Source organism: Delphinus delphis, chromosome 4, assembly GCF_949987515.2.
Source record: "Delphinus delphis chromosome 4, mDelDel1.2, whole genome shotgun sequence".
Classification (NCBI taxonomy): Eukaryota; Metazoa; Chordata; class Mammalia; order Artiodactyla; family Delphinidae; genus Delphinus; species Delphinus delphis.
Window position 1 is genome coordinate 103,117,152 of NC_082686.1, and position 144,179 is coordinate 103,261,330.

At 39.9% G+C, this 144,179-nt stretch overlaps 1 protein-coding gene, 1 long non-coding RNA gene and 1 pseudogene across 4 annotated transcripts; 2 read left to right on the top strand and 1 right to left on the bottom strand.

The window, feature by feature from the left end:
- Positions 1-7,842: 7,842 nt before the first annotated feature.
- On the top strand, positions 7,843-37,539 carry SPTSSB (serine palmitoyltransferase small subunit B). Of its 3 annotated transcripts, XM_060010014.1 has the most exons (4): positions 7,843-7,947; positions 8,159-9,035; positions 18,559-18,655; positions 35,991-37,539. In XM_060010014.1, exon 4 carries the CDS (start codon positions 36,023-36,025, stop codon positions 36,251-36,253), a length of 231 nt encoding a protein of 76 aa, XP_059865997.1. In that variant the 5' UTR covers positions 7,843-7,947; positions 8,159-9,035; positions 18,559-18,655; positions 35,991-36,022; the 3' UTR covers positions 36,254-37,539. The 3 variants fall into 3 exon arrangements, with proteins under 3 accessions (XP_059865997.1, XP_059865994.1, XP_059865996.1); XM_060010011.1 differs by lacking the exon at positions 18,559-18,655; XM_060010013.1 differs by lacking the exons at positions 7,843-7,947; positions 18,559-18,655 and having other exon boundaries at positions 8,078-9,035.
- LOC132424225 (uncharacterized) lies at positions 22,233-86,570 on the bottom strand. Its single transcript, XR_009519183.1, has 3 exons — positions 86,498-86,570; positions 58,868-58,963; positions 22,233-22,405 (listed from the first exon to the last, which is right to left on the bottom strand). It is a non-coding gene; the product is annotated as an uncharacterized lncRNA (long non-coding RNA).
- Positions 59,970-60,937, top strand: LOC132423896 (MAD2L1-binding protein pseudogene; annotated as a pseudogene).
- Positions 86,571-144,179: the final 57,609 nt, after the last annotated feature.

Sequence of the window (144,179 nt, forward strand, 5' to 3'; positions counted from 1 at the left end):
ACCAGGTCCAGCTGTGAATGACTGCAGGGAGGAAGAAATGAACACATTCCCTTTGGAGGCTGATGGGAACCAGGAAGTGTCTGACTTTACTCCCTCCCCATTTAGTATAAAAGGAGTCTGAATTCTAACTCAGGCAATATGGTTCTTTGGGGCACGAGCCTACCATCTTCTTGGTTAGCTGGCTTTCCGAATAAAACCCTTATTCCTTGCCCCAGCAACTCGTCTCTCAATTATTAGCCTGTCGTGCCGCGAGCAGTATCAGCTTAGACTCAGTAACGATGCTACAACATAAGTGAACCTTAAAAATGTTATGCCAAATAAAAGTAATCATTCACAAAAGACCACATATTGTATGATTCCACTTATATGAAATGTCCAGAATAGGCAAACCTATAGAGACAGAAAGTTGAGTAGTAGTTGCCTAGGGCTGGAGGTGGGGGTGAGAAAATGGGACATGACTGCTAATAAATATGAAATTTCTTCTTGGGGTCATGAAAATATTCTGGAATTAGGTAGTGATGATGGTTTCACAACTCTGTGGACACACTAAAAACCACTGAATTGCATCTTATAAATGAGTGAATTAAATGTATGTGAATTATATCTCAATAATGCTGTTTTTAAAAAAATAATAGGTAGAAGAAAATGACAGCCATTTAAAAAATAAAAAGATGAAGTGGTCAATATAAACTTTTAGTGGCTAGTTATGGTGAGATTCTGTTTTAATTTACACAGGTAATGGCATGCTATATCTGCCTGATATTTAAAAGTCTAGTCCTGCTGGGAAGAATTTCTTGGTTGATTAATACATGGTTTGTGAGATGCTTCACCAAATTCTCCTGATGCCTCGCATAAAGCTGTCATACAAATTTCAAATACAAGTCACTAGATTAGATATTGGAGACTGGGACAGATGACCCAAAAAGGACCACGGCTTCATTTCCAGTTGCCATTGTGTTTCCATGAGCTTCTCTTCCTGCTGTTTACTCTTGACATCTGCATTTTCTTGTTGCCTTATTTTCACTCTGGATTTGTTCTTTTTATCCCTAATACAATCTTGGCCCCAAGATTTAATTTCACGGTAATTAAAAATAACTTCACAATGAATGCCAAATTCTCCACAGAAAAATGTCACAACATTACAGCAGCTATGAATTTGAGTCAGAGAAAGAGGTTTTGTTGAAGATGGGAGACAACTCACTCAATGGGGGCAGGCAGTGATGGGGCCGGAGTCCTCCCTTTCTCATTACATAGCTATTCATTGTAGCTGAAGAGTCTTACTCAAACTGATTAAGGATAAGAAAAGAAGTCAAATCAAAAGCCTTAAAAGAAGCAATAAATCCCTTAGCAAAGGAAGGGTGAAGTAAGTTTGTACTGGGAGAGATGCAGTCATATGTCAAAATTCAAAGCAAAATGGTTGGATCAATCCAAATTTTTGGCCACTGTGACGATCAATTTTATGTATCAACTTGGCTTCACCATGGGATGCCCAGAAATTTGTTCAAATATTATTATGAGTGTGTCTATGAGTGAGGGTGTTTCAGGGTGAGATTAACCTTAGAATCTATAGACTGAGTAAAGCAGATTGCCCTCCCTATAGTGGATTCTTTTGAAGGCTCATCCAATCAGTTGAAGACCCAATAGAACAAAAAGTCTGAGTAAGAGGTAAAACTCCTCCTACCTGACAGCTTGAGCTGCAAGCTGATCTTTTCCTGCCTTCAGACTTGAACTGAAATTCAACTCTTTTGGAGTCTCAAGGCTGCCAGCTTTTGGACAGGAATTTACACCATCAGCTCTCCTGGGTCTCCAGCTTGCCAACCTTAGATATGGGGACTCCTCAGCCTCCACAGTCATGAGTGAGCCAATTTCTTATAATAAATATCTCAATAGATATGTAGATAGATAGATAGATAGATAGATAAATTGGTTCTGTTTCTTGGAGAACCCCGGCTCATACAACCACTTTAGACCAATCCGTATCTCAGATATTGAGAGTTCTCGTTATTATATTTAATCCATCAGTCTTTCTCAAAAATAGGAAGTTTTCATCTGTAAGCTAATTTCTACTTTCTAAACCTGAACATTCTTATTTTTTTATCAACTACTGTTTTAGCAAAAGTCTTTTATAAAGATGGGGGAAGTAAAGAGTTCTGTTCCTGAATATGTGATACTGAATTAAAGTATGTTTTATGTTGGTCTGAAACATTAGGGTAAACAATGGGTCTCTCTAAAAAAAAAAAAAAAAGCTCATAGACAATACAGTTGAGTGAGTCATAGTTATGGGCACAAAAAGGGAGGATGAGGAGAAGATAGGGAGGAAGAATCGTGGGGGAAGGGAGGGGTAAAGGGAAGGAGGGAGGGACTAATATTCCTGACAGACTAGTTTAAAACTATATACGTTATAAAAATAAAATATTTTTAAAGTGAAATCGTCATATTTAGCATTGTCTAAGGGCCAGACACTGCACTGATTTACATGAATTATAATCTCATTGAACTCTGCAGACAATAGTAGTGAACACTTATGGGACATTTTCTCTTCTACATGCTTTTTGCATATTAACATAAATAATTCAACATGGTTATTATCCTTTATGGCAGATGAGGAAATTGAGGCTTTAGAGAGATTTAAGTTAGCTCTCCTCATTCACGAAAGTGGTCACATTGGGATTTAAATATGGGAAGTTTGGCTCCAACATCTGTTCTCTTAACCTGCACAATACAGCAGGTTAAGTGTCACCTAAAAATAGTTACCACCTCTCTGATTCTTGGTTTACTGTCTATAAAAATAAAATAAAAGCTCCTACTTTGCAAACTTGTAGTAAGAAAAAGAGATGATTATGGAAAACCTTGGTGATTGTAGTTCAATAAATGATAGTCATTATCGTCATTATTCTTCTTTTGAAGTTTGGCAGAGAGCTCAAAGACCCCAGACATACAACTTTCCTATTTTGTTTGTTTGTTTCTAAACTAACAGGGCTAATTAATGAAGAAAATAAAATTCTATGTGGATAGAGGGAAACTGAAACAAAAGAATTGATAGGATAATGAAGGATATCTTGAGCATCTTTATAACAACATAGCCAGGAGGGGAAAAAAATGTTTTCCATTTTACAGGAAAACAGAATTATCCACTTTTTCTGAAATAAATAAATAAATAAATATAAAATTACTAAAGGGACTTAGCCAAAGGTATACCGCTAGTTGGTGACTCAGCGAAGACTAAAATATGTAAGTTTCATTAACATATGACAATCTTTTCAAATATCTTTACAAATCTATTGAGTGTTATGAAGAGTTCTACTCTGGGAGAATAATAACATTTTATGCCACTGTCGACAGGAAAAGAAAAAACAAGAAACACACAACCTAAAATTTGCAAGTTATGTTTTATTCAGTGACTGTACTGAGGATTATAGCCTGGGTAGACAACCTCTCAGATAGCTCTGAAGAAATGTTCCAAAGACGTAAGTGAGGAGCCAGGATATATAGGAGTTTTTGCTGGGAAAAAACAAGTAGTAGAACATCAAAAGTTACTGCTAATCAAAAAAAAAAAAAAAAAAGACAAAACCCCCCCAGACTTCTCAAGTTAATGATTCTAGTGCTTTTCTATGTACAGGAAGATGCAGGAGTCTGGGCTCACTGAAATTATTTCTTTAATATGCATCTTAATTATCTAGAGCCAGTATCCTGTTTTTCTCCATCCTGAATTCCCCTCAGGGCGCATCAGTGGGGCAGCTCCAGTGGCTGATGGAGGGCAACGTTGTTTACTGAAATGAAAGGCAACACTTTTTTTGTCACGCTATCATAAAAATAAGTAGTGCTAGTCTAACAAGGTTTAAAAAAAATAAGGAAGGTTAATCTGCACGTAGTGAAAGCAAACCAGAAAGAAGTAAATAAAATTTGCTTCAGATTTCTGTTCTTGCTTTTAAATACTCACATCTGTTACTGCTTTTCTTTCTTTTCCCCCTCCTGATAGTAAGATCAATAGAAGAGAATAAGAGTTAATACATAAAGGGAGATATTGCTGATATAGTCAGTTGGAGCCTTATTCTTTTCTCTTGATTCCTCTGATATTCCATTGTCTTCTCTGTCTTGTCCAAATAGATGTAGATACACTTTGGACATTGTATGAAAAGGCAGCATTTGAGGCTGCTTTAGAATAAATTCTTCAGAAAATCTTTGTCAAACTGGTCTTACTGTTGCTCTGGGAATTTCTGTGTTGTTCTCTTGGGGTCTCTTTATTGCTAAGAACAGCTTTTAAGGTCAAGAATTGTGCCTATTATGATACATCTCATATGTTTGTTAATGATTAATGGGACAGACAATTAGTCCCTTAATGAAATACTGCTTTTCCAATTTTTAGAATAAACTACTGACTCTCATTACTATTATGATCTTTATTCTAATATTAAAAGTAAGAATGGTTAAATGTTAGGGTCTTTCCATTAAAGACTTCAGCCTAAGCACTGCATCTCTGTTAAATTATAATCAGTGATTTGGAGCAATGACACTCATTCTGCTAGAACACAGCCACATAGGAACATAAAAAATATATGAATTAGGAAAGAAGGAAGGAAGGAAGGAAGAGAGGGAGGGAGGGAGGGAGGGAGGGGGAAGGGAGGGAGGAAGGGCAATCCTGCTTTTGCCATTCACTTTATAAGAGAGGGGCTGAGTATTTTTAGATTCATGGGTGTCTCTCCAAAGCATTCCAAAGGTACTCAGTCATCATGTTTGGATTCCTAATTGCTAAAAAGTCATGGAGGAGGTAGCTGGGTCACTGAAAGGAAGGGAAGGAAGGTAGAGTCTTACTGACAAAGTAGAAGAGATGTCAATGGACAGAAGAGGAGATCCTGAAAGATGGTGTTTAGAGAAGGAGGAGTTGGGGGAGGGAGGGGAGGAGTAGGGAGTGGGGAAGATAGAGAACTATACAGTTACTTTGTGAACAGTGGCTCTTTTAATTTTTCAGAAGAACCCCATGGAGGCAATATTATTTCCACTTCATAAATGAGAAAACTAAGGTATAGAAATACTAGACAAGTTGTCTCAGACTACAGTTTCTTAGTAGAAAAGATGTTAGTAGAACCAGACTTTGCCCCAAAGTACATACTCTTTCTACCATGCCACCCTGGGCAGGTTTGGAGCTTGAAAAAACTCACATTTCAGGCTATTAATTTTGGTCCCCTGGAGGTAAGACCATTTTCAGGCTGGTCATTTTCAGTGGATTCTCACATCATGTCCTTTCTCCTTCCTGGTGTTCTGAACTCCAGAGATATTCCAAACAAACTTTCTGGGTCATAAATACAGCTTTTACAAAGTGATCTTATTCTTTTCCCTGTAATACCTGTCCTCAAACCTCCCAGGTTACCTTGAGAGCATATAGTCTTTTATTACTTTTAACTTTGATTACTTTATAAGATTTTCTACTCCAGCAAGCATGTGTCCTTTAGTTCTTCAACAGCTGCTTTATGATAATGATGATGAAAGGCCTGGTTCCAAATGTTCAGTTGATACAATTAGAATTACTTTATATTCTTAACATTCTTATATTCTAAAAAATTTTGCCTTCTTCTTCAAATCTTATTCCCTTTTCTATAAGCTGTGGTATGTCTTAACCATTTGTTATCTCACTATTTCTAGTTATCAGCACAAAGGGAGGATCCTCTCTGTAGGAAAAATAATATTATCTTTTCTTTGTTTTGTTTTTAATATCCAACTCATCTGTGGTTATATACCACTTTTCTAATGTTGCTTGTACCTTTGTTTCTTGATTTTTTCTTGTTCTTTGCAATAAATAAGTTTTTTATTTCATTGATCAATTCTCCTTGTTTTTTATTTTTCTATTTCATTAATTTCTGCTTTTATTTATTTATTTATGCAGTACGCGGGCCTCTCACTGTTGTGGCCTCTCCCGTTGCGGAGCACAGGCTCCGGACGCGCAGGCTCAGGGGCCATGGCTCACGGGCCCAGCCGCTCCGCGGCATGTGGGATCTTCCCGGACCGGGGCACGAACCCGTGTCCCCTGCATCGTCAGGCGGACTCTCAACCACTGCGCCACCAGGGAAGCCCTCTGCTTTTATTTTTAACATGAGTTAACACAATTTTTTGTAATTTCTTCTAAGCTTCTTGGTTTGTACCTTGTTTTGCAATAAATACATTGAATGTTGTATGGCTTTTCTATACTCTCCTGATTTTATGTAGGACTTTTGTTTTTCTTCTGTTTCTAATGTAGTTTCCCATTTGTGCTTCCCTTTAACCTACGTTTAAAGTATTCTTAAATTTCCAATTGTGCTATGTCAATCAGGGGGAGATGAGCTGTGTATGATTTCTGCCACTTAAAATGTGTCCATCTAATAAAAAAAAAGTGTCCATCTTTATTTTGTGATCTCGTTAAGTTTTGAGAATGTTCTGTTTGTAATAAAAAAAAAAAAAAAAAAAAACAACACCGGGGCTTCCCTGGTGGCACAGTGGTTGAGAATCTGCCTGCCAATGCAGGGGATATGGGTTCGAGCCCTGGTCTGGGAAGATCCCACATGCCACGGAGCAACTGGGCCCGTGAGCCACAACTACTGAGCCTGCGCATCTGGAGCCTGTGCTCCGCAACAAGAGAGGCCGCGACAGTGAGAGGCCCGCGCACCGCGATGAAGAGTGGCCCCTGCTTGCCACAACTAGAGAAAACCCTCGCACAGAAACGAAGACCCAACACAGCCAAAAATAAATAAATAAATAAATAAATTTATTAAAAAACAAAAACACCTATTCTCCATTTGGGGGTGCAAAGATATACATAAAGGTGTATCTGTGTGTGGTTATATTACATATGTCATTTAAGATTATTTTTAATGGCCTAGATGCTTCTGCAAGCTATAGCAGTTTTTCCCCACCTACAGTTCAAATAATTGCAAGGTCTCAGCCATTTCACAAACTTTGGGCAGGAAGAGACCTATTTCTATACTCCCGCAAATGTACAATCACGGGGAGTATGGGGGTAGGCATGTCACAATCTGATAAGAAAACCAGATAATGAATAATGAGACCTAAAACCCAGTGTAAATAGTATTGACACCACCGCAGTAGGGGCTTGGCGACCTGAACAAGTCACTCCTCAGGGTTTCTATTTCCTCATCTCCCAATGGGGGTGGTCATACTTGTGCTGCCAACATGACAAGGTTTGTCAGGAGAAGCCAGAAGATAAGGAATGTGAACAACATAAAGTGGTAAATAAAAAATATTAGCAGAGGTTGCTACTATTTAGATACAAGACACAGAAAAGATAACGACGTAAAACGGCCAACACAGATGCTCCAAGGTGCTCAGTTTCCATTGGTTCCCTTCCCTGGCCCCAACCACTTTCGGCTTCCTTTGGGGACACCTCCCCCCGGCTTGCAGTAACCCCCACCCAGTTACATGAGTCTCTCTCTTCGCTGCACCGGCAGGTTGGAATCTGCTAGAAGCGCGTTGTGAAGTGAACGGAAACCTGCCCGCAGCTAAAATTCGCGCTTCAACACAATGAGGCCGAGCGTGTGCAACGTGTCCTCCTTAGGCGATGGGGGCTGACGGGCAGATGTTGCCCGAATGCTCATTAATCAAAAGACTCTTTCGCCCCGGACCCCACTAGGTCTTGGGCAGAGTCTCGGCTACAGAGATATCGGGGCTAGGAGCCTCAAGGTCCTCTGCGCTCTCAGCAAGCAGCCGCGGCGTTCAATCTAAGCACTGTGTCCTTGGTAGAAAAGGAATCGATGGTGTTCTGGATGCTGGTTTTCAGGGAAGATGCTCTTCGCGGTCCCGCGTCTCCCCGGGAAGATAATTGAGCACCGAGCGCGAGCGCTGGGGTCGCCGGTCCGGGAGCCGCGGCAGCCTGCGCCGCGAGTGTAGACAACGAACCTCCCAGCCCTCTCTCCCCAATTTGCCTTCCTGCCGCAGTCCGGGCCCAAATTCTCTTCACTTGTGAGTGAGCACACACAAGTTCGCTGGGCACGATCTTTCCATCTGCTTCCCCGAGGGGGTCCAGCCTTTCAACGATTAACCGCCCAGCCAACGGGGAGGAGGGAAGGTGCTGGATGGAGGGAGTGGGGCGGGGAGAGGCGTTTTGCACGTTCAAAGGCACCAAAATTAACTGCCAAAGCTAAAAGGGTTTGTTTTCTTCCGTTTTTGACAGACGAATGCGGTGGGATGCCTGCTGGGCCGACTGCCGCCCCGGCCCGGAGCCCTGGGCTCACTTCGCAGCCTGCCGCTGAGTTTCAGACCGCAGTCCTCAGCATCCGCCCGGCTTCACCCCCTTGCCGAAGTCTGCAGATCGATGGATGCTGGGCGCAGGCTTTCCCTGGGCGGGTTGACGTTGGCTTAGGCTAAAGCCCCAAAGCTCCCACCTTCGCCTCCTGTTTATCTGCTCGCTCCCACCACTACCACCGAAGTACGTGCCCCTCCGGTAGTGTCGGGGCTCCGATCCGAGCGAGCGGGAGGGCGCCTCCCCACCCCCTCCTGCCCATCCCCGCCGCGACTCGGGGTTTTACTGCAGCAGCCGGAGGTGACAGCGACGCCTTAGCCTTCTCCGTTGCTCTCAGAGCCCCGGCTTCCCCTGCATCCGGAAAGCACCCCCTCCTGAGAGGCTCTTCCCCGGAGAAGTGCTAACGAGCTACAGGAAACCAAATTTAAAAATGTAGAAGTCGCTGGGCTGCATTCCTCCGAGGACGAGCCTGGTCGCCCAGGACTGAGAGTGGCAGCGTGTGGGAAGTTGGGACCATAGAGCAAGGGGGGAGGGGAGTGGTGCAGCCGGCATTCTCTTCTGGAAGGAGTCGTTGGGAGCAGTGCGGTTGGACACAAGTTTGCCTGGGAGTGTTTTCCTTTTGTCAATAATTAATCACCGGAATCAGTCTGGCAGAATTGGAGTTTTAGCAATAGTGCAGAGGGCGGGGCCGAACACCTAACTCTTGGAGCCTCGAGGCGCCCAGCGCAGTGGGAAGCTCGCAGCAGTTGGGGAGAAGCCAAAGCACTGGTGCTCACCTAAGCCGCAAGGAGATACACCCAACTGGGAGGTAAGCATCTTCCATCTTCCAAATATCTGCTTGAACTGTAAAGTAGCTTTAGAAGGATAGAATTCCTGTGTTTATAAGGAAGAAATAATACCAAGCCATAATGCAATGTACCAGCTTATTATTTAACTGCGTTAAAAATGTTAAGAATTGAATGGGCTTTTCCATTTGCCTTTAACTATGTTAGAAACTAAGATGTTTCACTCAACAGAAGTCAAACTTTATTATTAAAACTTTCCCAGCCAAAAGAAGAGAAAATTACTTTGTTAATTACTTTCATTCTTTATCTTTGTATAGTTCAGTAATAACTATTCAGAGACATGTCATTGGGAGGTGGTTGATTTCATTCTTAAATATTCATCTTTATCTTGTTTCATGCTCTGATACAATATTTTTTGCCTATTTTTGCTACTTGAGCCAATAATACACACAAGTCAACTGACCAAAAAGTGAAGAGTTTCCAACAAGGAATACGTTTTAACATTTTTTCATGATTATTACGCAGGATGTATTTTCTTAAAGATGATTGTGTTCATTTATAAGTAATTAGACTTCTAAACCCAAGGAGAAAGGTACATATAGATAACTTTGACATGCGGGTGGGGATGTGGTATAATAAAGAAGGGTTTAGATAAGAGCAGAGATTCTAGATCTGTTTCAACTAAAATGACATTCAACTGGTTGGCAATGAACATATGAACCCAGCCCTTGATCAAATAAAGAATTTGAAGAATTGTTAAATGTAAATCTTAGCCTTAAAACTACAAATAAATGCGCCAGGGAAGTTGGGAAAATTGTTTTTCTACAAGACTTTGTGGCCCAGTAGTTCTTTTGAATTAAGCAAAAGTTAAGAAATACATGATCAGTTTTGCTTGTGAATTTTTTAGATTAGTGCATAAAACTAATGAGGTTTGAATAATTTGATTTTCACGTCTAAATTATTTCTACGCTTTTTAAAACAGGCATCATTCTGATGACTGTTTCAATGGCTGTGATGGTTTTGCACATAGATTACTAGAGTAACAACAAACATATGAAACGTACTGTCACCCTCATTACCCAAAGATTTCTACACAACTATTTAATAACAATAAATTAACAGTGGTTCATCAAACCAAATGGGTGGGTATTCTAGAAATTTAGTGGATATGAAGTTGAAAGTCAACCAATTCTCAACTTCAACTGGTTTTCTTAATCCACTGTTTGTAAATTTGCAAATACTTTTGTAAAAAACTGTCCTTTGTAATTCTATATCTACTATGTCAGCATAAACTATTTCACCACCAAGTATACAAGATGCAAAATCTTCATTAAAAATTATCCAAATGGGACTCAACTTCCAGAATGGTGGTATGAGGAGCTCTGTGAACCCACCCCTTAGCAAAACAACAATACAATAAAATTACGGTTGAAAATTGTAGGTACACAACTATTTAGTCTCTAGAAATTGTCCTGAGGAAATACAACAAATGTAGAAAATTTTGTTCAAGACAATCCACTACATTTCCATAAGAACAGCAAGAGTTTGGATTTTGAACCACAACCCACTTCCCTGCCAATTCCACCTGGATGTGATGGTGCTCCACTCTGGGGCGGGGGGGGGGGGGTACAGCCAAGAACACAGGACTCCCTCTCAGCCTAGATCCCAGCATAGGGCTATGGTATATCCCTGGGAAAGCAGGCCACAAGCATCTCATCCACCACCAGTGTTGCAGAAGCTCTACCCTAGGCAAGAGCATGTGAAAGATCTGAGGCTCTCCTTCCAACCATCCCGCATTCTTAATGCAAAAGAGGAAAAACTCAACAACTAAAAGACAAATAACCCATTTAAAAATGGGCAAGGGATTTTAGACATTTCTCTAAAGAGGTACAAACGGCCAATCACCAAAGAGGTTCTTACTATCATTTAGTCATTAGGGAAATGAATATCAAAAACACAAGATACCGCTTCACACCAACCAAATGGCTATAATCAAAAAGGAAGAAAATAATAATTGTTGGAGAGGAGGTGGAGAAATTAGAACCAGCATATATTGCTGGTGGGAATGTAAAATGGGTGAGTTGCTGTGGAAGATAAGTTGGTAGTTCCTCAAAAAGTTGAACATAGAGTTACCATATAACCCAGCCGTATAACCCATATAATTCCACCCCTAGGTATTATCCCAGAGAACTGAAAATCTAGGTCCCTGTAAGAACTTGTGCACAAATGTTCACTGAAGCATTATTCATAATAGCCAAAAAGTGAAGATAACCCAAGCATCCATTGACTGATGAATGGATAGATAAAATGAGATATGGAATGGAACAATGGAATATTATTCAGCAATAAAAAGGAATAAAGTACTGATATGTACTATGGCATGGATGAACATCGAAAAGATTATGCTAAGTGAAAGGCTATATATTGTGTGATTCCATTTATGTAACATATCCACAATAGGCAAACCTATAGAGACAGAAAGTAGATTAGTGGTTGCATATGGCTGGAGGGGATGGGGGTGGCAATGAGCAGGAATAGGGAGCCACTGCTAAAGGGTACAAGGTGTCTTTTGGGGGTAACAAAAATGGTCTAAAATTGCTTAGTAATGGTTGCATAACTTTGAGTATACTAAAAACCACTGAATTGTGTGCTTTGGGTGAATTGTATGGTGTTTGAATTATATCTCAATAAAGCTGTTAAAAGAACATGTGGGTTTAGAACTTGGAGTTCATGAATCTTCATGTACCACCAGACCAATAGTTTATGTGAAGATCTTTCCTAAGGGCCACATGAGATAGACGAAATAATTGAGTGACACAGGGGATACATATTATATGATTTGTATATGTTTACACACCTGCCCAAGCTTTTCTGTTTAGAAATGTCAAATGTCATTGATGCAGTCCTATAGAGAATTTGTTTGCAATGCCCTAACTTTTGGGACTCATCCACTCATTATATTAATCCAAGCTCAGCGAGGCCAGCTGTTCCTCCTGTTTCTAGATAAGTCTAGTTCTTTATCAGTTCTTTAGGCCAGTTGTTGAAAGAGGCCACAATGGGTGAGAGAGGGAGGGTACCTGAATCTCAGCCAAAAGTGTACTTGTCTGCCACACAGACTAACCCGGTTTCACTTGCACTAGATTGGCCCGGAAGTAGAAGTCTTGGGGGTAAAGGAAGAGCTGGAGCGGCCACTGTAGTACTCAGAACACACTGACATGTCACTGCTGGGAAGCATCTCTAGTGATTATAATAATCTCAAATATAGAAGCTCCCAAATAATTAATATTCTCCTCTATTCATCTTCTATATTTTGTGTTCCCATAAACTACCTGATCCTGTAAAGAATTGTGGAATTGGATGATAATGCTTTGTCCAGAAATGGGAATATAAAATTAGTGAGTCTGAGTTTCATGGGGGTATAAGCAACACCTGAACTTGTTGCCAGCAACAGTTATGAGTACACTGAGCCAAAGTATACCTTTAGCTTTAGGGATTCAAATAAGTCTACCTGCATCAGGAAACCTCAAGATTTTCCATTCTCTCCAGGCCAAGTTTATCCTTCTATGCACAAGTTTAGAAGAGCATACCATGCTGATGAAAATGGGTTTCACACAGTTTTCGACCATCAAAGCTTTTGCAGAGATCCTATTGTCATATCTTGTCAGATTTCTAAAAATTAATTTTAAATGTCCAACCAGTTGTCTATAAATTAAGTACATGTAGGAAAAACCTGATCATAGTTATTACTTATTAATATTGCTTTGATTCGGATTAATAATGCTTTAATTCAACATATTTATTGTGCATCTACCCTGCACCAGGACAATTCTAGGCCCTGGATGAGTAATAAACAAAACAGACAAAAATTCCTACCCTTCAGGAGCTCAAATTCTAGAGGGGCTGTCATATAAATACATAATTTTTAAGTGAATTATACAGTGTATGAGTAGGAGATAAGGGCTCTGGAGAAAAACTAAGCAGGGAAGGGAACGAGGTACAACTTTAAACTGTGGCATCAGGCTAGGAAGTAAAATTATGTAATTAGATAATATAAACGTCACGTATGGGATGGGCCATAAGGATTACCTGTTCCAAGTTAACTTCTCCCCCGAGGAGCTTTGGTTTCCCCTTCCCGTCAGCATTGTTTTACTACCTTGGATTTACTGCTGTTTCACCAAAGAAAATATTACATTAGCCGCAACATTCCAAGGAAGCACAAGGAAGACATAACTTCATGTCTTTTCTAAAGAACTACAACCTAAATAAAACACCGCCTTATGACAACAAAAATTCTTGTTATGGGAAATCATTAGCCTGGGCTTTCAGTTTTCTTGTGGCCTTTCTCTCTTGCTTTGCCCTGGATTCTCGTAGTCTGCCAGAGGATTGTGTGGTAAATAATTAAGGACCACTTTCCCAAAGCTAACACCTTTTGAAAGAGTGAAGAGGGTGGGGGAGAGTTTGAGAGAAAGAAAAATTTCCAGGACACTCTGGAAAGGTGAAAGGAGAACAAATCTTTCAGAACTACGTAACAGAGCACGGAACCCCACAGATCAACTGGAAAAAAGGAGAAAAGCAACCAGAGAGCCGCTGCTTTCCCAGACCTTCCTAGAATCTCTCCTCAGGGCACCTGGCTTAAAAGATACCTGAGGACACATTGTTCTAGTAAAATATAATGGGTGTGGCAGATCTCCTGAAATAGAACTTTTAGAAAATGGCTTAAAAGGGAGCAAGGACTTGATTTTTTTTTTTTTTAAGTCAAAAGGGAACATTTATTTCAGGCTTGAGGAGAAGCATTTGAATCAAATTAGAAATAAGTCAAAAACCTCCCTGTTATAAAGGAGTTATTATGGAGCATTAGAATTCTCATTCATTTAGTTAACAGATTTTTTTTTTAACATCTTTATTGGGGTACAATTGCTTTACAATGGTGTGTTAGTTTCTGCTTTATAACAAAGTGAATCAGTTATACATATACATATGTTCCCATATCTCTTCCCTCTTGCGTCTCCCTCCCTCCCACCCTAGTTAACAGATTTTAATTGAGCAGCCACTATGTGCCAAGTACTGGGGGAACAACACCGACCTTTCTTTCCTGAGAAAGGTCAAAGACCTTTCAAAGACCTTTCTTTCTTGAGGTTACCTTATATGCTTTTTGTTACAAAATAGTCAAAGCACACACCGTGATGAAGACAGAACTTTTTTTTTTAATTGGGGTTTAGCTGTTTTACAATGTTGTGTTAGTTTCTAGTGTACAGCAAAGTGGAGTTCCCTGTGCTACACAGCAGGTTCTCATTAGTTATCTATTTTATACATATTAGTTTATATATGTCAATCCCAATCTCCCAATTCATCCCACCCCTCCTTTCTCCCCTTGATGTCCATACATTTGTTCTCTATGTCTGTGTCTCTATTTCTGCCTTGCAAACTGGTTCATCTTTTTGACCTGCCTGTCCTGACACCCCCTTCTAGGCTGGGTTAGAGCCTCTTTCTATGCCCCAGAGTACCCTACACTTCCCTATCATAGCACTTATTGCACTGTGTAGGACACTTGTGTAATTGTCTCTCCTCTTCTCTAGAAAGTGGCCTGAGGAGAGTGAGTACGTCAGTCTTATTCATAGTTTATATCCCTAGTACATGCTTACTGAATATTTGATTGGATGGATAGATGGATGCATGCATGCATGCATGCATGGTGATTTGCCAGGTTGTAACCAGAGGTCTTTGCATAGGCAGCCTGGCGGAGTAGTAATTAAGAGTGTGTGCTCTATATTAACTGTGAGACTTTGGGTTAATATTGAAATTTCCCAATGCCTCAATTTCCTCATTTGTAAAATGGGTATAGAAATAGTGCCTCTATTATAATGTTGTTAAGTGAACTGTCTAAGGTAATACATATAAAGTTCTGGGACATAAGTTGCTCAATAAATATCCACTATTATTACCGATACAGAATGGCAGTTTCCTGGGTGGCTGTTTGCTACTCAAATATTGCATCCCTGCCCTTTCAGCTCTATTATAAGATCGAAGGATGTTCATTAGGAATTCTAAACTAAAGTTATCACTTTGGGTTCAAGATCTCTGAAAAGATTATAAAGAGAATTTGGGAATGAATATAAGTAGAATATTGAACAAGAAAATTTGAAGGACTAGAAAAAGAAAGAAGGAAAAAAGCTCAAGATGGCACGTCCAAAGCAATTTTTCTGGGGCAATAATACCTCTACTGCTTTCACACCCACCAGCCAAAGTGCCAGTTCATCTCTGTTCTGGAACATACTTGTGCCTCACAGAATGTCATGCTCAATAAATGTTCACTGATGCAGAAGAAGACAGAAAAATGGAAAAAAAAATTTATTTGAAGTCAAGCCTTATCTAAACCTAAGAGTGTTATATTGTCTTTTTTGCTTCTTTTGAAAGTTTGATAATCCTCTTTTTGTGTAAGATCTTTAGTCAGAATTATCCTAGTGCCTCCTCACATGCAGTGTTTATCTATTACCTTCTAAATAAGATGAAATGCTAACCTGTGACCATCTATGGAAACCTAGTAACTTTAATACTTCCCTCTACTCCTATTAAAGAGAATTCTCTTGGCCTCTTCCCCAAACATGGGGGAATCTCATGTTTTTATCTTCCTCTAAGAATAGTAAACTGCTTCTTAGTTGCAGCATGCAGACTCTTAGTTGTGGCATGCAGACTTCTTAGTTGCAGTGTGCGAACTCTTAGTTGTGTCATGCATGTGGGATCTAGTTCACCAACCAGGGATCAAACTCAGGCCCCCTGCATTGGGAGCTCAGAGTCTTACCCACTGGACCACCAGGGAAGTCCCAGTCATTAAATTTTTAATAGGATATTTTATTGTCTAAAACTTTAAACAAAGAAAAAAATCAGTCAGGTTGGTCTAGTTCTGGTCTTGATGGGCAGGAAAATCAGGTTATAATTCAGGACAAAAATGTTGTTCCACAGGTTTCCTCCATTTAAGAGGAAACCCTGATGCAAACACAAAACAGATGATATGGTATCCTCTCCCCACCCCCATGACCTATAGGGCAAATTCTTTCTCCCAGACTCATGTGAGTCACCATTTTACCTACTTACATCATTTGCATCTTATGGGTTCAGTAGAGTCACCTGAAAGGAATCTCTTAGGAGAAGAAATAAAATGCATGTAGAAAATAAGAGGAACAAATAATATTGTGATAAAAGTTACCAGCTTTGAGCCGTTACTAAAACCAGGCACCATTAAGCATCCTTTACCAATGTTGTGTAATCTTCGCAACAACACAGAAATAACTAACCATCTCTGTGTTAGTGATGTCGTAACTGATGTTTACAGAGGTTAAACAACACCCAGAATAACACACTATAGCAAACTCCAGTTTGCCAGTTTCAAAATCCATATTCTTTTATTATGGAAAAAAATTTAATGAAGCAAATCATTCTCCAATGGGATACTGAATGCTATTATAGAAGTAGTACCTTAGATGTGATGAAAGCTTAGTAATCTCTTCTTAAACCCTTCCTTCTGATGGGTAGCAACCCTCAGAAGGTGCTGTCTAGACTCTGTTTGCACAGTTCCCTAATGGAATTCTCACTACTTCAATCAGCCAACACTTTCCCCTTTAGATTACTCTTACTGTTTAAAGTTTTTCCTGAGTTTTTTGTTTTTGTTTTTGGCCACACCACACAGCTTGCAGGATCTTAGTTCCCCGACCAAGGACTGAACCCAGGCCACCGCAGTGAAAGCATCGAGTCCTAACCACTGGACCGCCAGGGAATTCCCCAGGTTTTCCTGAGATTAACCTCTGAAAACAATAAAACAATTCCAAACCTTTCCCTCCATCATAGCTTGTAACACCATTTAAAACCTCTTAGATCTTTTAAGACCTCCTTGATATGTCCCTCCCCCAAAATCTTCTTGCAATGTTTCCCATTGGAAACCTTCCAGATTTTCGCCATCTAGCTTCCTGAGGATGTGCTCAACTTGCTGGAGTGACTATTTTCAGCAGCTAGAAGGATGCTAATCAAAGCCAAGAGCTGGTGGCACAGTACTTCTATAAATATATAAGAATATTCGTGCTATGGTCTGAATGTGTCCTCCCAAAATTCATATGTTGAATCCTAACCACCAAAGGAGATGGTATTAGGAGGTGGGCCCTTTGGGAGGTGCTTAGGTCGCGAGAATGGGACCTTCATGATGACATTAGTGTTCTTAGGGCTCCAGAGAGATCCCTTGTCCCTTAGACCATGTGAGGACACAGCCAGAAGGTGGCAGCTAGGAACAGGAAGAGGACCTTCACCAGACCGCAACTGTGCTGGCGCCTTGATCTTAGACTTCCCAGTCTCCAGAACCGTGAGAAATGAATTTCTATTGTTTATAAGTCACCCAGTCTGTGGTATTTTGTTATAACAGTCCAAACAGATTAAGACAATTGGATCACTTATTTGTCAACCATTTCACAACACTATTGGCTCATAATGAACTTGAAGTCAAGTAAAATTCCTTAGTCTTTTTTATTTGAACTGATCGTGGGCCACATTTTTCCCTATCTTACCCTTGGACAATTGACTTTTTGAACTGAAGAACAAGACTTTGTATTTTTCCCAAAGTTTTACCCTCAGTCATTTTTGGGACTCTGTAATCTGCTAAGTCTTTTAGAACTCCACCCCATAACTTTGCTTCATCTGCAAATTTGATCACCCTTACTTTCTATGACATAATTCAGATGGAAAAAGATGCTACAATGGTCAGGACAAAATGCAGAGCCCTGGAGCTCACCACTAAAGACCCACTCACCATCTTTATAATGCTTCCCCATTTACAAAACACTTTCACAAATATTATTTCATTTAATTCTTACAATTATCCTGTGGAAAAGATATTATCATCATTCTATATTTGAGAACAAAGATTCAGAAAGACTATCTAACATGCCTGATGTGACACAGCTAATAAATGACAAAATAGGAAACAAGGCTTAGGGCTTCTGACTGTTTCCAGTGCCTTTTCAAAGATGGATGTTTAAATACAGTGATTAACCTAATCTCTTTTTCCTTTTTTTTCCCCCACATAGATATCAACAATTAAATTTTAATAATAATTAAAATTTATTTTAAATAATTAAAATTATGAAAATTAAAATTATGAAACACTTTCTACAAACAAAATCTCACCCAGAAACCTAGTGTATAAAGCAGATTAAAAGCAGGCTACTCTGATAGTAGTGAGATGTGAGATGTGAGGCTCTTAGCTTCTGTCTCTTTGTCCCATCTGGGGCCTCTCCTCAACCCTGCCATAGACGGTAATGTGGCACCTTATAGCCCTCAGAGTACATTGGGAAATCGCTAGCCGATGGCATGTCCTCAAACTAAACTTCTCTAAAAATAAATTTTAAAATAAGGCTAGCTTGTGATGCTTTGTTTTTATAATACATTCTAAAATTTTGTGGGAGATCATCTCTCTAAGAGGTTTAATAATCTTTTACACAGAATAGAGTTGTTTTAAAGTTTGAAGGCATCTGGGTTTATTTAATTCAAATATTAATTTCACAGATGAAGAAGCTGCAACCCAGAGAGGAGAAGTAACACACACAGAATCATTCCTCAGGAAAGCAAGGACAAGAACCCAGACCTGGACCCTTCTAGGCAGGTAGATTCTTCTGATTGATTATATCATAGAGTCTCGCTTTTAGAAATCTGCCCCTTTTGCCTATAAGATGACATCTTTAACAAGATGAAGCTTCTGGTTCTCACTTAAGCAACCAAGAAACATTTATGATATACTTGATATTATAATGGCATTTAAGATGATACAAAGGAGTGAAATGTGGCAATTAGCTTTAGTAATGAGGCCTTGAAACAGTGGTTCTTAGCTTGCAGACACTACAGGCTCCTTTGAAGTGTATACCAAAAAATGTTTATGCAAAATTCGCAAACATTTCAAGGGGTTCACAGATTCCACAACCCAGCCCCCCAACCAAGTTCTTGGCCTCCTGGTTAAGAACCTCTGGCCAATTTCAGTACAAGTGCCAGTGTCAGGATTACATAGCACTAACTACTGTCTTATTTATGGGTTTGCTGGTTAAAACTGCTTCTGTTTCGGCATCCTTCATTTTTTATTTAAATGGAGCAGTATCTTATCCTGGAAGACCTCTGATACAAGAAAGGAGTAAATGTTTCAAAAAGTACTTAGCTAACCAGATGGGACAAATGAAGAGAGGAATATGATATACTGAAAACATTTTCTTAAAAAACGTTAATGAAAGTAAGCCTGGTCAGTGTTCATATGGGACATTCACTTTCTTTCTGCTTATTTTATTTTTAAGAAAGAAAGAAAAGGAAATAGAGTGGAAAAAACCTAGACTACCACTAGCCACCTACCCACTTTTATTAAATCTATAGTAAATGGGGAAAAAGAAAAGGTAGAGGGTGTGGACAAAAAGAAACAGATTTATCTTCTGTTTCTTAATCCTTCTCTTTTGCTGCAATATTTTAAGAGATTTATGGTTTTGAAACAGTTGGCAACAATTTCTTCAGTTCAGAATAGTTTGGGAAGCTCCACTATTACTTTAAAGTTACTGACAATGAGGCTTGATTTTTCTAATTCAAAAAATACTTGTTGGACACTTAGCATTTGTAAAGCATTTATAAAGTCATTTGCATGATAGAAAGAGCACTTTGGAGTGAGAGAATCCCAAGATTGGGTCTCAGTGTTGTTTCCCCCTTGGCTTCTGACAGTAGTGAAGTACAAAAACGTAATGAGTCTCAGTTTCCTCATCTTTGAAATGAGGCAATATACTTTTTGATCTACTCTGTGATAGCCACACCAGAACTGAGTAAACATTCTGAAGAATAATCTCTCTTAAAGTGGCTTCGATCTTAACAACTGATAAAGTTGACACATTCTGCCTTAAAAATGATCTCATTCTCTTCTATTCTTTGTCTGGTATTCATAGGCTTAGCAATATTACATTAGTATAGTGTGTAATGATCATAACAGTTAACATTCACTTAGGTCTTCTTCCTATGTTTTATTCTTTATACTTTACATCTTTTAATCTTCCCAGAAATTGTACGAATGAAGTTCTATTATCATTCCTTTTTTTCCAGTAGAGGAAATTGAGTCAGAGAGGTTGAGCAACTTAGCCAGGGTCAAACACAGACAGGATCCAGAGCCAGAGCTCGTAACTACTCACCACACTTCCTCTCGGGAGGATTCCAGCTCCCCATGTGGTCCCCGTGAGACTCTGGGCCTCAGTTTCTTCATCTTTAAAGTTGGAATCATTTAAGTTAAGCATTTAGCCAGTGCCTGCCACAGTGGTACTTAATAAATGCTGTTTCTGTCCCCTGAAGAGAATTCCACATTATACAATTCTAGTGGTTTTAAGGAAGAGATCTGAATTCATTTCCTAGGGCTGTTGTAACAATGTACCACAATGTTGGTGGCTTAAAACAAGAGAAAATTATTCTCTGATAGTTTTGGAGGCTAGAATTCTGAAATCAAGATATCAGCAGGGCTGCAATCCCTCTAAAGACTCTAGGGGAAAATTCTCCTTTCCTTCTTTCAGCTTCTGATGGCTTCTTGGCTTATGGCTACATAACTCCAATCTCTGCCTCTGTCTTCACTAGCCTTCTCTTCTGAGAACACTTGTCATTGGATTTAGGACTGACCTGGGTAATCCAGGATGAGCTTTTGCAGAGATCTGTAACTTAATTACTTCTACAAAGACACTTTTTCCAAATAAAGTTACATTCACAGGTTCCAGGATGTAGACATATCTTTTGGAGGGCCACCATTCAACCTACTACAATATCTTAACCCAAATATTTTTCTATCTTGGCAGATTTCCTCTGGTATTCTTTTTTTTTTTTTGTGGTACGCGGGCCTCTCACTGTTGTGGCCTCTCCCGTTGCGGAGCACAGGCTCCGGACACGCAGGCTCAGCGGCCATGGCTCACGGGCCCAGCCACTCCACGGCATGTGGGATCTTCCCGGACCGGGGCATGAACCCATGTCCCCTGCATCGGCAGGCGGACTCTCAACCACTGTGCCACCAGGGAAGCCCCCTCTGGTATTCTTGACAAACAAACCCACATTTATTCAAAGAGGGAAAAGAACATTTCATCTCACCCAGTTTGAGTGTATAGTTAAATTGGTTCCAAATCTATTGGTTGAAAATATTTTTCTTAATATGCCCAGTTGCCATTAGCCATCTCCACATTTACTTGAGAATCAACAAAGTTCTTAGGAAATGAACAATTGTTACTCATTTAAAAGAATAATCTTGGAGCTCAGCCCTTTTCCACTTTTCACTAGAAGCATGCAGGTACCCATGTACCTGGGAGCAGGTGAAAGAGAATGAAGCCAGCATAATATGTCAATGCCATTCTGACCAGGAGAATGAGAAATCCACTAGGCTAAATTGTCATTGAGACTTTTTTCTTTTGTTATCTCACTTAAGTAACTCATTTCTAAGTACAAGATTGCAAAATCTAATTAATTTAACTGTCTAAAAGCAATGATATGTCTTGACATAGCTCTATCACTCCTGCCTTTCCCTTCTCACCTCCCTCTGCCCCATCTCAGAAACTAGCTGACCTAGAATGCTAACCAATCCAGTAGGGAAATGTCCCTTGATCTGGGGGTTGACAGAGAGAACACCTCAACAGTGCTGTGTCTATCTCCATGACCCTTGGAGTCAGGCTAGCTCTCCACTCACTTTCCTAAAAGCAGTAATAACTGAGATACAGAAGCAGGTCAGTTGAGGGCAGTAAAAAAGCAACAGGCTGTCTTACTATTGTCACAAAAAAATCACACCCATGAAAGTTCAGTGTTGCTGGTCACCAAAAACATTGAACTCATCACCAGAAGCCTTCCAGACAATGTAATAAGAAATAAAGAACAGGCCAGAAGAATGAGAAGGAGAAGGAAGAGGGGGAAGAGGAGGAGGAAGAAGAACAGAACAATAAACAAAAACAATAAAAAGTTTTATGAGCAAATCTATTCAATGCTATCCAAAAAAACTGCAAAAAACACAACCTAGAAAATTAGTATTAGAAAATACTATTGGAAGAGTCCTGGTTGACCAGCTGCCTATGCAACCGGATTTCTTTTGGCAGAACACTGGGAACAAGTGCTCAGCAGGTATGAGACAAATCAGTATTGCAGTAACTGACAAATCAGTATTGCAGTAACTCACCTTGCTTGCCCTCAAACTCCTCCTTGGGAAAAAAAGTCTTCTATTTCTGAAGACATATGAAATATAATGACAATAGGCAGGATGAGACAAAATCTTGATTTTTTTGTGCTCAGGCTTCTAGCTTCTAAGAAAATTGAGTCCTTAGGAACAGACAGTAAGCAGGTATTTCCTTTACCAAAGTGTAGTTTTGATGGCAAAGAGCTGGGGAAGAAAAGAGAAAGGCAGAACTGTTATGACGTACGTGGCACGTAGTTGCCGGGAAAGGGGTTTGTAATAACAGTAGAAAAGTAGTTTCAGTCGAACGATTTAGCCACTTTTCCACTCTTATTCCCTTTTAAATACTCTGGGTTTGGGGATCTTATGAGCTCTTTATTTCACATCCTTGTCAAAAACAGGTAAGCATATCACAGAATTTTAATTCCCACAAGTACTATAGGGAATTAAATTATGAGAATTTCACTGATGCCAAGAATCAACCTAAACAGGTCAACACTCCTCTCAGAAAGTTCTTTGTAGTTCATCAGTTTCCAATTTTCCTCTTATGTCATGAAAGCCAAGAAGAAGGGAACCCCAACTGGAACCTCACAATTATTATTTGAAGACTTTTGGGGTTATTCATTTACTTAGTTTTGGATGGTACATCCAAGCAATTTTGCTAGACTAGTAATGCCCCACTACAAATTGAGACTCTCAATGACTTTTTTTGTTTTTAATTTATTTATTTATTTATTTTTGGCTTTGTTGGGTCTTCGTTTCTGTGCGTGCGGGCTTTCTCTAGTTGCGGCGAGCGGGGGCTACTCTTCGTTGCAGTGAGCAGACTTCTCATTGCAGTGACTTCTCTTGTGGAGAGCATGGGCTCTAGATGCGTGGGCTTCAGTAGTTGTGGCACGTGGGCTCAATAGTTGTGGTACATGGGCTTAGTTGCTCCACGGCATGTGGGATCTTCCTGCGCCAGGGCTCGAACCCGTGTCCCCTGCACTGGCAGGCGGATTCTTAACTACTGAGCCACCAGGGAAGTCCTGAGACTCTCAATGACTTTTAATGACTTTTAAAAAATATTGTTCAGACTATTTTTAAATTGTATTTTTAAATTTCAGTCCTTCTTAATTTTTAGAGTTATTCACTGACATTTAAAATTCTTAAATTGTGGTAAAATACACATAACATAAAATTTTACCATCTTTGCCATTTTTAAGTGTACAGCTCAGTAGTGTTAAATATATTCACATTGTTGTGCAACCAGTCTCCAGAATGTTTTCATCTTGCAAAACTGAAATTTCACATCCAATGAACAACTCCCTATTTCTCCCTTTCTCCAGCCCCTGGTAACCACTATTCTACTTTGTTTCTATGAGATGACTACTCCAGATACCTCAGATAAGTGAAATCATACAGCATTTGTCTTTTTAGGACTGGCTTATTTCACTTGGGATAACATTCTCAAGGTTCATCCATGTTGTAGCATGTGTCAGAGTTTCCTTACTTTTAAAAGATAAATAATATTCCATTGCATGTATATACTATATTTTGTTTATACATTCATCTGCCAATGGACATTTGGGTTGCTTTTGGCTATCTTGAATAATGCGCTTTAACGTGTATACATTTAATGACTTTTTCTTTTGGTCTGCTTTTATTCTCTCCATTTCTATTTTTTTTAATCTTTATTGGAGTATAATTGCTTTACAATGTTGTGTTAGTTTCTGCTGTATAAAAAAGTCAATCAGCTATATGTATACATATATCCCCCTATTTAAACGGTTATTAACATCTTTAAGTCCACTGTTAGTGTTGCAACTCTGTTCACTTTTTACCTCTAAAAACAAATTGGCAGCCCTTGGGAACAATATCTACAGAAGGAAAAAGCCACCCAGAAGCTATATTCTTTCCTCTTTCCTTAGGATAATGGGGTTTTTCTTTCTTTTTTTAAAAAAAATAAAATAGTAATAAAGAGGTTCATCCTAGGAAATGACATTACAGTTAAAATCTTGACCTGGAAGCCTTACTCTCCACTCCCAAATTGGCAGGAATAAAGAAGGATACTTTTCCTGTTTCCTTTTTTTTTGGGCTGCCTGGCTTGTAGGATCTTAGTTCCCCGACCAAGGATTAAACCCGTGCCCTTGGCAGTGAAAGCACGGAGTCCTAACCACTGGACCACCAGGGAATTCCCCTTGCCCTGTTTCTATATGAGTCAATGAGAGGACACCAGGAAAAAGGCAAGATATGTCCTCTCCTATTACAAGTTTCTCTTCCTATTCATAACATCTACTCAGCATTAACCTGTGTGCTTCTCATTTTTAATTTCACTATATGTATCTCCTTTTTGATAGCCACACAACATTGAAATTGATCTAACGTGAATTTGGTATTTCCTAAACTATTATGAAATTTTCTGTTAAAGTCAAATTCCAAGTTTCCTTTCCCAGCCAGAAGTCCTTCATTCATAAATCCCTCTAGAGTCTGTCATAAAATGCCAAACAACCAGGACTGCTTTGAAATTACAGTTACTCAACGCACACTATGATGCCCAGCGGCCTCAGCTGATAGTTGGACTAGAAGTACATGTTTTCTGTTGTTCTGCTTTTGTTGGTGTTAATGGAAATTGGAGGCCAAAAGGTTGGTTCAGATCTCCACAAAAACACTCTACTCTTGTGTATTACTCAAACCAACACCATACCAACAACTTGGCTAAATTGTTGGTGAGACTTTTTCCTCTTAGTACACTATTTCAGTAACTCACTTCTAAGATTATAAAACATTGAGTAACTTAGCTGCCTAAAAGCAGAAGAATGCTTTGACTTACAACTGTTTGTTTTTTCCTCTCTGAGGAGTCTATAAATTGTGCAAGCAATTCATGAATGTATAAAGAAAGTTCCTTAATTGCCCTATGGTTGTTTGATTTGCTTCTCTGGCTTTGATTTATCACAAACCTTTAAGTTGGTTCTTTTAGCTCCCTCTAAAGACTTGGACTTCAAGTCCATCACTTCTGGTCTGACTTCCAATATTCAGCTCAGTATCAGCATGAAGAATTGCTTACCAAAGGGTGACTGGAGAGTATTCTAAGATGACAAGGAAATTCCCTGGAAAATGTTAAGCAAGAATAGAACATTCTGTGAGACACAGAAAACATTACAGTCACCCACAGAAAACTTAGAGCAAGACATTTGGAAACTGGGAAGCCAATAAACTATTGTTGTGTCTGATTTGTACATAGACACAATGTGAGGTTTTTCCTTTAATCATACAAATTTGTATCTTTGTGAATCAAACTGTGTTTACATAAAGAAGCAGTTTGTGATCAGGGCTCCAAGAACCATGACACAAGTCTGTGCAGTGCACAGCCCACACAATGGAATGTGGTGGCCCTGCCCAACACACATTTAAAGATTTGTGTAAAGATTGCAATGTCTTTCAAATAGTGGCTTGTGTTAATGGTTATATACATGTGTTGTTTTGTTATTATTACTCATGTACCAGGAAGTTCATTCAGCAAACAAATAAGGGCTGAGGGGTTTTTTTTCCCTGTAAAATATCCAAAGCACTCCATTGTTGAGGTAACTGTTATAGAATATTCTATGAAGACCCTTTGACTCTATAATAAAATCTTGCAAGTAGTTTAAAGTTGTACCAATCCACAAGGAACAACAACAAGCACTACTATTACTATCATTATGACTCTTACAAATATTTCTAAAGAGCTCACAAACTATCCCCACATTCCTTACCGTATCACTGAGACAGACTTAGAAGCAATTATCAATTATCTTCGTTTTACACAGAGAAGCTGTGACCCAGAAAGACTTTGGAACTTGCCCAAGGACACAAAGTAAAATGAATGAATGAATGAAGAGAAATAAAGATGAGAAGAAAAGATGAAGAGGAAAAATTGCTGTAATAGAATTCAGGTCTCCAGATGTTCTCATCCTGGGATTTTTTTCCATTAGAACCACTTTTCTACCAATCTTAAATTTTTACTCACCTAGAGTAAGCCCTTGTAAAAAGCCATTTTAATGGGATTTAAAATCACTATAGAAGTGCTTTTTAATTCCCCCACAGAGTCCATGAACTTTCAAGAGTATTGGAAACTTTAAGAGTATTTGTCCTATCAGTACCAGCTCCCTTTCATCCTACAAAAAAACAGATTGTACTGAATTTGACAATATTTAGAAAACAATCTGTCTAAAACTTATTGCCTGAAAGCAGACAATGAGAATTCATAAGTACCTTTTATGTACCCCACATTGTGCTATGGGAATATTAAATAAGTACAAGTGTGGTCCCTACCTTCTACAGCCTTACAATTCAGTCAGCCAACCAGCCCACCAGCCAGTGTATAAGTATCCCACATTCCAGGCACTGGGGATATAGAGATGACCATGGCATATTCCCAGTATTCAAAGACCTCATAGTCTAATGGGGAAACACTGTACATGGCTAATTATAATACAGTATAAAAGCTACAATGGTAACCCATAAAAGAAAGCAATATACATTCCTTGGAAGGGTGGTCTTCCTGACCTGAGAATGTTTCATAGAAGAGAGAACATAGAAGCTACATCTTGAAAATGAATAGGATTTTATCTAAAAGAAGAGGGGCACAAAAATATTTCTAGAAAAGAAAAGAGGATGAACTAAAACATGGAAGCTTAAGAGTGAATGGCATTTAGCAGGAGAGTTCAGAGATGATGCAGGAGAGGTGGAGGGATCAAACTGTGAAAGGCCTTACATGAATGTTTCATTTCATAGGAAATGGAGAGCCACTGAAAAATAAATCTATAATTTTAGAAAGTTAATTGCAACAGCAGCATGGAAGATTGTAAGGTGAAAAGGAGACAAGTTGGTAGGCTATTTCATTAGTCCAAGTGAGAGATGGAGAGAGTCCACAGCACTGCCCAATAAAATTTTCTGCAGTGATGGAAATATTCTATATCTGTGCTGTCCAATATGGTAGCCACAAGCCACATGTGGCTAATGAGCACAAAAAATTTAAATTGCCACATGTGACTAGTGTCTGCCAAACTGGACAATGTAGAGACATCTTGGAGAGGCTAGCAGTTGAGATAAGCCTTAAAGGAGGGTTTTTCCAACTGCAGGTTGCAATTGGTGGGTTAAGAAATCGATATGGTAGCTCACGATTGGTATTTTGTAATGAATGAAGACAATAACATAGAACACAGCAGAATGAAACTGAATGGAATAAGAAATAAGATATCAACGTGCAGAGTATTATTTTGAGAGATGTTTATTTCAGTTATATGGGTATATGTATGTGTATGTGTATGTGTATGTACCCTGGATCAAAAGTAAAATGTACTTTTCATCTCTGGTGTGTTTGAAAATATTTGAAAGCCAGTCCTTTATTGAAGACTATTATTTAATTATGTTCAAAGTTATGAGGAAGAGTTTTGCAGAAAGGCAGAACAGCATAAGCAAAGTTCATTGGAGTTTGGAATAAGGGTAACTCTGGACCTTTCAAGACTTTCCTAATTATTTTTTTGCCTTCAAAAAACTTTAATAGACTTTATTGTTTAGAACATTTTTAGACTTATGGAAAAATTGAGGTGATAATACAGCAAATTACCATATACCCTGCACCCAGTTTCTGCTATTAACATCTTACATTAGTATGACACATCTTACAGTTAATGAGCCGACATTGGTATGCTATTATTAAAGCCAATACATTACTCAAATTTACTTAGTTTTTACCTAAAATCCTTTTTCTGTTTCAGGATTCCATCCATTACACATTACATTTAATGGTCATGTTTCCTTAGGCTCCTTTGGGCTGTGACAATCTTTCATACTTTGCTTGTTTCTGATGATCTTGAGAGTTTTAGGTACTAGGAGAATTTAAGGTCAGGTATTTTTTAAGATGCTCTTCTGTTAAAATTTGTCTGATGTTTTTTCTCATTATTAGACTGAGGTTGTGGGTTTGGGGGAGGAAGACCAAAGAAGTAAAGTGCCATTTTCATGCCATCATATCATGGATACATACTACCAACATGAGTTATCACTGTTGACGGTGGCCCTGATCAGCTGGCTGAGGTAGCGCTTATCGGTCTCCTCCATTGTAAATTTACTCGTTTTTATCACCCTTTTTCACACTGTACTCTTTGGAAGGACATCACTCTGCTCCTTCTTTAAATGAATTTCTTAATTAAAGGAAGCCTTGAACTTGAGTAAATCTATTGAGTTCTTTCCAAAGAAAGCTGCTTCCGAGTACAGACACAGTCTCTTTTTAGATACAGCATCTCTCTCTGCAGCAGCAGGCAGGATACTTTTTCCCCTTCTCGGGTTTTCAAGTTCCAAATATGAAGCACAAAAAAAGCTGGGTGATTGACGTAGAATTCCAAAATAAGTTGAGAAGGAGTTAACCCAAATTCAGTTGCAAATCCTTCTGACTTTTCTCTTCAGCCCCGGATTCTGACATTTTAGAAGGAAATTTAAACCAAAATGTGTTAAGTCTTTTTCCCCTCCTCCGGAGGGAAGGTTCATTTTTAGCTAATGTTTAGAAAGGGAAATCCCTTCCTTAGAAAATCCAATAATTTGGAGTACTTTCTTTAGGCAGAGGAGGGCTGCAGGATGAAGTCGTTTGCAGTATTTCCAAGGAAAGCGCCACCCTAACAAATCCTCTGCTACTCATCTTTCATTGTGGTTGCCTAACCTTTTACCACTCCTGTTCCCATGGAGAGAACCAAAACCAAAAAGCCTCCTGAGCAAGCCCAGTCTCTACTTTCGCCACCGCCCCGCACGTTCCCTTTCACAGCGTTCTCATTTCATGACTCATATACATGGGTTCATGAGAGCATGTGGGTTTTTTTATTGCTTTATTTATTCTAACCTCCTTCTCTGTTCAGGCCAGAAGAAAGGCTTGCCCCTGAGTAATGTGGATCACAAGTCCCCGGAATTCACCTTCTTGTTGTGAGAGAGGAGATTAAACTTTACTTTTCCCCACTGTACACAAATCTAGTGAGAGAAAAATACATTCAGTGACATTCAGAAATAAAAAATAGCCATTTACTCTCCAATCAATTATGAGATAACTTCTTAGGGGAATTCCAAGTCCTCACTGTTTTCTACGATCAGTGTCCCCCATTCATTCACTGGGTTCCCTTTAGAAATCACTCTCTCTCTGTCTGGTTCCCAAGACTCTCATAATCCTTCTCTAATAATCTCTTCCTTCCCCCGTTTCTCCCCCAACCTGGCAAAACTCTTATTCGGGTCTTTTATCCATGCTAAGTTGTACACTACTAACAAGAACCTTAGGCTTTGCCAGTTCCCAGTAATACTTGCAATAAATGAAGACTTTGCCAGACTTTCATTTTACTAGAGGAGAAGCTGAACAGTGGGATTTCAGGAAAGAGTCTTGAGTAAGAGAAGAGTAGAGCCTGGGGAAACTGAGAGAGGGTGAGGCTGAAGTCTTCCAGATACCTACACACTTGATTTCAATGTCCTTGATCAACTTTGAAGACCACAGAAAACCTCCATTGGAATTTTTGCTTCTTTCATCCAATGTCAATTCACGAAACACAGGGTATTCACCACCTGGAATAGTCCAGTCACTTTAATTCAGTTTGACAAACCAATTTGATGTCAACCAATTTAATATCAATTTAATGTTAGCCTCATAGTCTTGGTACTTTTCTTTAAAATGAGTGATTGGGTCTAGGGGATTCTACGGTCCATCCAGCTGCTGATATTCTAGGATTCCACTTTAGCTACCTAATACATGTGGTAAATATTGTCTAAAATATATATTTGTGGAATATATCCAGCTGAATGATAATCCTTGGGGGCAATGGCCATGGCTGTCTCAGTCACCATGGTATCTCCAGTTCCTGGTGCGATTACCAGCATGGTAATAATTATTTTTAATAAATAAAAGGAAGTGGGGGAGAGGGAAAGCCTTTCACCAGTTAGATTCCATCTTCCTATCTATGTATTTCCTCCACATACAAATCCCTTTAATTGATGCTTTGCTTGCATTTTTGCTAATCCTCACAGCAGCCTTAAACATAAAGGATTATTATTTCCATTTACAGATGAGGAACTTGAGGCCCAGAACACTTAAGTAACTGGGCCAAGGTCACATACTCAGCAAGTGGAGAAGTCAGAACTTGAACCAATGCCTGTCCTTAGTCCCAAACCCATTATGAAAATGCAATAAAAAGCACTTTCTAAGCTACAGATAATCCTATGAAAACAGAAATTGTTTCTGTTGTTATTACAAGAGAAACCCTGATAAATCAAGTCCATCAAGCATCTCAGAATGTGGTACTACATGGATCCTCCTGAAGAAGGAGATGTTATCCTGTTTTTAAAACAATGGCCCATGTCTGTGGGTCTATTTCTGTTTTGCAAATAAGTTCATTTGTATCCTTTTGTTAGATTCCACATAAGTGACATATGGTATTTGTCTGTCTGACTTACTTCACTTAGTATGATGATCTCTAGGTCCATCCATGTTGCTGCAAATGGCATTATTTCATTCTTTTTTATGGCTGAGTAACATTCCATTGTATATATAGTTTGGTTGTGGTATATATATATATATATACCACACTTATGGTTACAAAAGGGGAAAGGGGGTGGGGAGGGATAAATTAGGAGGTTGGGATTAACATATACACACTACTATATATGTAAAATGGATACCCAACAAGGACCTACTGTATAGTACAGTATTCAATATTTTCAATATTTTGTAATAACCTATAAGAGAAAAGAATCTATAAAAGAATACACACACACACACATATAACTTGAATCATCGTGCTGTACACCTGAAACTAACACAACATTGTAAGTTAACTATACATCAATAGAAAAAAAGGAACATTAAAAAACAAACAAGCAAACAAACAATGACCCAGAAAAAGCCTTTCCTCAGGCCTCAGTACCCATCCCTCCAGGTAACAGTGCTGGCCCTTGCCTCACCCCCACTTTTTACAGAGAGCTTCACCCGCTTTGTGTCCCACAGGGGCTCACAACCCTCCCCAGTCACCTGAAGGCATCACCACACAGCTTCAGCTGTTAGGAGTCAAACCCATCCAGGCCACTGTACCACTGAAGACATACCACAATGTGCTTAGGCAGTGTCAACTTTGAATGTACAACCTCATTAAAGATTTAAGAGGGTTTTAAAAATCACCAAGTTTAGAGAAAAAATTAAAAGAAGCAGGAGGAGGAGACGGAGAAGAAACAAACTACTTCCTCCCTCTTTTCCGTATACGGGAAATCACCTTTTAAAAAACATATAATTAAAAACAAGGAGAAGTGTGGTGTGCTTCAATAAAGTAAGCATTTTAAGTCTCTTGTTTAGCTTTACTGGGATATGCCATCAGGTCTTTAAGGGCAAGTTAATTTCACATTTGATTGTGAAAGATTAAGACATTAAGATGTTTGCTGTCATCTAGCTCTAGGTTACCTGTGAATAATTAATTTCATGCCATTTTTGTCATCTTATTTCTCAAATTCAGCCTCTTTTCCTAGCTTCCTCCTTAGCATTTTTCCATTCTCTTTCCCCCTATTTAGTGCTAATTCCTGGCCCCTCGTCACTGCATGTTTGTTACATGGTCCAGTTTGCTGCTGCCTAGAAGAGCATCTCCTGTCTGCAATGCCATTTTGGAACAGATTCCTTCTGAGGCTGTTACTACTAAGAGAAAACCACATAGTAATACTCAAAATACCCTTATTTAATGAATGAATGAATTCTCCTTCCCACATTACTCATCTTAAATTGTCTAAAGTGGTTGTCTTAAATCTTCCATGTTGTCCCATAGGACAGCAGTCCCCAACCTTTGTGGCACCAGGGACCGGTTTCATGGAAGACAATTTTTCTCGGGGGTGCGGGTAGGGGGAGATGGTTCAGGCAGTAATGTGACATTGGGGAGCGGTGGGGAGCAGTGGGGAGCAATCGGAAGCTGCAGATGAAGCTTCACTCGCTTGCCTGCTGCTCACCTCCTGCTGTGCGGCCTGGTTCCTAAAAGGCCACAGACCGGTAGTGGCCCACGGCCCAGGGCTTGGGGACCCCTGCCACAGGAGACTTAAAAATGGACTCAAAAGGAAGTAAAACATATTACTGAAGCAAATCCAGAACCTCAGTATAGTGCATATTCTAACAATAGGTTGTAGCAGATGATTTACCAACAATAACCAACTCTCTTCTCACCTTTTCATGAGAAACAATGAATAATCTTTAAAACTGCTTTTCATTAATAAGGGGGAAAAGAATCAAAGAAAAGGGGGATATCAATGCTTTTTATTGACTCTTTTACTTGAGACTGAAGTGAGATGTGACAATAAAGTACTTTTTACATGTCAGAGCTGACTACTGAGAGGGCTGGGAAATGATCCAGCGTACTGTAGAAATGGGCAAGAAAAAAAATTTTTTATCTTAATTCTTTAAATTGTTAGCAATATGTGACCAAGTTCTTACCAGGTATCCAGCTCTGGTGTAATGCATGTTGGTCTGCTTTAGAACTGTCATCTCCTTGACTGACTGACTGACTTGTACAGCTTAACACAATGAACACTGACCACCTCACGGTTTCTACGGCTCAGAAATCTGGGCACAACTTAGCTTAATGCCTCTGGCTCAGGGTCCCTCACAAGGATGCAGTCAAGGTATCCACTGGGGCTGCTCAAGCAAGAAATTTAATTTTTGAAGAGAAAGCAATAGGCAGGCAGTTAATTAATAAATTTTTAAAAGCTAAAATATAGAGAGAAGTCAATGATGTTTCTAAATGAGTAATTTATCTTATTTATAAAAGTAAAAAGAATATTAAGAATATTTTAAACAGATTTTCAGTATATGGTTGATTCTGAATGAGTCACGCCCATGAGACAGCAGAGGCATAGATTTACTGAAATGATTGGTATTCAAAATCATTTCAGTTTGGCTTTAGAATGCAGGGAAGGCAACATGTCCATATGATCTTAAAGGCTCATCTTCTCAAACCCACCACAGCATTCCCCTGTTAAAAACCTTTGGAGCCCCCTCACTCATAGGATCAAGACAAAATACTTTGCCCACTCAGCTAAGGCCCTAGGGCACTTGGCCTCACTCTGGTCATTCCCTTGACTGCCTATCAAGCTCCTTCCCACCCCTAACCTTTGCACAAACACAAGTTGATCCCTATGTCTTGTCCATTCTCCCCATCTGACTACTCATTTTATCTGTTAGATTCACAATCATCTCCTGGATTTTATCTTAAATATCTCTTCCCCAGAGACATACTCAGACTGGATTAGGTTTCCCACAGCCCCTTATACATTGCTCTTGCCCTTTAGGGCATAATACAGTAGATAATTATATATTTGTATACATTATTTGATTGCTTCCTGTCTTCCCAACTGGACCAAGCTTTCTAAGAGGTGGGTCTGGGCCTGTCTGAGCCATCATTCTCCCACCTTCACCCAGCACAGTCTGGAACTTCATACCTGGTGAATGGACTCTCACACTCCTGATCAGTTACCTGGCGCCACCCCAAACTCTGTCTAGGTAATGAAGAGGAGCAAGTGTGGGTATCCATCAATAAGATTTTTAAAAATTAAATTTAGTTTGAAATATACAGTTGTCTCATGGGACAGCCTAAAAGCTCAAATAGGGATACTTCCTAATTTCTCTCTTTCAGCCTATCAGTGGAAAGTCTTGGTTGCTTGGATAATATTGTTCACTGAAATTATCACTTCTTCTGTCACTCATTTTCTTTTAAACCTTTGACCTTTGCTCTTTCTCTGCAACCAGAGTTAGGAGTGAAAAAGAACATTGGAGGTAACTTCTCACTGAAGTCCACCTGCCAGGACAAACCATTCAAATCCAATTACTTCGTCTCCACTCTGGCTTCTAGGAGACTAAGTAAAGGTATTATCTACTTATTTGGATTACTCTGGCCATTATTACAAATAATCATGACCTGGAAACACAGAGACGTTCCCACTTTAAGTTTTTGTGGAAATTTTCCTTGTCAGAAAGGGTTCCTTACTATCAAAGCCAAGTTATTGAAAGTCAGCAATAGCCTACCGTATCCCACGTAGGTCGGGACTGTGAGTCATCTATAATTATTTTTTTAAGTTGGTTACTTGTCATTCATTCATTTACTCATTTGTTCAGCAAGTATTTACTGATGACAGTCTCTGTGCCAGGCATTAGGATCATGAGAGTCTCCCCATAGCCTGAGTCCACGGTCTTATGGAGCAAAAACATCTTGCTTTTACTCAAAAGAGAATCAAATAAAAGAGAGATACATTCAGGTCAGAACACAGGAATGATCTTCAAAAATATTTAACTGTGATTTGAATAATAAAAGTTATCAAGGTGGACTTAGATGATGTAGCAGCATGATACTCCTAGGAGTAAGCACAATAGGTACAGGTCAGCTTGTCTCCCCAGGGACACCCACCATGTCTCTGTCTGCAAAATCTTCCCAAGAATCTTTAAGAAATGAATGAATAAATAAAAATTGGTATATCGGGCCTCCCTGGTGGTGCAGTGGCTGAGTCCGCCTGCCGATGCAGGGGACATGGGTTCGTGCTCCGGTCCGGGGGGTTCCCACATGCCGTGAAGCGGCTGGGCCCGTGAGCCATGGCCGCTGAGCCTGCGCGTCCAGAGCCTGTGCTCCGCAAAAGGAGAGGCCACAGCAGTGAGAGGCCCGCGTACCGCAAAAAAAAAAAAAAAAAAAAAATGGTATATCAAAAAAAAAAAAGAAATGATAGATGCCCTTCCTTCTAGGAGGTTTTCCACATTGTTTTAACTGTGATCCTATCTGAGGGCCAACAAAACATTTTTATATGGTTTTCATAAGTTCTCTACCCAAAAACCAAATGACCACCCAAAGGTACACTTTGGGCTTCACCTTTGTTTCAGAGGTCCCAAGACCATCTATATGTCCAGTGCCTCACTAGAAAGACTCATAGGACTCAACATATATTCACACTCACAGCTAAGGTTTATTATAGCAAAAAGATATACAACAGGATCAGTCAGGAAGACAGACACGGTTGGAGTCTGAAGAAATCCATTTACAGGCTTCAGATGTTCTCTTCCTCCCATGAGTGGACACACCAAGTGTGCCTCTTTCTTTACCAGCAAAAAGTGCAGTGATACATGTCAATGTTTCTGCTCAGGGAAGCCCATTAGAGACTCAGCACCAAGGTTTTTATTGGGGCTGCTCACATGGACACTCTTTGCCTGGCAATTACAAAAATCCCAGACTCCCAGAATACAGCCATAAATTACAGTGTTTGCACTGTCTAGGCATAGTGAATCATCCTTATCCATTAGGGAACAGAAAGAACATTCCAAAAGCCAAGTTCCCAGATGCCAGCCAAGGACCCTTCTAAAAATAGCAGCCTCAGGTTTGCTATATTAACTCTTTTCTGCACACTATTCTTTAATCTTCTACCAGAATATATGCTGTAGGAAATAGAAAACTCACATTTATCTCTCTAAATGTACAGGGCTAAAGAAAATGTGGTTAGACTCAACTGTAGATATTATTATCACTAGAGTTATTACTAGCAATTATTTTTAGATGTCACTGTTAATAATATTATTGCTATTCATTCTAGTAGTAATTATTAGTAGTAATGGCAATATTATTAATTCCTATGATTAATATGTTGTTATTATTTCCATATAATATACCTATTAGTAATTCACTCAATGATCATTAACATTCTTTGAAAATTTTTGACATGCGGAGATCATGAAAATATCAGAAGATTCTGTGTTTAGTGCCTTATTTTTTTTTTTCTTCTAATCTGTTACCTTTTTTAACAGGACAGACTTTCTGCAGCTTGAAAGAACCAGCCATGGATTTCAAACGTGTGAAGGACTATTTCTCCTGGCTCTACTATCAATACCAAATCATTAGCTGCTGTGCTGTCTTGGAGCCCTGGGAGCGATCCATGTTCAATACCATCTTACTAACCATTTTTGCTATGGTGGTATACACGGCCTATGTTTTTATCCCAATCCACATTCGCCTGGCTTGGGAATTTTTCTCCAAAATGTGTGGCTATCACAGTGCAATTTCTAATTGATCTTGTTTGTAAACTGTGAACTGGCATTACATATGTGTACGTTGCTTACAATGTATTAATTTAGGTGAATACTGTAGCTTCTTTCACTGTCTCACCTGAAAAGCTCTCTCCTCTCTATGCACTCTTATATCCTGCCTGAAATTTGAGATAGATGTCTCTTTAGGTTCTTTTGTGCGTGCTACATTGTGCATCAGACCATAGATAACACAATGACCTTACCTCACATACCATATTCTCTCAGCTTAAATCTATGACTTTAGATTTTGTTTTTAATTGGGAAATTTCATATCAACTTTTTCTGGGAAGTAGGCTCATAAGAGACCTATCAGAATCATATTTAAAATGCTCTCTTGGTACCTATTCTATAGTGAAGGATAAGGATATATTTTTTAAAAAATTGTTCATACACTACTGTCAAAAGTATCCTATCCTTGTTTACAATATACAAAAAGATCTGAATAAATTATATAGACCCCCTAAAGTCTTATTTTCTAGTAACCTGCTGATACCTAAAATTCTTTTACTTCAAGCACAAAAGAATAGGTTGAAGGTAATTATCTCCTTTCAGACATGGTTCATGAATTGTTTCAAATGTCTCTAAAAGTATGGCTTTATAACAGTTTAAAATCAACAATGTTGATTTTAGATGACCCAGTAAGTATTATAATACAAAATCATTTTAAGTGTAAGAAAAAATATACAAAGTAAATTCAGATACTGTGACTTGTGATGCTGCCTTGCCTTGCATGATGCTGGGGGAAAAGAGACAAGAAATTGCATCCTTTCTGTGCTTTCACTCAGTGGAGGGGTGGGGTGGGGGGAATCATATATTGGGCTACAGGAAGAAAAGCTAATAAATAGGCTGGAAGTAATATTCTACCAGCAGGAACTTGACAGCTCCAGTTAAATGTTTTGATACAGTGGCTCCTTTGCAGAGCAAAACCAAGATTTATTAAATTTCCTTCGAAGTGTTTATCTTAAAAACAAATACAAGTTTTTAATTATACTGCTGAATCAAATGTGAATGCCAAAGGCAAAACCTTGCAGTTTTTCTTTCCTCTCAATAAATCTTAATGTTAGTAATTCTGAAGGGTAAAAATGTAAATAGTTTTTGGACAATATTTGCACCCTTGTTTGTGTTATGAAAAAAAATTTTTCCAAGGAGAGCTAAAGAGAAAAATGTTTGGCATGCCAAATTAGCTTGCATGTTTGTTAAAAAACCAAAAACACATGTTTTGAAGATAAACCAGATCTGAACATGTATGTGTTGGTTTTTGCAAAATAAATTAGGTTTAATTTTATAAATAAAATATCCACCTTCAGATTTGCTTTTTTCTCCTATTGCACTAAATATCTAGGTGCTTACATCCATATTTCTCTGCAAACATCATTTCTTAGTGATCCAAGGTGGTAACTGATCTTAAGATGGTAGGGTAAAACTACTGATATATTTATCAAGAGTCTTCTCCATGGTGGACATGTTTTACATGTTGAAGTAGGTTTTAAGGTCTCCCAGTTACAGGTAAGGGACCTAGAACTTGGAAAAAGTACATTTCTTGTTCGAGGTCCTTTAACTACTAGTGGCAAAGCCAGGAAGCAAATCCAGGTCAGGACCACACTGGGCCCTGAAATATTTGCCACATGGAAGCCCATGGAAGGACAATGTGAGCAAATGAAAGTTAATGGGCTGGGGATCCCAAACGTGTTAGAAAGCAGAACGCCATCAATAAAAGGGGTGAGGGGCTGAGGAGACAGCCAAGGTTGGAGTAACAAGCTCAGGTCCCAGCTCTGCTTTTGCGGCTTAGCGGTGCTGTGTTCACCCATTTCTATGCTGTCCAGGCCCATAGGCCTCTTTTAAAAGAATGCTTCACTTTTAAATATTTAACAGAGGATTCTCAGTTAAGCTTGAACTTGAATGCGTTCCCAGTTCACAATGATTCAACACCCTTATATACATGGACCCCTGCTAAGTACTCTTGGAATTCAATCACAAAGATACTACACTGACCTTCTAAAAATCCTCCTTCTAAAATAAGAATCAAAATATTATAAATGTGAATAGACACAGTAAAGCTTAATAAAGGATATTGCAAAGCACTGCCCTAGGATGTTACTTCAAAGGTAAGCATTTCCTCTGAGCGATCAAAATAATAAACACAGGGTCCAAAAACTATAATCAAACATAGTTTAGAAAAAACTATCTGCATGCAGAAGGGAAGAAAGCTCTACCTGCTCTGCTCTGTCAATTTTCTAGACTAAGCAGAGATGCTCTTTACCTTGACCATAGTTAGCCTAGATTAGGAACATTTATATGCTTTTCTTTTGCTTCTGTTATTTGTGTATTTCAATGGTATGTACAGAACTTTTAAAAAAAATAAAGCTAAGAGTTTCATGGTTCAAATGGGCTTGCATTTGTCACTCACTAAACTAGGAATCATAAAATATTCCTTCACTGGCATTGGCCAAGTAAACAATCGCTTTTGTCTACTTGTGCAACAAAAAACACAAAAGGCCAAGAAATCAGGCAGTTTGAACATCAAGATAGGACTGGTCAGTTTTTATTAACAAGTCACACAAGCGAAAAAAATCGCTAGTCAACATTTTCTGCTTATTTCTTTTATCACTAACATATTTGGGTCTTCTCACTAGTGGAGGCTGTGCCTCTGGAAGGCAGGAAATTTGTCCTTATTTCTGCATCCTCAGTTTCTGGCCCAATGCCTGGTACGGAGCTGAGCAGATACACATCCCACGAAACATGACGTAGTTCCCCATACCCTCTTTCCACTCAGAAACAAGGAAGCTCAGGATGTATAGCTTCAGCTTCTATTGACCAAAAGAGTAACAGTCTTCATTTGTTCATTCATTCAACAAATGTATTAAAAGTCAACCACTTGTTGAGGGTAGATACAGGAATAGAGAGAGAGATAGATATGTGATGAAGAAAGTACAGTAGAAACTAGGGGTTAGGTATTCAGGTGTTCATTATAAAATTCTCTGTGCTGTATGTTTGAAATTTTTTATTTAAAAAATGCTGGGGGAAAAGTCCACCATGTACTAGTCATTAAGCTTGCCACTAAGAAACAAAGATGAACAAGACAGAAAGAGGAACATCCCTGAATTTATGAATCATACAATCTGGTAGGCAAGATGACACAAGAAAAAAATAAGCAAATGAACTATTTATAAATTGTTATAAGGTTTTATGAAAGAAACAGCAGAGGGCTGGAGAGAAAGTAACAGAGGGTGGGGGACAGTGGGGCACAGAAGGGGCATTGCATTAGGGGAATTCAAACTTCTCTCATTGCAGGTCTCTAAGAAGGGGGGCGATGTGGAGGGTGGGGTCCTGTACAATGTAAGATGAGGACACTGGCTGCTGTGAGAGTGGATGGGATGGGGCATGAGTCTGAGCAGGAGGACCTAGAGCAGATGAGAGCCAGACTAAGATGGTGGCATCAGAGACAGAGACACACGGTCTGATGTGACATAGTTTTTGGAGCTAGAAAGTCAACAAATCTTGCTTATGGGTGGATCAAAGGAGGAATTTCATTAAATACACAACGTATTTTTTTAAAAACATCTAACTCATCTAAAGGAAACATCCTCCTCATTTTGGGAAAGTTATTTCCAGAGCCAATCAGCTGCCCATAAGAAAGGATAGACTTTTGGTGGGGTTAATGGCGGACTCTGGGAGGGCTCATGGCAAGAAGCACTTCCCAGAACTTCTGCTGCCAGTGTTCTTGTCCCCATGGTAAGCCACAGCCACCTCCTGCCTCTGTAGGAGACCCTCCAACCCGAGCAGCCGTGGCGCTGACTGAGTGTGCTCCAGCTAGGTGTCAGGCCTGTGCCTCTGAGGTGGGAGAGCCGAGTTCAGGACATTGGTCCACAAGAGACTTCCCAGCTCCATGTAATATCAAATGGTGAAAGTGCTCCCAGAGATCTCCATCTCAAAGCTAAGACCCAGCTCTACTCAACGACCAGCAAGCTACAGTGCTGGACACCCTATGCCAAACAACTAGCAAAACAGGAACACAACCCCACCCATTAGCAGAGAGGCTGCCGAAAATCATAATAAGGTCATAGACACCCAAAAACACACCACTGGATGCGGTCCTGCACACCAGAAAGACAAGTACCAGCCTCATCCAGCAGAACATAGGCACTAGTCCCCTCCACCAGGAAGCCTACACAACCCATTGAACCAACCTTAGCCACTGGGGGCAGACACCAAAAAAAAGGGAACAATGGACATGCAGCCTGAGAAAAGAGGACCCTAAACATAGTAAGTTAAGCAAAATGAGAAGACAGAGAAACACACAGCAGATGAAGGAGCAAGGTAAAACCCCACCAGACCAAACAAATGAAGAGGAAATAGGCGGTCTACCTGAAAAAGAATTCAGAGTAATGATCGTAAAAAGGATCCAAAATCTTGGAAACAGAATGGAGAAAATACAGGAAACGTTTAACAAGGACCTAGAAGAACTAAAGAGCAAACAAACAATGATGAACAACACAATAAATGACATTAAAAATTCTCTAGAAGGCATCAATAGCAGAATAACTGAGGCAGAAGAACAGATAAGTGACCAGGAAGATAAAATAGTGGAAATAACTACTGCAGAGCAGAATAAAGAAAAAAGAATAAAAAGAACTGAGGACGGTCTCAGAGACCTCTGGGACAACATTAAACGCATCAACATTCAAATTATAGGGGTTCCAGAAGAAGAAGAGAAAAAGAGAGGGACTGAGAAAATATTTGAAGAGATTATAGTTGAAAACTTCCCTAATATGGGAAAGTAAATAGTCAACCAAGTCCAAGAAATGCAGAGAGCCCCATACAGGATAAATCCAAGGAGAAACATGCCAAGAAACATATTAATCAAACTATCAAAAATTAAATACAAAGAAAGCATATTAAAAGCAGCAAGGGAAAAACAACAAATAACATAACGGAATCCCCATAAGGTTAACAGCTGATCTTTCAGCAGAAACTCTGCAAGCCAGAAGGGAGTGGCAGGACATATTTAAAGTGATGAAAGGGAAAAACCTACAATTAAGATTACTCTACCCAGCAAGGATCTCATTCAGATTCAATGGAGAAATTAAAACCTTTACAGACAAGCAAAAGCTAAGGGAATTCAGCACCACCAAACCAACTTTACAACAAATGCTAAAGGAACTTCTCTAGGCAGGAAACACAAGAGAAGGAAAAGACCTACAAAAACAAATCCAAAAGAGTTAAGAAAATGGTAATAGGAACATACATATCGATAATTAAATGTAAATGGATTAAATGCTCCAACCAAAAGACACAGATTGGCTGAATGGATACAAAAACGAGAGTCATATATATGCTGTCTATAAGAGACCCACTTCAGACCCACCTCAGACATATACAGACTGAAAGTGAGGAAATGGAAAAAGATATTCCATGCAAATGGAAATCAAAAGAAACCTGAAGTAGCAATTCTCATAGACTTTAAAATAAAGACTATTACAAGAGACAAAGAAGGACACGACATAATGGTCAAGGGATCAATCCAAGAAGAAGATATAACAATTGTAAATATTTATGCACCCAACATAGGAGCACCTCAATACATAAGGCAACTGCTAACAGCTATAAAAGAGGAAATCAACAGTAACAAAATAATAGTGGGGGACTTTAACACCTCACTTACACCAATGGACAGATCATCCAAAATGAAAATAAATAAGGAAACACAAGCTTTAAATGATACATTAAACAACATGGACTTAATTGATATTTATAGGACATTCCATCCAAAAACAACAGAATACACTTTCTTCTCAAGTGCTCATGGAACATTTTCCAGGATACATCATATCTTGGGTCACAAATCAAGCCTTGGTAAATTTAAGAAAATTGAAATCATATCAAGTACCTTTTCCAAACACAACACTATGAGACTAGATATCAATTACAGGAAAAAATCTATAAAAAAAATACAAACACATGGAGGCTAAACAATACACTACTTAATAACACAGAGATCACTGAAAAAATCAAAGAGGAAATCAAAAAATACCTACAAACAAATGACAATGTAAACATGATGACTCAAAACCTACGGGATGCAGCAACAGCAGTTTTAAGAGGGAAGTTCATAGCAATACAATCCTACCTTGAAACAAGAAACATCTCAAATAAACAACCTAACCTTACACCTAAAGCAATTAGAGAAAGAAGAACAAAAAAAAAACCCCCAAAGTTAGCAGAAGGAAAGAAATCATAAAGATCAGATCAGAAATAAATGAAGAAAACGATAGCAAAGATCGATAAAACTAAAACCTGGTTCTTTGTGAAGATAAACAAAATTGATAAACCATTAGCCAGACTCATCAAGAATAAAAGGGAGATGACTCAAATCAACAGAATCAGTAATGAAAAAGGAGAAGTAACAACTGACACTGCAGAAATACAAAGAATCATGAGAGATTACTACAAGTAACTATATGCCAATAAAATGGACAACCTGGAAGAAATGGACAAATTCTTAGAAAAGCACAACCTTCCGTCACTGAACCAGGAAGAAATAGAAAATATAAACAGACCAATCACAAGCACTGAAATTGAGACTGTGATTAAAAATCTTCCAACAGAGGAATGAGAGGAAGATGGCGGAAGAGTAAGACGCGGAGATCATCTTCCTCCCCACAGATACACCAGAAATACATCTACACGTGGAACAACTCCTACAGAACACCTACTGAAGGCTGGCAGAAGACCTCAGACCTCCCAAAAGGCAAGAAACTCCCCACGTACCTGCGTAGGGCAAAAGAAAAAAAAAGAAAAAACAGAGACAAAAGAATAGGGACGGCACCTGCACCAGTGGGAGGGAGCTGTGAAGGAGGAAAAGTTTCCACACACTAGGAAGCCCCTTCGCGGGCGGAGACTGCGGGAGGCGGTGGGGGGAGCTTCGAAGCCGCGGAGGAGAGCACAGCAACGGGTGCGGAGGGCAAAGCGGGGAGATTCCCGCACAGAGCATCGGTGCCGACCGGCACTCACCAGCCCGAGAGGCTTGTCTGCTCACCCGCCGGAGCGGGCGGGGCTGCGAGCTGAGGCTCTGAGGCTCGGGTTTCGGACGGAGCGCAGGGAGAGGACTGGGGTTGGTGGCTTGAACATAGCCTGAAGGGGTTAGTGCACCACGGCTGGCCGGGAGGGAGTCCAGGGAAAAGTCTGCAGCTGCCGAAGAGGCAAGAGACTTTTTCTTCCCTCTTTGTTTCCTGGTGCGCGAGGAGAGGGGTTTAAGAGCGCTGCTTAAAGGAACTCCAGAGATGGGCGCGAGCCGCGGCTAAAAGCATGGACCCAGAGACGGGCGGGAGACGCTAAGGCTGCTGCTGCCGCCACCAAGGGGCCTCTGTGCGAGCACAGGTCACTCCCCACACCCCTCTTCCGCGGAGCCTGTGCAGCCCGCCACTGCCAGGGTCCCGGGATCCAGGGACAACTTCCCCGGGAGAACGCACGGCGGGCCTCAGGCTGGTGCAAAGTCACGCCGGCCTTTGACGCCGCAGGCCCGCCCGCACCCCGTGCCCCTCCCTCCCCGCCGCCCTGAGTGCGCCAGAGCCCCCGAATCAGCGGCTCCTTTAACCCCGTCCTGTCTGAGCAAAAAACAGACGCCCTCCAGCGACCTACACGCAGAGGCAGGGCCAAATCCAAAACTGAGCCCCGGTGAGCTGTGAGAACAAAGAAGAGAAATGGAAATCTCTCCCAGCAGCCTCAGAAGCAGCGGATTAAAGCTCCACAATCAACTTGATATACCCTGCATCTGTGGAATACCTGAATAGACAACCAATCATCCTAAATTAAGGAAGTGGACTTTAGGAGCAAGATCTATGATTTTTTTTCCCTTTTCCTCTTTTTGTGAATGTGTATGTGTATGCTTCTGTGTGAGATCTTGTCTGTATAGTCTTGCTTCCACCATTTCTCCAAGGGTTCTATCCGTCCATGGTTTTTTTTTTTTAATTTTTTTCTTAATAATTAATTTTAATAACGTTATTATACTTTACCTTCGTTCTTTCTTTCTTTCCTTCCTTCCTTCCCTCCTTTAGACAACGAATCATCCCAAATTGAGGAGGTGGTCTCTGAGAGCAAGATTTATGATTTTTCCCCCTTTACCTCTTTTAGTGAGGGTGTATGTGTATGCTTCTGTGTAAGAGTTTGTCTGTATAGCTTTGCTTCCAACTTTTGTCCTAAGGTTCTATCCATCCCTTTTTTTTTTTTTCTAAATAAGAATTTTTTAATTCAATAACTTTATTATACTTTATTTTATTTTTACTGTATCTTCTTTCTTTCTGTCTTTTTTCCTTCTTTCCCTCCTTCCTTCCATCCTCCCTCCCTCCCTTCTTTCCTTCTTGCCTTCTTTCCTTCTTTGCTTCTTTCTTTCTTTCTTCCTTCCTTCCTTCCTTCCCTCCTTTCCTTCTTTCTTTCCTCATACTTCTACTAATTCTCTCTACTTTTTCTCCCTTTTATTCTGAGCCGTATGGATGAAACGATCTTGGTGCTCCACCCAGGAGTCAGGGCTCTGCCTCTGAGGTAGGAGAGCCAACTTCAGGACACTGGTCAACAAGAGACCTCCCAGCTGCACATAATATCAAAGAGCAAAAATCTCCCAGAGACCTCCATCTTAACACCAGCACCCAGCTTCACTCAACGACCAGCAAGCCACAGTGCTGGACAACCTATGCCAAACAACTAGCAAAACAGGAACACAACCCCACGCATTAGCACAGAGGCTGCCGAAAATCATAATAAGGCCACAGACACCCCAAAACACACCACCAGACGTGAACCTGCCCACTAGAGAGACAAGATCCAGCCTCATCCACCACAACACAGGCACTAGTCCCCTCCACCAGGAAGCCTACACAACCCACTGAACCAACTTTAGCCACTGGAGACAGACATCAAAAACAGCGGGAACTACGAACCTGCAGTCTGCAAAAAGGAGACCCCAAACACAGTAAGATAAGCAAAATGAGAAGACAGAAAAACACACAGCAGATGAAGGAGCAAGGTAAAAACCCACCAGACCTAACAAATGAAGAGGAAATAGGCAGTCTACCTGAAAAAGAATTCAAAATAATGATAGTAAGGATGATCCGAAATCTTGGAAATAGAATGGACAAAATGCAAGAAACAGTTAACAAGGACCTAGAAGAAACAAAGGTGAAACAAGCAACGATGAACAACACAATAAATGAAATTAAAAGTACTCTATATGGGATCAATAGCAGAATAACTGAGGCAGAAGAACGGATAAGTGACCTGGAAGATAAAATAGTGGAAATAACTACTGCAGAGCAGAATAAAGAAAAAAGAATGAAAAGAACTGAGGACAGTCTCAGAGACCTCTGGGACAACATTAAATGCACCAACATTCGAATTATAGGGGTTCCAGAAGAAGAAGAGAAAAAGAAAGGGACTGAGAAAATATTTGAAGAGATTATAGTTGAAAATTTCCCTAATATGGGAAAGGAAATAGTTAATCAAGTCCAGGAAGCACAGAGAGTCCCACACAGGGTAAATACAAGGAGAAATACGCCAAGACACATATTAATCAAACTGTCAAAAATTAAATACAAAGAAAGCATATTAAAAGCAGCAAGGGAAAAACAACAAATAACACATAAGGAAATCCCCATAAGGTTAACAGCTGATCTCTCAGCAGAAAGCCTACAAGCCAGAAGGGAGTGGCAGGACATACTGAGAGTGATGAAGGAGAAAAACCTGCAGCCAAGACTACTCTACCCAGCAAGGATCTCATTCAGATTTGATGGAGAAATTAAAACCTCTACAGACAAGCAAAAGCTGAGAGAGTTCAGCACCACCAAACCAGCTTTACAACAAATGCTAAAGGAACTTCTCTAGACAAGAAACACAAGAGAAGGAAAAGACCTACAATAATGAACCCAAAACAATTTAGAAAATGGGAATAGGAACATACATATCGATAATTACCTTAAATGTAAATGGACTAAATGCTCCCACCAAAAGACACAGATTGGCTGAATGGATACAAAAACAAGACCCTTATATATGCTGTCTACAAGAGACCCACTTCAGACCTAGAGACACATACAGACTGAAAGTAAGGGATGGAAAAAGATATTCCATGCAACTGGAAACCAAAAGAAAGCTGGAGTAGCAATTCTCACATCAGACAAAATAGACTTTAAAATAAGGACTATTAAAAGAGACAAAGAAGGACATGACATAATGATCAAGGGATCGATCCAAGAAGAAGATGTAACAATTGTAAATATTTATGCACCCAACATAGCAGCACCTCAATACATACGGCAAATACTACCAGCCATAAAAGGGGAAATCAACAGTAACGCATTCATAGTAGGGGACTTAAACACCCCACTTTCACCCATGGACAGATCATCCAAAATGAAAATAAATAAGGAAACACAAGCTTTAAATGATACATTAAACAAGATGGACTTAACTGATATTTATAGGACACTCCATCCAAAAACAACAGAATACACATTTTTCTCAAGTGCTCATGGAACATTCTCCAGGATAGATCATATCTTAGGGTCACAAATCAAGCCTTGGTAAATTTAAGAAAATTGAAATTGTATCAAGTATCTTTTCTGACCACAACGCCATGAGACTAGATATCAATTACAGGAAAAGATCTGTAAAAAATACAAACACATGGAGGCTAAACAATACACTACTTAATAATGAAGTGATTGCTGAAGAAATCAAAGAGGAAATAAAAAAAATACCTAGAAACAAATGACAATGGAGACACAACGACCCAAAACCTATGGGATGCAGCAAAAGCAGTTCTAAGAGGGAAGTTTATAGCAATACAAGCCCACCTTAAGAAGCAGGAAACATCTCGAATAAACAACCTAACCTTGCACCTCAAGCAATTAGAGAAAGAAGAACAAAAAAACCCCAAAGCTAGCAGAAGGAAAGAAATCATAAAAATCAGATCAGAAATGAATGAAAAAGAAATGAAGGAAACAACAGCAAAGATCAATAAAACTAAAAGCTGGTTCTTTGAGAAGATAAACAAAATAGATAAACCATTAGCCAGACTCATCAAGAATAAAAGGGAGATGACTCAAATCAACAGAATCAGTAATGAAAAAGGAGAAGTAACAACTGACACTGCAGAAATAAAAAAGATAATGAGAGATTACTACAAGCAACTCTATGCCAATAAAATGGACAATCTGGATGAAATGGACAAATTCTTAGAAATGCACAACTGCCAAGACTGAACCAGGAAGAAATAGAAAATATGAACAGACCAATCACAAGCACTGAAATTGAAACTGTGATTAAAAATCTTCCAACAAACAAAAGCCCAGGACCAGATGGCTTCACAGGCGAATTCTATCAAACATTTAGTGAAGAGCTAACACCTGTCCTTCTCAAACTCTTCCAAAATATAGCAGAGGGAGGAACACTCCCAAATTCCTTCTACGAGGCCACCATCACCTTGATACCAAAACCAGACAAGGATGTCACAAAGAAAGAAAACTACAGGCCAATATCACTGATGAACATAGATGCAAAAATCCTCAACAAAATACTAGCAAACAGAATCCAACAGCACATTAAAAGGATCATACACCATAATCAAGTGGGGTTTATTCCAGGAATGCAAGGATTCTTTAATATACGCAAATCTATCAATGTGATAAACCATATTAACAAATTGAAGAATAAAAACCATATGATCATCTCAATAGATGCAGAGAAAGCTTTTAACAAAATTCAACACCCATTTATGATAAAAACCCTGCAGAAAGGAGGCATAGAGGGAACTTTCCTCAACATATTAAAGGCCATATATGACAAGCCCACAGCAAACGTCAGCCTCAATGGTGAAAAACTGAAAGCATTTCCACTAAGATCAGGAACAAGACAAGGTTGCCCACTCTCACCACTCTTATTCAACATAGTTTTGGAAGTTTTAGCCACAGCAATCAGAGAAGAAAAGGAAATAAAAGGAATCCAAATCAGAAAAGAAGAAGTAAAGCTGTCAGTCTTTGCAGTTGACATGATACTATACAGAGAGAATCCTAAAGATGCTACCAGAAAACTACTAGAGCTAATCAATGAATTTGGTAAAGTGGCAGGATACAAAATTAATGCACAGAAATCTATGGCATTCCTATATACTAATGATGAAAAATCTGAAAGTGAAATCAAGAAAACACTCCCATTTACCATTGCAACATAAAGAATAAAATATCTAGGAATAAACCTACCTAAGGAGACAAAAGACCTGTATGCAGAAAATTATAAGACACTGATGAAAGAAATTGAAGATGATACAAATAGATGGAGAGATATACCATGTTCTTGGATTGGAAGAATCAACATTGTGAAAATGACTCTACTACCCAAAGCAATCTATAGATTCAATGCAATCCCTATCAAACTACCACTGGCATTTTTCACAGAACTAGAACAAAAAATTTTGCAATTTGTATGGAAACACAAAAGACCCCGAATAGCCAAAACAATCTTGAGAACGAAAAAAGGAGCTGGAGGAATCAGGCTCCCAGACTTCAGACTATACTACAAAGCTACAGTAATCAAGGTAGTATGGTACTGGCACAAAAACAGAAAGATAGATCAATGGAACAGGATAGAAATCCCAGAGATAAACCCACGCACATATGGACACCTTATCTTTGATAAAGGTGGCAGGAATGTACAGTGGAGAAAGGACAGCCTCTTCAATAACTGGTGCTGGGAAAACTGGACAGGTACATGTAAAAGTATGAGATTAGATCACTCCCTAACACCATACACAAAAATAAGCTCAAAATGGATTAAAGACCTAAATGTAAGGCCAGAAACTATCAAACTCTTAGAGGAAAACATAGGCAGAACACTCTATGACATAAATCACAGCAAGATCCTTTCTGACCCACCTCCTACAGAAATGGAAATAAAAACAAAAATAATCAAATGGGATCTAATGAAACTTCAAAGCTTTTGCACAGCAAAGGAAACCATAAACAAGACCAAAAGACAACCCTTAGAATGGGAGAAAATATTTGCAAATGAAGCAACCGACAAAGGATTAATATCCAAAATTTACAAGCAGCTCATGCAGCTCAATAACAAAAAAACAAACAACCCAATCCAAAAATGGGCCAAAGACCTAAATAGACATTTCTCCAAAGAAGATATATAGACTGCCAACAAACACATGAAAGAATGCTCAACATGATGAATCATTAGAGAAATGTAAATCAAAACTACAATGAGATGTCATCTCACACCAGTCAAAATGGCCATCATCAAAAAATCTAGAAACAATAAATGCTGGAGAGGGTGTGGAGAAAAGGGAACACTCTTGCACTGCTGGTGGGAATGTGAATTGGTTCAGCCACTATGGAGAACAGTATGGAGGTTCCTTAAAAAACTACAAATAGAACTACCATATGACCCAGCAATCCCACTACTGGGCATATACCCTGAGAAAACCAAAATTCAAAAAGAGTCATGTACCAAAATGTTCATTGCAGCTCTATTTACAATAGCCCGGAGATGGAAACGACCTAAGTGCCCATCATCGGATGAATGGATAAAGAAGATGTGGCACATATATACAATGGAATATTACTCAGCCATAAAAAGAAACGAAATTGAGCTATTTGTAATGAGGTGGATAGACCTAGAGTCTGTCATACAGAGTGAAGTAAGTCAGAAAGAAAAAGACAAATACCGTATGCTAACATATATATATGGAATTTAAGAAAAAAAAATGTCATGAAGAACCTAGGGGTAAGGGAGGAATATAAAGATGGAGACCTACTAGAGAACGGACTTGAGGTTATGGGGAGGGGGAAGGGTGAGCTGTGACAGGGCGAGAGAGAGTCATCGACATATACACAGTAACAAACGTAGTAAGGTAGATAGCTAGTGGGAAGCAGCCGCATGGCACAGGGATATTGGCTCCGTGCTTTGTGACAGCCTGGAGGGGTGGGACAGGGAGGGTGGGAGGGAGGGAGACGCAAGAGGGAAGAGATATGGGAACATATGTATATGTATATGATTCACTTTGTTATAAAGCAGAAACTAACACACCATTGTAAAGCAATTATACCCCAATAAAGATGTTAAAAAAAAAAAAAGAAACTGACCAGACTGAAGGGTTGGGTCCTACCGTGTTCAACCCAATGCACTGCTGGCATTCTAATCCGTTACGTCTGAAGATTTGGCCACAGAGGTCAAAGTTCAGGCAAGTCTTTTTTTAATGGAGATCTAACCAAGAAATAGTAGGAGGAGCCTAGGAAGCAGAGCACCCTAATTCAGGTGGGCAGAAGGGCTGTGCCTCCAGGTAATCAGTCCCTGTTACAAGATGAAGCTAGTAGCTCTTGAGTACCAGAACAATATTTAACTCTGTGGGAGAGAGTGATGTCAACGGCAGGGTAGAATGTCAGGGATCCAAACAAATAGGTCAGTTAGGGGCTTGGCTGTGGTATCAACCAGTAACCTTGGTTCAGGGTGAGAATCCAAAGGCAAAAGCCCAGTCGTAAAGACTAAAATCATCATGGCAGGAAGCTGGAGTTGAAAGGGGCACTCGAGTGTCTAGTGTCTAGATTCTAAACCACAAAATCGGCATGACTGATGCCAAATCTAAAGTAGTGATATGTCATATGATATCACTTATATGTGGAATCTAAATGGTAAAAATGAACCTATTTACAAAACAAATAGTCATAGATGTAGAAAACAAAACTATGGTTACCAAGCGGGAAGGTGGGGAGAGGGATAAACTGGGAGATTGGGATTGACATATACACAGTACTATATATAAAATAGATAACTAATAAGGACCTACTATATAGCACAGGGAACTCTACTCAATACTCTGTAATGACTTATGTGGGAAAAGAATATAAAAAAGAGTGGATATACGTATATGTATAACTGATTCACTTTGCTGTACAGCAGAAACTAACATGACACTGTAAATCAACTATACTCCAATAAAAATTAATTAAAAAAAAAATCTTCCAACAAACAAAGGCCCAGGACCAGATGGCTTCACAGGCGAATTCCATCAAACGTTTAGAGAAGAGCTAACACCTATCCTTCTCAAACTCTTCCAAAATATAGCAGAGGGAGAAACACTCCCAAACTCATTCTATAAGGCCACCATCACCCTGATACCAAAACCAGACAAAGATGTCATAAAGGAAGAAAACTACAGGCCAATATTACTGATGAATATAGATGCAAAAATCCTCAACAAAATACTAGCAAACAGAATCTAACAGCACATTTAAAGGATCATATGCCATGATCAAGTGGGGTTTATCCCAGGAATGCAAGGATTCTTCAATATACACAAATGAATCAATGTGATAAACCATATTAACAAATTGAAGGAGAAAAAATATACGACATATCATCTCAATAGATGCAGAAAAAGCTTTCGACAAAATTCAACACCAATTTATGGTAAAAACCCTCCAGAAAGTAGGCATAGAGGGAACTTACCTAAACATAATAAATGCCATATATGACAAACCCACAGCCAACCTCGTTCTCAATGGTGAAAAACTGAAACCATTTCCACTAAGATCAGGTACAAGACAAGGATGCCCATTCTCACCACTATTATTCAACTTAGTTTTGGAAGTTTTAGCCACAGCAATCAGAGAATAAAAAGACATAAAAGGAATTCAAATCGGAAAACACGAAGTAAAGCTGTCACTGTTTGCGGATTACATGATAGAGAGAATCCTAAAGATGCTACCAGAAAACTACTAGGGCTAATCAATGAGTTTGGTAAAGTAGCAGGATACAAAATTAATGCACAGAAATCTCTTGCATTCCTATACACTAATAATGAAACATCTGAAAGACAAATTAAGGAAACACTCCCATTTAGCATTGCAACAAAAAGAATAAAATACCTAGGAATAAACCTACCGAAGGAGACAAAAGACCTGTATGTAGAAAACTGTAAGACACTGATGAAAGAAATTAAAGATGATACAAACAGATGGAGAGATATACCATGTTCTTGGATTGGAAGAATCAACATTGTGAAAACGATCATACTACCCAAAGCAATCTATAGATTCAATGCAATCCCTAACAAACTACCAATGGCATTTTTCACAGAACTAGAACAAAAAAGTTCACAATTTGTATGGAACCACAAAGACCCCAAATAGCCAAAGCAATCTTGAGAACAAAAAACGGAGCTGGAGGAATCAGGCTCCCAGACTTCAGACTATACTACAAAGCTACAGTAATCAAGGTAGTATGGTACTGGCACAAAAACAGAAAGATAGATCAATGGAACAGGATAGAAAGCCCAGAGATAAACCCACGCACATATGGTCACCTTATCTTTGATAAAGCAGGCAAGAATATACAATGGAGAAAAGACACCTTCTTCAATAAGTGGTGCTGGGAAAACTGGACAGCTACATGTAAAATAATGAAATTAGAACACTTCCTAACACCATACACAAAAATAAACTCAAAATGGATTAAAGACCTAAATGTAAGGCCAGACACTATAAAACTCTTAGACGAAAACATAGGCAGAACACTCTATGACATAAATCACAGCAAGATCCTTTTTGACACCCCTCCTAGAGAAATGGAAATAAAAACAAAAATAAACAAATGGGACCTAATGAAACTTCAAAGCTTTTGCACAGCAAAGGAAACCATAAACAAGACAAAAAGACAACCATCAGAATGGGAGAAAATATTTGCAAATGAAGCAACTGACAAAGGATTAATCTCCAAAATTTACAAGCAGCTCTTGCAGCTCAATATCAAAAAAACAAATAACTCAATCCAAAAATGGGCAGAAGACCTAAATAGACATTTCTCCAAAGAAGATATACAGATTGCCAACATACACATGAAAGGATGTTCAACATCACTAATCATTAGAGAAATGCAGATCAAAACTACAATGAGGGGAAAAAAAAAAAAACTACAATGAGGGGCTTCCCTGGTGGCGCAGTGGTTGAGAGTCTGCCTGCCGATGCAGGGGACACAGGTTCGTGCCCCGGTCCGGGGGAATCCCACATGCCGCGAAGCGGCTGGGCCCGTGAGCCATGGCCGCTGAGCCTGCGCGTCCGGAGCCTGTGCTCCCGAACGGGAGAGGTCACAACAGTGAGAGGCCCGCGTCCCGCAAAAAAATTAAAAAAAAAAAAACTACAATGAGGTATCATCTCACACCAGTCAGAATGGCCATCATCAAAAAATCTACAAACAACAAATGCTGGAGTGGGTATGAAGAAAAGGGAACCCTCTTGCACTGTTGGTGGGAATGTAAATTGATACAGCCACTATGGAGAACAGTATGGAGGTTCCTCAAAAAACTAAAACTATAACTACCATACGACCCAGCAATCCCACTACTGGGCATATACCGTGAGAAAACCATAATTCAAAAGGAGTCATGTACCACAATGTTCATTGCAGCTCTGTTTACAATTTCCAGGACATGGAAGCAACCTAAGTATCCATCGACAGATGAATGGATAAAGAAGATGTGGCACATATATACAATGCAATAATACTCAGTCATAAAAAGGAATGAAATTGAGTTATTTGTAGTGAGATGTAGAGTCTGTCATACAGAGTGAAGTAAGTCAAAGAGAAAAACAAATACCGTATGCTAACACATATATATGGAATCAAAAAAAAAAAAAAGGTTCTGAAGAACCTATGGGCAGTACAGGAATAAAGACACAGATGTAGAGAATGGACTTGAGGACATGGGGAGGGGGAAGGGTAAGCTGGGACGAAGTGAGAGAGTGGCATGGGCTTATATATACTACCAAATGTAAAATAGATAGCTAGTGGGAAGCAGCCTCATAGCACAGGGAGATCAGCCCAGTGCTTTGTGACCAGCTAGAAGGGTGGGATAAGGAGGGTAGGAGGGAGACACAAGAGGGAGGAGATATGTATATGTATAGCTGATTCACTTCGTTATAAAGCAGAAAGTAACACACCATTGTAAAGCAATTATACTCCAATTAAGATGTTAAAAAAAATCACATCAAAAAGAATAAAATACCTGGGAATAAACTTAAAAAAAAAAAAAGGATAGAACCTTTTCGATATGTTGAAGGAAACAAACCTTATATATTTTTACCCACTTTTTCCAGGTTTTGAAGCTTCACTGTATCTCATCAAGAGTCCTTATACTTCTGATTGGAAGTAAGGACTCCAATTTTCTACCATGAAACAGACCGTTATTCTCTAGGTATTGATACATTGCATCGTCAAAGTTGACTAACCAAAATATCAGTAGCCTGGTTGTTCCTAGGGATTAAATTATCCCAACAGTAATTCTGGATCTTGTAAAGGTCTTGAGAGAAACCTTCAGTGTTTGGGTTCTCTTTGATTCATTCCTGAATTATGATGTTGAGAATCATGAACATAATAGTATTGAGAAGATTTAATGGTGGGGTTAGCAGGGCAGAGTGGACCAATTTTTAATTTCAATTATTTTCTTGGAGATTATAAGGAAAGAGGAGGCAGAAGGAGTTCCAAAATAAAATTACAGTTGCCTTTACTGTAATGACAAAGCCTATTTCTGTAGCAATGATGACATCTTCCATTGACAATATTCACACTTCTAATCATTTCCATATGAAATTCAGAATTCAAATTGCTCCTTTTTATTATTGTATTTTTATTTCTAACAGAGGTAGCACTCAACCCAGATGTCTGAGTGTGGGACAGAGGGAGACTGCTAAATATAGGCGAGAACTCCCTATGCCCTACCTTCCCAGCCTCTGCCTGCACAGCCACCCCCACACACATGGCAGGTTAATTCCCTGGATGGCACGGTCTTGATCACTAGGGAAGCACTGACTGAGGAGAGCCTCATGTCACTCAACATGGATTCCCACTCAGTGATGACACTGGACTGGAGAAAGTGATGAGGGGGGAAGAGGAGAGAGAAAGGATGGGGGAGAGCAGCGAAGAGGGAAAAAGGAAAAGGAAGCAGTGTCATCCTTTTGTTTTCAAAGTTTATACGGGAAGGTCTCACTTCCAAGTAAATTGCAATGCTTCTCCTCTGCCCTTATCCCTCACAGAACTTCCCTGATCTCATATTTTTTCCTAACATGAGCCATATCTAAGTGCTTTACATCTTGTTCATATTAATATTTCAGTTTCTTTTGTTAAAATAATTCACTTCTGCCCAAGGTTAAAGCAAACCTGAATAACCAGGCGGCCGATTTCTCCATCCTCCAGTGGGTCTTATGTCTTCCCTCATCTTACAGCCTGGCTTATAAGGTTCCCTCTGTCTCACCTCATCTCGACCCCACTCCCTCACTATTTCTAGAAGTTCGGTCACTTCATTAGAAAATTAGTGAGTGGAGTGAAGCCTCTCCAGTGATTTTTCCAATTAAAAAGTCTATAGTCTATGAAATTCTAGTGACTTTCAGCATTTCAGCTTCCTGAAGTTTTGGTTATTGACAGGAGCCTGACCTTTCTCTGAAATTCTATGGCCTTTATTACCCCAGCACTAACCATCATTGTTGTGAAAGGTAATATAATATAGTCTATAAATAAAAACAAAAGAGCAAAGAAATATACAAAATCCCAAAAAGCAATCAATCAGTCTTTTACCTGAGATTGAAGTGAGAAAATCTATTCATTCAGTGGTTGGTGGGCTTATGGGAGAGGCCTCCCTGTGGGGTTCGGCTTGCATTTCAGTAGCTGCCCCTACTCCATACCCCCTCCGCCCAATCCTCCATTAGCCCCTCAGTCCTTTCAACCTCCTCATGGCCCTCACCCTGTCAACTCTTATATGCAGCCCCAGGAAGGGTTTACTGTCATTCTCTGCAACCTCAATTTTCACCACTGGATGGGAGGAACATGAGAGATCAGGGCTGAGGAAGTACAGCTCTAAGTAGAATCAAAAAAGAGGGAAGGTTGCTTCTATGCCCTGGCTATTGTAAATAGTGCTGCAATGCACACTGTGGTACATGACTCTTTTTGAATTATGGTTTTCTCAGGGTATATGCCCAGTAGTGGGATTGCTGGGTCATATGGTAGTTCTATTTTTAGTTTTTTAAGGAACCTCCAAATACCATAGGCTACCACATATATGTGGAATCAAAAAAAAAAAAAAAAAAATTCTGATGAACCTAGGGGCAGGACAGGAATAAAGACACAGCCATAGAGAATGGACTTGAGGACACGGGGAGGGGGAAGGGTAAGCTGGGACGAAGTGAGAGAGTGGCATGGACATATATACACTACCAAATGTAAAATAGCTAGCTAGTGGGGAGCAGCTACATAGCACAGGGAGATCAGCTCAGTGCTTTGTGACCACCTAGAGGGGTGAGATAGGGAGGGTGGGAGGGAGACTCAAGAGGGAGGGGATATGGGGATATATGTATGCATATGGCTGATTCACTTTGTTATATGGCAGAAACTAACACAACACTGTAAAGCAATTATACTCCAATCAAGATGTTAAAAAAAAAGGGAAGGGGTTCATGTCCTGGTGTAGCCAACAGGCAAAGTGTCCAAAAAAACCAGCTGTCGAATATGCCCTTCTGGTAGTTTTATCTCTTGCACCTTATTATGCAAAGGCAATACCATCCTCCCAGTCCTGAGTTACGTTTTCGTGAACCAGAGAAAGTACCTGGCTCCAAAAAAGGAGAGGGAAGAAGAAAAGTCCATTGCCCATATATGCATATTCTGTGCCTCTCCTGTGTCAATTTCCAAAAAGTTATGCAGGTGTTGCTTCTGGAGAGCACATACTGTTTTTTTTGCCCCAGGTATTCTTGTAAAAGCTCATTAAGTGAACGGATTGATGAATACATTAAGTCCTTTTTGCAATTCGAGGTTAGAAGGCATAGGGTCATATTCCAGACATGATTTGTCCTTAGAAATTGTATCGAATGATTCACCTATGAGGAGAGTTTTAAAACTCTGAACAAGTAGGTGAAGGTTTTGAGAACTTGCTGACCCTCCCCTGTATTCGCCTACCTGTTTCGCCTTCTCTCTGCTCCTGCATTTATTCTCACAGCAATCCCTACACCAGCGTTGTTAAAAAGGAGGAGGATCCAAAAAAGGCTGATGTATTTGCTCCTCAAGGACCACACCATTGGTTTACCTCTGTGCCTATACATTAGAATCATCTGGGAGCTTTAGAAACCTCAATGCCTGGCCCCACCCAGAAAATTAACTCACAATCCCTGGAGGGGGCCCCAGCATGGGAGGTTTAAAAGCTCCCCAGGTGATTCTAATATTCAGCCAAGATTGAGAACTATTTTACTAGGGTTTCAGCAATGCTAATTAAATCACTCAGATCCAGCTTAGAGCTAGACCCTCCACTTTCACCCACTTGCCAGGTTCCCTGAACATGTCTGTGATATGGTCAAGACTCCACTGTTTGTCTAGATCCAGTCTTAATCTTAAAACACACCACTTCCCTACAGTTCTTCAGTAAAAGGACTTAACACTCCCATAAGAGCTGGAAGTGCTAAATCATTAAGAATATCACATTCCCTGTTGGATATTGTTCCATGTAATGATGTCTTCAATCATTTCATCATGCATCATTTAAAAGCAGCAAAATATCACAATTTATGCTTATAGGCACGAAGCTCTAAGTACACTCAGTCTGCTGTTGATTAGCCTGGAGTTCTTCATTTGCAACCTGACTACAAGATCATGCCACAATAATTTGGTTAAGCCAGATAGATAGTGCCATCAGCACTGCTGCAGAGCAAGCAAGGCTTATGAATTTCACTACAGTGTTGTAGGGCATCTCGTGGATGAATGATTGTACCTTGCTTCCTTTTGTTTTTAATTATTTGCAGCCATATGTCTTTAACGTAATAAATATACAATGTGATATTGTTAAAATCAAAACCAAAGAGACCAGCCTGGAAAAGTCCCTGAGCAGACAAAATCAGTTTAATCATACAAGCAAAGCTTAATTTAGCTCATTTTGCAAGACTAACTTGACCTGGGTCATTTCTTGCTTATGTCTCTGAAAATCATAAGCAAAACTTAAACTGTTTCTCCAAACTGATATGCAGTGGCCACTAACCAATTCCCTATCATTTAAGAAAATTGTAATATTATAACCAATCATGGTGAAGAATAAACAGTCACTGCCTTCCCAGTATATAATTTGTTTTTTAACAGTACACCTTGAGCCTCATTCCATGTTTTGGTTTGAGTGCTTCTGGTTCATAAACTGTCTTTGCGGTATGTGCACAATAAACTTTTACTGATTACTACTTCAATGATTCATTGGTTTTACTTCTGTTATTTATGAACTTTGGACAATACATATACACACATACATACACACACATGTATATTTTATATATATATATATATATTTAACCATCTAAAGTTACATCAATGTAATTGGTGGCAGGGGCCATTCTAATCAGAAACTAAGCTAACCAAGTGATATGTTAGGAAAATAAATACCACCATACATGATGGCAAGACAAATACCAACCAAAGAGGGGAAAAACCCAAGTTCCAGTTCTTGCTCTGGCTGGCTGTGTGGGGTTGGGCAAGTCACTTTACTTCTCTAGGCTCCAGGTCCCTCTGCTGTGAAACAAGGGACTCACCTGGGAATGGCGTATGTGTTCTTGTCTTTTCAGTCGCACTAGCAGGACCTTTCTGGAGGGCCATGGTGAGAAGCATTCTGAGGCTTCATCTGCTCACTGGAAAAAATACCATTATCAACATATCAGTGTCTGTCATGAGCTCAGGAGAAGGGAAGTGGAGTTTAAGTTCCATTGGGCCAAAAACCAGAGAATTACTTTCCCAAACCAAAGCAGTGAATGGAGACCAGTAGAAATAAAATGAAAACAACTATTTACATCACCTTAGCTGCTAACCTTTACAGCCCTAAAAAAGTGTGTCCCCGCATACTGGTAAAAAGCTGTCTTTACCTAGCACACTTATCCTTCAGCTCCCTTTCAAATTCTACCTCTTCTACTGGACCAACCACATGCCATAATAATAATTGGTAATACTTAGGCAGCATTTACTACGCTTCAGGCACTGTTGTAAGCATCTTGCACAAGTAATTCATTTAATCGTCACAGCAACCCTGTTAGGTAGATACTATTATTATTCCTATTCTACAGATAAGGAAAGCCGAGGCACAGATTAAGTGACTTGCTCAATATTACACAGTCAGTGAGACAGCTTAAATTTGAACCGAGGCAGTCTGCTCTAGAGAAATGTGTTTACCATTGGATGAAATATCCAATGGTAAACACATTTCTGAATATCCAAATCAACCATCCCCTACACCATACTTTGTTTTTTGCATTCTATCATTTTCTGATTGTGTGATTACAGAAGATTGATTAGTGTGGTAAGTACTTTGAGATTCAGACATAACTTTATAGAGGGTGACCATACATCCTGGTTTGCTGACTTAGTGTCTTTGGATGAGGGTGGGGAAATTCAGAATAGGCTTCCTACATGAAGTGATGCCTGAGTTACTGAGTTATTAAAGAATAAATACCAATTAACCACGTTAAAATCGGCAGTTAGGGTCCATTTGTTCTCTAATACAAACATTCTCCCTTGCCAATTGGTTATATTGCTTGGACCCCAGGATACATCCTTTTATAAACGGAGTTGACTATCCCTCCCCCAAACTCAAAGAAAACATTAAATTACCTGCAAAAATAAAGTTCAGTCCTGGGGGTCGTGATGGCGGCTCCAGAGCTGGAAGTGCAGTCCCTGGCAGAGGACAGTGAGAAGAAGAAACCTCTGGCCACTGCTGAGGCGAGCAGCAGAAATGCCAACATACCCTGGCAGAACTGGAGGGTGTGCTCAGACACCTGGAGGGTCTCTTTGCCTGGTCACTAGAACCCCAAGTGCTGATGCTTCTTGGGGGCAATGCCCTAAGTCGCAAGTTGTTCTGTTACTGACCCGGGTCCTTGGACTCTTTAATCAATAGAAATTGATGAGGAATTCAGGCAACATTTTACTGGGACTTGCGCTGCTGCACAAGGGAGAGAAAACAAGTAACAGGTGCCCTCGCTTGCTCTCCGAGGAGGGCAGGCTGGTCCCTTAAATGGGATGAGGGTGGGGGTATATCAGTGGGTTGGGCCGGAGGGGTGGCTTAGGGGGTCTGCCCGCCCCCTTGGTGGTGCTATGTGCAGGGACCATGCATAATACCCTGCTTTTGCTCTCAGCACCTCAGAAATGGTAGTTGGTGCATGCGTGCAGTGATTTTCAGTCCCTTATAGGTGCTTTGCATTCTGTTGCTCGAGGAGACGTTTGTCCGGGTGCAAGGGCAAGCACTCCAGTAAAGGGTCCCAGGTCCCAGCCTATCTCAGTTCTACGACCTTGACTTGTCCTGCTTGGCCACCAACAGCATGGACCCGAGCCTGAGCACAGCAGCTTGTTTGCGCCATCTCTTCTGAGCCATTTTCACGGCTGGCACCTTCAGTGAGCTGCAGCCTCCTCCACTCATGGGCACCATACTAATGGCACAGGGCCACCGTGACCGTGGAGAAGATTGGTCTCGACCCAAGCTCAATTACAGAGTGTCCAGCCCGGGCCACAAACTCACTGTGACCATGTTCTGTGGTTAATTCTCGATCCCAACCATGGCTTGGGAGGATTTCATTTGGTTCCAGGCAGTAGTGACACTGAAAGTCTTCCATGAGTAAAGAGGAATGCTTCTTAATCGTGAACACAATGGCTAAATTATCTTTCCCCTGGTGGCACCAAGTGATCCATCTCTCGCTTAGAGGTAGGTACTTCCCGGTGAGAAGAAAGTTCTGTCCTTCTGGCTGCCTGCCTCCCTTCCTCAGACTTCCTGGTGGGCTGATGCTATGGCTGGGACTGTGACACCATCACTGAACAACATCTTTTTGAATCAAAGGCTGATTTTCCCAGACAGTGCTGAGTCAGGCATTTCTGTTTAGGGTTGGAAAGCAAACATGGGCTCATAGACAGACACTCTTATGGAGGTGGCCCTTTTCTGCTTCTTGCTGTGGCCTTTCAGAATTTTTACCAGGGACATAATGTGGGTGTGACTCACGAACTTAAATATAAAATGAATGGATTCTGGACTTCCCTGGTGGCGCGGTGGTTAAGAACCCACCTGCCAATGCAGGGGACACGGGATTGAGCCCTGGTTCGGGAAGATCCCACATGCCGTGGAGCAACTAAACCCGTGCACCACAACTACTGAGCCTGCACCCTAGAGCCCTCGAGCCACGACTACTGAGCCCTCGCACCACAACTATTTAAGCCCACACTCCTAGAGCCTGTGCTCCACAACAAGAGAAGCCACAGCAATGAGAAGCCCGCGTACCACAACAAAGAGTAACCCCAGCTTACCGCAACTAGAGAAAGCCCGTGTGCAGCAACGAAGACCCAACGCAGCCAAAATTAAATAAACTTACTTTTAAAAATAAAAATTAAAAATACATAAAATAAATAAAATGAATGGACTCATATTAAATTTTCCTCAAACTCAAGAAAAAAGTTCAGTCCTATCGTAATTATGGTAAATTGCTTTACATATGAAAAGCTTTAAAAGGTCACTTCCAGGTCATATTCTTGTGTCGTTTGAAAGGGAGGGAAAGATTTAATAAAACTCTTGATGAGGAAAGAAGAAAATACTTCAGGGCACAAGAGAGTGTGGGAAATCATTTCTTCTTACGGTCAAGAGCTTCAGACTCTCCAGTCAATCAAACATAATGAGCTGGTAATTCCATAAGGATGTGAGGGAAAAGATGCTACATTTTGGTGAGTTCCAGACATATAAAAATTGGTTCCACTTTTACACTCTGAGACCTAGTTTAGGGAGGATTGGGCTAACAGGAAAGCATGCTGCTAAGGGAGAGGATAAAAAGGGACCAGGTTTGAGCCTTACTTTTTTTTCTGGTTTGGTGATCATGAATTTATTTAACAGTCTTATTTTTCAAATTTATTACAGTAATAATTTTCAACCTGCTCACGATGATAACTTGTTCCACAGACACACAAAGATACAAGGCTTGTAAGACACATTTACCTGTAAGACCTGAAAGCACTAAGAAGCTCAGAGAAGAATGCAGGGAGGATGCATTTCACTTCTTCAAAGCCACACCAGGATGACTCTGGGTTAATCACCATAATAGGACACTAAACAAAGCTCAAAAGTCGATCTGCTTTCAAGATAATCATATATCCTGGAAACTTGAAGTTGCCTGCCTCCCAGATGACGGGCAAGGGGAAACAATGATGAAACCTATCAGGAGATGGGAGCACAACTCTTCCAGAGACAGAAACCAACTTACAAACAAGAAACCAGTCAGAGGTGATTTCAATTTACCGGGCAGGAGTTCAAAACTGAGATCAGCATCTGGGCAAAAAGGAAAATAATCAGGAACTACGAGAACAGAAATAGGGAGTCAAGACTAAATGAGAAACTCCAGAGGCTGGAGCAGGAATGCTGCCCAGAAACTCCATGGTTCCCACCTCTGGGTGGGCTGTCTGGAGGTTCTAAATTCCAGGATGGTTGGGGAGAAGAGGACATTTGGTCAACCTGAACCAGCTTGCCAGGTTCAGATTTAAACACGAGCTCTACCACTTTCGGAGAACAATCTTGGAACCATTCTTGACTTTGAAAAGGCACCTTTGATGAGTCAAAAGATTCATGAGGGCAGCAGAACAGGTCTCCACTTGAAGTCATCTAACATCAATGCCCACAATCATAGTGGCCCTAAAAGTCACAGCAAACCCAGTGTGCCCATTTGCACACTTCTCTGCAAGTTAGAACATTTTTCATAAAGATGTCATGACCTTTCCTCTATTAACTTGTTGAGCAAAACTTTTGGTCACAGGACAAAGGTGAACTGGAGCACCGCCCTATTTGAATGATCACTATCCCATAATAGTATACTTTCTTCCTGTTGCAATTTTTCATAATGTGTGACATGACTTATCTAATGTCAATTCTCCCTTTAGACAATAAGCACCAAGAGGGCAGGAACTGTGACTATTTTTGTCCACTATTGTATCCTCAACACCTGAAATACTATCTGGCACCAAGGAGCCCTCAATAAATATTTGCTGAAGAGATAATACCCACTCAAAACATTGTGAGGACTAAAAGAGAAAATATATGTGAAGTACCCACCCCAGTGTCTGGCAAATGACTCAACATTTTTTGAGTAGAATGAATGAGTGGAGAAGATTTTACTGCACTTGCTCTTGGTGCCCCTCTGGTTACCTTCCTATTTTACAGCTTTCTTTCTCTTTTTTTTTTTATAAATTTATTTATTTATTTTTGGCTGTGTTGGGTCTTCGTTTCTGTGCGAGGGCTTTCTCCAGTTGTGGCGAGTGGAGGCCACTTTTCATCATGGTGCGTGGGCCTCTCACTGTCACGGCCTCTCCCGTTGCGGAGCACAGGCTCCAGACGCGCAGGCTCAGTAGTTGTGGCTCACGGGCCTAGTTGTTCCGCAGCATGTGGGATCTTCCCGGACCAGGGCTCGAACCTGTGTCCCCTGCATTGGCAGACAGATTCTTAACCACTGTGCCACCAGGGAAGTCCTACAGCTTTCTTTTATTACATACTTTTCAAATGAGTGCTCAATGCTTTTATTTCCTCTCTAGTTACTCTCCAACTTCTGCCCTTTCCACTTCACTGAAATAATCCCCTCAAAGCTGTTTCAAATCCAAACAATTGGCAAACTCTCTCCTCCTTGAAACTCTCTCAGTGTCTGTGGCACCACTACAAATTCTCCTGCAACTTTTCCAGTACTTTCTCTGTTTCTATCACTGACTCTCAACTTTCTCCTGTTCTCTCAGTAAAAGTATCAGCAGAACTCACACCTTGATTGTCTGCCTTTTTTTCTTTCATTAAAATGGGACTTAGCAGGCTTCCCTAGTGGCGGAGTGGTTAAGAATCCGCCTGCCAATGCAGAGGACACGGGTTCAAGCCCTAGTCCAGGAAGATCCCACATGCCGCGGAGCAACTAAGCCCATGTGCCACAACTACTGAGCCTGTGCTCTAGAGCCCACAAGCTACAACTACTGAGCCCACGTGCCACAACTACTGAAGTCCACACACCTAGAGCCCGTGCTCTGCAACAAGAGAAGCCACCGCAATGAGAAGCCGGTGCACCACAATGAAGAGTAGCCCCCGCTCACTGCAACTAGAGAAAGCCTGTGCACAGCAACAAAGACCCAACTCAGCCAAGAATAGATTAATTAATTAATTTTAAAAAATTGGACTTAGCCAATCTAAGATACCACTTACTACTTCTTGCTAATGACTTAAAAATTTTCAGGTCTTTCATATTTTGCCTGACCTATAATCCCATACTCCCAAAACCTTGGGGAAATTGTCCCTCCTTTGTGCTCCTAGAACCTTTTCATCCTCCCTACAACCATAGCCTGTATGTTTGTCTCTACCAGACTCCCTTAGGATAAGCCCCATTATAGGTTTTTTTTTATCCTCAGTACCTAGCATTAAATTCCAGCACAAAACAAGTGATCGTTTGTTGAATGAATGAGTTTATAAAACTATTATTAAAACATTTTCATTTGAACCTCTTGCAATTTCTCAAACTTTACACCAGAATGATATCCTTTTTCCCTAAATTTCTTTACCTCCAGAATTTCCTGCTGTCAGTGGTACTGGCATCCACCTATCTGAGCCTAAAATCTTCAAGTTCTCTGTCACTCCTTTCCATTTCCCTCATATTCATCAAATCTTAATGTTTCCCATGGTATTCTAAGTCATATCCATTCTTCATCCCCACTATCAACATGCAAACCTAGCATGGTCTCAGGTCCCATCTGGATTATTACAACAGCCTCCTTATTCCCAAACATGCAAAGGCTCTCTATTATCTGCAGCAGGCTTGTACTCTAATATCCTTGACTTGGTTTTCAGGAATCTCCATAATCCAGTCTCCCCTCTTCCCCTACCACTGACTATTGATACAACCTCAGGTCAACATCCACTGCCACAACATCTAGGCAGCCTGTTCCTGCCATTGACCACTCCAGTGATGACTTGTTCTCTATCTGAAATCCTTTCCTTCTCCACCATCTATGGACTTCTGCCCACAATTCAAGACTTAGATCAAATAATTTCTTATTTAACAGCTTTATTGAGATTATCTTTGACATATAAAAATTGTATTTATTTAAGAGGTACAACTTGATGTATTGACACAAATAATTTTTTATGCAGGAAACTTACATTGACCATTCCAGTTCCTAACCCCTTTCCTCCAACAGTGCTTAAATTCTACACCAGGACCTCATTCAGGACTTCATTAAGGGTTTTGCCCTGATTTCTCTGTGTTCATCTTCTTTCTTCAAAGACATTGTGAGCTTATTGAGGACTGTGGCTATGTTCTGAGTTCTCAGCAAGTGGTAAGTAGACACTTGCTGATTAATTAACTTTATCAGATTTAGATACAACTGTGACTCATTTAAAAGATGAGATACAGTCCGTAAAAGCAGACTACTGCAGATAACTGGGGGAATCAAAACTCATTTCATCTCCCTGTAAAGTTGGAAATGAGTTCTCAACAGGAAAAACTTGTGTGGTCAGAATTTTATAAAATAACATTTAATATACAACACAATTTTCAAGTCACACTTGTTAAGGAATAGCAAGATATTCTGGTGGAGAATAGGAAAGGGAAGACAAAATGAAATCAATAAAATTCCTCATGGGACTTCCCTGGTGGTCCAGTGGTTAAGAATCTGCCTTCCAATGCAGGGGACGCAGATTTGATCCCTGGTCGGGGAACTTAGATCCCACATGCCGCAGGGCAACTAAGCCCACAACTACTGAGCCTGCGTGCTCTGGAGTCCACGCGCCACAACTAGAGAGAAACCTGCATGCTGCAACGAAGATTCCACACGCCACAACTAAGACCCGACGCAGCCAAATAAATAAACATATATTCTTAAAAGTTAAAAAAAATGAATTCCTCAGGCAAACTACAGTATATAAGTGTTCTCAAAGAACTTTATCCTGTCAACTTTGACTGACCCTCTAAAGATGGTCCTAAAAATTTCAAACTTTTCTTCCCTTCTCAAGAGGAGAGAATCTCTGTCCTGAATATTTTTTTCTTTACCTTTTTTTTTAGTTTTATTTATTTATTTATTTTTACCTTTCAAATCTTTTTTTAATTTAATTTATTTTTTTATACAGCAGGTTCTTATTAGTTATCTATTTTATACATATTAGTGTATATATGTCAATCCCAATCCCAATCCCACCCTCCCCACCCCATTTCCGCTTTCCCTCCTTGGTGTCCACACATTTGTTCTCTACATCTGTGTCTCTATTTCTGCCTTGAAAACCAGTTCATCTGTACGATTTTTCTAGATTCTACATATATGTGCTAATATATGATATTTGTTTTTCTCTTTCTGACTTACTTCACTCTCTATGACACTCTCTTGGTCCATCCATATGTGCAGAAATGACCCAATTTCGTTCCTTTTTACAGCTGAGTAATATTCCATTGCATATATGTACCACATCTTCTTTATCCATTCGTCTGTCGATGGGCATTTTGGTTGCTTCCATAACCTGGCTATTGTAAATAGGGCTGCAATGAACATTGGGGTGCATGTGCCTTTTTGAATTTTGGTTTTCTCAGGGTATATGTCCAGTAGTGGGATTGCTGGGTCATATGGTAATTCTATTTTTAGTCTTTTAAGGAACCTCCATACTGTTCTCCATAGTGGCTGTATCAATTTACATTCCCACCAACAGTGCAAGAGGGTTCCCTTTTCTCCATACCCTCTCCAGCATTCATTGTTTGCAGATTTTCTGACGATGCCCATTCTAACCAGTGTGAGGTAATACCTCATTGTAGTTTTGATTTGCATTTCTCTAATAATTAGTGATGTTGAGCAGCTTTTCATGTGCTTCTTGGCCACCTGTATGTCTTCTTTGGAGAAATGTCTAATTAGGTCTTCTACCCATTTTTGATTGGGTTGTTTGTTTTTTTAATATTGAGCTACATGAGCTGTTTGTATATTTTGGAGATTAATCCTTGGTCCGTTGACTCATTTGCAAATATTTTCTCCCATTCTGAGGGTTGTCTTTTCGTATTGTTTCCTTTGCTGTGCAAAAGCTTTTAAGTTTCATTAGGTACCATTTGTTTATTTTTGTTTTTATTTCCATTACTCTAGGAAGTGGGTCAAAAAAGATCTTGCTGTGATTTATGTCGAGAGTGTTCTTCCTATGTTTTCCTCTAAGAGTTTTATAGTGTCTGGCTTTACATTTAGGTCTTTGATTCATTTGGAGTTTATTTTTGTGCATGGTGTTAGGGAGTGTTCTAATTTCATTCTTTTACATGTAGCTGTCCAGTTTTCTCAGCACCACTTACTGAAGAGACTGTCCTTTCTCCATTGTATATCTTTGCCTCCTTCATCATAGATTAGTTGACCATAGGTTCATGGGTTTATCTCTGGGCTTTCTATCCTGTTCCATTGATCTATATTTCTGGTTTTGTGCCAGTACCATATTGTCTTGATTACTGTAGCTTTGTAGTATAGTCTGAAGTCAGGGAGTCTGATTCCACCAGCTCCATTTTTCTCCCTCAAGATTGCTTTGGCTATTTGGGGTCTTCTGTGTCTCCATAAAAATTTTAAGATATTTTTGTTCTAGTTCTGTAAAAATTGCCATTGGTAATGTAATACAGATTGTGATGAATCTGAAGATTGCTTTGGGCAGCATAGTCAATTTCACAATATTCATTCTTCCAATCCACGAACATGGTATATCTCTCCATCTGTTTGTATCAACTGTGATTTCTTTCATCAGTGTCTTATAGTTTTCTGAGTACAGGTCTTTTACCTCCTTAGGTAGGTTTATTCCTAGGTATTTTATTCTTTTTGTTGCAATGGTGAATGGGATTGTTTCCTTAATTTCTCTTTCTGACCTTTTATTGTTAGTGTATAGTAATGCAAGAGATTTGTGCATTAATTTTGCATTAATGTGCAAAATTTTGTATCCTGCATTTTGTATCCTGTGCATTAATTTTGTATCCTGCAACTTTACCAAATTCATTAATTAGCTCTAGTAGTTTTCTGGTGGCATCTTTAGGATTCTCTATGTATAGTATCATGTCATCTGCAAACAGTGACAGTTTTACTTCTTCTTTTCCAATTTGTATTCCTTTTATTTCTTTTTCTTCTCTGATTGCCATGGCTAGGACTTCGTAATCTATGTCAAATAACAGCAACAAGAGTGGACATCCTTGTCTTGATCCTGATCTTAGATAGAGGAAATGCTTTCAGTTTTTCACCATTGAGAATGATGTTTGCTGTGGCTTTGTTATATATGGCCTTTATTATGTTGAGGTAGGTTCCCTCTATGCCCACTTTCTGGAGAGTTTTTATCATAAATGGCTGTTGAATTTTGTCAAAAGCTGTTCCTGCATCTACTGAGACGGTCATATGGTTTTTATTCTTCAATTTGTTAATATGGTTTATCACATTGATTGATTTGCGTATATTGAAGAATCCTTGCATCCCTGGGATAAATCCACTTGATCATGGTGTATGATCCTTTTAATGTGTTGTTGGATTCTGTTTGCTAGTATTTTGTTGAGGATTTTTGCATCTATATTCATCAGTGATATTGGTCTGTAATTTTCTTTTTATGTAGTATCTTTGTCTGGTTTTGGCATCAGGGTGATGGTGGCCTTGTAGAATGAGTTTGGGAGTGTTCCTTCCTCTGCAATTTTTTGGAAGAGTTTGAGAAGGATGGGTGTTAGCTCCTCTCTAAATGTTTCATAGAATTCACTTGTGAAGCCATCTGGCCCTGGACTTTGGTTTGTTGGAAGATTTTTAATCACAGTTTCAATTTCATTACTTGTGATTGGTCTGTTCATATTTTCTGTTTCTTCCTGGTTCAGTCTTCGAAGGTTATAGCTTTCTAAGAATTTGTCCATTTCTTCCAGGTTGTCAGTTTTTGGCATAGAGTTGCTTGTAGTAGTCTCTTGTAATGCTTTGTATTTCTGCAGTGTCTGTTGTAAATTCTCCTTTTCATTTCTAATTTTATTGATTTGAGTCCTCTCCCTCTTTTTCTTGATGAGTCTGGCTAATGGTTTATCAATTCTGTTTATGTTCTCAAAGAATCAGCATTTAGTTGTATTGATCTTTGCTATTTTCTCTGTTTCTATTTCATTTATTTCTGCTCTGATCTTTATGATTTCTTTCCTTCTACTAACTTTAGGTCTTGTTTTTTCTTCTTTCTCTAGCTCCTTTAGGTGTAAGGTTAGATTGTTTACTTGAGACTTGTCTTGTTTATTGATTGTATTGCTATGAACTTCCCTCTTAAAACTGCTTTTGCTGCATTCCATAGTTTTTGGATCATCATGTTTTCATTGTCATTTGTCTCTATGTATTTTCTGATTTCCTCTTTGATTTCTTCAGTGAGCTCTTGATTATTTAGTAACATATTGTTTAGCCTCTGTGTGTTTGTGGTTTTTTATGGTTTTTTCCCTGTAATTGACTTCTGATCTCATAGCGTAGTGGTCAGAAAACATGCTTGATATGATTTCAGTTTTCTTAAATTTACTGAGGCTTGATTTGTGACCCAAGATGTGATCTATCCTGGAGAATGTTCCATGTGCACTTGAGAAGAAAGTGTAATCTGGTGTTGTCAGTTAAATCTATCTGGTCTATTGTGTCATTTAAAGCTCATGTTTCCTATTAATTTTCTGTCTGGATGATCTGTCCATTGGTGTAAGTGAGGTGTTAACATCCCCCACTATTATTGTGTTACTGTCAGTTTCCTCTTTTATAGCTGTTAGCATTTGCCTTATATATTGAGGTGCTCCTATGTTGGGTGCATATGTATTTTTAATTGTTATATTTTCTTCTTGGATTGATCCCTTGATCATTATGTAGTGTCCTTCCTTGTCTCTTGTAACATTCTTTATTTTAAAGTCTATTTTATCTTAAATGAGTATTGCTACTCCAGCTTTCTTTTGATTTCCATTTGCACGGAGTATCTTTTTCCATCCCCTCACTTTCAGTTTGTATCTGCCTCTAGGTCTGAAGTGGGTCTCTTATAGACAGCATATATATGGGTCTTTTTTTGTATCTATTCAGCAAGGCTGTGTCTTTTGCTTGGAGCATTTAATCCATTCGCATGTAAGGCAATTATTGATATGTATGTTCCTATTACCATTTTCTTAATTGCTTTGGGTTTGTTTTTGTAGGTCCTTTTCTTCTCTTGTGTTTCCCACTTAGAGAAGTTCCTTTAGCATTTGCTGTAGAGCTGGTTTGGTGATGCTGAATTCTCTTAGCTTTTGCTTGTCTGTAAAGCTTTTGATTTCTCCTTCCAGTCTGAATGAGATCTTTGCCAAGTAGAGTAATCGTGGTGGTAGGTTCTTTCCTTTTATCTCTTTAAATATATTGTGCCACACCTTTATGGCTTGTAGAGTTTCTGCTGAGAAATCAGCTGTCAACCTTATGGGAGTTCCCTTGTATGTTCTTTGTCGTTTTTCCCTTGTTTCCTTTAATAATTTTTCTTTGCCTTTAATTTTTGTCAATTTCATTACTATGTGTCTCAGCGTGTTTTCTGTAGTTTTATCTTGTTCATTCATCTGGTACATAGTCCTCTGCCTTTTCATTTTGTCTATCTTTCTGTGAATGTGGTTTTCCTTTCACAGGCTGCAGGACTGTAGATCTTCTTGCTTCTGCTGTCTGCCCTTTGATGGATGAGGCTATCTAAGAGGCTTGTGCAATCTTCCTGATGGGAGGGATTTGTGGTGGGTATAGCTAGGTGTTGCTCTGGTGAGCAGAGCTCAGTAAAACTTTAATCCACTTTTCTGTTGATGGGTGGGGCTGAGTTCCCTCCCTGTTGGTAGTTTGGCCTGAGGCAACCCAGCACTGGAGCCTACAGACTCTTTGGTGGGTCTAATGGCGGACTTGGGAGGGCTCATGTCAAGGAGTACTTCCCAGAACTTCTGCTGCCAATGTCCTTGTCCCTGTGGTGAGCCACAGCTCCCCCAGCCTCTGCAGGAGACCCTCCAACACTAGCAGGTAGGCCTTGTTCAGTCTCCTATGGGGTCACTGCTCCTTCACCCCGGGTCCTGATGCACACACTACTTTGTGTGTGCCCTCCAAGAGTGGAGTCTCTGTTTTCCCCAGTCCTGGCAAAATCCTGCAATCAAATCTCGCTTGCCTTCAAAGTCTGATTCTCCGGGAATTCCTCCTCCCATTGTCAGACGCCCAGGTTGGGAAGCCTGACATGGGGCTCAGAACCTTCACTCCAGTGGGTGGACTTCTGTGGTGTAACTGTTCACCAGTTTGTGAGTCACCCACCCAGAGGTTATGGGATTTGATTTTATTGTGATTGCGCCTCTCCTACCGTCTCACTGCAGCTTCTCCTTTGTCATTGGATGTGGGATATCTTTTTTGGTGTGTTCCAGTGTCTTCCTGTCATGACTATTCAGTAGTTTATTGTGATTCTGGTGCTCTTGCAAGAGGGAGTGAGCACATGTCCTTCTATCCCGACCATCTTGAACCAATTCTACCTTTTCTTAACTTTTTTAAACTTTCTATTTTGAAATAATTTGAAAGTTTCAAAAACAGTACAAAGGGTTTCCATATACCCTTTACTTAGCTTCTTCTAATGTTAACATGTAACAAAACCAGGAAATTAATATGCCAATATTCAGTCAATACTGTTGACTGAACTACAGATCTTATTTGAATTTCTCTAGTATTTCTCTTAATGTCCTTTTAGTGTTCCAGGATCAATTTAGGACCCCACATTGCATTTGGTTGTCTCCTTAGTCTCCTCCAGTCTATGACAATTCCTCAGTCTTTCCTTGTCTTTCATGGCCTTGATACTTTTTTTTTTTTTTTTAACATCTTTATTGGGGTATAATTGCTTTACAATAGTGTGTTAGTTTCTGCTTTATAACAAAGTGAATCAGTCGTACATATACATATGTTCCCATATCTCTTCCCTCTTGCGTCTCCCTCCCTCCCACCCTCCCTGTCCCACCCCTCCAGGCTGTCACAAAGCACGGAGCCAATATCCCTGTGCCATGCGGCTGCTTCCCACTAGCTATCTACCTTACTGCGTTTGTTACTGTGTATATGCCCATGACTCTCTCTCGCCCTGTCACAGCTCACCCTTCCCCCTCCCCATAACCTCAAGTCCGTTCTCTAAGAGGTCTGCGTCTTTATTCCTGCTTTACCCCTAGGTTCTTCATGACATTTTTTTCTTAAATTCCATATATATGTGTTAGCATACAGTATTTGTCTTTTTCTTTCTGACTTACTTCACTCTGTATGACAGACTCTAGGTCTATCCACCTCATTACAAATAGCTCAATTTCGTTTCTTTTTATGGCTGAGTAATATTCCATTGTATATATGTGCCACATCTTCTTTATCCATTCATCCGATGACGGGCACTTAGGTTGTTTCCATCTCCGGGCTATTGTAAATAGAGCTGCAATGAACATTTTGGTACATGACTCTTTTTGAATTTTGGTTTTCTCAGGGTATATGCCCAGTAGTGGGATTGCTGGGTCATATGGTAGTTCTATTTGTAGTTTTTTAAGGAACCTCCATACTGTTCTCCGGCCTTGATACTTTTAAGGAGTAGTAGACAGGTATTTTGTAGAATGTTGCTCAATTTGGGTTTATGTGATGTTTTCTCATGATTAAAGAGAAGTTCGTCTCTTTTCTGGCAAGATTACTGCAAAAGTGATCTTGTGTACTTCTCAGTGCATGATATCAAGAGGTATGAGATACTGATATGTCTCAGTACCAGGGACATTGACCTTGAACACTTGGTCATTATGGCGTCTGTTGGGTTTCTTCATTGCAAATTACTATTACAAGTTATCATTTTCCGTGGGGGGGAGATTTTTTTGAGATTTTGCTAATATGCTATTTCTACCCTATCTTTCACCCACTGATTTTATCCATCAGTGGATCTTGCCTGCAACAATTATTACTGTGGTATTTGTCTAATGGTGGTTTTATAGTTCCCTCATTCCTACTATATTTATTCATTGGAATTGTGTAAGGCTGCATGTTTCTTAATATATTATTGATTTATGCTCCTCAGCAGATATCTAGTATGTAGAGCACAGTCCTGGGAGGCTTGGAGATCCTAGTCTAGTAACAGTTCTGTCCCCAACAAGCTTTATCAACTTGGGAATATGTCTGTTTTATACTTTCAAGTCAAAGGAGGTAGCCTAAAGTATATTTTTCAGAAAAAAAGAAGTTGTAAGAGGAGGAGAAGAAGGAGGAGGAGAGGAGAAAGGAAAAGAGGGAAAGGAGGGAGGGAGGGGAAAAAAAGGAAAATTAACCTTTGGTGTCTTTTTCTTAACTATCAGTAACTTTGAAAACAAGTAGCATTTTAAGGGGACACTTTCTTTTCAATGAGATATTCCCATATTGAATACTAAGGAAAGATCTAGAAACAAAACACATTTCTGGCAGTCATGCCACCTGGATGAGTTACACAGCAGGATAATACATTTCTGACGTCATTACATACCAATATAACCATTATGACTTTCCCTCTTATCTTTTAGAGTAAGTGAGTATATCTTGAAAGAGGAAAAAAGGGCCTCAAAGCCACAGTACAAACTAGCAGAGTGGTAACTGCCACCAATCCTGATGGCCTCTGTACCCCATGCAGGAAAGTAGAACATAGTGCACAGTGATTCTCCAACTGGGAAACGCTCACTTACACCAGGGCGGGGGCAGGGGAAGCCCTATCCACAAATACCTTGAGATTATTATAATTCTTTATTCTCACATGATTGATTGAAACTCTTGGAAAAAAATAACATAGATATATTCTGGGTCAATCAGGATGACCACTCAATACCCACAAACAGATACTAATTCCAGTGTTCTCATTTTTGCACAGTGGTTTATAATCAGGTTATTATCAACTGATCATTTGAAGAGGTAGCATTTAACTTCTATGTTCTAATAGGCGTAACTGAATGCATTTGAGCTGGCATGTCCTGATATCCAAATGACAACATTCTATATCTGCTGTTGTACTTAGGTCATTTATTTTAACCAGTTATAAAGATAAATCCTGAGATTTGCAGTGATACTCAAAATTGAAAGACATTTTCATGGACTAAAACTTTAGTTTCTTAAGTAACTTAATAAATTGGGATTTTGCTATACATCATGAAAATGACAGTGTTCAGTAGTATACTCTAATGGAACAGTCTAATGAGGAAAGAATTGAGGCAGAACTAGAATGGAAATAAGGCACCTAAGTCAACTGGAGGCCAAAAATTACCTCATTTTGTCCTACCTAAAGGTTTAACAATAGTTTGAGGAGAGAAATATTTGTTGGAAAGTTGTGTCATACTATAGACATTAATCCAGATATAGCAGTATAATTGTTAATACCAGTTAGGAAGAAAGTGGATTCTTTGTATGTATCTCCCTCTGATCTAATTAGCTTGCAAAAGTTCACTACCAGAACACATAATTATAGAGATGCATGGAAAATGTTTTTGTTAAATGGTCCTTTTAAAATTTTTCAGTATATTTGGGTATGCACTATTACATTAATTGCTCACAGGATCAAAAGAGAGTTTATTGTTTAAAAGGAAAAATAATAAAATGATAATGATGATGCCATAAATAATGGCCCATCATGCTCAAAATCAAAAGGATAAAGTCAACAAGTAAAAGATAAAACATCTTCCTATTACTAAACTGAACAACTGACAATTTAATTTCAATTACATTAAACTGCATTACATTAACATTGATAATTTAATTTTTTACTTTGAAATTCTGTTGGTTCTTTATTTGGGTTTTATAGTTGTATACCACCTAGAAGCACAAAATTAGGAATTTTATACCTAATTATATAACTGTATGTATTTAAGTCACAGGATAATAACATAGGTCACTATGGTAGGGAGGGGTCCAAAGAGGGGAAAAAAAAAAAGGCCAGAGTAAGAAGTTGAACAAATTATAAACAAAATGACCCTATTTATATAAAATAGAATAGCTATGTAGGTGCTCACCTATATACAAATTTGTAAATACATAGGAAAAAAAGATTCTGGAAGAAGGAGACATAACCTACCACTAACAGTGAAAACTCCTGAGGAGGGACATGTTTTGATGGACAGAGATGAAACTGAACTTTTGAATCTATAATTTCTGCATTGCTTCTATTTTTATACAAATAAGTTCACTTAATTGAGTATAAAATACTTTAAGTGAATGCACAGATAAAAGTAATCAGTAAATTACTTTACTGATTACCAATGAAGTGGTAAAAAGGGCATGGACTTTGGCATTAGAAAACATGAGACTAAACTAATTTTCCTGTTTCTTATGAGCTATGGGATTTGGGGCAAATCACCCAACTTCTCTAAACCTCAGTTTTTCTATTCTGCAAGATAGCAGTGATACTAGCTATGGGAATATTGTGAGGATTAAATAAAATAAAGTATGCAACTTTCTGAGTACACTGCATGGCCCACAGGGTATGCCCAACAGATAAAAGCCACATTTTTACTATACCAGTTATTACTACTAATATTAATTACGGCTGTTTTATGAAATTAGGTTGACTCTGGAAATAGCCACATGGGCTACCTGGCCCATGCCATTGTTCTCTGTTTCTGTTGGACATTCGTTATTTGCCCCTTCTGCCTCTGCCTTCTCCACGTGCTCTGAGCCTTAGGAAGGCTCACCCTTATGAACTGCATCAATGGACCCCCACACCTTCCAGCTTCCAGACAGGTTCAGCCAGTGGGTGTGCTGGCAGGAGACTGGGAGGTGGGGTAAGAGGAAAGTCTGGTATTTATGCCGTGTTCATTCTCGCAGCTCCCTCCTTACCAGGGAGCCATTGGTTGGATGCCTCCTCAACCAAAGCCCACAGCTTCTGTCCTCAGCCCTCTCCAGGTTCTGGTAAACACTTCCTCCCACTTCCCCTTCAGCCTAGGGTGGTCAGGTCTTCCCAGGGTTTCTAGTCTAAGATTCTGCAGTATCCTTTGTTGTTTTTCCTCACTCCATAAGTGGTCCTTTTCTTAAATTATTTTCAAATTATGCTGTTGGAATGCAGCATGTTTCTTCCCAGACTCCGTTATATTCACTGTTCCATAGTTTGGCTCCATGAGATAACCCAGCACAACACAGACAACTTCACTGCAGGAAACTTCCAGTGGAAATTTCTGCAAATCTCACCAGACCAGCCAGATGCTTAGGCAAGAGGGCAATTCTCACTTTGTGCCATTTCAGTGAAATGGAAAGAAATCCCTCTCCCGCTGGTCTGAAATTCCACTGCTGTAACAACTATAGTTTGCTCACTAACTGATGGTTATAAAAGATGAAAATTTTCTAATTACAGGTTATAATTCCAAACCACCCATTCACAATTTGTCTGTGGAGGCAAAGGATGGAATCTTTGAAATGTAAATTTCTCATTCTAATTTTCAAGTTTTTTCTCTTCATGTGAGTTGCTCACTAGTGTTTCTTATTCAGGCAAAATTCCTTGGGTCAATGAGAGTCAGCCTCCTGACAAAAACAGTAGCTGTAACTGGACTGCTGGCCCTCCCTTTATTAGCCTTTCACCCTGCACCAAAAATGCCACTTCCCTGTTCAAAAACCTACAGTGGACACCCATTTTACTTAGCAATTGCTGCTGTAAAACTTACTAAGTGCTGGGTACTGGTCTAAGCAATTTATAAATATTAACCCATTTAATCTTTACAATTACCCTATGATACCCATTTGTTTTAGATAAGGAAACTGAGGCACAGAGATATTAGGTAAGTTGCCCCAATTTATATAGACAGTAAATGCTAGTAAGTAGAACTGGCTGTCAAATTCAAATAGTCTGCTCCATAGTCCATCGTTTTAACCTCTCCTCCCTGAAGCTTGTTTGTCCAAGAAACTAGTGCACACTTCTTACTAGACTTTTAGGTTTCTCTACATTATGGCCCCAAATAGCTTTCCAGTATTATTTCACATCACCTACTTAGTAGCCATTTATCCAACAAAAATCTGTTGAACTCTGTATGGACATGCGGCCTAGAGGAATGACAGATGTTAAGAAAGAATTTATCGGGCTTCTCTGGTGGTACAGTGGTTGAGAGTCCGCCTGCCAATGCAGGGGACGCGGGTTTGTGCCCCAGTCCGGGAGGATCCCACATGCCACGGAGCAGCTAGGCCCGTGAGCCATGGCCACTGAGCCTGCGCATCCGGAGCCTGTGCTCCGCAACGGGAGAGGCCACAACGGTGAGAGGCCCGCGCAAAAAAAAAAAAAAAAGAAAAGAAAGAAAGAATTTATCAATATTAAAATAGATAAATAAATTGTGGCAGTTTCAAACGATGGAATGCTATACAGCAAAGAAAATGAACAAGCTACAACCACAGGCAACAGAGTGGCCCAGCTAAGACTGAGGCAACCAATGCTGATGCAGAACCGGCAGTTTCAACTAAAGGTAAAGGTACTCTGAAGAAGTGCTAGAGAACATGGCCTGCGTGGGAAAGGTGCTGCTTCCAGTGTATCCTGAGCCATCGCAGCCCCTCAGAGTTCACAGTGTCAGAATGGCTTTCTCTTCTGCCTTGCTTTGCTTATTGCCTGTTCTAGTAGTTAAGTGCATTACTTGTCTACCTTACAGCTCATTCATACCTCCTAAGAAAAAAACACCAGAAGAGTAGCATGATACATCTCAGAGGAAAAGGATATGCCTAGTAAGTGAAATCAACGGTGAAGTCCTGTTTCTTACTAAAGCAGCCTATGGAAGATGCTGGCATTCAAGACCTATCCTGCACATATGCCTGCATTATGGCTCATGTAATAAACCTAATGAGGGAATTTCCTGGCTGTCCAGTGGTTAGGACTCTGCACTCTCACTGCCGAGGGCCCGGGTTCGATCCCTGGTAGGGGAACTAAGATCCCGCAAGCCGTGGTGGCATGGCCAGAAAAAAAATAAAAATAAAATAAACAAAAATAAAATAAATTGGCAGGCGATAACTTAGGTCCATCACTACTGAAGAAAACAGGAGTATTAACAATGATGAATTAGGATCAAATGCTTTTGTATGCTGCAAAATCTTATGACAATATTTTCCCATTCTTTGTGCATCCAAAATTCATGAAAAGGTAGTCTGGATTATTGCTACTGGTTAATTATTTTTTCTTTTTTTCCAGTTTTTTTTGTTTTGTTTTTTTTTTTACGGTACATGGGCTTCTCACTGCTGTGGCCTCTCCCGTTGCGGAGCATAGGCTCCGGACGCGCAGGCTCAGCGGCCATGGCTCACGGGCCCAGCCACTCCGTGGCATGTGGGATCCTCCCGGACCAGGGCACGAAACCCGTGTCTCCTGCATCGGCAGGCGGACTCTCAACCACTGCGCCACCAGGGAAGCCCTTTTTTTCCAGTTTTATTGAGATGTAATTGATACATGTATAAGTTTAAGGTGTACAGCATAATGGTTTGATTTACATATACTGTGAAATGATGACCACAATAAATTTATGTAGTATCCACCATCGCATATAGACACAATTTTTTAAAAAACAAAAAAAGAAAAAAATGTTTTTCTGGTGATGAGAACTTTTAGGATTTACTTCATTAATAATTTTCATATATATCAGACAGCACTGTTAACTACAGTCATCATATTATACATTACATCCCTAGTACTTACTTATTACTAGAAGTTTGTACCTTTTGACCACCTTCTTCCAATTCTACCTCCCCCCACCCCACCTCCGGTAACCACAAATATGATCTCTTTTTCTATGAGTTTGTTTTGTTTTGTTTTAAGATTCCACATATGACTAAAATAATATGGTATTTGTCTATCTCCATCTGACTTGTTTCATTTAGGATAATGCCTCAAGGTCCATCCAAGTTGCTGCAAAGAGCAGGAATGGCTGAATAATATTCTATTACTTGTATACCATAACTTCTTTATCTACTCATCCACTGATGAACACTTAGGTTGTTTCCCTGTCTTGAATATTGTAAATAATGCTGCTATGAAAATAGGGGTGAAGATACCTTTTCCAGTTAGTGTTTTTGTTTTCTTTTGATATATTCCCAGAAGTAGAATTGTTGGATCGTATGGTAGTTCTATTTTTAATTTTTTGAGGATGTTCCATACTGTTTTCCATCGTGGCTGTACCAGTTTACAATCTCACCAACAGTAGTGCACAAGGGTTCCCGTTTCTCCAGATCCTCACAAGCATTTGTTATCTCTTCTCTTTTTGATGATGGCCCTTCTAACAGGTGTGAGGTAGTATCTCACTGTGGTTTTGATTTGCATTTCCTTAATGACTAATAAAGTTGAGCATCTTTTCATGTACCTGTTGGTCATTCTTATATCTTCTTTGAAAAAAATGTCTATTCGGGTTTTTTGCCCATTTTTAAAGTTGGATTATTTGTTTGTTTTTCTATTGAGTTGAATGAGTTTTTTATATATTTTGTATATTAACCATCCTCTTGGATATACGGTTTGCAAATATTTTTTCCCATTCTGTAGGTTATCTCTTCACTTTGTTGATTGTTTCCTTTGCTGTGTAAATAATTATTTATGCCCATGTATTTACTTGCTACACTACAATTCATATTTGATATTTTGTTTAGCAAGCAATCATTCAGGTAGAAATTAAGTCTCAGTTAAGTCTTATAAGAATGAATATTTCTTTTAACAATAAAACCAACACTTCTGATTTTAATTAATTGGTGACATCTAAATTTTTAGAATATATCCAAAACCACTTTTTTGAATATCACTATTTTCAACAGAATATAAACATTTAAAAAAAATCCCACATGGGGATGTGCTCAAGATGGCAGCACAGGAAGATCCTGACTCACCTCCTCCCACAAACACAACATATCTATGACTACATATAGAATAATTCCCTTGGAAAGGAACCTGAAAACTGGATGAACAGAGTTCCACAACAAACGGTAAAAGGACCACATCAAGACACGGAGGAGAGGCAGAGATACTGTCTCACCAAGAAAAACTGCACATCCCAGCCACAGTGATCCACTATTAAGAGGAATCACAAAGGTATGGATCTTTTCCCTGAGGAATGAGAGATCTGAGCTCCACATCAGGCACCCCAGCCCCTAGATCCTGCACAAGAGAAATGAACCCCCAAAATATTTGACTTTGAAAACCAATGGAAAATATGCCCAGGAAAACTACAGAACTGCAGGTAACAGAAAATCCACTCTCATAGAGCTCATGTGCAGGCTAACTTGACCCAAAATCCAGCACAAAAACACCAGACTGAAAAGCACATGGACCATAAGTGAAGGGGACTCACTAATCTTAATGCTTATTTGCTGGAGAGGCAGGAACCAGTTGGGACACTCTCCAGGGACTGAGACATTGATGGGAGCCATTTTTGTGATCTCAGGCTACCTTACTAATGCCAGCACCAGAGGGCGCCATTTTGGAATTCTCCCTCTAACCTTTTAGCACCAGTGGGCATGGCCATTGAGAGCCCTGCCCATCCCTACACCTCAGCTGGGCCTCACAGTTGGGGGAGTGGGGCAACAGCCCAGCCCATCAGCACACCGCAGCAGCCGTGGTCCCACCACAACAGGAAGGTGCACATAGGCCACACAGGGAACACCCCTTGAGCTCCTGGCTCTGGTGGACAGGTGGGATTGCACTTCTGAGCCCCACGGGACATCTCCTAAATAAGGTCACTCCTTCAAGACTAGGAGAGATAGCCGATTTACCTAATACATAGAAATAAGCACAAGAAATTAAGGCAAAATGAGGAGACAGAGGAATATGTTCCAGCTGAAAGAACAAGATAAAACCTCAGAAAAAGAACTAAACAAAGTGGAGATAAGCAATCTCCTTGATAAAGAGTTCAAAGTAATGGTCATAAAGATGTTGACCAAACTCAGAAGAAGAATGGATGAACACAGTGAGAACTTCAACAAAGAGATAGAAAATATAAGAAAGTATCAAACTGAAAAATATGCTACGGGGGTTCGACAGCAGACTGGATGAGGTAGAAAAATAAATCAGCAAGCTGGAAGACAAAACAATTGAACTCACCCACACAGTGCAGGAAAATGAAAAAAAGAATTTTAAAAAGTGAAGATACCTCAAGGGATTTTGAGACAAAATCAAGTGGAATAACATTTACATTATAAGGATCCCAGGAGAAGAGAATAAAAAAGGGCCAGAAAAATTACTTGAAGAAATACTGGCTGAAAACTTCTCTAATCTGGAGAAGGAAACAGACATCCAGGTCTAGGAAGCCCAGAGAGTTCTGAATAAGATAAGCCCAGAGACACACTATAATTAGTATGGTAAAAGTTAAGGATAAAGAGAGAATCCTAAAAGCAACAAGAGAAAACAACTTGTTAGGGAACTCCCCATAAGGCTATCAGTGGATTTCTCAGCATAAACCTTAAAGGCCAGGAGACAGTAGGATGATATATTCAAAATGCTGAAAGAAAAATACTGCCAACCGAGAATACTGTATTTGTCAAAGTTATCCATCAGAAATGAAGGAGGATAAAGACTTTCCCAGACAAATGAAAGCTGAGGGAGTTCATCACCAGTAGACCTACCTTACTGAAATGGTAGTAAGACATACTGAAAGGAGTTCTTCCAGCTGAAATAAGAGGATGCTAATTAGTAACATGAAAATGTACAACACACTCTTAAACTATGTACAAAAATAAACTGGATTAAAGACTTAAATTAAGATTGAAACCATAAAAATTCTAGAAAGAAACATAGGCAGTTAGCTCTTTGATACCAGTTTTAACAATATTTTTTGGATATATCTCCTCAGGCAAGGGCAACAATAGCAAAAATAAGCAAATGGGACTACACCAAACTAAAAAGTTTTTGCACAGCAAAGGAAACCATTAACAAAGTGACAAGGCAACCTACTGAATGAGAGATATATATGCAAATGATATATTCAATAAGGGGTTGATATCCAAATATGTATAAAGAATTCGTACAACTCAGTGTCAAAAACATAAACAACCCAATTAAAGGTGAACAGAGGATTTGAATAGACATTTTTCCAAAGAAGACATACAGATGGCCAATAGACACATGAAAAGATGCTCAACATCACTAATTATCGGGGAAATGCAAATCAAAACCACAATGAGAACTCCCAAAAAAGTCCAGGACCAGATGGCTTCACAGGTGAATTCTATCAAACATTTAGGGAAGAGTTAACACCTACCATTCTCAAACTATTCCAAAAATTGCAGAGGAAGAAACACTTCCAAACTCATTCTATGAGGCCAGCATCACCCAGATACCAAAACCAGACAAGACATCACACACAAAAAGAAAATTGCAGGCCAATAACTCTGATGATCATAGGTGCAAAAAATCTCAACAAAATAATAGCAAACTGAATTCAACAATACATTAAAAAGATAATACACCATGATCAAGTGGGATTTATTCTAGGGATGCAAGGATGGTTCAGTATCTGCAAATCAATCAGTGTGATATACCACATTAACAAACTGAGTAATAAAAACCATTTGATCATCTCAATAGATGCAAAAAAATCTCTTGACAAAATTCAACATCCACTTATGATAAAAACCCTCAACAAAGTTGGTATAGAGGTAACATACCTCAACATAATAAAGGCTATATATGATAAACCCACAGCTAACACCATACAGTAAAAAGCTGAAAGCTTTCCCTTTAAGATCAGGAACAAGACAAGGATGCCCACTCTCACCACTTTTATCCCACATAATATTGGAAGTCCTAGCAGCAGAAATTAGGCAAAAAGAAGAAGAAGAAGAAGAAAGAAAGGGCATCCAAATTGGGAAGGAAGAAGTAAAACTGTCACTATTTATTATTATATATAGACATGATATTATATATAGAAAACCCTAAAAACTTCACTTAAAAAAGTATTAGAACTAATAAATGAATTCAGTAAAGTGTCAGGATACAAAACCAACATACAGAAATCTGTGGCTTTTCTATACACTAAAAACAAACTATCAGAGGTACTTCCCTGGTGGTCCAGTGGTAAAGAATCCAACTTCCAGTGCAGCGGACATGGGTTCGATCCCTGGTTGGGGAACTAAGATACCACATGCCATGGGGTAACCAAGTCCACACACCACAACTACTGAGTCCGTGCACCTCAGCTAGAGAGCCTGCATGCCACAAACTACAGAGCCCATGTGCTATGGAGCCCACACGACACAACTAGAGAGAAGCCTGCGTGCCACAAGAAGCCAGCATGCTGCAACGAAAGATTCCACATTTCCTGGTGGTGCAGTGGTTAAGACTCCGTGCTCCCAATGCAGGGAGCCCCGGGTTCAATCCCTGGTCAGGGAACTAGATCCCACATGCATGTCACAACTAAGGAGCCCATGAGCCACAACTAAGGAGCCTGTGAGCTGCAACTAAGGAGCCCGCCTGCTGCAACTAAGACCCAGCACAACCAAATAAATAAATAAATAATAAAACAAAACAAAATAAAACAACTATCAGAAAGAGAAATTAAGAAAGCAATTCCATTTATAACTGTGTCAAAAAATAATGAAATACCTAGGAATAAATTTAACCAAGGAGGTGAAAGACCTAAACACTGAAAACTATAAGACACTGATGAAAGAAACTGAAGATGATACAAATAAATGGAACAATATTCTGTGTTCATGGATTAGAATAATTAATTGCTAAAATGTCCATTCTATCCAAAGCAGTCTACCGATTCACTGTAATACCTATCAAAATTCCAATGGCATATTTCACAGAACTAGAACAAAATAATTCTAAAATTTGTATGGAACCACAAAAACCTTGAATAGCCAAAGAAGTATTGAGAAAGAAGAACAGAGCTGGAAGTATCACACTCCCTGATTTCAAACTATACTACAAAGCTATAGTAATCAAAAACATTACAGCACTGACACAAAAACAGACACACAGATCAATGGAAACAGAATAGAGAACCCAGAAAGGAACCCACACTTATATGGGCAATTAATCTAATAAAGGAGGCAAGAACATACAATGGAAGAAAGCCTCTTCAATAAATGGTGTTGGGAAAACTGGACAGTTACATACAAGAGAATCAAACTGGATTACTTTCTCACACCATGTACAAAAATAAACTCAAAATGGATTAAAGACTTAAATGTAAGACCTGAAATTGTACAACTGCTACAAGAAAACATAGGCAGTATGTTCTTTGACATCAATTTTAGCAATATTTTTTTGAATATGTCTCCTCAGGCAAGGGAAACAAAAAACCAAAAATAAACAAATGGGACTACATCAAACTAAAAAGCTTCTGCATAGTGAAGGAAACAATCAACCAAATGAAAAGGCAAACTACTGAATGGAAGAAGATATTTGCAAATCATATATCTGATAAGGGATTAATATCCAAAATATATAAAGAAATCACACAACTCAACAACAAAAAATCAACCTGATTAAAAAATAGGCAAAGGATATGAATAGACATTTTTCCAAAGAAGACATACAGATGACCAACAGACACATGAAAAGATGTTCAACATCACTAATCATCAGGGAAATGCAAATCAAAAGCACAATGAGATATCACTTCACACCTGTTAGAGTGGCTATTATGGAAAAGACAAGAAATAACAAGTGTTGGAGAGAATGGGGAGGGAAGGGAACCCTTGTGCACTGTTGGTGGGACTGTAAATTGGTGCAGTCATTATGGAAAACAGTATGGAGGATCTTCAAAAATTTAAGAAAAGAACTACCATATGACCCAGCTATTCCACTTCTGGGTATTTATCCAAAGAACACAAAAACACTAACTTGAAAAGATATATACACCCCTGTGTTCATTGCAGTGTTATTTACAATAGATATGGAAATAACCTAGGGGGTCCATCAATGGATGAATGGATAAAGAAGAAGTGGTATATGTGTATATTTCTATGTATATAAATATACACATATATGTGTGTACATATATATATATATATATATATATATATATATATAAATAAGGTTGGCCAAAAAGTTCGTTCAGGTTTTGCCATAACATCTTATGGAAACTCGAACGAACTTTTGGGCCAACCATATATATATATATATATATATATATACATACACACACACACATATATATAAAAAACAGTGAAAAAAAGAGTGAAATCCTGCCATTTGGGACAAAATGAATGAACCTTGAAAGTACTATAGTAAATAAAATACGTCAGACAGCAAAAGACAAATATGTAATTTCACTCATATGTGGAATCTAAAAAAACAAACACGACAAACAGATTTTAAAATAAATAAATAAATAAATATTGAGAACAGATTAGTGGTTATCAGAGGGGAAGGGGTTTGGAAGGTGGGCAAAACAGTCAAAGGGGGTCAACTATATGTCTCTTTCTCTCTAAGAAAACATTATTTTTCCCAGGATGGCCAGAGTGGTGGTGGTGATCACTTTATAGTGTACATAGATGTCAAATTATAATGCTGTACACCTGAAATTTATATAATTTTTTAAAATTCCCACACTCTTAAATACATCATTTATTAAGAGGGAAAAAGAAGCAAGCACTAAGGGATACATACCTCTTAAATTTATTTACGTAAAGTTCAAAAAGCTGGTAAAATCATTCTATACCGTTGGAGGTCAAAATAGTAATTACCCTTCAGGTTGAAAAGTGACTAGACGGAAACATGATGGGGCTTTGAGTCAGTCATACTCTGTTTTTTGATCTGGGCCTGGTTACCTATGTGTGTTTCACTTATAAAAATTCTTGAAGCACACACTTTTGTGCTCTCTCCTGTACATGTATTTCAAGAAAATGTTTACTTAGAAACACACACAAATTTGTAATTACTAACTTTAGTGTTATGTGTCAGTCATTCTATTTAGCTCTTTATGTATATTATCTTTATTATCATTACAAAGTCATTTGAATAGGTCCTATTATTAACAGAGTTAATAAACAGTACCCAGGTTTCTCCCAAGCAGATTAAACTTATTTCCTTCCTAGCATTTAACACAATAGGTAACAATTTTGTGTGCTTGCTTGTTTATTGTCTGTCCCTCTATCTGAAGGTACAAGCATGGGACTTGTTTTTTTATTCACTAATGTAGCTACTAAAGGAATCCAGTGCCTGGAATGCAACAGGTCTTCAATACATATTAACAATTGCTAAACAAGTGAGCATATAAACTTTGTAAAGGCAAAGAATACAGTACAAGAGAGAGAAAGCAGTTGGGACTTACTTGTTTGGGTACTCAGAGACGTTCTCTCTAAGGAAACATTATTCTCAGGATGGCCAGCAGACTGGAGGAAAAGGGAGACCCACGAGCAGGAGGAACAGCACGTGTGAGGACGCAGAGCTGGGACAGGCTTGCTCACTGGAAGAACAACAGAGGCCAGTGAGCCTGGAGTGTGGGAACAGGGAGCTGCAGAACCCACGCTCCCCAGGATGATCCACATGTTCCTGCCTCCATGACTTTCCTCCTGCCAGGCTCTAAAATTTTATCCAACATTCAAGACTCATCTCAAATCCCAGCTTCTTTAGGAAATCTCTCCTGACAACTCCAGCCAGGAACTAGGTGCAGTAGTGTTGGGGAAGGTCATCGAAAAGACATGACGGTTGAGCTGAAACCTTCTTACCCCCTCCCCTGTCCTTGGAATGTACACTCTACCTACCATTCCCACAGTGGGAGCTGCTCCAAGGACACAGAGAAAGCAAGGTAATCCTGAGACCATCTGGACAGTGTATGTGACTGAACCCAGTTTAGGCCTCTATATAAACTTTTCAGATTCTGGCAGGTGGGTGCAGAAATCTACACGGCTGAGCAAAGACAAGCCTTGTAAGTAAGTTCCCTTGCTTATTAAACCTGCCACCCTCCAATCTGGAGTGGTTTACCTCTTTCTTGGGTCTCTCCCAGCCCTCTGTGTAGGGGGGTCAGTTTCAGATTACACCCAGGAAGCTCCTGAGGAGATTGCAAACCTATAATTGGCAAGCCAGGCAGGAGACCAAAGAAATGAGCTTTGGGAAAAAGGTATCCATGGGGGAAATCCTGAGGTGGCCATGGACCTCTGTGTGGGGAGGGGTGGCCCATACAAGCCTCTTAAATTCCCTAGCCTTGGGAAAGAGGCATCCACAGGGGAAATCCTGAGTTAGCCATCAATCTTCAGGTGGGTGGACATATACACACTACCAAATGTAAAGCAGATAGCTAGCGGGAAGCAGCCACATAGCACAGGCTGATCAGCTCGGTGCTTTGTGACCACCTAGAGGGGTGGGATAGGGAGGGTGGGAGGGAGACGCAAGAGGGAGGGGATATGGGGATATATGTATACATATAGCTGATTCATTCGTTATAAAGCAGAAACTAACACAACATTGTAAAGCAATTATACTCCAATAAAGATGTTAAAAAAAAAATCTTCATGTGGGGAAGGGTGGCCCATATGTTAGATGCTTGTGGACTGCTCCATGAGTATGGGGATGTCCCAAAAATGCCAGCTGTCATTTTTTGCTTGAGAAACTGCACATAGCACACTGCAGCAAAGGGAAATGAAGGGCTCTTGCAATGGGCTGTACTCTACTGTGGGCAGTTCAGCTGGATATCAGTGCCCAACTGGAGGCTGGAGCTTGAGTTAGACAGAAGAAAAGCTGAGGTTAGAGAAAAGCATGCAGTTGTCCACTACTCTGCTAGCTTCATGGCTGCCAGACAAGGTGGGAGAGCAGGATAATAAATTGGAGACCTTAGTGTACCATTTTGCAGAGCTAGAAGGGTGCAAGTTGCTGTGGATTAAGCTCCAAGTGCTTGTGACAAAGCCTGACTGAGACACTAAGGGGTGGAATCCCTAGGAATGTGATGAGAATAAAGAGGATAATGTTATGGTGATTGATGAGGAAGCAGGTGAAACACCCTGTGCCTCCTATTACAAAGGAAAATTTTAAATAGTAATTACCTCAAAACCCCTAGGAGAAAACTTACATTCTTTCTCTGTCTTCTGAAGTTGTAAATCTTATCGTGTCTTTGAAATATAAACACCCTGGAGATAACCAAAACATTGCCCACAGAGACGGTAAAAAAAATTTTTTTTAAATTTAAAAGGCAGGGAAAGAGGCTTTTTTAAAATACAGACTGCTGTAGAAGTTCCTTTGCCCAAAAATCTAGTCCACAGCCTCCATAAGATCACAAATATCAGTAAAAAGCTTTAGCCATGTGAGTGGGTACCTGATTCATGGCTTAGGTTTTGGAATGAAAGCCATGGAGTTTCCATTTGTGTCTGTCTGTATGTTTATGTAATATGTCTATAGATGTGTATTGTGAATGTGTGATGTTTTTCTACCTGCAGAGGGTATTACCAAAATTTATTTGTAAAAGAGATAAGGTATTTTACAAATCTATTAGAAATAATAAGGGTGAAAGAAAATGTATAAGAAAAGTAGGTAAAAAAAATAGAACGTGGTTTTTTTTTTAGATAAAGGACATTATTTGTTTTGGTAAAGAAAAAAAGAAAGCAATTTTGTCCTAAAGTAAAATGATTGTTCCAAGATTGGGAAAAAAAAAGGACAAAAGCTGAATGGATATAGAAAGCTGCAGTTTCGCAGAAAAAAATATTGAGAAAGAAATGTTATGTGTAGTCAAGCTAAAGTTGAAATAGATTTAAGTTAAAAAGAAAAAACGGAGAGTTTTAATATCAAAAGTACACTGCAAAATTAGAATTTGGTTTTCTCTCTGTTAAAAGGACAAAGTTTTCTTAGATTATTGGCTTGCTCTAGTAAGAAATTATAAATAAAGGCTTTTCTTTGCCTTTAATGTAATCTGTCTAGAAAACAAAGATTTTGTGTTTTGTCTTTTATCAGGTCCTTGATTACTTAAGAAACCTGAGCCTTCTCTATTAAAGAAACTAAGTGTTTTACAACCATATAACTTTTCGTATATGTTAAATTTCATGGGAAGCATTGTCAAATTTAAGAAGTGGTACACTTTCTTTAGGGTATACTTGTATGAAATTCCTAAAAACCTGATATGTCTTGGTATAATGTTATCAGTCATAATTTTAAAATGTATGTCACAAAAATAACCAAATTCTCTTGACAACTGCATTATAATGAACTCTAATCTGATCTTTAACCATGGCTACTTTTTGTCTTTTGTCATTTGCAGGCAGTTATTGTTTTACTCTGATGCTTTGACAAACTGTTACTGAAAAAGTGCTTTATCTTCGAGAAGATTCATGGAAAAGATTTTGACAAGTACAGGTTTCTGATAACTAAGATCAATTTGCCTTCATATAGGAGGGGCAATAATGGACCTTTCAAGTGCTTCCCCAAGTCTACCTGCACAGCCCCACAATATGTCATGGGATGGTAGCCAAGACCTGTCCCTGTTCCCCTTCCCCACATTAGTAAAATGGCCCATTACATTGATGATTGCCTCTGCTGCAGGTCACTCTGCAGGCTTTGCTAGAACATCTGCAAGGGAGAAGATGTGCAGTGAACTTACAGAAAAGTCAAGGCCCAGGCACCACCGCAAAGCTTTTGGGGGAGTCGTTCGGTCAGGTAAGACATGTGCTGTCCCAAAAGCTGTGTTTAAGATGCAAAGCCTATCCAACCCCTAAGAATGTGAAAGAGATGCCAGCCTTTGTAGGGATTTTAGGGTTTTGGAGGACTTTTATTCCCTACCCAGCACATTGCCTCCACCTGGTAAAGAAAGGGCACATTTGGGACTGGGGATCAGAGCAGCAAGCCTCCTTTGAGAAGGCAAAAATGCTAGAGAAGCAGATGAAAGCTCTGCACATCTACCAAGCAGAACTAGCATTTGGGTTAGAGGCGTCTGTGACTCCAGAAGGTATGGGTCAGGCACTGTGACAGAGACAACAGAGGGGAGAGTGCCCCTCGGATTTTGGTCCCAGCTCTGGACAATGGGAAACAAGGGCATATGATTCATGAGTGGGTCCTTGTTGGTCACGGAAACAAGGGCATATGATTCATGAGTGGGTCCTTGTTGGTCAGGACATTTGGGTTTGCCTCCAAGAGCCTGAGGCAATCCTCATTCTTTTCCACATCCCAGCTAGTAAGGCACTGACACCCCCTGGCAATCAGGAAGCTGATGCTCCAGCTCAGATACAAGCCCTAGCAACTGACCCTTTAGTAGATACAGCAGATTTGGGTGTATGAAAGGAGCAGCCACCACAATGCTTGGGTAGGATGGCATATTGCCAAGGATGTCAAATTGCCCTTGAAATACAGTGACTTGGTTAATGGCAGTACAACATGTCCTGTGTGTTCTAAGCAATGCACAAGGCAACATTACGGATGATTGGACCCATCCACTGTAGTTCCCAACTGGGGAGGGACTGGCAAATTGATTATATTGGCCCCTTCCCTGCAAGTGAGGGTTTAAACATGTCTTGGTTTGTGTGGACACTGGGTCTGGTTTAACCTAAGCCACACAGACCAGGCTACCACTGTTAGGGGATTAGAGAAGCTGAGTACCATGTATGGATACTCTTTTTGAGTATCAGTGATCACATTACAAAGGTCATGATGTGCAAGACTGGGCAAAAGAACATGACATTAAATAGAGGTTCCATCTCCCCTACAATCTGCAAGCAACAGGGCTGGTAGAAGGAAACATGGAATATTAAGACAGCAGATTAAATTACTATCAAGTGAAATCACCTTGGCAGGGTGAACTAAAGTACTGTCTTAGGCTTTAATACATTTGAATGATCAACCAGTATGGCCTGTTGTCCCACATGCCAGACTAGGGACCTCTGCCAAGGCACCCAATACTGTAGAGGTATGGAAATGGCAGGAAAAAGCCATTGCCCCAACTCTCACCATGGATCAACCTGCTATGCTGTTGAGAACACCGGGCTCCATCACACCTGGGAATTGTCTCCTGGAATTCGCAATAGGACATCTCATCCAGATCAGAGACTTTGCACCCCTGGGTGAAAGGAAACTATGCAGTCTCTTCAGGGATCCCATTGTCCTGCTGCAAGCTGGACCTGTTGAAACACATTATACTTGAAATGGAACACACACCATTGAAAGAGGGGAGAAGGTGGGGGTCCTGGTCTGGTATATCTCACCCCCAGTCCGTCTCCTCGTGCCTGAGGTTGCTGCCTCCCCAGCCAGCATGTATGGTGTGCACAGCCAGGTCAGTTTCCTAAAGCTGCCAACCTCCCTCTCTTGAAGGCCAGGGGGGCATGTTCTGTTTTCCACTGGACAATCATTTGGCTACCATTTGTTCCCTCTGTTGCCCTGGAGGACATTATAGCACACATAGAAACCCTTACTAAATTCACCCAGCAAGTCTTCAGTGAAAGCCAGCAAGGCCTATCTTTAGTGAACACTGAAAGGTCTCTAATAATAAAAGCTGCCCTCCATTTTAAGATTCTGGTGAGCGGGTACGAAAATCTACTCATCTTATGGCCGCCCAAAACAAGCATTGTAGGTTTGTTCCCTCCCTTATTTAATTTGCCACCTACCAATGTAGAGTGATTTACCTCTTTCTTGAGTCTCTTGATGCCCCCTGTGTATGGGAGCCAGTTTCAGATTACACCCAGGAAGCTCTCAAGGAGGCTGTGAACCAAAAAAATGCACTTATGTCACCCCCCACCCCGAACACGCCACAACAACCTGCAGTTCCATAACACTGTCCTATTCTACTTTGTGTTGCAACTGTGTGTGCATGTATCTAATTTTCCCTTCTAGATAACAAGCTATTTAAAGACAAATAATTTGTCTTATCTTCGTAGAACCCTCACTGCAAGTGCCATGCCTTGCAAATATTGTCCAGTAGGAACTGAATTGGGGTGTTGGCATAATTTGGCAAATGTGGGATGTACAGGAATGGTGGGAAGCATTGTGCATATATGAGTGGAGGAGCGGGAAAAGGAATGTATCGACTAGGAATGCCTTTGTCTGCAAGCAACAGAAAAGCTGAACAACCATGAATTAAACAGTGAAGAATTTAGTTTTCTCGTATAACCAAAACTAAACAGGTACTGGCAATTGGTTTAGCTACTCAGTCGCACCCAAGGGCCAAGACTCTTGCTTTATTTCTGCTCAGTATTCTTCACAGATTGGCTTTTGCTCCCATGGCTATCTCCCCATGGGAACAAGGTAGGTTTTGCATCTCCAGAGAACTTGTTCATTTCAAAGCAGGAAGAAAGGGGGAATGGTCAAAGGGCCAAACCAACTGTGCCTGTCGTCTTTTATAGAGAAATAAAATATTCCCCGGCTCATCAGCATCCTCTGCCTACATCTCATTGGTTAGAACGGGGTTACATGGCTAGAAACAAGAGAAGCTGAGAAATACAGGAATGTGATTAAAAATTTAGGCATAGACCCAGCTATACACACCTTGCCACCATAAAAAATCTCAGAGTTTCATTGAAAAGAAAGAAAAGGGGAATGTCTCTTGGAATAATAAACATATTATTTCAGCCTCAGGGATGATCCGTGCCTGAAGATAAGATCACAGGTACAAAAGCTAAACTGGGTATCTTAAACACAAAGTCTATAAGTGAGTAAATGAGCAAAACATGCAGGTGATTTCTGTAGAGATCTATTTAAATGCATATGAACCCCTAGGATACTCTCACTTCCACAAGGAAGTATGCTTTCTCTCATTGTTCTTGAATCGTGTGGCATCTTGGTCTGCATCATGCTTTTTGATACAAATGAGGTTATCAGACATATTCTAATATTCTGTTAATTCTACCATCAGACAAATAACCATCACATGGATGGATGGATTACAACTGACATTCAGCCTCCACGTCTGGAGAAAATAAAAGGGTGAGAGGGGAATGGATAATGGGGAACTGGCTCTGTCCCAAATGAGCAGCCACTATTCAGTCTTATTCAGTGAGAGCTACTATTGTGGAATGCTACCAGATTTTTCAAGAGAAATCAGAAATGTGGATTTGCATGTGAAATTTCATGATTAAATGTTAATAATGAATATAGGAAATTTCAAATATAATGAGACCTAAATGTTTTGTGCCCTTTGAGAGCAACTGTCAAGGATGAGAGCTCTCACTACAGGCCAAGCTCAGTCAAAACCCTCGGAGCTTTCTTTCCCACCCCAGCACCTTCCAGAGGCATGTTACTTTCCCACCTCCCAATGTCTAGACATTTCTATCAACTTTGACAAACAAAAACACTTTAAATGAGTACACTTTTTATTCTAAAACTGGAGTTCATTTGTAAGAGCAAACCTCTCCTACAAACCTCTTGCCAATTTTTTACTAAAGGTTGGACTATGTACCTTTTTTAAACTTTAGTAAGAATTTCTACAGTGTTGTAGCATCAGGTTTAAAAAACAAAACCAGATATTTCTGGTTACCATAAAGAGCAAATATTGACTCATTTCGTGGTGAGATGACTGCTTCTTTGTTGATTCTTTCACTTATTTGTTTTCATTTAGAAAGTGTTGTTTGCTTTAGAAGTAAGACCAATGGTCTGTTTTCAGCTCAAGAAAATGCTGGACTACTTAACTTCTTCAAATTTGCCAAAGTAAAACTTTAATAAATAAAGCTCTGGCTTGTCATCAAGCATTTTGATTTTTCTTTTCTCTCCTATTGTTTCTTGTTTTCCCATTTCACTCTGGCCCTAGACCTTTTGGTTAGCCTATAACAAAACCAAGAGTAATTTGACAAAGACTATCCTCCTCGCTTCACAAAGTAATATTCTTGTTGATTTATGTCACTGTAACTAGCCAAGGCAACCATTCCCCAATCTCAAATCTAATACTGTTTTTCTCTCATTGGGATAGAAGTACACCTTTCAGACTGTGCTGTCTGACCTTACTACACATATCTTATATCTGCCTTTCTCGTAATTGGACCACTGTGCAGCTTTCTCACCAGGTTTATAATATTCCTTTTCCTCTGAGAAATTCTTTGGATTTTCTATGTCCTTTTCTCCTTCTCTTAGATATAAAAAAAATAAAAACGATTAAATAACTAAAGGTAAAATACTTTTTTCAACACATGGTTCTTCCAGCTACATAATATCCATCCACACCAAACCAACTTCAGCAACTCTCTCCATATAAATATATGTATTTATAGTTTATACATCAGAAGTCAATTCTTGGAATGATCCTCATTTTTCCTTCCTATTTATAAGCATAATACATACCACCTTCCCACGCTTATGTAATAGTTATTGCTTCTTGATTTTTCTTTCTTTTTTTTTTTTTTTTTTTTGTGGTACGTGGGCCTCTCACTGTTGTGGCCTCTCCCGTTGCAGAGCACAGGCTCCGGATGCGCAGGCCCAGCGGCCATGGCTCACAGGCCGAGCCGCTCCGCGACATGTGAGATCTTCCTGGACCGGGGCACGAACCCGTGTCCCCTGCATCGGCAGGCGGACTCTCAACCACTGCGCCACCAGGGAAGCCCAATTTATCTTAATGTTACCATCACAGCGATTAAGTTCACTATGGCGAAAGGCATTAATTTTCCTTAAACATGAATCAGAGATGAGCCAAAATTGCCAAATATCTTTATAATTTATGTTATTTGTAGTTCTAAAATGCATTTGACATCACTTATAATAAAAATATGTAGTCAGGCTAATTTAAAGAAAAATAAGCAGAAGTCTTTTAGAATTGCGATAAGGTAGCTATTATCACAGCAGAGCATAAAATCTGGATTGAAGTTTTCTGTCATGCAAGGGAAAAGAAAACCAGAAAATGATGCAAAGCTCCCATCAGGTAATCAAATAAAGTACATGAGTTCTTCCTTCAATAAACAAATCCACTTAACAAATATTTGTGGAGGACTCACAATGCCTCAGATACCATGCTCGCTGTGCTGATATAAAGATAGACGATTTAACAATGACCTGAAGAGCCCAGCATCCAGTAGGGTAGACAGACATAATGATGACAATGGAATGAATTAAATTTAGCAATTGAAATACGTACAGGATGTTACAGGAGCACTTTCTGGAGTCAGGAGTATTCCCTCTCCTGAAGGAGAAGCAGGTGACTACCTAAGACTGAATTCACAAACAGGGGTTTCCATGCGCTAGATGCCCTAACTAGAGGATAACATATACAAAAGAATACTTGGGATTTCAGGTGAGAAAACAAGTGTAGTTTGTAGTAATAAACACAATCAATCTGTGTAACGTTTTAATTGTTTCCTCTTTGGGAAGTGACATGTATTTGTGGTGTCTCAAGTTCAAAATCCATTCAATTCAAAATGTCTGGATATGTACCTAGAAAAATAAAAACATATTCTGGGCTATATAAAATATAAAACATGGGCCATGCAGCTTTATTCAAGAGCAGTTCACACAACTTGCAGTTTTAAGACTGTGCATCACTAATTGACATTTGGGTCAATTCAACCTAAAGGGAATTTGATCAATAAGAACTCAGCCATGCCCAGTAGGGGCGCTTCATAATGGATGGTGGCAAGTCCACGCAGGCACAGCCTCACATTAACCAATGTGATGGTTAATTTTATGTGTCGATTTGACTGGCCACGGGTGCCCAGATTAAACATTATTTCTAGGTGTATCTTTGAAGGTGTTTCCAGATGAGATGAGCATTTGAATCAGTGGACTCAGTAAAGTAGATTGCCTTCCCCAATATGGGTGAGCATCATCCAGCCCATTGAAGGTCTGAATAGAACAAAAGGTGGACGAAGGAAGAATTTGTCCCTTTCTTCCCTGCCTCACTGCTTGAGATGGGACACCTCATTCATCTTCTCCAGTCCTCAGATTGGGATTTACACCATCAGCTTCCCTGGTTCTCAGACCTTTGAACTTGGACTAAATTACACCACTGGCTTTCCTGGGTCTCCAGGTTTCAGACAACGGATTATGGGACTTCTCAGTCTCCATCATTGTGTGAACCAATTCTTATAGCTATAGATAGATATAGATATAGGTATAGACATAGACATGATAGATGATAGATAGATAGATAGACAGATAGATATCCTATTGGCTATATCTATATCTATATATACAGGTATCCTATTGTTCTGTTTCTCTGGCCAACCCTGACTAACACCCTTGGGAAGGGTGGATGTGGACACACACAGAGGAAGCAGCAGCAGGGAGCAGTACTGCTCAATCCTGAAGGGAAGACAGGGTGACCAGGTGTGTTGAGCTGTTGTTGCATCACAGATCACAGTGGGCAGTAGAGCTGCTGGGAGTTCCCGAACAACACTGATCAGTGTTCTCACTGAGGCAGGGCTGCTGAACCTCCCAGACTTGGATGTACTGGGGGCTGGAGGGACCCCCAGTTTGGCAGGTTCACTATCAACCTTTTGTGGTAGGCTGAATAATGGTCCCCCAAATATATCCATATGCTAATCTCCAGACCCTGTGAATACATTACCTTACATGCAAAAGGGGCTTTACAGATGTGATTAAGTTAAGGATCTTGAAGTAAGGAGATAATCCTGTATTATCCAGTTTGGCCCGATATGATCACAATGGTCCTTACAAGGAGGCAGGAGGCAGGAGGCAGGAGAGGTCAGAGTCAGAGAGAAGGTAATGTGATATCAGAAACAGAGTTTGTAGTGATGAACTTTAAGATGAGGGAGGGGCCACAAGGCAAGAAAGCCAAGGAAGGTGGCCATAGAAACTGCAAGAAGCAAGGAAATGGATTCTTCCCAAAGAGCTGCCAGAAGGAACCAGCCCTGCCAACACCTTGACTTTAGCCCAATGAAACTGATTTGGGACTTCTGACCTCCAGAACTGTGCAAGACAGAGTTTTGCTGTTTTAACGCACTCAGTTTGTGGTAATTCGTTATAACGGCAATAGGAAACTAATACAAACATCTTTGTCCTCTTTCCCCTTTGACACTGCAGACCACCTTATGCCTTAGGTTCATTTAGGAACAGACAAGGCAGTGTGATGCAAGTTTCTGCATGAGCACACATGAGGAAGAGCAAGACAGCCACTCAGCATGTGTGATAAGAGTTGAAGGAGGAATACAGAAAATTGAAAGTCACTGGTCCTCTGAGTGGGGCGAGTACTGAGCAGAAAGCCTACTTTTAGAGGGCTGATTCACAGTCAGGAGATGAGGAAATCAGACAGCCAGTGAGTGTGGACCATGAGTTCATACTGCTTGTCGTAAAAGGAAACAAATTTGTCTGTCCATAAATTCTAGAAAGAACAAAGCACTGGATTCTTATATAAAGGGAAATTTATAACAAGACAGATAATGTCTTCAAGCAGCAGTTTTATAGAGACATTCTTAAAACCTCAAGAAAACAAGAGCATACTCTTCAATTACAGCCCAGGGACAGCAAGTTTTGTAGGAGCAAGACAAATTGAGTCAGAATATATTATCTGCAGTAATCCAACTTGACAAAAAAAAATAATAATAATGTAGAGAGTTTAGGCCACCTGAATGAATTACCAAAAGTTATTCAAGGGATATGGCCTCATACCTTAAGAAAAGTTGGCTTTAAAAACCAATGCATTAGCAGTGACTCTAATTTTTTTTTTAAACGGAGAGAAATTGAACACGCTTCCCCTATGTGGACAGGACCTGCATCTCTTTATGTCTCTGGATTATAACAGGTAGGGTAGATTTGAAAATCTTTTCCCAGTGTGGGAAGCTGAGGGCACTGATTACAGAGAGTTCATTCCCAAACTTTACTACAGATCCTGGTTTGTGTTTTGTGAGAAAACTAAATAATCTAATGTATTTGTACTGATTATAGAATAATTATATTGCATATTGTTCATTTATTTTCTTAATGGAATGTTGATAGACACACAGAGTAGACCACACCCACTCTGAAAAAATGAGTGAATATTCTGACTTGATTAGGTCTCCATCTTTAGCAATCATGAAATCCTAGTTCCTCCTTTTACAAGGCCCTAATATTAGGGGGTAAATGTGAGATGGAGATTCAGATTTTTAACTCCTCCCACTGGCTGCACTTAGTTCTTTCTAATTCCACGCTTCCCAGAATATTGGAGCTGGATCTTAGCCCACAAACTCAGGATTACAAAAAAATATTTATTCTTATTATTTTTGTCATTCCTTTCTTTTCTTTTTTTTTTTTTGGCTGCGCCGAGAGGCTTGTGGCATCTTAGCTCCCTGACCAGGGACTGAACCCGGGCCCTTGGCAGTGAGAGCATGGAGGCATAACCACTGGGCTGCCAGGGAATTCCCTCATTCTTTCTATTTTATTCTTTATTCTTTTAATTCAGCTTAATTTCTGTTTTGGGTTCCCATCATGCTGGGCAGGGAGGAAACCCAGCCTCAAGCCATGGTTCCTCCCCTCTGGTCATGCTGGGGTCCCAGAATCTTGGGCAGTGGAAGGCAGTCAGGGAAAGACAGGCTTGGAGACATCCAACATAGAGGCAGCAGTCCCTGGAATTTCAGAGTTTTCCCACTGCTGCATAACCTAGCTGAGGCCTGGGAGTCTCCATGAAACTGCCCCAAGCAGCTTTCTCAACTCTAGAGTCTTTCCACCCTCCCAAAGCCCTGCCTAGAAATTAAGCAAGCAGTTAAGAAAAACAAAACCAGCTTTCTGGGTTCAATATTCAGCTCTGATACCTACTAGCTATGAGATCAGCAAATTATGTAACCTCTCTATGTCTCAATTTCTTCATTTGTCAGCTGGGAATATATCAATAGTATCTAACTCAACAGGTTGTAAGAAGTAAATACATGCCATGCACTTAGAATAGTGTCTGGCATACCAGAATCCCACACGTTTTGATATTCACTAAAATGTAATCTCCATGAGGGCAAGGATCTTTGTGTATTTGTTCACTGCTCTCAGACCAGTGCATGGTGTATACAGAAGTTAAAGAATGAATGAATGTTGAAAGACTCGGCACATGTTCCTTCTTTGTCCCAGGACTTCAGAGCTCTCTGCTTTCCTTATGTTCCCTCTCTCCAGCCCTGGAAAATCTCTCTCTAGTATCAGAGAAGTTTTTATTTTGGGGGGTGTCTGGCCAATATGTTGTTTCTGACCCATACCATCCCCACCTCTGCCCACAGGACCAGGAAAACATGTAGACTATGCTTTATTTTCTTCCAACCATATCCCTCCATAGAAGCAAAGAACAGACTTTACTTGGCTTCAACGGAAGGAAGAGAAAGGAGGAAACACAGAAGAAAAGCAAAGTTTAAAAATCTCAAAATAGTATCCCATCCCAAGAGCTTTAACTCATTTTTTTTTAACTTTTAGTTTCTCATGAGTGAGTCCAAGGGTTGTGCAAAATTATATGGCTCTTTCTTGTAATCATTACATGAAATGCACTCATGCCTGCTCACAACAGCTGAATCTAATCTCTCTGTGATTCATGGCCGAGTTACCGTTGCATTGCTCGTCAGAACAGTTTCCTCCTGGTTCCCTTGGACAGGATGAGGCTGGCTCTTGGTAGCCAAATCATTGGAGTCATATCAATGAGCAATTTGCCTTCTTTGATAAAAGCTCTACTCTGATTGTTAGGTACACACAGAGCCCACACCCAAGCACACTACGTATACTTTCTAAACAGAGGTGGGGCAAGCACCATGATGTCCGTTTCCTGCCAAGTCAGTAATGCTGTCCTCCTCCACCCTCCCTCCCACCTAGTTTGCCATCTTCAGGTCTAGGCAGTGCAGACAGTTACTAGCCTCCTATTTATTAGTGTAAGCAGTCTGGGTTTCTTTGCCAAAAGATACACTCAGGAAGGCTCATCAGCCCATACCCAGTTCCACTGGCTGTGCTGCCAGCTGGAAGCCTCCCATACTTCACGTTTGGGCCCTAAAATCAGAGCCCAAAGTTAACCTGGCTTCTTCTGGGACAGCAGCACCAGAGCCAACAATTCTTCACTAACATTTAATGAGATTGTTAAACACTTCATTTCAAAACAGATCTGAAGTTGGCTTAGGGTTTTGTTTTAAAGCCAGATGTATTTTCTGGTTCTTAGTTTGTCCAGGTATGGCTGAGATTAGATTTTAGTCTAATCAGTGCTGCCTAGAGCTGAAGATGTGAGCCATCTTACTGGTAAAGACACCTCTCCCTCAGCCTAATTATTTTCCAGGGTTCACTATTATACCATACTCACGTGGTAAATATTGATAAGGATTGGAAATGACATAATATGGGCGTAAGAGCCCTGGGCTGAAGTTCAAATATCTGCATCCCAATCATGACCTAGTCACTATTAGCCCTTGGGAAAGTCAGTGACCTGGTCTGGATTTAGTTTCCCTATCTGTATATTGTGAGACATTTTTTAAGTACTTTCATATCCTACAATTATCCTTGCCTATGAGAGCCCACTCTTTGACTCTGAAGCATCCATTCCTTTGGGAGGGCAGACACCATCTGTAACAAAGGGTCAGCATCCGTGTCCAAAACTGCTTCTTATTAAAATTCTTATTAAAAAAATAGTAATCACCAGTTTTAAAATCTCTAAATTCTTTCAGCTTCCTTTATATAACAAAAGCAAATCTTGACCAACGCATCTTGATTCGCCCAGGATGTTTCCAGTTTTAGCACTGAGAGTCCCATACCCCAGGAACCCCCTCAGTCCCAAATCAGGGTAATCAGTCGCTCCACTTAAGAGTCTGGACCTACAGTTTAGTTATGAGCCGTAGTGTAGAGATTATTTAAGATAGAAGAGAAAGACTGGTAAGAATGTGAGCTCCAGAAGGAGTGAGTGCTTCAGTCATCTATGAACAAACCACCCCAAAAGAGTGACTTAAAATATGAGCAATCATTTCTTTTGCTTGTGAATCTGAGCATTGAATGGGCTTAGCTGGGTGTTTCTTGCTCAGGGTGTCTCTTGAGGTTGCAGTCAGACAGTGATTGAAACTGATACCATCTTGAAGCCTTCTTAACTTGCATGTCAGCACCTGGGTTGGGCACACTTGAACAGCTAACAGCTCAAGCTCCTCAGATCTCTCTCTCTTCCCCCCGCCAGCTCCCTCCCTTCCTCCCTCTCTAACTCTTTCTCCCATCTCCACATGCTCTCCCCAAATGGTTGCCTCAGGATAGCTGGACTTCTCACGTGGGGGCTGAAGGCTCCCAGAGCAAGTCCCAAGAGAAACTGGCAGAAATGGCATGGCCTTTTCTAATCTAGCCTCATGCCATACTGCATCGCTTCTGCCATATTCTTTTCATTAAGCAAGTCACAAATGTCCACCCAGGTTCACAAGAAGTGACATAGACTCCACCTCTTGATGAAAAGAGCATCAAGGAATTTGCAGACACGTTTCACAACCACCATAAGGAAGAAGGACACCTACTCCTTCCAGCTCAGAGAATTTACTTGAAAGAGAAGAGAGGTAGGGGAAGCAAATTGTCAGATGCATATGTGCTAGGGATCACCACCACACCTCCCCAGACCATAAGATCTGAGCGGCTGGTATCAGACAGTAAAGAGTCAAGAAGAAAGCCAAAAGTAGAGAAGCCTCAACCACTTCCCATTCACAATTCTGGGAAGATGTCACCACATAAGGCACCAACAATGAATGATGCAACAAAGTGAAAATGGCAGCCCAGCCCGGTTAGGTAATGAGAGCATCAATTACCCAGAGCCTTCCTTGTGGCACAGAAGAAATTTAGAGGTTTCTGCCTATCCCATGAAGGATGTGAGAAGATGATGTTGCTCATGGCAAAGGTACCACAGAGCAATGATGAGGTCACTCTGAAGTACTTTAAATTGGGAATCACAGGCATCCTCAGACCGTAGGGAGAAGAAACTGTGGCATCAGAGAAAATGGAAGTAGGGTGAGTCTGCAGGAAAGACTTCTGGATCAACTGAGCCCAGAGAACAGACTGAGAGTTCTCCAGAGACAGGTAAGCAAAGTGCCCCCAACCCCATCACCTGACTGGATGGACAAGGGCAAGACCAGAGCTCTGGATCCACCTGTCAAGATGGAGACAGGAGGAGCCAGAGGGCAGCAGAAAACTGGTGTGTGGACCTGGGGCCTCTCTTCCCTGCCACCTTGCAAAGACAATGGAGTCACCTGAAAGTGATGAATATATCACAAACTGGCAGGTTTAAATTTCTGGTCCCTTCTTTCAGTCTCAACTCTCATTCAGGGTGGCAGCTGTGAGAAAATTCAGGTCAGCTCTACAGAGAGAAAAAGCAATATTTCTTTTTGCACATCTAAGTTACAGTGTTAAACCTGTCCCTGAGCAATATGAAAAACAGAAACCACTCTTCTGATTACCTCACTCCCCACCCTGAAGCCACAATAGTTCCTGTTGCTTACCTCTGACTTGCCATTTCCTCCCTTTGTGCCTGTGCACTTATGGTTCCCTCTATCTGGAATGTTCTCTCTGTTGGCTCTTCGTACCTTTCATATCTCACCTTAAATGTCAACTTCTGAGTGAGGCCTTTATTAACTGCTCTGCCAAAATGGATCTACTCCTGTTTTTCTCGATCTCAATACCTACTGATTTTTTTCTGATAAATGATTTCTCACCCCACCGGCACTGTTCCCAACCAGCTCCTCTCCAGATCTGCCAATCTCAGGAGACAGTCCTACCCAATCGCTTAAGCCAAAAACCTCAGTTCTTCTGAGTCCTTCTCATTTGTCCTCAAACCCACATCCAAAGGAACTGCAGTCTGAAGGGCTCTGTCTCCATATATATATCCTAAATCCATTCACTTCTCTTGCTCGCCTCTGCCACCACCATCTAGTTGGGCCAGAACTTTCTTGCCTGGTCTGACCTGCAGTGCTAGCCTCCCTACCTCTGCTCTTGCCTCTCTACCATTCCACATCACACTCAACAAAATATTTTTAAAATATATATCAGCTCCCACAACTCCTGTGTTTAAACCCTCAATGGCCTCAAAAGTCTCCCCCTAGACCCACAAGGCCTGAAGGGTCCATCCCTCAAGCTCTTCACCTAACAGCACATCTGCTTCCCTATACACTGGTCTGCTTTGGACTCTTTGAACCTGCCATCCTGCCTCAGGGCTTAGGCAATTCCTCTAACCTGTAACAATTTCCCAATCTCCCTTAACACAGATGGCTCCTTCTCATCATTCAAGCCTCAGCTTAAATGTCATCTCCTCAAAAAGGCCCTCCCTGAGCTCCTCCCACCCCCATTAGAAAGTCCCTCTCCTTGGACTTCTTTTCTTTACAACACCTAACTCTGTGATGAAATGGGCAGTTCATTTGTTTACTTTTTAAAAATTATCTAGTCCCTCCTTCACAAACACACTTAGGTGAGCTCCCTGGTGCAGGTCTCTATATCCCCAACACCCAGAGCAATATGTGGCTCTTAGGTGCTCAGAAGGTACTGAACAAACAAACGAATGAATGAATACCTTGAAAACCAGTTATTCTCTGAGGAAGAAGGAGCATTTTCTTCTGGTCTCAGTTTCCTCACCTGTGAAATAAAGCTATTGAATAAGGTGACCTTCAGGGCTCATTTCAGCCAAACATCCAAGGTTCTTTCTATAATTGCACGTGCACTCTAACGGTTGGCTCTGTAAGGGCATCTTTTCTCTACAGATAGTTTAAAGGGCTCTTTCAATCTTCTCCTAAAGTAAAAATTCGTGTCTGCCAAAATAGAGTAAAACTTCACTAGGTAAATAATACAGTTAACACTTGCCAATAAGATAAGGTCAACCCAAGTAAAATGTAAATCTCTCATTTCAAAAAATGATGAAATAAACTGCCTGTGCTCCAGGTCTATTTATATCTGGCATTTAGCTTTCCTTTGGAATTTGGCTCCTCTGGGCTGGAGCTTGAATTTAAGTAAACACACACACACACACACACACACACACACTATATATATGTATATATAAGATCAAAACTCTATTAACTGCAATGATTTGTTGTGTCCCTATCTGGGGCAATATTCTTTATTGTCAGCAGTACTTAGTTTTCAATTTCAATTCATTTTTCAAGTTCTTCCTGATCTAAAAAAAAAAAAGAAAAAGCTATGAGGGTGGAAGAAATACTCTTTTATTCTAGCAGGGTTCCCAGCTACATGACTGCAGGTTGGTACGTCCAGGCAAATGGCAATAGAACCCAGGACTTCAAGTTCTCTCTCAAAGCATTTCTCTTTGAAGAACCACAAAGTCACTCTAAATGCTCTTTGGGCTTCAAAAAAAGAACATCTCAAGCTAGTCCCCATGGTGAATTTTTACCATATATAAACACATCTAATTCCATAGGCTAAAGGCATGAAAGAATATGTTTGGAGAAAAAGTAGAAGTTTGAATAAGAAAATAATAACCAAAAAGTCTAGGATATACATAAAAAAAAACTTTCTTACTCTCTTCTGTAACTTCAGAATCAGATCCATCCTTCAAGCTTCACTTCAGAAATCACCTCCTCCAATAAATTTCCCCCCAGCTCCTCAGACCACTTTAAAATCTCCTTCCTCTCAATTCCTGCCACACTTTGCTTGTAATTATTCAATTTATTTGACTCAGAGATTATATATGGTTGTTTACATGCCCACCTCCCAGTAGACAATGTGCCATTCACTGAACTATCTTCCCCACTGCCTGTAAGCACCTAGAGGGCAAGGACTCCCTCTAACTCACCTAGAATGTTCAGCAAGGCCTAAAATCACACTTCTCTTCTTATATTCAAAGTCATTATTGCCTTTTTTTCAAGTTATTAATAAAATACAGATACTTCTATGTTTTTATAAGCATTTTTACTCACTACCTAGGGGAATTTTTTAACTTTTTATTTTAAAACATTTATAATGCCCTTTATCCAGCTTCCCCCAGTGGCAACATGTTGAACACAAGATCAAAACAGGAAACTGACATTGGTACAATACTCTTAACTAGACTACAGACAGTGTTCAATGTTCATCAATTTTTACATGCACTCATTTGTATGTGTTTCTATGCACTATATGCATATGCAATCCCATGTATATACATTTATGTAGCCACAGTCAAGATACAGAGCTGTTCCATCATCACAAAGGATCCTGCTCATACTCTCCATTTATCTTCACATCCCCCCGACATCTATCCCTGCCCCATGGCAACCAGTAATCTGTTCTCCAACTATAGTTTACCATTTTGAGAATGTTATGCAAATGAAATTATAAAGTGTGTATAAAACCATTAAAGATTTTAAAGTATAAAACCTCTTGATGTTGACTTTTTTCAGCATAATGCCCTTGAGATCCATCCAGGTTGTTGTGTGTATCAATAGTTCATTAATTTTTATTGCTGAGTAGTATTCCAAGGTATGAATGTACCAGAGTTTGTTTCCAGTTTGGAGGTATTAAAATTAAAGCTGCTATAAACATTCATGTATAGATGTTTGTGTGAACGTAAGTTTTCCTTTATCTGGGATAAATACCCAAGAGTACAATTGCTGGGTCATATGGTAAGTGCATGTTCAGTTTTATAAAAAACTGCCAAGATATCTTTCCAGAGTGGCTATGCCATTCCCAATAGCGATATATGAGGAATCCAGTTTCTCGGCATTCTCTCTAGCATTTGGTATTATCACTACTTTTAGCATGTATACATATATATATATACACATACATATATATAATGGAATATTATTTAGCCATATAAAGGAATGAAGTACTGATACATGCTACAAGGTGGATGAACCTCTAAACATTATATAAGTGAAAGAAGGCAGACACAAGAGGTCACGTATTGTGTGATTCCATTTATATAAAATACCCTGAAAAGGTAAATTCATAGAGTGGGAATGCAGATTGGTAGTGCCCAGGAGCAGGGGAGAGGAGAAATTGAGAGCAACTGCTTAATAGGTACAGGGTTTCCCCTGGGGTGATAAAAATGTTTTGGAACTAGATAGAGACAGTGGTTGCAAAACATTGTGAATGCACTAAATGTCACTTTAAAATGTTAATTTTATGTTATAGGAATTTGACCTCAATATTTTTAAAAAAAAGTTGGACATATTTATGTGGGTCTGTTTAATACCATCCAGCCTTGATTACTATAGGTATATAGTTAACATCATACTTTTCATACATAGGGCCAACTACAGGTGAGCTGGGTAAACGGACACTCTCCTCACCAAGCATTTTCTCTCACTAGGCTGGGAGTTTTCCCCCAGAGGCACAGATCCCTCTATCCCAACATACATTCACAGGCCCCCTATTATCTAGCTCCCTATTACACACAGGTGAAAGCAGGCTTTGCTGATACAGATTGGCATAGGGTCTCAAGAAACTGGAGATTCAAAGTTAATTCATATTATCACTTTGACTTTTTGCTTACCCACCTTATTATTTTAAAAAATCTCCAAGTATTAAACGTAATATTTGTATTATTACTTAAAATTGTATGCATGATTAAAGTGGGGAAAGGAGAGTTTTTATCTTCCTATATGGTAAGGACTGAACTAATAATGGGAGTGTGCTTAGCTTTAATTTGAATTGATTAGGTTTAATAGTGTTAAGTGGCACAACCCTGTAAAAGTGATACTAAGATTTATATTTATTTCTAATGGGCCTCTGGCTGGACTTTGGGTTTGGTTGGGGTCAAAGCCAGGTTGTTCCTAAGTTGAATTCATTCTGATGCTTGACACCCCCCACCCCCTTGTCCATTTAGAAGCCCTACTTCTAAAGGTCAGTGTACCGTCTCTTTGGCACCCAACTAACAATTAAGAGTAGGCTATAAGGGAAGATTGTCTATATTTTGAGTGGCAAGAAAAGCCGCAGTCATTTTGTCTTTGCACTTTGGATGCTGAAATCTTCCTGTGTAACATAGCCACATCTAGATAAATACGAGCTTTTTCTTCTATTAAAATTATGTCTATCAAAATGCTTTCTTTTATAGAATTTTTCTGACCCATAGTGGCCTGTAAAACATGTATTTGGAATAATATTTGGAAAAAAGTAAATAGTTTTTTCAAAATGAAAAAAAAAAATTTGCTAAGCAGTTAGCGGCAGTCAATGAACAACACTTTCAGAATGGTTTTGAAGAGATGATCCAGTGGACAAAAGAGGGGAAATTGTGGGAGTTCCCAATTAACAATGAAGCAGGTTTTGATGATGATGTTTCAGAATTTCATGAACATATATTTCTGGATAAATACCTGGAGGATTTTCCAAAACAAGGACCAATTCGCTACTTCATGGAGTTGGTGACCTGTGGCCTTTCCAAAAGGCCACAGGTCACCAACTTTTTTTTTTTTAACAAACATTCAACACACTTTATTGATTTAGGGGCCAAACAGGCAGCATTTGGACAGTTAAGAAAGGCACCTCATTGAAAATAATACATCACAGTGCTGTTGAGTGATCCCAGTCACAGGATTTGAAGATGGAAAGGACAATCTCTGGATAATGTCGCTTAGGACACTTGCTCATTTATTAAAAAGAGTCCTTTCACATGACATGGATGGAGGAAGGCAAGAGTGTAGGACTATAGCATATGCTGGGTGGCTGTCGAGAGCTTACCCACGAGAGCCGGTGGGCTGGTACATCAGTGGTAAGTTGGGAAGGAGGTGAGACCAGCCTGCTCCACCTGCCCCATGACTCCAGTAAACCTGATTTGCTGAGCCACTACCCCCATGAACATACTCCACATCTCTTTCAAATGCGGAGATGACTTTTTGATCTCATGGTATGGGGAACCAGGGTTAGTGGTCAACTCCCGCCCTGCTCCAAGCTACACAACAGACAGGACAACAGTGTGATTTCCTGGGCTGGCATGAGGTTCTGATAAAAGCTGAGGTCTTAGGGCACTGGCACTCTAGAGTTGGAGTATTAATTACTAGCTTATCAAGATTTTTAGATATTTAGATTTTTACTTAATTCTAAGTTTTACACTAGTGAGAAATCTCCTGGCAGGCATTTCAAAAATACCCATAAACTGTCACCAGGAGCTGTAGTGGAATTAGACCATCTTCATGGAGCCATGGCACACCCCAGCCTCCCACTCATGAAAGGCTGAGCCCATAACCAGCTTTCTTCACCAACCAGGCAGGAGGCTAATTGGGCTGTACAGTTCCATCTCATGCCTGTGCTTGACAAACTGAAGAGCTCAGTTGTCGTGTCAAACCTACAACTTGATGACTTTGTGGAGCTGATATGAGGATCGATTTTGCTGCCTTGTCCTTCCTCTCAAGCTTACAGTGAAATAATAAAGAGAATCTGTTCACATCAAATTCCTGCTTAAAATCTTCCATTGACCTCAGAATAAAGTCCAACATCCCAGCATATCATAGAAGCTCCTTGGCTTTCCAGCTATCTCTGGCCCCTTCTCCAACCCTAACTCCCAGTCTCATACCAAAATATTTGCACGCCCAACACTTTGCCATATTCTCACTTGGCCCAGTGCCTTTGCATATGCTGTCACCCTTCAAGCTTGACTCAGGACAAATCCTACCTGGAAAGTTCTCTGTGACCCATCATAGTCAGGTTAGGGGTCTCTCTGTGTTTCCTTCTTCTACAGTTAAATCTTACCTGTGTCAAAATTCTCTGTTGGGGGGCTTCCGGGAAGATGGCGGAAGAGTAAGACGTGGAGATCACCTTCCTCCCCACAGATACACCAGAAATACATCTACACGTGGAACAACTCCTACAGAACACCTACTGAACGCTGGCAGAAGAACTCAGACCTCCCCAAAGGCAAGAAACACCCCCAGGTACCTGGGTAGGGCAAAAGAAAAAAGAATAAACAGAGACAAAAGGATAGGGACGGGACCTGCACCAGGGGGAGGGAGCCGTGAAGGAGGAAAGGTTTCCACACACTAGGAAGCCCCTTCATGGGCGGAGACTGCGGGTGGCAGAGGGGGAGAGCTTCGGAGCCACGGAGGAGAGCGCAGCCACAGGGGTGTGGAGGGCAAAGCGGAGACATTCCCGCACAGAGGATCGGAGCCGACCAGCACTCACCAGCCCGAGAGGCTTGTCTGCTCACCCGCCGGGGCGGGCGGGGCTGGGAGCTGAGGCTCTGGCTTCGGTCAGAGCGCCGGGAGAGGACTGGGGTTGGTGGCGTGAACACAGCCTGAAGGGGTTAGTGCACCACGGCTAGACGGGAGGGAGTCCGGGGAAAAGTCTGGACCTGCCGAAGAGGCAAGAGACTTTTTCTTTCCTCTTTGTTTCCTGGTGCGCGAGGAGAGGCGATTAAGAGCGCTGCTTAAAGAAGCTCCAGAGACGGGCGCGAGACGCTAAGGCTGCTGCTGCCACCACCAAGAAGCCTGTGTGTGAGCACAGGTTACTATCCACACCCCCCTTCCGGGGAGCCTGTCCAGACCACCACTGCCAAGGTCCCGGGATCCAGGGACAACTTACCCGGGAGGACACATGGTGTGCCTCAGTATGGTGCAACGTCATGCTGGCCTCTGCCGCCGCAGGCCCGCCCCACACTCCGTGCCCCTCCCTCGCCCCGGCCTGAGTGAGGCAGAGCCCTGAATCAGCGGCTTCTTTAACCCCGTCCTGTCTGAGTGAAGAACAGACGCCCTCCAGCGACCTACAAGCAGAGGCGGGGCAAATCCAAAGCTGAGTCCCTGGGAGCTGTGACAACAAAGAAGAAAAAGGGAAATCTTTCCCAGCAGCCTCAGAAGCATCGGATTAAAGCTCCACAAACAACTTGATGTCTGTGGAATACATGAATAGACAATGAATCATCCCAAATTGAGGAGGTGGACTTTGAGAGAAAGATTTATGCTGTATAGCTTTGCTTCCACCATTTGTCCTAGGGTTCTATCCGTCCGTTTTTTTGTTTGTTTGTTCATTTTGTTTTTCTTTTCTTCTTTTTAAATTTTTTTTTCTTAATACTTATTTTTTTATTTTAATAATTTGATTATATTTTATCTTACTTTATTTTATTTTACTTTATCTTCTTTCTTTCTTTTTATCCTTCCTTCCCTCCTTCCTTCCATCCTTCCTCCCTCCCTCTCTCCCTCCCTCCTTTCTTTCTTTCTTTCTTTCTACTTCTACTAATTCTTTCCTTCTACTTTTTCTCCCTTTTCTTCTGAGCTGTGTGGATGAAAGGCTCTTGGTGCTGCAGGCAGGAGTCAGTGCTGTGCCTCTGAGGTGGAAGAGCCAACTTCAGGACACTGGTCCACAAGAGACCTCCCAGCTCCACATAGTATCAAACGGTGAAAATCTCCCAGAGATCTCCATCTCAACACCAGCACCCAGCTTCGCTCAACGACCAGCAAGCTACAGTGCTGGACATCCTATGCCAAACAACTAGCAAGACAGGAACACAACCCCACCCATTAGCAGAGAGGCTGCCTAAAATCCTAATAAGTCCACAGACACCCCAAAACACACCACCAGATGTGGACCTGCCCACCAGAAAGACAAGATCCAGCTTCATCCACCAGAACACAGGCACTAGTCCCCTCCACCAGGAAGCCTACACAACCCACTGAACCAACCTTAGCCACTGGGGACAGACACCAAAAACACAGGAAGTACGAGCCTGCAGCCAGCAAAAAGGAGACCCCAAACACAGTAAGATAAGCAAAATGAGAAGACAGAAAAACACACAGCAGATGAAGGAGCAAGGTAAAAACCCACCAGACCTAACAAATGAAGAGGAAATAGGCAGTCTACCTGAAAAAGAATTCAGAATAATGATAGTAAAGATGATCCAAAATCTTGGAAATAGAATGGACCAAATGCAAGAAACATTTAACAAGGATCTAGAAGAACTAAAGATGAAAAAAACAATGATGAACAACACAATAAATGAAATTAAAAATACTCTGGATGGGATCAATAGCACAATAACTGAGGCAGAAGAACAGATAAGTGACCTGGAAGATAAAATAGTGGAAATAACTACTGCAGAGCAGAATAAAGAAAAAAGAATGAAAAGAACTGAGGACAGTCTCAGAGACCTCTGGGACAACATTAAACGCACCAACATTCGAATTATAGGGGTTGCAGAAGAAGAAAAGAAAAAGAAAGGGACTGAGAAGATATTTGAAAAGATTATAGTTGAAAACTTCCCTAATATGGGAAAGGAAATAGTTAATCAAGTTTAGGAAGCACAGAGAGTCCGATACAGGATAAATCCAAGGAGAAATACGCCAAGAAACATATTAATCAAACTGTCAAAAATTAAATACAAAGAAAACATATTAAAAGCAAGGGGAAAACAACAAATAATACACAAGGGAATCCCCATAAGATTAACAGCTGATCTTTCAGCAGAAATTCTGCAAGCCAGAAGTGAGTGAAGGACATATTTAAAGTGATGAAAGGGAAAAACTTGCAACCAAGATTACTCTACCCAGCAAGGATCTCATTCAGATTTGATGGAGAAATTAAAACCTTTACAGACAAGCAAAAGCTGAGAGAGTTCAGCACCACCAAACCAGCTTTACAACAACTGCTAAAGGAACTTCTCTAGGCAGGAAGCACAAGCGAAGGAAAAGACCTACAATAACGAACCGAAAAAAATTAAGAAAATGTGAATAGGAACATACATATCGATAATTACCTTAAATGTAAATGGACTAAATGCTCCCACAAAAAGACACTGATTGGCTGAAAGGATACACAAACAAGACCAATATATTTGCTGTCTACAAGAGACCCACTTCAGACCTAGAGACACATACAGACTGAAAGTAAGGGGATGGAAAAAGATATTTCATGCAAATGGAAACCAAAAGAAAGCTGGAGTAGCAATTCTCATATCAGACAAAATAGACTTTAAAATAAAGACTATTAGAAGAGGCAAAGAAGGACACTACATAATGATCAAGGGATCGATCCAAGAAGAAGATATAACAATCGTAAATATTTATGCACCCAACATAGGAGCACCTCAATACATAAGGCAAATACTAACAGGCATAAAAGGGGAAATCGACAGTAACACATTCATAGTAAGGGACTTTAAACCCCACTTTCACCAATGGACAGATCATCCAAAATGAAAATAAATAAGGAAACACAAGCTTGAAATGATACATTAAACAACAATGGACTTAATTGATATTTATAGGACATTCCATCCAAAAACAACAAAATACACATTTTTCTCAAGTGCTCATGGAACATTGTCCAGGAGACATCATATCTTGGGTCACAAGTCAAGCCTTGGTAAATTTAAGAAAATTGAAATTGTTTCAGGTATCTTTTCTGACCACAATGCTATGAGACTAGATATCAATTACAGGAAAAGATCTATAAAAAAATACAAACACATGGAGGCTAAACAATACACTACTTAATAACGAAGTGATCACCGAAGAAATCAAAGAGGAAATAAAAGAATACCTAGAAACAAATGACAATGGAGACACAACGACTCAAAATCTGTGGGATGCAGCAAAAGCAGTTCTAAGAGGGAAGTTTATAGCAATAAAATCCTACCTTAAGAAACAGGAAACATCTCGAATAAACAACATAAGCTTGCACCTAAAGCAATTAGAGAAAGAAGAACAAAGAAACCCCGAAGTTAGCAGAAGGAAAGAAATCATAAAAATCAGATCAGAAATAAATGAAAAAGAAATGAAGGAAACAATAGCAAAGATCAATAAAACTAAAAGGTGTTTCTTTGAGAAGATAAACAAAATTGATAAACCATTAGCCAGACTCATCAAGAAAAAAAGGGAGAAGACTCAGATCAATAGAATTAGAAATGAAAAAGGAGAAGTAACAACTGACACTGCAGAAATACAAAAGATCATGAGAGTTTACTACAAGCAACTCTATGCAAATAAAATGGAAAACCTGGAAGAAATGGACAAATTCTTAGAAATGCACAACTGTCAAGACTGAATCAGGAAGAAATAGAAAATATGAACAGACCAATCACAAGCAATGAAATTGAAACTGTGATTAAAAAGCTTCCAACAAGGGCTTCTCTGGTGACGCAGTGGTTGAGAGTCTGCCTGCCAATGCAGGGGGCACAGGTTTGTGCCCCGGTCTGGGAAGATCCCACATGCTACGGAGTGGCTGGGCCCGTGAGCCATGACCGCTGAGCCTGCGCATCCGGAGCCTGTGGTCCACAACAGGAAAGGCCGCAGCAGTGAGACACCCACGTACCGCAAAAAAAAAAAAAAAAAAAAAAAGCTTCCAACAAACAAAAGCCCAGGACCAGATGGCTTCACAGGCGAATTCTATCAAACATTTAGAGAAGAGCTAACACCTATCCTTCTAAAACTCTTCCAAAATATAGCAGAGGGAGAAACACTCCCAAACTCATTCTCCAAGGCCACCATCACCTTGATACCAAAACCAGACAAGGATGTCACAAAGAAAGAAAACTACAGGCCAATATCACTGATGAACATAGATGCAAAAATCCTCAACCAAATACTAGCAAACAGAATCCAACAGCACATTAAAAGGATCATACACCATGATCACGTGGGATTTATTCCAGGAATGCAACGATTCTTCAATATATGCAAAACAATCAATGTGATAAACCATATTAACAAGCTGAAGGAGAAAAACCATATGATCATCTCAATAGATGCAGAGAAAGCTTTCAAAAATTTTCAACACACATTTATGATAAAAACCCTGCAGAAAGTAGGCATAGAGGGAACTTTCCTCAACATAATAAAGGCCAATATATGACAAACCCACAGCCAACATCATCCTCAATGGTGAAGAACTGAAACCATTTCCACTAAGATCAGGAATAAGACAAGGTTGCCCACTCTCACCACTCTTATTCAACATACTTTTGGAAGTTTTAGCCACAGCAATCAGAGAAGAAAAGGAAATAAAAGGAATCCAAATCGGAAAAGAAGAAGTAAAGCTGTCACTGTTTGCAGATGACATAATACTATACATAGAGAATCCTAAGGATGCTACCAGAAAACTACTAGAGCTAATCAATGAATTTGGTAAAGTGGCAGGATACAAAATTAATGCACAGAAATCTCTGGCATTCCTATACACTAATGATGAAAAATCTGAAAGTGAAATCATGAAAACACTCCCATTTACCATTGCAACAAAAAGAATAAAATATCTAGGAATAAACCTATCTAAAGAGACAAAAGACGTGTATGCAGAAAATTATAAGACAATGATGAAAGAAATTAAAGATGATACAAATAGATGGAGAGATATACCATGTTCTTGGATTGGAAGAATCAACATTGTGAAAATGACTCTACTACCCAAAGCAATCTACAGATTCAGTGCAATCCCTATTAAACTACCACTGGTATTTTTCACAAAACTAGAACAAAAAATTTCACAATTTGTATGGAAACACAAAACACCCTGAATAGCCAAAGCAATCTTGAGAACGAAAAACGGAGCTGGAAGTATCAGGCTCCCTGACTTCAGACTATACTACAAAGCTACAGTAATCAAGACAGTATGGTACTGGCACAAAAACAGAAAGATAGGGCTTCCCTGGTGGCGCAGTGGTTGAGAGTCCACCTGCTGATGCAGAGGACACGGGTTCATGCCCCAGTCTGGGAAGATCCCACATGCCGCAGAGCAGCTGGGCCCATGAGCCATGGCCGCTGAGCCTGCGCGTCCGGGGCCTGTGCTCTGCAACGGGAGAGGCCACAACAGTGAGAGATCCGCATACCGTAGAAAAAAAAACAAAAAAGAAAGATAGATCAATGGAACAGGATAGAAAGCCCAGAGATAAACCCATGCACATATGGTCACCTTATCTTTGATAAAGGAGGCAAGAATATACAGTGGAGAAAGGACAGCCTTTTCAATAAGTGGTGCTGGGAAAACTGGACAGGTGCATGTAAAAGTATGAGATTAGATCACTCCCTAACACCATACACAAAAATAAGCTCAAAATGGATTAAAGACCTAAATGTAAGGCCAGAAACTATCAAACTCTTAGAGGAAAACATAGGCAGAACACTCTATGACATAAATCACAGCAAGATCCTTTTTGACCCACCTCCTACAGAAAGGGAAATAAAAACAAAAATAAACAAGTGGGACCTAATGAAACTTCAAAGCTTTTGCACAGTAAAGGAAACCATAAACAAGACCAAAAGACAGCTCTCAGAATGGGAGAAAATATTTGCAAATGAAGCAACTGACAAAGGATTAATCTCCAAAATTTATAAGCAGCTCATGCAGCTCAATAACAAAAAAACAAACAACCCAATCCAAAAATGGGCCGAAGACCTAAATAGACATTTCTCCAAAGAAGATATACAGACTGCCAACAAACACATGAAAGAGTGCTCAGCTTCATTAATCATTAGAGAAATGCAAATCAAAACTACAATGAGATATCATCTCACACCAGTCAGAATGGCCATCATCAAAAAATCTAGAAACAATAAATGCTGGAGAGGGTGTGGAGAAGAGGGAACCCTCTTGCACTGTTGGTGGGAATGTCAATTGATACAGCCATTGTGGAGAACAGTATGGAGGTTCCTTAGAAAACTACAAATAGAACTATCATATGACCCAGCAATCCCACTACTGGGCATATACCCTGAGAAAACCATAATTCAAAAAGAGTCATGCACCAAAATGTTCATTGCAGCTCTATTTACAATAGCCCGGAGATGGAAACGACCTAAGTGTCCATCATCGGATGAATGGATAAAGAAGATGTGGCACATATATACAATAGAATATTACTCAGCCATAAAATGAAATGAAATTGAGCTATTTGTAATGAGGTGGATAGACCTAGAGTCTGTCATACAGAGTGAAGTAAGTTAGAAAGAGAAAGACAAATACCGTATGCTAACACATATATATGGAATTTAAGGAAAAAAATGTCATGAAGAACCTAGGGGTAAGACAGGAATAAAGACACAGACCTACTAGAGGATGGACTTGAGGATATGGGGAGGGGGAAGGGTAAGCTGTGACAAAGCGAGAGAGAGGCATGGACATATATACACTACCAAATGTAAGGTAGATAGCTAGTGGGAAGCCCCTGCATAGCACAGGGAGATCAGCTAGTTGCTTTGTGACCGCCTGGAGGGGTGGGATAGGGAGGGTGGGAGGGAGGGAGACGCAAGAGGAAAGAGATACGGGCACATATGTATAACTGATTCACTTTGTTATAAAGCAGAAACTAACACACCATTGTAAAGCAATTATACTCCAATAAAGATGTAAAAAAAAAAAAATTCTCTGTTGACTTGTCTTACTCCCTCATGAGACTAAAGATAAATTGTTCCAGCCGTGTAGTAGGCGCTCAACAAATGTTTCTTACATGAATACACTTATTTAATTCATGATAAGGGATATTTCTCAAACACCTGTTATGTGCCAGATAGTTTTCTACGTGGAGATATAGCACTTTACAAGGCAGGCAAAACCCCTTCTTTCTTGAAGCTTATATTAAAATAAAGGAAGGAGACAATAAATAAGTGTATATTAAAGTTTCAGGTGTGATAAGGTATGTGAAGAAAATCAAAGCAGAGTGAATGGGTGAATGAATGAAGAACTCGGACCTAGGAATCAGGCCATTCAAACTGCTGCCATAGAAGCCAATCTTACTGCTATCAATTCAAATTTGAAATTACATGGATTTATTTTTTAATTTGTATACATTTTACAAATATTTATTGATTGTCTTCTAGATGCCAGCCATTGCTCTAGGTCTGGGATACAGCAGGGAACAGAGCAATTATTTAGTTAGTTAGTTTTGGCTGCATTGGGTCTTCGTTGCTGCTTGCGGACTTTTCTCTAGTTGCGGTGATTGGGGCTACTCTTCGTTGCGGTGTGCAGGCTTGTTATTGCGGTGGCTTCTCTTTGTTTCTGAGCACGGGTTGCAGGCACACAGGTTTCAGTAGTTGTGGCACATGGGCTCAGTAGTTGTGGCTCGTGGGCTCTAGAGCACAGGCTCAGTAGTAATAGTGCACGGGCTTAGTTGCTCCGCAGCATGTGAGATCTTCCCAGACCAGGGATCGAATCTGTGTCCCCTGCATTGGCAGGCAGATTCTTAACCACCGCGCCACAAGGGAAGTCCCCCAGAGCAATTTTTATTAGGAATTTTTATTCCCGTCCTTGCAGAGCTTACATGTGAGTGTTAGCAAGTAAATATATAATATTATCAGAGGCTGGGAAGTGCTTTGAGGAAAATAAAGCAAATTAAAAGGCAAAGAAATTCTTGAGTGTAAACTAGACTAAGAGCAGGCAGATCTGGGTGTGAGACCTGGGAACCTCACTTATGGTTGTATGGCTTTAACCAAGGTTTTAATCTCCTCAGGTCTCCGATTCTTCATTTGTACAATTAATGCCTCTCTGAAAGTATGGTCATGCTACTCCAGCAGGATGATGGACTCTATAAAGTATTACGAATATCACTTTTAACTATTTTCTCATATACCTTGTCTTCTAAGATTGCCAGGAAAGTTAACTAGATCATTAGTGATCTAGTTATGATGATCTCGTTATGATGAAGCAGCACTCATTATATCTAAATGCAACATGAAATTATAGAATTTTCAGATTCTTGTAGTATGTTCGCATTATGTAACTATTTATATAATGTGACTTAATTAAGATGTTTTCAATCTTAGTATTTCTTAAAAGAGCTATCATTTCTGACCACTAACAGTATCTAGACTTCCTATATCATTCAGATTAAAGGTTTTTTGTTGCAATATGCATATATCCTTTGTCAAATTGACTTTAATTCCTGATTCTAGACATTAAACAGATTGTTCTTTTCATAACTTTGTGATTTAAAAGAGCTCCTATCATTTTTAATTTAGATAAGTATAGTTCAAAGGAAGTTTAAATTCAAAGAGGCTGGGGTCCGAGCCTCCCGGATGTCTGGGACAGTCCCGACAGGGATACCTGTTTTTTTGTTGGTGACTAAAACAATGGGGAGGATTTGATCTGGCGGGACAGTTACCCAAAAGGTGACTTAAGTTTTCACTATGATCCCTCACTGGAGTTTTATACTATATATTATTATATACATATACGGATTACAATGTAATTACATATACAAAGCTACATTTGTGTATGTAATGGGTAATATAAAGCATTTTAAAGTGTAATTTTGTACTATACGAGTCTTTCAGGAAAAAGTATAAGCATACATAAAAAAACAATTCACAAGATTAGGCAGCATGTGACAACTGACATACAGGTGGCACAGACAATAGAGGATGGAAGGACTTCAGAGAAGGAAGGGTAGTTTACTAAATTTGACAATCAGGAAAGGCTTTGCAGATGGCTAGGGATTTGAGTTAAGGACATATGATTCAGAGATGGATGAAGAGAATGAAGACATTTCCAGGAAGGTATGGGAAAGGCCCTGAGATGGTACCCATGGAAGGATGTTTGAAATCAAAACAATGTAGCAGTAACTGAGGGCAGATCTGAAGTAAAGGCTTTAAACAGGAATATATTTGGAATAATTTAGGTGGAAAGAAAAGTCAGGAAAAATGTGGAAGGCCTTGAATGATTTCATCCCTGATACACTGTTGGTGGGAGTAGTAAATTTATACAGCTTTCTAGTGAGCAGTTTGGCAGTATTTCTCAAAATGCATATAACCTTTGATTTAACAATCCCACTTCTAGGAATTTATTTTAAGGATATAATCAGAGAAGATCTCAAAAATATGCGTAAAAGGATGTTTACTGTAGCATTATTTATAATATAAAAATAAAACTATCTCACATACCAAATTGGTAATAACAGTGTCTCCACCTATGGAATCCAATGCAACAATGCAAGCTGGTTTTTCAGGATTACTAAGGAGATGGAAATGTAATGTAAATATGAAGTGAAGAAAGCAAATCATAAAATGTCTTTATACAATATGATTCTGCAGGGGCAGAAAACTTTTCCCTTCTTCCCTTCCAGTTTCTTTGCCTGGCCTAATAATTAACTTGACATAAGATAGATTAACAGGAGAAAAACAAATTTAATTTCATAAGTACAGGAGCCCAATAAAATATGTAAGACTCAAAGAAGTGACTGAAGCAGGCAGCTTTTATACCTGCTTGACAAGGAAACAATAAATTTGTAAAGAATTGACAAGACAAAGGAGTTTGGGCCTGCAGTAGTAAATTAGTGAAGAAGTAACAAGGTTTGTTTATATAGCCGTCTCAGCCCTAAATTCCCTGTCTCTGGTGATAAGGATGCCTTCTAGCCTCCTGGTACCAGGAGGGTTCCTTTCACATAGGATATTTATTTCCTGCTTTCAGGGGTACAAAGGAGGGTCAGAGTGTTCTTGCACCAGCTGTTTCTTAGGTAACTTTAATCCAAAGTAATTGATACACCAAAATGGCATATTTGGGGGTAGCATATTCTACTTTCCTTCAATTCAAAATTTTTAAAGGTTGTATAAGGTGGGCAAGGAATACACCAAAATGTTAACTGTGGTAAATGGGTGCTTTTTTTTTTCTTTTTAAACAATCAATGTTTACCTGTCCTGTGCTCCATCCCCTCAGGGCCAATCTGATAAACTGTGATAAGTGGTGGAGGACACTCAGTGCAGTGCAGTATAGTGCGGACAGCTGCCTCTCCCAGGGACAATAGCTCTCTTACAAACAGAGGCTTCCTGAAACCAGTGCCTGAAGTCCAAGGCTCAGCGGAAGGCTTGCAGTGCAGACGTTTTAAAGGGAAGTAAGCTTTCAGTTTCTCAGATGACACCAAGTAAGAACAGGGGCTTCAGTTAGTGTTTACTTAGATGCCAGGCATTGTGCTAGTGTTTCTCATAGATGGTCTCATTTAAACTCCCAACAGTCTAATAAGTTAGGTACCAGTATTCTCATTGTATATATGAAGAAACTGAGGTACAGAGAGGTTAAATAATTTCCTCAAGGACACACAACCAGCAAGAGATGGAACCAGGATCCAAATGTAGATAATGACTCCAGAGTCCATACTGACCACTACACTCACCCACCCATTTTAATGGAAGACAGAAAAAAAAAAATCCATCCTATACAGCTCCTCATCCTAGGGTCACCTGCTGCAATGTCCTTGGTGGTGGAGTTAGGCAGCATATGATCCAATAGAAAAATTCTGGATGGGGCCTGTGGGAGCCCTCTGGTACTGGGTCTGGCACCTACGAGCTTTGTAACTTTGGGCAAGTCATAATGCCTCCAAGCCTTGACTTTCGTACGCATATAAGGCAAATAATATTCCTTGACCTGCAGGCCTCCCAGGATGGCTATGAAGATCAAAGGAGACAAAACACATGAAAGTCCTGTGAAAACTATCTAGTGCCATACAAGTAAAAGGTATTATTAGTCATAATACTAGCATGGAACTCTCAGAGTCTTAAGATTGGACACCAGATTGCTCTGAGAAGCTCCTCCAAGGGTCATTCTCAAGGAGTATACCATATGACAACACAGACATTTGCTCCAGCTGGGGCCTGACAATCGTGATGTGCTATTTGGAACAAAGCACCTGATTTGCACCACAGTGCAACGCACTGTGTAGTAACACCTACCCATGACTAATGGACAGAGGTGAGCTGAATAATGTCATTCACACAATCCAAGTCCTGGCCTGGAAAGCCATTCAGAGAACTTACTCTGAGATTCAGGCCTAGTAAGGTCCTTCTTGATTCACAAGGCAGAACATTAAGAGGCAAACAATTGATGGTGCCCACCACAGACCAGGCCCCTGCCTGTGCTAGGCCCCTTAAAAACATCTTCTCTAAGCCTCAGAGCATACCTGCTATTATCTGCATTTTACAGTTAAGAGAGTTGAGGCTCAGAGAGGTTAATGGGCTTGCCTACCAGAGAGCTAAAGGGCTAAAGAGAAAATACTGACACAATTTTGTTCCTCCATTTCTGTTCCAGTAAAGATATCTAAACTCTTTTTTGGTTCAGTCCCTCCAAAATGAAGATAATTAATAAATCAAATTATCTCCTGGGTTTCTCTTGACATGTTAGGTGAGTAAAACTGACATTTATCCAAAATATTTTATTATAATATATATCAATATTTTGAAACCAATGTATGGCTGCCAGACTCTTATAAAAATCATTTGAATTTAATAGAAAGTAGTTTTGTCTAACTTTTTTCTCAAATAACAGGGAAAGGCTTTTGATTTTTAACTGAGAGAAATGAAAGGAATATTTACAACAAATATGGCCCATTCTTAATGTGAGTAATAAACTCATGTAATTCTATAAGTTTGTTTAACACATAAACAAATTGCCCCCAAAATGAGCAGACAGTTCACAAAGGAAGAAATATAAATTTTTATCAAACATATGGAAGCTCACGAATAATGAAGTCAATTCAAAGTAAAACAATGATATCCCACATTTCATATGTTGACTAAGTAGAGATTTTTAACTTTTTAATATTTAATGTTGGTAAGTGTGCATTCTCATGAACTGCTGGTAGAACTGCATATCAGCACCTTTCTAGAAAGTGACTTGGTAATGTGTATAAAGATCCTTCAACAATATGCTCTTTTTTAAAAAAATTTTTTTTTTATTTTTTTTATTTTGGGCTGCGTTGGGTCTTTGTTGCTGTGTGTGGTTTTCTCTAGTTGCGGCGAGTGGGGGCTACTCTTTTGCTGCGGTGAGCGGGCTTCTCATTGCAGTGGCTTCTCTTGTTGCAGAGCACGGGCTGTAGGTGCGCGGGCTTCAGTAGTTGTGGCACGTAGGCTCTACAGAGCAGGCTCAGGAGTTGTGGCGCTCGGGCTTAGTTGCTCCGTGGCATGTGGGATCTTCCCGGACCAGGGCTGGAACCCGTGTCCCCTGCATTGGCAGGCAGGTTCTTAACCACGGCGCCACCAGGGAAGTCCCCAATATGCTCTTTGACTATGGTAGATTAAATATGGCCACAAATTCCTTGTCACTTCCCCCGCCTCTGGAATCTGACCTGTGACTACTTTGACCGAGAGCGCATGGTGGAAGAGACTCTGTGCCAGTTCCAGGCCTAACCTTTAAGAGGACTGGCAGCTTCCACCTCCTCCCTCTCTGAACCCAGTGGAGACGCCCACCTTGGAGGGGAACTGAGGCCCCAGCCAACAGCCAGCACCAACTTGTCAGTCATGTGAAAGTTACCTCGGAAGTGGATCCTCTAGCCCCAGCCAAGCCACCCCAGCCAGCTAACACGTCAAGCAAAGACAAATTGTCCCCAAATTGCAAGCAAATGAATGATTGCTGTTTTAAGTTTTAAGTGACTAGGTTTTAAGTTTGGAGGACATGTTACACAGAATATTGACCTGATATTGATCCAATAATTTTGCTTCTAGAAATGTATCCTCAGGCACTAATCAGGAATGCAGACAAAGGCTTACACCCAAACATTTCTTGCAGAGAAGTTTCGAGGAATGTTAATGTCTAAATTAGGAAAAATGATCATGTAGGTCGCAGTATAACCAGTATGAAAGTAATTCAAATGTTAGCAATATGGTAGAGTACTTATGATAGACTTTCAGGTGGAAAAAGTCATAAAAAGAACTATGAATATAAAAAGGAAAAAAATTAAAAGTTAATAGTGGTTATTTCTGGGCAATAGAATAATGAGTGATTTTATTCTGACCTTCACATTTTTGTGATAATTGCACAAAATAGAAAAAATAAATCTTAAAAATGAGAAAACTATCAACTTGTAAAATCTGTCCATAGATAAACAAATAAATAAAGCTCCCTTTTAACTATAGCTTCAAACTGTTTCATAAAACCATTTTACCAAGGCATTCAGCAATATTGATGTTGAATCATCTGCTATTTCTCATAATTGACAGGCTGATAAGCAGTTACACTGCAATTTTAAAAGTCAGCAGGAGGAATAAAGACGCAGGCGTAGAGAATTGACTTGAGGACACAGGGAGGGGGAAGGGTAAGCTGGGACGAAATGAGAGAGTGGCATGGACATATATGCACTACCAAATGTAAAATAGATAGCTAGTGGGAAGCAGCCACATAGCACAGGGAGATTAGCTCAGTGCTTTGTGTCCACCTAGAGGGGTGGGATAGGGAGCGTGGGAGGGAGATGCAAGACCAGGGAGACATGGGGATATATGTTTATGTATAGCTCATTCACTTTGTTATACAGCAGAAACTAACACACCACTGTAAAGCAATTATACTCCAATAAAGATGTTAAAAATAAATAAATAAATAAAAGTCAGCAGGAGACAGACTTATTAGCAAAGGGCTTTGATAATCCATAAACTGGATGTAAAAAATCCTGAATAATTAAGCAGTTCTAATGATGTGGCAGAAAGCAAAATAACTGAAGAAAAAGCTTCAAAAAATCAGATTAACATCATTGAAAATCTGTTACCTGCCAGGAAAGTTCCTAGAGCCATGTCACTTAATCCTCTCAACAGCCTTGTGAGGTAGGTGTTATTCCCATTGTACAGATGAGGACGCGGTGGCCTTGATGGAACTTCCTACAGCCTCCAAATGCAGAGCCGAGAGTTGGGTTCAACGCACATGTTTTTTCCACAGTACCGGGCCATTCCACTCCAAGGTCAGGGTTCAACATTCTTACAGGATGAAAAAAAATATATTAAACATATAAGCTTTTTGAAAAAGCCTTTCTTTCATTCTAACACAATTCATTAAAATATATTTAACTGAACTTTGTGAACTTCTTTTGCAGGATCATTTTCTTCTTGCATAACTTGAAGTAATCCTTAAAAAGTCAATGCCAATGCTGTAAGAAGCCTAGACTATTCTCGAGCAATTAGAAGGTGTTGCGGGGAGGCCAGGCTGACAAAGCAGAGGTACTTGTCCTCTCTCTCACAGCATCTCTGAGAAACCCTGTCTTTAGCGTGACTGAGTCTTTTAGTAAGTTGGAACCTGGCTGTGCTCGTTGGTTTTATTCACTCTTCATACCTGTTTTATTCTGTTTCCAATAGGCCATATCCATTTTGGGAGCCAAGATGTGAGGGATCAGTACCACAGAGAAGCCCCACAGGGCATCTGGCAGGATAATGTGGAGAGCCAGATTTCAACCAAGCCCAGGGGTTTTTGTTTGTTTTTAAAGACAGTGGTTTGTTTTTAAAGACAGTAGTTTGTTCTGTTTGTTGTTAAAGAAGAGTAACTAATGATAATAACAGCTAAGATTTCCATAGTGTTTACATGCATCAGCTCTGTGCTGTGTACTTTGTGAACATTATCCTACTTAATCCTCACGACTCTAGGAGGTAGGCACTATTTTTACCTTCATTTTACAATGAAGATGTGAGGTCTCAGACCCCAGATAGGTGTTGGTCGGGGTATGAATTGTTTGTCCCATCTCAGTCTATGCTCCTAACTGCCACATGAACTGTAGTAGTCAGGCTGGAGTTTCAAAGAGAAGCCTGCTTCTGTCCCTTTCTGTCAGTTCCTGCGGGAGTCCCGAGTATTAGCAAAAGGAGAAGGGCCATAGCCAGGAGAATGGAGAAATGGGAATCCTAGTCACGCAAGGCCAAGCTGGAGGGTGGCTCTTCCCGGAACCACCTAGTTCCAAACTTCTAAGGACTCTGAGTCTTCTTTTAAATGTACTTCTATTCATTCATCATTCCCTATATCTAAAGGGATATAAGGGAGTTTACAATGATAGACAAAATATAACATGAAGTAAGAAAGAAAAAGAAATGAGTGGTAAGTATTCAATGGCCGACATAAAATCATGATCAGTAATCATCACAGATCACAGTGTCTGGTAGATTGAAATAAACCAGTGGCTCAAGACAAGCACAACTAATGCCAATATTAAGATCAGTAAAATATTTCCTCCTGAAAGCAAAGGGGCACAGTGCAGTGTGATGAGCAGTGCCCCCTGCATCTCCAAATGATTAAACACCAGGCAGCAAAGCGCAGTGGCTGAGCACACAGACTCTGGAGCCAGACTGCCTGGGTTCCACCACTTTCTAGCTGAGTAATCTTGGGCAAGTTATTTAAGCTGTTTGTGCCTCAGTTTCTTCATCTATAAATCGGGACTGGGGAAATATGGAAGACTGAATGAGATAATGGATATAAAGCCTTCAGAACAGTGTGGGACATGCGGGAAGCACTGTGTCTGTGTGCTGTTATCATCAGCCTGGTTTGGAATATAATAGACACTTCCTACCTCAGGACCCCTGTCCTCACTGCTCCCTCTGCCTGGGACAAATTTTGCCCCCATTATACAGATGGCTCACTCCTTTCTCTCCTTCAAACCTTTGCTCTAATGTCACTTTCTCAGTGAGGCCTTTCCAGACAACACTATTTAAAACTGAAATGCTTTCCCTACTTGTCTCCATCAAACCAGCAAGCTACATCTCCTTCCCCAATTCAATTCTCTCCTTCTCATGAGCTCTTCTCAGGCTCAGATAACCAATTACTTCATTTCCTCTGTTTTTTTGTCTATCTTCCATCACTAAATGAGGGCAGGTTTCTGTTTTATTCACTGAACAATTACCAACACCTACAACAGAGCATGACAGAGAACAGACACCCAATAAACCCATGATGAACAAACTAACCAACACATTCATCATTGTACAACTGCAGGGTCCTTTTGAAACACCCGTAAGGGCAAGTCAGTCAGTCAAAAAGAGAACCTGTAAATTGTCTGGACTTTTCAATCTTCTGATAATAATTTGAGAAAGACTTTGAGAGGCTTACAAAATTTTATAGTGACAAAGGTTACTCCACTGAAATTTTAGGTGATGTGTACTGTTTTATACTCTTGGAGTGAGTTTAGAATTAGTGACTAAGAGTCACTTCCAGCAGAGGAACAGCTAGAGGGAATTGTCAAAATGCAGAGTAAGAATAAAGCATTACTGGAATTAAGTCATCACTCTGTCAGTTCCTAATGGAGCCAGTCCAAATAAATCATAGGTTTTACTATCCAGTTCTCTCCTGACAGCAAAGCAAGGACAGGAAAGCTGGTTATTAATGAGACATCGTATTTCATGCCTCAGAGGAACTCAAAATTCTGAATTTCCTAAGACAAAGGCAAGTGTTGAGTGCAGAACTTGGGGAGAGACATCAAGACATATGGGGCTCCCACTTAGTACTAAGACTTACATGACTGCACAGGCCTAAGTGGTGACTGGCCGTCTTTCAGTCACTGAAGGGCAATCTAGCAGAACAGAAAACATGCCACAGAAAGGGCAACAGAAGGCAACAAGGTGAGTCAAGCTCCAGGTGAAGCTGGGAAACTCTCCCAGTCCCAAAGGCAGATTGATCCATGTCATCCACATGTGGTAGAAAGCCAACCTCAAAGGAGCAGCCATTTCTATACACCACTCTTCGGTCAAACAAAAGAGTTTGGGCGTACTCTTAACTTTCCGATGGCTGAAGTACGAGAGCCAGGAATACTTCCATGAGATATTCTTCATAAGGTTTTCAGAAAAAGAAAGTTGATTGACTAGGCTGCAATTCTGGCCATTCTGTTGTTGTCCTTATCTGTTGTCATGGAAATTGTGGCCTGAACACAGATCTCACTGAGGTTCCCAACTGAGAGAACTGTGTGGCATGGATTGCTGGCTGTGAATGAGGCTGTGCTTGTCTCTTGTTACCCTTTTTGGTTTAAAGTCTATTTTGTCTGATATAAGTATAATATACCCCTGCTCTCTTTTCTTTTCCACTTGCATGAAATGTTTTTTTCCATCTCTTCACTTTGAGCCTATGTGTGTCCTTAAGGCTGAAGTGAGTCTCTTATAGGCAGCATATAGTTGGGTCTTGTTTTTTAATCTATCCAGCCCCTCTGCCTTTTGATTGTTGAATTCAATCCATTTACATTTAGAGTAATTATTGACAATTAAGGACATACTAATGTCATCTTATTAATTGCTTTCTGGATGTTTTGTAGTTCCATTGTTCCCTTTTTCCTCTCTTTCTGCCTAACTTTGTGAATTGGTGATTTTCCATGGTGGTATATTCTGATTCCCCTCTCTTTATTTTTTATGAATCTACTAAAGGTTTTTGCTTTTGGGGTTACCATGAGGCTTACATAAAACATCTTATAGCTAAAACAGTCCATTTTAAGTTGATAGCAACTTAACTCCAATCACATGTAAAAGCCCCACCCTTTTACTCCTCCCCCTTTTTTGTTTTTGATGTCACAGTTACCTCTTCTTGTATTGTGTACTTGTTAACAAATTAAGGTACCTATAGTTATTTTTAATACTCTTGTTCTTTAACTTTTACACTACACTTAAGTGGCTAACACACCATCATATTACAAGTATTAGAGTATTCTGAATTTAACTATAAACTTACCTTTACCAGTATATTCTATACTTTCTTTTTTTTTATTGAATTATAATTGACATACAATATTATGTTAGTTTCAGGTGTACAACATAGTGATTTGATGTTTAAATGATTACCATGATAAGTCTAGTTACCATCTGTCACCATACAGAGTTATTATAATATTATTGACTATATTCCCTATGTTGTATATTATATCCCTATGATTTATTTATTTTCTAGCTGGAAGTTTGTACCTATTAATCTCCTTCACGTACTTCACTCCTCTTCCCCACCCGCTTCCCTCTGGCAGCCATCAGTTTGTTCTCTGTATCTATGAGTCTTTTTTTTTTTTTGGCTATGCCACATGGCTTGCAGCATCTCAGTTCCCCAACCAGGGATTGCACCCGGGCCACAGCAGTGAAAGCCCAGAATTCTAACCACTAGGCCACCAGGGAACTCCCTCTATGAGTCTTTTTTGTTTTGCTTTGTTTGTTCATTTGTGTTGTTTTTTAAATTCTACATATGAGTGAAATTATATGGTATTTGTCTTTGTCTTACTTCACTTAGTGTAATACCCTCTAGGTCCAACCATGTTGTCACAAATGGCAAGATTTCATTCTTTTTTATGGCAGAGTATATATAGATAGGTATATACCTATATATGAATATTGCTCATTAATAGACATATGGATATATATATACCACATCTTCTTTTTCCATTCATCTATCAGTGAGAGTTTAGGTTGCTTCCATGTCTAGGCTGTTGTAAATAATGCCATAATGAAAATAGAAGTTTATATAATTTTTTAAATTAGTGTTTTCATTTTCTGCAGATAAATACCCAGGAGTAGAATTGCTGGATTGTATGGTAGCAGGCATATTGTATGGTATGAATTTTTTGAGGAATCTCCATACAGTTTCCCATAGCGGCTGCACCAAATGTGTTTGTTGGTCATCTGCAGGTCTTCTTTGGAAAAATGTTTATTCAGATCCTCTGCCCATTTTTAAAATTGTATTGTCTGTTTTTTTGATGTTGAGTTTTTTTATATATTTCAGATACATATCAAATACATCATTTGCTAGTATCTTCTCCCATTCCATAGGTTGCCTTTTCATTCTGTTGATAGTTTCCTTACTATTACTGTAGCTTTGTAGTATAGTTTGAAATCAAGGAGGGTGATACCTCCAGCTTTGTTCTTCCTCAAGATATATTTGTCTGTTCAGGGCCTTTCATGTTTCCATATAAATTTTAGAATTGTTTGTTCTAATTCTGTGAAAAGTGCCACTGGTATTTTGATAGGGATTACACTGAATCTGTAGATTGCCTTGGGTAGTATGGTAATTTTAACAATATTAATTCTTCCAATCCAGGAGCATGGGTTATCTTTCCATTTGTTTGTGTCATCTTCAATTTCTTTCATCAGTGTCTTACAGTTTTTTTGAGTATAGGCCTTTTACCTCCTTGGTTAGGTTTATTACTAGGTATTTTATTCTTTTTGATGCAATTGTAAATGGGATTGTTCTCTTAATTTCTCTGATAGTGTTGTTAGTGCATAGAAATGCAACAGATTTCTGTATATTAATTTCATATCTTACAACTTTACTGAATACCTTGATGAGTTCTAATATCTTTGTGATGGCATCTTTAGGATTTTCTATGTATAGTATCATGTCATCTGCAAGCAGTGACAGTTTTATTTATTCCTTTCCAATTTGGATGCCCTTTCTTTCTTTTTCTCATCTGATTGCTGTGACTAGGACTTCCAATACTATGTTGAATAAAAGCGGCTAGAGTGGAATCTTTGCCTTGTTCCTGATTTTAGAAGAAATGCTTTCAGCTTTTCACCTTTGAGTATGATGTTAGCTGTGGGTTTGTCAGATATGGCCTTTATTATGTTGAGGTATGTTCTCTCTATACCCACTTTGTTCAAAGTTTTTATCATAAATGGATGTTGAATTTTGTCAGAAGCTTTTTCTGCATCTATTGAGATAATCATAAGGTTTTATTCTTCAGTTTGTTAATGTGGTGTATCATATTTATTGATTTGCAGATATTAAACCATCCTTACATCTCTGGGATAAACCCCACTTGATCATGGTTTATGATCCTTTTAATGTATGGTCAACTTCAGTTTGCTAGTATTTTGTTGAGAATTTTTGCATCTATGACCATCAGTGATATTGACCTGTAATTTTATTTTTTTATAGTGTCTTTGTCTAGTTTTGGTATCTGGGTAGTGCTGGTCTTGTAAAATAAGTCTGGAAGCATTCCTTCCTCTGCAAGTTTTTGGAATAATTTGAGAAGGATAGACGTTAACTCTTTTTTAAATGTTTGGTAGAATTCACCCATGAAGCAATCTAGTCCTGGACTTTTTTTCGTTGGGAGTTCTCATTGCGGTTTTGATTTGCATTTCCCTGATGATTAGTAATGTTGAGCATCTTTTTATGTGTTTGTTAACCATCTGTATGTCTTCTTTGGAAAAATATCTCTTCAGCTCCTCTGCCCATTTTTTAATCAGGTTGTTTCTTTTTTAGATATTGAGCTGTCTGAGCTCTTTATATATTTTGGATATCAACCCCTTACCAGATACATCATTTGCAAGTATCTTCTCCCATTCAGTCAGCTGCCTTTTCATTTTATTGATGGTTTCCTTCACTGTGCAAAAACTTTTTAGCTTGATGTAGTCCCACTTGTTTATTTTTGCTGTTCTTACACTTGCCTGTGGAGACATGCAAAAAAAAAAAAATTGCTAAAATTGACGTCAAAGAGCTTATTGCCTTTGTTTTCTTCTAGGATTTTTGGTTTCAGGTCTTACATTTAAGTCTTTAATCTATTTTGAGTTTATTTTTTATATCATTTAAGAGTGTGTTGTATGTTTTTTAGGTTACTAATTAGCATCCTTACATTTCTGCTGGAAGAACTCCTTTCAGCATTTCTTGTAAGGTATTTTTAGTAGTGTTGAACTCTCTCAGTTTTTGCTTTTCTGGGAAAGTCATTATCTCTCCTTCATTTCTAAAATATAACTTTGCCAGATACAGTATTCTTGGTTGGCAGTGTTTTTTCTCTTAGCACTTTGAACATATCATCCCACTCTCTTCTGATGTAAGGTTTACACTGAGAAATCCACTGGTAGCCTTATGGGGGTTCCCTTGTAATTTCCAAGCTTCTCTTCTCTTACTGCTTTTAAGATTCTCCCTTTGTCTTTAAATTTTAACAGTTTTAGTATAATGTGTCTTGAAGAGAATTTCTTAAAGCTGAGTTTGTTTGGTGACCTATGAGATCCATAAACTTGGATATCCAAATCTCTGTCCAAATTTGAGAAGTTCTCAGCTGTTATTTCCTTAAATAAGCTTTCTGCCCCTTTCTCTTCCTCTCTTGCTATTGAAACTCCAATAATTCACAAAGTATTTTTTTTCATGGTATCCCATAAATCACATAGGCTTCCTTCATTCTTTTTCATTCTTTTTCCTTTGTTCTCTGACTGGATACCTTCAAAGTTCCTATCTTTTAACTCACAGATTTTTCCTTTGGCTTGATCCATTCTGATGTTGATGCTCTCCATTTCATTTTTCATTTCATTCCTTGTATTCTTTAGCTCCAGAATTTTTATTCACTTCTTTATGATTTCTGTCTATTTGTTAAACTTTTCATTTTGTTTATGTATTGTTTTCCTGATTTTTTTGAACTGTATTTTCTTGTAGCTCATTAAGTTTCCTTAAAACAACTATTTTGAAATCTTTATCATGTAAAGTACAGATTTTCATGTCTTTGAGATCAGTTACTGGAAAATAATTATAATCCTTTGGTGATGTCTTGTTTCCTAGATTTTTTCATGTCCTTGAAGTTTTGTGTTGCCATCTTCTCATTTGAAGTAACAGTCTCTTCCTTTAGTCTTTATTAACCTCCTTTGAGAAAGAAATACCTTCCACCAGCCCTGCTAGTGATTGAGGCTTTCTACCTGCTCCGTGCTTCTTGCTCCCTCTTGTGGAAAAATTCCTAATTTATAGGCATACATTGAAGATATGGCAGGTTCAGTTCTAAACCACAATAAAGTGAATACCGCAATAAAGTCACATGATGTTTTTGGTTTCCCAATGCATATAAAAGTTATGTCTACATTATACTGTAGTCTAGTAAGTGTCCAATAGCATTATGTCTAAAAAATGTACATATCTTAATTAAAAAATACTTTGTTGCCAAAAAATACTAACCATCATCTGAGGCTTCAGCAAGTTGCAATTTTTTTTGCTGGCAGAGGGTCTTGCCTCGATGTTGATGGCTGCTGACTCGTCAGGCAGGTGGTGCTGAAGTGTGGGGTGGCTGTGGTGATTTCCTAAAATAAGACAGGAATGAAGTTTGTCACATCAATTCCTGCTTTTACAAATGATTCTCTGTAGCACACAATGCTGTTTGATAGCATTTTACCCACAATAGAACTTTTTCTAAAATTGGAATCAATCCTCTCAAACCCTGCCGTTGCTTTATCAACTAAGTCTATGTAATATATGTAATATTCTAAATCCTTTGTTGTCATTTCAACAATCGATTAAGTTCACTATCTTATATGCACAGTTTGTGGCACCCCAAAACAATTACAATAGTAACATCAAAGATCACTGATCATAGATCACCATGACAAATATAATTATAATGAAAAAGTTTGAAATATTGTGAGAATTACCAAAATGTGACACAGAGACACAAAGTGAGCAAATGTGGTTGGAAAAATGGCACCAATAGACTTGCTCAACACAGGGTTACCACAAACCTTCAATTTATAAAGAACACAATAACCTGCAAATTGCAGTAAAGCCATGCACAATAAAATAAGATATATATACACAACCAAACGTAAAATAGATAGCTAGTGGGAAGCAGCCGCATAGCACAGGGAGATCAGCTCAGTGCTTTGTGTCCACCTAGAGGGGTGGGGTAGGGAGGGTGGGAGGGAGACGCAACAGGGAGGAGATATGGGGATATGTGTATATGTATAGCTGACTCACTTTGTTATAAAGCAGAAACTAACACACCATTGTAAAGCAATTACACTCCAATAAAGATGTTTAAAAAAAAAAGATATGCCTGTATACCTTCTCTTGATTTTGCAACAAACCAGGCTGAGTACTGATGGTCTCCTTTTTGTTTTTACAGAAGTAGCACTAAAACTCAAGTTTGTAGGTTCTCCCTGGTCCGCAGATTCCGGTCGATTTTCTGTACATGCTCACTAGCCATTTGCCAAAGCTCACTCTTGCTGCCACCAGTGGGAGCATGCACAGGGAGCCACCACAGTAGGCCGGGGGTGGGGGGGGAATGAAGCACACAGAACACTGGGGGTACCCATAGGCCAGTTGGGGGTATCTGCTGGCAAGGTGCCCCCAGCAGCTCATGGGCAAGGTTCTTGATGGAGTCTGTGACACAGGAGAATCTGTGTCCCTTTGACGCCCTCCAAGAGTCCAATCTGGTGCCCTCCCAGTCTTCCCCTGCACCTGCCCAGTCATGCAGCTCACAACTCAGTACCCTGGATGGGTGAGAGAAATGAGCCTCGAGAGTGTCCCACACAATGGGGAATCCAGGTGCTCATTCACACACTCTCATTTCCCCCACTGGAGAAATCACAGGCTGAGAAGATCTGTCTTGGCCCTAAGCAGTGCCGTCTTGGGGATGGGGTGATGCAGGTAGTCAAATTGTTCCTCTTACCCACTCCATTACATCCAAACTCATATGTTTTTGTTTCAGTGGTGTGCTAGGATTTTTGCACTGGAAATTTTTACTTCCCCAAAGGCTCTCTTGCTCATGGATGACTAAGACAGTGTTTTCCAGGGGCTCCTGGACTGTAGCCAAGAGGGACTGGAGCCGGTTCACAGGTCATTGCAGGGTCCAAAGCCAGGGCCAAGGTCCAGTTGCCTATTATCTGTCACATGAGTAGGCAAGATTCTTCCTGGACCCCTTGACCTATGAGGCTGGATCCCACAGCTCCCACAAAGGCACTTTTGTCCCTGGATGGATGCCGAATTGTTGTTGTTGGGGGAAGGCCACAAATGAGTGATGTCTTATTCAGCCATATGGCTGACATCACTCCCCAAACAGCTCAGCCCTGTATCTTTCAGCAAACTGAGAAATTCATGAATGGAAAAATGTGGACATCCCAGCTTTATTTACCACAAAATTCTTGGATCCATCAACTACCTAACTCTTAACCTCCAGCTCCATTCCTATAATTCCCAGATTTATTCCTGTCCAATATTGCCTCTAAACTTTGAAAATTGTCCCCCACTGTCCATCCCATGCTTGTCCTTTGGATCTGAAATGGACTTGGCTTCTCTGATTTGACCCCCTCCTTATTTCCTGGCTCATCCATCCTGAGTATCTACTCCAGGAGATCAAGCCTAGGCTCCCAGACCAAACTAGTCATTATCCAGATGCTTATCTGACATCTGCTTGGGAAAAAGTGGGAAACAGTACATGATGGTTGGACATGCTACAATAATCATGAGTATAGTCAGGAGGGCACAATTCTGCCATGCTGTCTGCTTCTTCTACCACCACCAGCAGCAGCACTTTTCCATGTCCTGGGTGTGTGAGAAGGAGTGGTCTGGCTCAGCTCACCACCACCAGAAGCAACAACTGATTTATCACTAAACTGAGAGACCAAGGCATGAAAGTGGACAAGACTATAAGCTCCCTAGAGGTAAGAATTATGTGTGTCTTATTCATAATTGCCTCTTCAGGGCATGCCAGTGTCTAATATGTGAGTAGGTTCTCAACAAATTTGTTGAAATAATTAATTAGGAAAAGAGTGGTACTGTCTTTGATCTCTATCTTATTGTCCTTTAAAGGAATTTAAGTCAATAAACATGTATTGTTCCAATCACGGTGCAAGACCTTGCAAATATATGAATAGATGAAATGAGTTACATGTAATCTTTTCTCTCAAGAAGTTTACAGCTCCCTTTAAGCATAAAGGCAGACACATTTTAGACACCCGTGTGTTGTTTCACTAGAGTTACAGATAAATAACTACGAGCACAGATAGCACTTTATGGAGTAATTTATTCTGTTAAAGTTGGAAGCCTACAGGGGAAAAAAAGTGACATTTGGGCTGGGCCTTGAAATAGGAAGCAGTATCTCAGGGGAACTTATAATGACAAGAATGAAATTGACCACACAGTGAGGACTCTGTGAAGAACAGCCCAGCCTGAGACCAGAGTGAATTCAGGGCTGCTAGTGCCCCTCTGGCAGACAGAGCTAACTGTTTGACAGAAGTCTCTATCACAGGAAGCCTAGGACGTACTGGAGATGTCCTAGAAGAACCCTGAGGACATATATTGGGAACTTATGACAACCACAGCTCTCCACCAAGATCAGCCAGTGGTCCATGCAGCTCAGCCTGGAAGATGCCTCAGGACTCTGGTCAGTTCTAAGGCTCCCTCAGAGGGTTTCTGGGTTCTTCTGGGCAGGCCCTGCAGATCCAAGTCTGATGAGGTGGGTCAGAGCCAAGATGGAGAAGTCTGGGACTCAAGAGACGACCTGGAACCACTCGAGTCTCTAAGAGTATAGCTAGCTTTCTGTGCTCACCCCCAGCAGGAATCTCCTGTGCAATTTCCCCAGCTCCTGAGGTCATCAAAACACAGAGCCTCCCTGAAGACTCAGACTAGTCTGAACATATGGGTGTAGACATAAAACGGGGGATACCCTTTTACCTGCAGTCAACTATAGGAAATAGGCTGGAGCCCAGATACTGAAGCCCATGTGGGAAGAAAAAGTCCATGATCCATAAAAATGATGTGGGGATGTATTAAAACCAGAAGTTTGTCTCTCTTGACTATTTAGAAGACAAAATAGCAACTTCACTGAGCAAGAAGCTAGTTACACAAAATTAGAGGAAGTGAGACCCCTAGTAGCACTCAATGCAGGTGACCTAAAGACCCTAAAGAAACACCCCAGGATGAATCAGGATATTCATATATTCCCCTGAAACGTCATCAGGGCTCCAGCTGCAGCACTGCTACTTATTGTTTGCCTGATGTTTCTGTTACTTAAATAAGTGTTATCAATAGAATGTTATAACAGAAAAGAATACATTTTCTAAGGAAAAAGGAGCTTCATTGAAATTTATTTGCATTATGAACTAGATTAACGAGTAATGACAATATCTTAATTGGTACAGAGTTTCAGTTTTTAAGATACTTTCCCACTCATCATTGTATATGGTGCTAATAATCCCTGATGAAGTAGGCAGGTAAGACACTAACAGAGAGATTAACTGCACCTCCCATGGTTCCACAGTAAAACAGGAGGCAAGCCCAAAGAGGCTAATTCCCAATTCTGTGGTTTCCTAATCCTGGCCAAATATGGCCACCAGGAATACCACTGTGATCCACTCATTTTATTTAGCCATTTCCAGATTTCATCTGTCAGATGCTTTCCATGTGAGTTGCTCAGGTGACGAATTGCTCTGTAGCTGACTGTTCAGCATTCAAAGAACCTTAGTTCTTAATACCTATTACATACTTTACGAAAAGTGTTCATAGTAGTGTTTGAAACAAAATAATTCTCATCTCTTTTCTTTATGATGCATGTTACCTTTGGCATGTAGTAAAAGGAATGTAAAACTAGCTTTATATCAGGCTTTTAAATATCTAAAATCACAATTTGGATAACTATTTTAAGGTAGATAAGATGTGCTGCTAAGTTCTGAGGAAAATTTCATCACAACTGAGACTTTAAAGTCTCCACATATTCCCTTTGTTTTTAATTAATAATTAATTTATTTATTTATGGCTGCATCGGGTCTTCGTTGCTGCATGCAAGCTTTCTCTAGTTGCGGCGAGCAGGGGTTACTCTTCGTTGTGGTGCGTGGCCTTCTCACTGCAGTAGCTTCTCTTGTTGCGGAGCATGGGTTCTAGGCATGTGGGCTTCAGTAGTTGTGGCTGGCAGGCTCCAGAGCTCAGGCTCAGTAGTTGTGGCACACAGGCATCACTGCTCCCCGGCATGTGGGATCTTCCCGGACCAGGGCTTGAACCTGTGTCCCCTGCATTGGCAGGTGGATTCTTAACCACTATGCCACCAGGGAAGCCCCTCCCTGATTTTAAACTCTGAATTCAGGAACCAGGAAGGATGCCAGTGAAGTCTTTTACCTGTTTGCCATTGTATGGAAAGTGCCCAGGGCCCAACCCTGAGCAAGCAGGCACTCCCTCGGTGCACACCCACTGGTCCCCCGTCTTTCCCAGGCTGGTCCACTGCACCTCACCTCTAGTCACCCACATGCTCACCACCACCTCAAGACAGGATATGCACCTGCTTCCCCATCCAGTGTTCCACTTGTAGATTTGCCTTGTCTGAATTCCAGCTCTGGTCTCTCTTATTAATTAGCACAAGCTTGAAAAAGAGCATTGGCCCACATGTTGGATGGGTAATACATTTACACCAAACTCACAGAGGGACAAATAGACAGTCCAGTAAAAAAGCCTAATAAAACTTGACAGCAAGCATCAAATAAAAATGTCCTGCTCCTCATTTTAAATCTATTTTTGCTGATATTTGCTGTTGATATTACTCAGATTGCAGCTATAAACAAAGCCAAAGGACAGAGGAAGGAAACGGGGAGGGAAGGAAGGAAGGAAGGGAGGGAGGGAGGGAGGGAGGGAGGAAAAGAAGGAAGAAAGGAAGAAAGGAAAGAAAAAGAAAGAAAGAAAGAAAGAAAGAAAGAAAGGAAGGAAGGAAGGAAGGAAGGAAGAGGAAGGAAGGAAGGAAGGAAGGAAGGAAGGAAGGAAGGAAGGAAGGAAGGAAGGAAGGAGAAAGATGGACAGGAGGCTCTGGCCTCACCTCTTTGCAGCTTTGCTCAAAACTACTAAGTAACTGATACTTGTCTGTCAATTAGTTTAATATGGTACTCTTTTAAGAATATATCTTTCTAACAGTTGAACCCAAAGGAAACTCAAAGGTCTGACACTTTATGGATAGAATTTAAGAGACTATGACAACTGAATGGAGAGATTTAGAGGTAGGAAGTTCCTTCTAAGACTTCTTATACCATGACACCCTTTTAGATTTCAAAACAAAGCTCAAACTTGGTAATGAGTTGCAGACAAAAAACGTTGCCTGCCATTCCAGTAAATACTGCCCGCCATCAAGCCCTCAGCCACAGCAGCCACCCCCACTGGTGTCCCCTGAGAGGGAATTCAGGATAGAGAAAAACAGGACACAGGTCCTAGATAAGATGCATATCTGAGGAATAACTTCAGTGAGCCCAGACTCATGCACCTTCCCATACATAGGAAAGCACTAAAACCATTAACTTGAGATGTCTATTTTTTGTGATTAGCAGTAATCTTTTGATGTTTGACTACACTTATTTCTTTCCCCAGCAAAAACTCCTATGTATCCTGGCTCCTCCCTTACCTCTTTGGAATAGTTCTTCAGAGCTATCTGAGGGCTGTCTCCCGGGCTACAGTCCTCAGTAAGCTCCCTGAATAAAACGTAAGTCGCAACTTTTGGGTTGTACGTTTTCCTTCAGCCAACTAAGTTTTCAATAGAAGTTCTTGCAATACTCATCCTAAAAGAGAACCACAAGATTCCACCTGTCTTGTTCTGAGTATACCTTAGCCTGTTTCTCTTTGGTAATCTTATAAGCTTTTCTCTGAAGCCAGACTCCCCAGGTTAAAATCTGGGTTCTGCCACTGTATGACTTGGGGCAAAATACTGTCCCTTCTCCACCACTTACTAGCTGTGTAACCTTGAGTACACAATTTCACCTTCTTTTGCCTCAGTTTCCTCATCTGAATAAAGATAACACTATTACCTACCTCATAAAGTTTTTGTAAGGATTACATGAATTAATGTATTTACATAAGGCACTTAAAACAATGTCTGACTTGTAGTACACACTGTTTGCTATTATTATTTCTTCCTAAGAATAAAGACATGCTATAGGTCTCTAATCACAACTAGAGTTGGTTATGCAAATGCCAACCACAAGCCCCAGGAAGAACAAAAGATAATGGGAAAACAAAGTAATACAAAGCAGTGCTAAATCACAGATTCCACACTCCATCTGGTAGTTTTAACTAGTGAGCTGTGATTTCATTTGCTTTCCCTTCCCTTGATCACCCTTTTGATCTAGAGATATAAGAAGGGTGATGAACTTGAAAGGCAAGCAACAAGAAGTAGGAATAGGGAAATAAGAAACTGGTGCATTTCAGACTGGACAGACAGCCCCTTACCAGGGGAATGCTTCACCTGCCCCAACGCTGCTCTGTCGCAGGGTTCAACCTCTTCCCTGCCTACTTACTCCCTGGTTATAGAAGCACAGAGGAATGGAGAGAAGTCTGTGCTAGGATTGGCAAACTTCCAGAGCTGTAAGATACAGAAGAAAGGGCATGGATCTAGGAATCAGGCCTCTCATCCTAGCTCTGGCCCAGGCCTCTGAGTGACCTACGATGAGTCACCTGAATTCTTTCTTCTTCTGTTTCATTTACAGAATGAGAATGCCTATCAGAGTTAGGTCCTAAGCTTAATTATAAAGATTTTAAAGCTACAAGGACAAAAGTAAGTCCCAGGGGGTGAGGGAGAACTCTTGTTTTTACAGGACAGACTGTGCACTGCACACTATCTACTGTCCATGACATCTGGGCCAACTGGTGTGACAAGAACACTCCCACAAATTTATAATTTATAAAATGTCTCCTAGGGGGCAGTACCACTCTACTGAGAATCATGGCTAAAAGGCTTCAGAGAATCTTTAACATGATAATGTGAGCGGTGCTGAGAAAAAAGTTTGCTTAACCACAGAACACCTTCCAAGTAGCTTCTGGAAAGATTATCGTTTCACTAATCACACTTTGGGAAATATTGGCATTGATCATTTTTTAAAAGTGAATTCAATAGTGAAAACATGCTGAGTACCTGCCGCAAGTGAACAGCAGTAAGAAGGTTCTGGAGATATCAGGGATGGAAAGCCTGATGCTTGGCTGGGCCTCTCAATGTATTAGTAACATAGAAAAGATATCATGTCTCCAAAAGACAAGAGAGAGGGAGCTCACAGAAACTTTTCTAGGATGTTTGGAACCAGGCACAGAGCCTGAGTCATCAGTACCATTCAGAATAAATGGTATGAAAGTTTTATACTTGGAGTACAGATTGTTGCTTGGAAGTTACTCTTATGGTCCTTGGATATATTAATTAATATTTATTTTTCAAAGTCTACAAATTTCTCTATGCTTACTTCCCAAAAGGAAATGGTACTTGTAGATCAGTCCAGTGAATGAGGTGGATAATCTTGCCTAATTTTTTCATTATCAATTCATTATATAAAATTAAAGCAATGCAGTGTTATTTCCATGATTTTCCCAACCTGCAGGTTTTATACACGTTGAAAGATATGTTTAAATTAGAAAGTCTATATTTTAGGTTTCTCTTCTCCCAAACCTGGCTTTAACTCATAATCTAATGATTACTAGAAAAATAAAAGTCCCACTATTCATGGCCTAGTGAGGCTAAGAATGTCCTGATCTCTACCTCAAGTGAAAGAAATAGACTCTAGTAAATAATTACAGAAGAAAGATATCTCACCCAACCTAGAGCCTCAGAAAGGGTTTCCTGAAGACTAATTAATAGGGAGCCAAAATTATCTCCATAATTACACTGTCAATACATTCTTATTTCAACAGATTTTAAGATAAGTGTGAGAATAATGCTTCTGATTTTCATTAAGTACTTATCATGCACTGGTGCCATCTGGTGGACATTTTAAAACTAAAGCTAAAAGTATTATTTAAAAGAGTTTGGGGCTTTCTCCTCTAACTTAAATAAAAAGAAAGTCAAAAAATACCTTTTATTATTTTGCAACATACTTTATCTTATAGTTTCTATAACTTGGGGACCAATGCATTAATTCACTCCCACGAGGTTCTATTAACCTAATTCAGGTCACTTGCAACACAGCCACATCTCATCTTTATCCAGATTTATGAATGGGTTAAGTTACCACATTATATGTAAGATAAGTACTTGCAGTGATGTTGCAAAGCAAATTCAGATGAAATGGGCAACAGCAGAGCATAGTGTTTGTCCATATCTTTAAACCTGCTTCAATTCATCCAACAGTTTTTAGTGAGAAGACTTTTATTTATTCAGAAAATCTAAATTATAGGTATCAGCGGTCCTGCTTGAACAAGATTCAGAGAAGCACAAACCTTAAGGAGAAAGAATTTCTTGTTATAACTGCATCAAAGTTAAATACTTCTGTTTAATGAAGGATATTATTTGCAAATTTAACAACTAATAAAATGAGTGAAGATATTTGCAATTTCTGAAACCAGTAAGTGCTATTATAAGACATTTCATCAAATCAACACAAGACAGAAAAATCAAAGAAAGAAGAATATAAATAAGCACTGACCAAAAGGGATATGACTGGATATTCAGCATGTTATCAAATAAATATAATTAAAATGAGATATCACTTTACACCTATCAGGTTTACGAAAAATTATTTAGAAACACCTGATACTAGCAAGTAAGTGCTAGTGAAAAGTGTGAGGAAACAAAAGCCTCAAGTATTGCTGACAAGAAAGAAATCTGACAGTACTTAAGTATGCATATATCCCACAGCCCCACAATCACATTTCTGGGTATATTAGTTACCTATTGCTGTGCAACAAATTACCCAAGATTATTATCTCAAAGTTTCTGTGGGTCAGGAATCCAGATGTGGTTTAGTCAAGTGCCTGAGTAGGGTCTCTCAAAAGGTCACAATCAAGAGTCAGCTGGGGCCGCAGTTACCTCAAGGGTAACTTGGGAAGCATCTGCTTCCAAGCTCACTCACAAAGCTGTTGCCAGATCTCAGAGGCTTGTTGGCTGTTGGTCAGAGACTTAAGTTCCCTGCTACATGGACCTCTCCACAGGGTGGTTCCTAACATAGCAACTTGCTTCCCCCAAAGAAGAGAGAATGAGAAATGGCAAGTAAGACAGAAGTCACAGGTCTTTAAAAATCTAATCTTGGAAGTGACATCTCATCACAATTGCCAGATGCTATTCACTAGAAGAGAATTGCTAGGGTCAGTCCACATGAAAGGGGAGGAGATTAAACAAGGTGTGAATATTAGGAGGCAGGGATCATTGGGAGCTATTTTTGAGGCTGCCTGCCACACTGGATATACACCGCAGAAACTCTCAACAGATCAATATAAAGTAAATAAAACAGGGATGAAGCTGCTCATTGCAGTATTGTATGCAAGATAACTGCAGGCAACTTAAATGCCCATCTATGGGAAAACAGATGAGAAGAGAAAGGGTGATAAATGTATATGGTAGAATATCATGCAACAAAAAATAGTGAACCAAATTTATATACAGCAACATGGATCCATTTCAGAAACCTAATGCTAAGTGTAAAAAAGTAATACAGAATAAAAATTTTAGCACAACAGCATTTATTTAAATTTAACCCATGGATAACATTACATATTGGGTGGGCCAAAAAGTGCCTTTGGTTTTTAAGTAAAAATAAAAGACACATTTTTCATTTTCACCAAGAACTTCATTGAACAACGTATTCACCCTTTTGTTCCACTACCTTCTGCCATTTTTCAGGCAACTCCATAATTCCATCTTCCCAAAACTTTTTATCTTTTTGAGCAAAGAACTCTTCCAGGTGCCTTTTACAGTCTTCCAGGGAATTGACATTCTTTCCATTAAGAGAATTTTGTAAAGACCGAAATAAATGGAAATCCGAAGGTGCAATGTCTGGTGAATACGGCGGATGAATCAACTTCCCAGCCAAGCTGTAACAGTTTTTGCCTGGTCATCAAAGAAACATGTGGTCTTGCGTTATCCTGATGGAAGATTATGCGTTTCCTGTTGACTAATTCCGGACGCTTTTCATTGAGTGCTGCTTTCAGTTGGTCTAATTGGGAGCAGTACTTGTTGGAATTAATTGTTTGATTTTCTGGAAGGAGCTCGTAATAGAGGACTGCCTTCCAATCCTACCATATACACAACATCACCTTCTTGGGATGAAGACCGGCCTTTGGTGTGGTTGGTGGTGGTTCATTTCGCTTGCCCCACGATCTCTTCCGTTCCACATTATTGTACAGTATCCACTTTTCATCGCCCATCACAATTTATTTTAAAAACAGAACGTTTTCATTACGTTTAAGTAGAGAACCACATGCAGAAATACGGTCAAGGAGGTTTTCTTTGCTTAACTTACGTGGAACCCAAACATCAAAGTGATGAACATAACCAAGATGGTGCAAATGATTTTCAACGCTTGATTTGGATATTTTGAGTATGTCGGCTATCTCCCGCGTGGTATAACACTGATTGTTCTCAATCAATGTCTCGATTTGATCGCTATCAACTTCAACTGGTCTACCCGACCATGGAGCACCATCCAGCGGGAAATCTCCAGCACGAAACTTGGCAAACCACATTTGACATGTTCGATCAGTCACAGCACTGTCTCCGTACACTGCAGAACTCTTTTTTTGCGTTTCAGCTGCACTTTTACCTTTCTTGAAATAATAAAGCATAATATGCCAAAAATGTTGCTTTTTTCCATCTTCAGTATTAAAATGGCTACACAAAAATTCACCAATTTTGGTCTTTTTTTAAAGGCACGCTAATGATGACAGCTGTCGCATACAATCTAACAAATTGTTTTGAATGAAGTTAAAGACAACTAAGTGCTACTAGAGCCATCTTACAGAAAAAAACCTAATGAACCTTTTCGCCAGCCCAATCTCTTTCAAGAATTTCAATATATCTATATAAAAGTATGGGAGGTAGACATACATGGCATAAGTGACAATGGGAAAAAGGAATGGCATGATGCATTGCATGAACAAAAATCAACATGCTATGAAATGAATAAAATCAACTTAATTCTGTAGATCTAAAGGCATTAAAAACAAAGCCCCAAAGACAAGGAATAAAATGAATGCATCCCTCCACTGCTGTGCTCAAGCCCCTAAGTTCTCCTTCCTAGAGACACAGTTACTGATTATAGAAGATATGTGCATATACATAGTCTTTGCACAGGTTAGTTACCTGTTATATTTCATCCCCCCTACCCTTCTATATGCTACTCTGAACATCTGGGGCTGGGAAACATCAAACTATACTTTTAAGTTCTCTTGCCAGGTAGCTTCCTGTTAGGCACTGAAAGGAACTGAGGAAGCTGAAGAAAGAGAAAGGCCCTGGCTCCCAATGTGTGACCATTGCTGGCAGACACTCTTGCTGCTATGGAAATGGATTCCAAATGAGCAGCCAGGGCAGAAGCAGCAGCCTTTGGTTAAGTGACACCTCTTCAGCAGATCCAGGCCTGCCTCTGTGCCTTCAAGAGTACAGCAGCAGGTCAACACAAGGGCGGCAGCATCTGCACTTCTATCTCTGGGTATCATCCCTTCATCTTCCTTTTTACTGCTCCAGGCCCACTTGTTTTCCTTTTTGTACTTCCAGCCCCTTTATGTGAGTAGAGACAGTACAGACCATCTGAAAAATACTGCATTTCTATTACCCTCACAATAATAGGACACACAATTTTAAACAACAGAATTCCCATTTTACAGATAAGTAGATTGAGTCAAAGAAGGGAAGTACTTGCCTGAGGATCACAGCTGGGATCTGAACTCAGGACATTTGGCTCTTGAGCCTATGCACTTAACTATATTCTGCACTTCCTTTCACACACATATAAGTAGAGTAAAACTGTATTACCATATGATGTAATATAAAAAAAGAAAATGTGACTGTACGGTAAAGACAGCTGAGTACCACCTGTGCGCCTTTTATTTTGTATCCTCATACCTTAGAAAAAGGAAAATATGAAAAAGCAGTTATACAATAAAGGATATGACTGACCTCCCTTCCTTCTTGATACATTCATTCATATGCTTGGGGTAAATATGGTTCCATATTTCATACTACAGGTCTGATGCTCAACTTTCCATGGTTTAGTCAG

Bases quoted from the DNA above. Each gene is read 5' to 3' on its own strand.
- SPTSSB (XM_060010014.1), top strand. From the start codon at position 36,023: ATGGATTTCAAACGTGTGAAGGACTATTTCTCCTGGCTCTACTATCAA.